Genomic DNA, 144,179 nt, shown 5'->3' with positions numbered 1-144,179 from the left:
CCTCAGAAGCTAAACAGCTGGTGGTCCTGTCCACGACCGAAGTCACAGTGAAGAGGGTGGCTATCCTAAGTGACATGCACTGGCGATGTATTCGCACGAAGCGGGTTCTCCGGTTGAAGACGGAACAAGCCGTTAGACAACTGGAGCTTATGAGAAAAGCTCACAGTCTGCGGGAAGAGGTCATCCGGGTGCCTCATGTTGTGGTGAGAAAGCTCGTTGGGAGAAATGGTCGGGCCATGCAGATGATGGTCAAGAAGTCTGGTGTGGTGAAAGTAAGCAGTCCACGTGATCTTCAGGACTGGATGCCAGATGAAGACGGCATGGTGTCATTCTCCGCTGTAGGAACGGAAGTAAGCCTGGAATATATGCGCATGCTGATGGAGTACCGAGTGACCTACCTGCGAGAGGTAGAACAGTTGAATCTTGCTAAACTGCGAGTGGATAGACAGCAACATCTGAGCAGCAGAAGATGGCAGCCGTCTAGAAATTGTGAGACCAGACAGAGAAAGGGCCCCCCTAAATAACAGAACAGCTACAGCTGAAGTTAGGGACCTTTCAAGATGTCCTGAGAGTAGTGGGCGTGGGTTTAGAGGTAGTGAGACCTCCATTAACTCAGGTTTGAGGGGCCCATACAAATGACCCAATAGAAGACGGGACAGTACGGAGTCGAACCGGACCTTAAATACCAGGGCATGTGAGTCACACTGCTGTATGACTGATCGCTGGGAGCGGGGGAGACCTGACAAGGTTACGACTGACCGCTGGGAGCGGGGGAGACCTGACAAGGTTACAACTGACCGCTGGGAGCGGGGGAGCTCTGACAAGGTTACGACGCGGAAAGGTGACCTGACGATGTCAGTGACATTGACAGATGGTAGGTCCCTAAGGAATGGGTTAATGTCGATGACTAATGTTCCAGGGGCTGGACAACGCAAATGTCAAGTACATGGTCTCGGTGTGAACTGTGGGTTATAGTGGTTTGTGTATGTTATGTGTTCAACCCCACAAGTTTGAACAGAGGGGGGGATATGTAATGCAGCGCCTTGCTTGGCATTACTCTATGGTCCAGGGTATGTTTTGGCCGACCAGGTACCTCCCCCTCAGCTGACTGGTCACATGACTGTGGCATCACACAGGTCCTTTTGCACACAGAAGGTCTGAACACATGACTGTGACATCAGCTAAGGTCCTGTCTGTGTATGTGTGTGTGTGTGCTACAGGATATATAAACCCTGGTAGTCTTGAGACAGTGTGTTAGGTGTGAGGCCTGTTCCCCGTGTGTGGGACACCCTTCGTGTGAGGCCTAGTGAGGCCGAGTGAAGCCTGGCAGACTGAAAGGTCGAGCCTGGATCCTGTGTGTGGATGCTAGTGGCCTTGCAGGGAAAGCCGGCTTGGTGAAGAGTCCTGAAAGGCGCAGGCTGGATGTCAAGTGTGAAAGACATACCAGTAGCCTTAGAGGGAGCGACGGCTAGAGACCCCCATCTGGGAAGCCGCAAAGCCACAGTGGTGGCAAACCAAATGGACTGAAGCAGCTAAAAACCCGGCAAAGGTAATACACTGCGTTATATGGACATTGATATGGACGTTGCTAGATTATTACCTTGCTTAAGGCTGTACCTGGAGCCAAGTGGGCCTGTCTGCCACTTGGGGCTCGTGGACATTATATGTGTGAACTGCGGTTTATGATAAAATAATAAACTGCTGCATTCGGAAATACTGAAAAGACATTGCTGGTGTGCACTAATTGACCCGGTGCAGCGAGTATCCCCCATTATGATGACTAGCGCTGCCTTACACTACTGACTCGTGCAGGAGGTTAGAGCAGGAGATCAGAGCCGTATCATTACATCTCACACACTAAGAAATCTGTTCTAAGATATCATGCTGCCCTTGTTCTTTCCTTTGAGTGTTGCTGCTTGCATATGATTAATCAGCATTAGAGATGAGCGAACCCAAACTTAAAAGTTCGGCATTCGTACCAGACACCTAGTGTCCAAAGCTAAACGCCGAACACTGACTTTCTCCGAAAGTCTGTTGCAATGTTCGGAGTTGCGGGAAGAGAGAGAGGGAGAGGGAGGGGAAGAGAGAAAGAGAGAGAATTTTCCCACTCAAAAGTTGGGATCGGGTTCTAGTTCAAATTTGGGTACAGTTCTGGTACCTGTACCGAACATTGGAATAAAGTTTGGTACGGGTAACAGAACCCGAAACTTCATGGGTCCACTCATCCCTAGTCAGCATCAAACACAAACAAGTAGAAGATGTACACACCCCCAGTGAAAACTGTCTGATAACACCTATTTGGACTTAATAAAGTTAACTTGTTAGGTGCCAACTACTTTGATTGCTAAATATCTCTCCACAACGGAGAGACATATTTGAAAAAAAAAATGTTTTATTCTGCTCTGCAGCCACCATTACATCGTGCGTCCAGTTCTACATGAAACATTTGGTGAAAGTCCTATTTAACCCCTTTCTGACGTGATCAGTAATAGTACGTCTTAGCTACCTGGGCCTAATGGACCAGGTACGTACTATTACGCATCACGCCATCGCGCCAGCACAGATGCTGTGTGGGGCGATCACTGCCTGGTGTCAGCTGATTCTCACAGATGACAACCGGTGCTATGTGGCTCCTGGCACATTAACCCCCGAAATGCTGCGATCGAAGTCGATCGCAGCATTCCGGGAGCAAGGGGAGGTAAGCGCAGCTTACTTACCTTGTCTCCAGCATCCCATGCTGTCTGTGCCGGGTCCTGGTAGTTGCCATGGTGACCCGATGTCATCATGACGACATCCGGGTCACCAGGCATCAGGAACTTACTTTGATCATGCACAGTGCACGATCAAAGCAACTTCTGCCTGTGCAACGCTGGCAGGCTGTATAGCATAGAGATGCTGCTTCTGCTTCTCTATGCCATACAAGCGATCAACCTGAAAAAAAGTGAAAGTCCCATAGTGGGACAAAGTGTAAAAGTAAAAGAAAGTGTCAGAAAGTGGGAAAAAAATTGTAAAAATATTTTTTTAAAAAATGAAAAAAATAATCTCCAAAAAATAAAAATATACTGTACCCATGAATAAATATTATTATGGAAAAAAAACAAAAAAAACAATAAAAGTACACATATTTGGTATTGCCGCTTCCGGAACAACCTGACCTATAAAACTGTCCCACTAGTTAACCCCTTTAGTGAACACGGTAAAAAAAAAAAACGAAGCATAAAACGATGCTTTATCATCATATCGCCAAACAAAAAATGGAATAAAACGCGATTAAAAAGACAAATGTAAAGAAAAATGGTACCGCTGAAAACGTCATCTTGTCCCGCAAAAAACAAGCTGCCATACTGCTCCATCAGCTGAAAAATAAAAAAGTTATAGCTCTCAGAATAAAGCGATACAAAAAATTATTTTTTCTATAAAAAGAGTTTTTATTGTGTAACGGCGCTAAAACATAAAAAAAACAATATAAATGTGGTACCGTTGGAAACGTACTGACCCGAAGAATAAACCTACTTATCAATTTCACCATACGCGGAACGGCATAAAAGAAAAAAAAAACAATTCCTGAATTGTTGTTTTTTGTTTATTCTGCCTCCCAAAAATCGAAATAGAAAGCGATCAAAAAAATGTCTCGTGCCCGAAAATGGTACCAATAAAAACGTCAACTTGTCCCGAAAAAAACAAGCCGTCACCTAACTGTCGGCTGAGATATGGAAAAACTATAGCTCTCAAAATATGGCGATGCAAAAACTAGTCTTTGCAAAAAAAAGGGTTTTTTAGTGTGTAACAGCTGTCAATCATAAAAACCCGATATGAATCTGGTATCGCTGTAATTGCACCGACCCGAAGAATAAAGTCATCGAAACACTTATACCGCACGAGGAAAGGCGTAAAAAATAAATTCTAGGGTTAGGGTTGTGCTAGAGTTAGGGTTAGGGTTGTGTTAGGGTTAGGGTTGTGCTAGGGTTAGGGTGTCAGAAGTGACAGACAGTCGCCCTGCAGTTGGTTGCAGGAGATTTCTACGTTTGGCATTACAGGCAACTTCTTAGAGGCTGCCTCTAGGACCCAGCGGCTACCTTCCTCTGGCTAATTAACTACCTGGTCTGGGTGTATAAATACCTGCTGTGTATCAGAGGGAGGTGCCGGTGATATTCATTACTACTTGTGAAGGCTTTAGGAAGAGCAGTACTTCGTCCACTCTGGAGCTTGAGGACGTGTGCTTGTTTGTCTGGAGTCATCTAAAGCTAAGCAATTTCCCCATTTGTGTCCCCTTGTTGTCTATAGTATTTAGTGGAGATCTGCTAGTGCTCATGTCCTCCCTTCCCTAGCCATAGCCATACACCAGGGAAAGACACGCGTGTGGCGATTGGTGAAGAGCCAATACAGGGACGTTAGGGGAAACAGGGTGACACTAGGACAGTGCTGGCGAACCTATGGCACGTGTGCCAGAGGGGGCATGCAGAGCCCTCCCGGTGGGCATGCGCGCCATCGCCGCAGCACTTGCGCTACTGGATCGGGCCCGGTGGGTGCTAACTCTGAGCCCGCCGAGTGCCGACACCAGCACCGCTACTTCAGCTAGATGTGCATTCTCGGACGCACATCTAGCTGAAGTATATTGCAGAACATGAACTTGCCAGGCCTGTGCGCCCCAATACACACTGCTGGCCAATCAGAAGCCAGCAGCTAGCAGCTGATGTCAGCGTACAAGCGACTGGGCGCATGGCAATAATGTCATGCGCCCCGTTGCTAGGACCCTGGAGTCAGCTGCCGGCTGCAGGAGAGGACGCTGCGCTGGAGAAGGAACGAAGGTGAGTAGGAGTGTTTATTATGTTGTTTTTTTTTTTTTTTTAAATATGCGACGAACAGGGGCGCTAGCAGGCTGGGGGGAGCATATATGCATGGACTGAGGGGGAGCATATATGCATGGACTGGGGGAGGGAGCATATATACATGGACTGGGGAGGGAGCATATATACATGGACTGGGGGATGGAGAGTATATACATGGACTAAGGGGGGAGCATATATACATGGACTGGGGGGGAGCATATATGCATGGACTAAGGGGGGAACATATATACATGGACTGGGGGGAGCATATATGCATGGACTAAGGGGGGGCCATATATACATGGACTGGGGGGGGGAACCTACAAAAGACAAAAAATATATCACATACCCTACCATCATTATATATAATTGTAAAGCAAAGTTGCATATGAAATATAGGGTACTTAGTGAACTATTTTTGATAAAAAAAAGTATACAAGTCGTCCCACCAGCGACAAGGTGACCCTAATTGGGATGGTCCTACACTGTCTATATTAAAAACCTTACAGTAAGGTTTTCACATTGCTTGGTTTTATGGACTGGGGGGGAGCATATATGCATGGACTGGGGGGGAGCATATATGCATGGACTGGGGGGGAGCATATATGCATGGACTAAGGGGGGAGCATATATACATGGACTGGGGGGAGCAAATATGCATGGACTAAGGGGGGAGTATATATACATGGACTGGGGGGAGCATATATACATGGACTGGGGGAGGGAGAATATATACATGGACTGGGGGAGGGAGAATATATACATGGACTGGGGGAGGGAGAATATATACATGGACTGGGGGGAGCATAAATACATGGACTGGGGGGAGAGAGCATATATACATGGACTGGGGGAGGGAGCATATATACATGGACTGTGGGAGAGAAAATATATACATGGACTGGGGGAGGGAGCATATATACATGTGTAGCGCCCCGAGGGCTCGGCCGCTACAGGGGTATTGCACCTCTGCCAGAGGTGTGATATTCCACTCCCAGGTAAGGATGGAGTATGGACCAGGGCTCAGTTAGCTGCATACAGCACACTCACCCCATTTCCGAGGGACAGCTCAACGGTACTCCCATTAGACAGAAATGCAGGTACGACAGACCATGTCCCTGGCTGGAGTGGGGAGGGGGGAGGAAAACCCAGTGATGTAGGAGCAGATAGCGGTTGGTTCCTGAGCGTAGATAGGAGCCCATTGGTTGCTGGTCACCTGGGCTCATGGCTAGAGGGAGATATAAAAGGTGGGCACCATCTTAGGACAGGGAGTTAGAGTCAGTCTGTGCAGAGAGAGGAGAAGACAGGGAGTAGAGGCTCTGTAGGAGCTCTACTCCAGAGTGGGCCTAGAGAAAGGCCGAGGAGGAGAGTGGAGAGAGAGAGGAGGTGAAGGGGAGCTGTGGTTCCTTCTCAGCCCAGCTCCACGAGAAAGGAGAAGAAGGAGGAACAGAAAAGAGGAGAAGAAGAGACAGAGGAGCAGAGGGGCTCAGGAACAAGAAGGTGGAAGGGACCCTAAGAACCCACGAGAATACCGGGTGAAGGGTCAGGCAGATTAAGGGTACCGGATCCCAAGTTGGTGGAGGAGAAACAACCCTCAGCCAAAGACCGGAGGCTGTGACCATTTATTGGTGCAGCACCTCATCAAACCTGCTAGGAAGGCACCATAAAGGACAGCGGGGAACGGGGCCCACGTTTACCCGCACAGATCAGCGGTAGCTGGACAAAAGTGGGTCACTGGTGAGGCAGGCCAGAGGAAGGATTGAAGGGGGTCCTGAGCCATACTTCTGAGCTGCCTGGGAGTTGACTGAGCCCCACACCTTGTGGACGCAGCACGGCTCGGGCGGTCACTGCTGACAGAAGTGACCTGGAACAAATGAACTGTGAGTAAAGACCCTGGACTGTAACTTGTTGTCTGTGTGCTCCTTCGCGCCTCCAGCACTACCGGTACTGGTACTCTCACCACCATCACTCCCGCCATTCACTACACTGCCCTGGGGCTGCACTCTTCCCGTGGGGAGTCATACCACCCCAGCTGCACCCACCATCAGCCCCAGCAGTCTGCCCTGCAGCGGCGGTTCCTAATGACCGCAAATCCACGGGTGGAGTAGTCGGACATCACTTAAAACATCTAAAAGACTGCCACTGGTCTGACCATCCTGAGCCACGGGACCGGGTCGCCACTACTACCCTCATCGTCTCCCTATTGCCCGGTTCCGAGTGCCCCACGGCCCAGGGGGCGAGTCAGCCTTGGCGAAGTCTGCAGGATTTCGTGCCCGCTAACAACGGGTACTGCGCGCCTGAAGAGAAAGAGACTGTTTTATTGAGATTGACTGTATTGGAAAATGGCGCCCGCCCCAGAAGAACGAGCGCCATAATGTGCGCGCCAAAAGACCACAGGAAGCCACCTCCCATCGTGGGCTAGGTCCCAGAATGGCGCCAAAGACGGAGCCCACCCCCGACAGCCATGGGTGCGGCTGTGGAAATGTCCATCAAGGTGGGGGGGCTGCCCCTGAAAGTGATTGTCACCAAGTTGCCCCGGGACCACCCCCAATGGGGGTGGGAAGAGAAGAAAACCGTGGGGCAGGGCGCGGTCTGGATCAGCCTAGACAGACCGCACCCGGGAATGGACGCGTTCAACAGCACCAACCTGTTGGCCCGGAGCCTGCTGCAAGCCGAACCACCCTGCAGCCTGGCAGAGATCCTGACGCAGCTCCCGAGAGACCAGGAGCATGCGCAAGCTGCACTGGAGGACCTGGAGCGGAGGATGGTCTGAGCGCAGCGGGGTGCACTCATCGAGTGGAGGGAGGAACTGGCCCGGCAGGCCGAAACCCACCAGCGACAGGCCTCAACCGCACCCCGGAGTCTGCCTGCCTCTGAGGACGGCGCAGGAGGAGAGAGGACCGGAGGCGACGCCGCGGAGGGAGCCGTGAGGACTGAGGCAGGTACAGGGGACGTCACCACCCCAGGCCCAGCAACCGCAAGCCTGCCCCAGCCTCCCGTCGCAGAACCCGAAGTCCCACTCACCGCGCCTGTTGCCACGCCGCCACTGCTCCCAGCTAGGCCTCAAGCAGCGAGCGCCGCGGCCGCGCCCCGCCCGACGCCACGCCCCTTGACCCCGGGCGCCGTAAAGAAGGAAGCGACATCGGCCCGGTCGCAAGGCCTGGTTAACCCGGGCGCCGCTACCCCACCGGCACCCCCTTCCCCGGCTGGGCCGCCACCAGACGTGACCAGAAGACCCCCGGCCTGGTCGCAAGGCCGAGTGCCCCCGGGCGCTGCTCCCAAACCGGGTCCCACCACTATACCACCGCTGGGCGCGGACCTGTTTGTCCAGCATACCGGTCCGGATGGACTGCAGCTGGAGTGGCCGGCTGAACTGACCAGCAGTCAGCCATGGAAAACCCAGCCCCCGCGCGAGCCTCTGATACCGGCTCCGGAGCCTGTAGAGGTCACCCTACCCCCACTAGAGGACGCCCAATTTGAGTGGGACCCCGCCGGCGAGAACTTGATGGGGTTCATTTAGGAGACCCGGGCGGCAGGGAGGAGCGGCTCCAGGCCCGAAGCGCGGAGCAAAAACGCAAAGCCCGTCAAAAACCCCGGGGCGCCCGCGGTCCCCGAATCACCGGGACCATAATTAAATTCCATATGGAGAACGGTTGGGGCTTCATCAGGGGCCCGGAAATGGCAGGCGACGTCTTTGTAACCCGCAGAGACGTTGAAAGCCACCTACCGGAGGGACACCGTGGCCGTGACCTCTACCCTGGTGATGTGGTCACCTTCACCCGACACGAGGGCGCAAAAGGACCATATGCCCTCCATGTCCATCGGCTTACAGAGGAGGAGCTGCAACACTATGGCTATGAGGAAAGCCAGGAGGACCCGGACGGGTCTGAAGAACCATATGAGGAGGAGGAAGGAGCATATGGAGGACACCGCTACTAGTAAGTAGCAAAAGCATATGTGTAAATAGTTACCCGTCGGGGTACAAAGGACTTTTGTGAAACTGTTTCCCGTGTGAACGTTACCCCCTACATCCCCTTTCTAACCGGCCGAGGACTGGAAACGGCCAATCTCCTGTAAATAGTTGCGCTTCCTAAAGCGCCCCCTACTCGTTTTATAAAAAGACTACCACGTCTACCTTGGGACAGAGAGTCCCTCATGTTTAAAAGTTTACTGAAGTTTTTGCACTTAAAAGAAGGATGAACACCTGGTCGCAAGTTGCACCGCGGCCATGATCCAAGAATACCAGAATGTGTTTTACCTAAAATTGTTTTATATGAGGAGTTTAATATGCTGCTAGAAAATGTTTTACATAATCTTGAAACCGTTTTATATGACAAGTGACAAAAGAGTTCCAGTAGTGTTGAAAATATTTTAGAATGCCTAGTGAAAGAAAAGTGTGTCCCATAAAGGGAATTCATCTGTGTTGTCCGTTTCTAAATGTAAAAGGTTATTGAAAAAGTTTTTGCATGTCCTGTACTTAACTGTTTTTGCTCTTTTCCAGCCCGAGGACGTGCTGTGGTTTACCAGGGGAGAATGTAGCGCCCCGAGGGCTCGGCCGCTACAGGGTTATTGCACCTCTGCCAGAGGTGTGATATTCCACTCCCATGTAAGGATGGAGTATGGACCAGGGCTCAGTTAGCTGCATACAGCACACTCACCCCATTTCCGAGGGACAGCTCAACGGTACTCCCATTAGACAGAAATGCAGGTACGACAGACCATGTCCCTGGCTGGAGTGGGGAGGGGGGAGGAAAACCCAGTGATGTAGGAGCAGATAGGGGTTGGTTCCTGAGCGTAGATAGGAGCCCATTGGTTGCTGGACACCTGGGCTCATGGCTAGAGGGAGGTATAAAATGTGGGCACCATCTTAGGACAGGGAGTTAGAGTCAGTCTGTGCAGAGAGAGGAGAAGACAGGGAGTAGAGGCTCTGTAGGAGCTCTACTCCAGAGTGGGCCTAGAGAAAGGCCGAGGAGGAGAGTGGAGAGAGAGAGGAGGTGAAGGAGAGCTGTGGTTCCTTCTCAGCCCAGCTCCACGAGAAAGGAGAAGAAGGAGGAACAGAAAAGAGGAGAAGAAGAGACAGAGGGGCTCAGGAAAAAGAAGGTGGAAGAGACCCTAAGAACCCACGAGAATACCGGGTGAAGGGTCAGGCAGATTAAGGGTACCGGATCCCAAGTTGGTGGAGGAGAAACAACCCTCAGCCAAAGACCGGAGGCTGTGACCATTTATTGGTGCAGCACCTCATCAAACCTGCTAGGAAGGCACCATAAAGGACAGCGGGGAACGGGGCCCACGTTTACCTGCGCAGATCCGCGGTAGCTGGACAAAAGTGGGTCACTGGTGAGGCAGACCAGAGGAAGGATTGAAGAGGGTCCTGAGCCATACTTCTGAGCTGCCTGGGAGTTGACCGAGCCCCACACCTGGTGGACGCAGCACAGCTCGGGCGGTCACTGCTGACAGAAGTGACCCGGAACAAATGAACTGTGAGTAAAGACCCTGGACTGTAACTTGTTGTCTGTGTGCTCCTTCTCGCCTCCAGCACTACCGGTACTGGGACTCTCACCACCATCACTCCCGCCATTCACTACACTGCCCTGGGGCTGCACTCTTCCCGTGGGGAGTCATACCACCCCAGCTGCACCCACCATCAGCCCCAGCGGTCTGCCCTGCAGCGGCGGTTCCTAATGACCGCAAATCCACGGGTGGCGTAGTCGGACATCACTTAAAACATCTAAAAGACTGCCACTGGTCTGACCACCCTGAGCCACGGGACCGGGTCGCCACTACTACCCCCATCGTCTCCCTATTGCCCGGTTCCGAGTGCCCCACAGCCCAGGGGGCGAGTCACATGGACTGGGGGAGGGAGAATATATACATGGACTGGGGGAGGGAGCATATATACATGGACTGGGGGAGGGAGCATATATACATGGACTGGGGGAGGGAGCATATATGCATGGACTGGGGGAGGGAACATATATACATGGACTGGGGAGGAAGCATTTATACATGGACTGGGGTAGGGAGAATATATAAATGGACTGGGGAGGGAGTATATATAAATGGACTGGGGAGGGAGTATATATAAATGGACTGAGGGAGGGAGAATATATACATGGACTGGGGGAGGGAGCATATATACATGGACTGGGGGAGGGAGCATATATACATGGACTGGGGGAGGGAGCATATATACATGGACTGGGGGAGAGAATATATACATGGACTGCGGGAGGGTGCATATATACATGGACTGGGGGAGGGAGCATATATACATGGGACTGGGTGAGGGAGCATATATATGTAGCACCCTGAGGATTCGGCTGCTACAGGGGTATTGCACCTCAAGCCAGAGGTGTGATATTCCACTCCCGGGTAAGGATGGAGTGTGGAACTGAGCTCAGTTAGGTGCATGCACTACACACATCCCATTTCCGAGGAACAGACCGATGGTACTCCCACTAGAGAAATGTGCAGGTACGACAGTGTCTGTTCCTGGCTGGAGTGGGAGGGGGGTGGAACATCCCAGTAGTGTAGGGGCAGATAGGGGGAGCAGTCTGAGTAGTGCTAGGAGCTCATTGGGTGCTGGTCACCTGAGCTCACACATAGAGGGAGTATATAAGGTGGGCACCATCTTAGATCAGGGTCAGTCAGTCAGTCTTTTGCAGAGTCAGAGGAAGAGAGCAGAGAGGAAGAGCAGCTCCAAGGCCCAGAGAGAGAGAGGAGAAAGAAAGACCCAGAGGGGGAGAAAGAAGGAACTCCAAGAGCCCAAATTAGACCAGAGGGTGAAGAGTTGGCAACAGGGTACCGGATCCCAAGCTGGCAGAGGCTACAGCACACCTTAGCCAGGAACCGGAGGTCGTGGGCAGGATCGATCTGCCACGATCACCCACTAAATCCACCCGGAAGGCAGACCAGGAATAGGGTCAGGGAACCCAGAGACAAGGGTTTACCACCAAGAGGCCCGAGGGAGCCGGACATAGGTGGATCCCTGGTGGGGAAGGCCAGAGAAGAGGACAGGACAGAAAGGGAGCTCAGGACCACGCTCCAGAATCACCTGGGGGTTGGCTGAGTCCAGGACCTGGTGGACGCAGCACGGCTCGGGTGGTCACTTAAGGCCGGAGTGACCAGAACAACTGCAGTAAGTAAACAAACCCTGAACTGCACAGCCCGACTCTGAGTCTCATTTCCATCCCCGCTGCACCACCACAACCCCCATCCTCTGCAACTGACCCCCTGAGGCTATACCCCTCCCGTTGGGGGTTATACTACCTAAGCTGCACACACATCATCAGCCTCAGTGGACCCTGCTGCAGCGGCGGCCTTTTGACCGCAAATCAACGGGTGGCGTAGTCGACACAAAAGAACATCTAGTAACATCAGTAAGGACTGCCACACACTGAGCTTGACACCCTGGGCACGGACCGGGTCACAGCCACTCGGAGACTACAACCCCCATCTGATCCGGCTCCGGGTATCCCCAACAACACTGGCCCAGGGGGCGCGTCAACTTTGGCGTAGTCGGCAGGATTACGTGCCCGCAACAACCGGGTACTGCGTGCCTGAAGAAAAGTTCACCGTTACCTCAAAAAGAAGTCTCCTGCCGGTTCCGGAGGGTCCCCGCCAACGGACCCCATCACAGGTCGTTTCCCGCCGGTTGTCCGCCATTTGCAGCTTTTTCCCGCCATCCATGGAGTTTCCCGCCACTGGGAGACGATTCCCGCCATTTCCGAAGATTTCCCGCCTTGGGGGAGCGGACGCCATTATGGGCGTGCCAGAGGGTGGCAAGAGGTCACCTCCCATCGTGGGCCAGGTCGAAGAATGGCGCCAAAAGCGGAAACCGCGCCCACCAACAGAGACTGTGATGCTGGAAGTGTCCTTCAGCGTGAGAGAACTGCCCCTGGAACTGAAGTTGCCCCGGGACCACCCTCAATGTGGGCGGAGACAGAACAAGAGAACGAAGATGGGTGCAGCCTGGAGGAGTCTGGAGAGAGCGCACCCGGAGACAAGACGTCTGGAGGAGAGTCCAGAGAGAGCGTACCCGGAGATGGAGGGAGAGACAGGCAGCACCGACCCAGTGGTCAGGAGCCTGCTGCAAGCAACGACCCCACTAGGCTTAGTGGAGGTCCTGGCACAGCTCCCCCGAGACCGGGAGTGTGCACAGACCGCGCTGGAGGGCCTCGCACGGAGGATGGCCCGGGTGCAGCGGGAGACGTTGGCGGAGTGGAGCCGAGAGATGGCCCAGCAGACCGAAACCCGTCAGCGGAGCACGCCGCCCGAGACGAGGAGACAGACCGCCTCTGAGGATGGCGCAGGAGGAATGAAGGCAGGAGACGGCGCCGAGAAGGGAGCTGAAAGGACGGAGGCAGGTAAAGGGGACGTCTCTACCCCGAGCCGGGAAACCGTGTGCCTGCCCCAGCTCCCCGTCGCATAGCCCGAAATTCCCCCTGCCGTGCCCGTCGCTGCATCGTCACCGCCGCCGACTAGGCCTCAACCGGAAACCGCGGCCGCGACCCCTGTGACGTCACACGCCTCGACCTCGAGCGTGGCAAAGCAGGAAATACCATCGGCCTGGTCGCAAGGCCTAGTACCCCCGGGCGCCGCAATACCAACAGCGCCCCCTACCTCCGCGGAGCCACCAGCCTGGTCGCAGGGCCGAATAACCCAGGGCGCCGCCGTTCTTACGGTGCCCTTTGCCTTTAAGGTGCCCCAGGCCTGGTCGCAAGGCCTGGTTAACCCGGGCGCCGCTACCATCAACGCGCCCTCAGCATCTAGAGTGCCGCACCTGGGTGAAGATCTATTCGCCCAGCATACGTGCCCGGATGGGCAGCCCTTCATATGGCCCCAGGAGTACATTCAGCTGGAACTCCAGAGAGCAAGGCCCATGTGCGAGCCCCTGATTCCGGCTCCGAAGCCCGTAAGGAGGACCTCGCCCCCGCTGGAGGAGGCACAGTTCGAGTGGGACCCCACTGGAGAAGACCTCATGGGGTTCACTCAGGAGACTCGGGCGGCCGCAGCAGAACGTGCAGAGTGCTGCCGGCAGCAGCTCGAGGTCTTCGAGAGGGAGCGGAGAGAGAGGCGGGTCCGGGAACAACAAGCGCAGATAAGGAGCGCGGAGCAGAAGAGCCGGACCAGGAGGAAACCCCGTGCAGCTCATGGTCCCCGTGCCACCGGGACTGTGATAAAATTCAATATGCAGCACGGATGGGGCTTTATCAGAGACCATCATACCCCCGGCGACGTCTTTGTGACCCGCAGAGACGTAGAAAGCCATCTGCCGGAGGGACACAGAGGTCGTGACCTGTATGTAGGGGATGAGGTCACCTTCACCCGGCACAAGTGTGCCAAAGGACCCTACGCCCTCCATGTGCATCGCCTGACGGAGGAGGAGCTGCGGTGTGAGGAGGAGCAAGAGGACCCGGACGGGTCTGAAGAATCTAAAGAAGGAGCAGGAGGACGCCGTCGTTGAAGTACGGTAGAGAGAGACTGTATAAAGTTACCCGTCAGGGTATAAGAACTGTTCTAGTTAAAATATAGTCCCCGTTGGGACCAGCCAATTGAACTGTTAACCCCGTGTGTCCCTATTCCCACTGACCGAGGACTGAGAGCGGTCAATCCTCCCTAATACCTGGCCGAGGACTGAGAGCGGTCATATCCCCTTGTATATAGTTGCGCTTCCTAAAAGCGCCCCCTACCGGTTTGATAGGAAACTGTTTTCTTCAAGAGACTGTCGCACTTTACCCGGTCACAAGTTGCACCGTGGCCGGAGGAACAAGAGTGTTATTTATGATAAGTTTTATATGAAAAGTTTATGCTGATAATATATGATGTTTTATATGTTTATGTTTATGAAAAAAAAAATGTATGTTTGTGGATGTTTATATCTTACAGCCCGAGGACGTGCTGTGGTTTACCAGGGGGGAATGTAGCACCCTGAGGATTCGGCTGCTACAGGGGTATTGCACCTCAAGCCAGAGGTGTGATATTCCACTCCCGGGTAAGGATGGAGTGTGGAACTGAGCTCAGTTAGCTGCATGCACTACACACATCCCATTTCCGAGGAACAGACCGATGGTACTCCCACTAGAGAAATGTGCAGGTACGACAGTGTCTGTTCCTGGCTGGAGTGGGAGGGGGGTGGAACATCCCAGTAGTGTAGGGGCAGATAGGGGGAGCAGTCTGGGTAGTGCTAGGAGCTCATTGGGTGCTGGTCACCTGAGCTCACACATAGAGGGAGTATATAAGGTGGGCACCATCTTAGATCAGGGTCAGTCAGTCAGTCTTTTGCAGAGTCAGAGGAAGAGAGCAGAGAAGAAGAGCAGCTCCAAGGCCCAGAGAGAGAGAGGAGAAAGAAAGACCCAGAGGGGGAGAAAGAAGGAACTCCAAGAGCCCAAATTAGACCAGAGGGTGAAGAGTTGGCAACAGGGTACCGGATCCCAAGCTGGCAGAGGCTACAGCACACCTTAGCCAGGAACCGGAGGTCGTGGGCAGGATCGATCTGCCACGATCACCCACTAAATCCACCCGGAAGGCAGACCAGGAATAGGGTCAGGGAACCCAGAGACAAGGGTTTACCACCAAGAGGCCCGAGGGAGCCGGACATAGGTGGATCCCTGGTGGGGAAGGCCAGAGAAGAGGACAGGACAGAAAGGGAGCTCAGGACCACGCTCCAGAATCACCTGGGGGTTGGCTGAGTCCAGGACCTGGTGGACGCAGCACGGCTCGGGTGGTCACTTAAGGCCGGAGTGACCAGAACAACTGCAGTAAGTAAACAAACCCTGAACTGCACAGCCCGACTCTGAGTCTCATTTCCATCCCCGCTGCACCACCACAACCCCCATCCTCTGCAACTGACCCCCTGAGGCTATACCCCTCCCGTTGGGGGTTATACTACCTAAGCTGCACACACATCATCAGCCTCAGTGGACCCTGCTGCAGCGGCGGCCTTTTGACCGCAAATCAACGGGTGGCGTAGTCGACACAAAAGAACATCTAGTAACATCAGTAAGGACTGCCACACACTGAGCTTGACACCCTGGGCACGGACCGGGTCACAGCCACTCGGAGACTACAACCCCCATCTGATCCGGCTCCGGGTATCCCCAACAACACTGGCCCAGGGGGCGCGTCATATACATGGACTGGGGGAGATAATATATACTGTACATGGACTGGGGTAGGGAGCATATATAAATGGACTGGGGAGGGAGTATATATAAATGGACTGGGGAGGGAGCATATATACATGGACCGTGGGGGGGAGCATATATGCATGGACTGGGGGAGGGAGCATATATACATGGACTGGGGGGAGCATATATGCATGGACTGGGGGAGGGAGCATATATACATGGACTGGGGGAGGGAGAATATATACATAGACTGGGGGAGGGAGCATATATACATGGACTGGGGGAGGGAGAATATTTACATGGACTGGGGGAGGGAGCATATATACATGGACTGGGGGAGGGAGCATATATACATGGACTGGGGGAGGGAGTATATATGCATGGACTGGGGAGGGAGCATATATAAATGGACTGGGGGAGGGAGCATATATAAATGGACTGGGGGAGGGAGCATATATACATGGACTGGGGGAGGGAGCATATATACATGGACTGGGGGAGGGAGTATATATGCATGGACTGGGGAGGGAGCATATATAAATGGACTGGGGAGGGAGCATATATAAATGGACTGGGGGAGGGAGCATATATACATGGACTGGGGGAAGGAGCATATATACATGGACTGGGGGAAGGAGCATATATACATGGACTGGGGGAGGGAGTATATATACATGGACTGGGGGAGGGAGTATATATACATGGCCTGGGGGGAGGGAGAATATATACATGGACTGGGGGAGGGAGCATATATACATGGACTGGGGGAGCATACATACAAGAATGAGGAGAGGGCAGCATATATACAAGGATGAGGGCAGGGTAGCATATATGCAAGGATGAGGGTAAGGCAGCATATATACAAGGATGGGGCAGGGCAGCATATATACAAGGATTGGGGCAGCAGCATACATACAAGGATGGGGGGCAGCATATATACAAGGATGGGGGGGCAGAATATATACAAGGATGGGGGGCAGCATATATACAAGGATGGGGGGGCAGAATATATACAAGGATGGGTGGCAGCATATATACAAGGATGGTGGGGCAGCATATATACAAGGATGGGGGGGCAGCATATATACAAGGATGGGGGGAGGGCAGCATATATACAAGGATGGGGGGAGGGCAGCATATATACAAGGATGGGGGGAGGGCAGCATATATACAAGGATGGGGGGAGGGCAGCATATATACAAGGATGGGGGGCGGGCAGCATATATAAAAGGATGGGGGGCGGGCAGCATATATACAACAATGGGGGAGGGCAGCATATATACAAGGATGGGGGAGGCCAGAATATATACAAGGATGGGGGCATATACCAAGATGGGGGTGAGCACATTATTTATTTCTGCAGTCTCAGACCCCTGCTCCTTCCTGTGGCTGCTCTATACTGCGCTCACCTGCTCTTTGTATCAGTTGTTTTTTCTAAAGTAAAACCTCAATATTTAGGTTAAATTGCCGTATTGGCACTTGGCGATAAATAAGTGGGTTTTGGATTGCAGTTTGGGCACTCGGTCTCTAAAAGGTTTGCCATCACTGACCTAGGAGTACTCCACTTCCCCCCTTTCCCTAGTGTCTGGGCTCCCTTTCCCTCTTCCCTTTGTGTTGCACTAAGTCCTTCCCACACCTTGCGTGACATAGGGTTGTGCTAGGTTTGGGGTTGTGCTAGGGTTGGGGTTGAGCTTGGGTTGGGGTTGTGCTTGGGTTGGAATTAGGTTTGTGTTGGGATTTTTTCAAAAGTAAAGAAGAAAAATTATGATGATATGGCGACTAGTGTTGAGCGCAAGTGCTCGCAACTTGAGTTTGCATCGGGTGCTTGGGTATGCACCGAATATCGCGGGTGCTCGAGTGACATGCTCGAGTCTCCGCCCCATATGTTTCGCAGCTGTTATACAGCCAAAAAAACCTTGCGGGGATTGTCTGCCATGCACAAACGATTCCCGCATGGTTTTTTGGGTGTCTAATAATCGTGAAACATGTGGGCCGGGGACTCGAGCATCCGCGATACATGATGCATTCCTGAGTACCTGATGCAAACTCAAGTAGTGAAAACTTGCTTGCGCTCAAGACTAATGACAACTTATTCAATATGATGGCCAAATGTTATCAAATTCTGTGTCATACCTCTGGGTTCAAAATGTTCACTATTCCCCTTGATAAAATCATTGAGGGGTCTAGTTTCCAAAATGGGGTCACCTGTGGGGAGTTTCCACTGTTTAGGTGCATCAGGGGCTCTCCAAATGCGACATGACGCCCGCTCTCGATTCCAGACAATTTTGCGTTCAAAAAGTCACACAGTGCTCCTTCCTTTCTAAGCCCTGCCAAGTGCCCAAACATAAATATATAGGAGAACAACGAGTACATTGGCATAAAAAATATATAAATCTTTATTCCATCAAATTTAAAAGCGTACATAGTAGAGAGAAAAATGACATAATACGGATAGTGTAGAAACACTCATTAGATTATCAGTGTGGCAAGATATGTTACAGAGTATACATATATAGTCACGCGTGTAGTCATAGTGGAACATGAACAACATTGATCATATAGCAAAAAGCTGACATATCAAAATAATCAAACAAGTATAATAGTATAACCAGTAATGGTCCATAGGTATTCCATATTTATCAGATTTATCCTTGCCATATATATATCGGGTCTCCACCTAAATGACGCTCCCGCCCATAAGTAACCAAATACGTGCTACATAGAAATGTAAAAGTAGTCTCTTACCACAGAGAGTGTAAATAAGGGCAAGGTAAAGTGTGTGGAGAACGCACAACACCAACTCCTAGTCTAAAAACACTACTTAAATTACCAGTGTGGCAAGATATATTGCAAAATATACATATATAAACACATACATGGTCACGAAGGGACGAGGGCAACATATACAAAATAGAGTAAAGTTAGTATGTCAAGATAGTCTGATGAGTATAATGATATGTCAGAAAACAATCCATAAATATTACCATAATCAGTAAATTTACATTTGCCACATGCATCAAGCGTCCAACTCAGTAATATTCCCGCCCGCAAATAGTCATATACATGTCACATAGAGCAATAAAAAGTAGTCTCTTACCGCAAAAATTGTCAAAGAGAAAGTAAGGTGCATAAGGGAACGCACAGTGGTAACCCCGACGCGCGTTTCGCGGTCCGCAACGACCGCTTCCTCAAGGGGAAGTGATGTGTACAGGAAGAATCAGACCGGTATATACCCCAAGATGTCGGTCACGTGTGGCCCCACGTGACCGATCATCTGATAGCAATGGGCGGGTGCCTATTGACGGCGCGCGCGCTGTCGTAATCCGCCCACAGAGGCACGACCAAGCCGTCAGGAACAGGTGCGCAAAGCGCGGGCGTGCGGCACAGAATATGTGCACGGGCGCCCGCGCGCGCACCCGCACCGCAAAGACAGCTGATCGCAAGTCCACGGGCAGAGAGGACAGCAAGCGCGCACAGCACCACTAGATAGTAGGTCCAGATGGAGAGTCAAAATACATAGATAACATAACATAAGGTAAATATCGGTAACATCAGTGTATATCTTCATATGATTCAAAATAAATGATGAATCAAAGTTATGTTGCCACGGGCCCATCCAAGATTTAAGGTGCAGATCAATCCAAATACGATGGCGTCACATAAATAGTAAAACATAGACAGTTCGATCCTTGGGTCCACCTTATATTATTTACTATCTTCTGGCCCAAGCAATATATCTCTCCTGGGTGATATCCGGATCAAAGTGAGAGAATTAGAAGAACTGAAACAAGGAAGTAAACGAATAATAAAATTAGAACAACCAGTATTAAAAGCTATACCAAGGCGTTCATATCCATGACATAGAGGGAGGACAGTAATACGATTGCAAAGAATGCCCAAACAGTGCATTTTCCCCACATATGGGGTATCGGCGTACTCAGGAGAAATTGCGCAACAGTTTTTGGGGGCCATTTTCTCCTCTTACCCTTGTGAAAATAAAAAATTTGGGGCTAAAATACATTTTTGTGGAAAAAGTTTGATTTTTTTTTTCATGGCTCTACGTTATAAACTTCTGTGAAGTACCTGGGGGGGTACTTGAGGGGTCTAGTTTCCAAAATGGGGTCAGTTGTGGGCAGTTTGCACTGTTTAAGCACATCAGGGGCTCTCCAAATGGGACATGGCGTCCGCTAATTATTCAGGAAAATTTTACATTAACAAAGTCAAATGGCGCTCCTTCCCTTCCGAACCCAGCAATGCGCCCAAACAGTGGTTTTCTCCCACATATGGGGTATCAGCTTACTCAGGAGAAATTGCACAACAAATTGCATGGCGCAATTTCTCCTGTTACCCTTATAAAAATGCAAAATTCGGGGCTGAAAAACATTTTCGTTGGAAAAATGTGAAAATTTTATTTTCATGGTCAATGTTATAAACTTTTGTGAAGCACCTGGGGGTTCAAGGTGTTCACCACACATCTAGATAAGTTCCCTAAGGGGTCTAGTTTCCAAAATGGTATCACTTATGGGGGGTTTCCACTGTTTAGGCACATCAGGCGCTCCCCAAATGCGACATGGCATCTGCTAATTAATTATTCAAGCAAATTTTACATTCAAAAAGTCAAATGGCGCTCCTTCCCTTCCGAACCCTTCCGTGCGCCCAAACAGTGGTTTTCCCCCACATATGGGGTATCGGGTTAGTCAGGAGAAATTGCACAACAAATGGTATGGTGCAATTTCTCCTGTTACCCTTATGAAAATGCAAAATTGGGAGTTGAAAAAAAATTTTGTGGGAAAAATGTGAAAATTTTATTTTTACTGCTCAATGTTATAAACTTCTGTGAAGCACCTGGGGGTTAAAGGTGCTCACCACACATCTATATAAGTTCCCTGAGGGGTCTAGTTTCCAAAATGTTGTCACTTGTGGGGGGTTTCCACTGTTTAGGCACATCAGGGGCTTCTCAAACGTGACATGGCGTCCTCTAATTATTCAAACAAATTTTACATTCAAAAAGTCAAATGGCGCTCCTTCCCTTCCGAGCCATGCCGTGTGCCCAAACAGTGTTTTTTCCCCACATATGGGGTAGCTGCATGCGCAGGAGAAATTGCACAACAAATTTTGAGGTCCATTTTTTCCTGTTACCTTTGCGAAAATAAAAAAACATTCGTTTTTTTCTTCCATATTCCAAAATTCCCGTGAAGCACCTGAAGGGCTAATAAACTTCTTGAATGTGGTTTTGAGCATCTTGAGGGGTGCAGTTTTTAGAATGGTGTCACTTTTGGGTATTTTCTGATATAAAGGCCCCTCAAAGTCACTTCAAATGTGATGTCCCTAAAAAAATGGTTTTGTAAATTTTGTTGGAAAAATGAGAAATCGCTGCTCAACTTTTAACCCTTGCAACTTCCTTACAAAAAAAATTTTGGTTACAACATTGTGCTGATGTAAAGTAGACGTGTGGGAAGTGTTATTTCTTAACTATTTTGTGTGGCATATCTCTCTGATTTAAGGACGTGAAAATTAAAATTTGAAAGATTGCAAAATTTTTGCCAAATTTTCATTTTTTTCACAAATAAATGCAAGTCATATCGAAGAAATTTTACCACTATCATGAAGTACACACCGCACCTCCGCTATCATGGACCATTATATGTTTTAATATTTTGCACAAATAAAGTGAGAATTATTTTTTATTGGAGACTTCTCCCACTTTTTCTTTATGTATCATGAAGTACAATATGTCACGAAAAAACAATCTCAGAATCGGGGATCCGTTGAAGCGTTCCAGAGTAATTACCTCATAAATTGACAGTGGTCAGAATTGTAAAAATTGGCCTGGTCATTAATGTGCAAACCACCCTCGGGGGTAAAGGGATTAAAGGAAAGAATAATAATGATTAATGCTGGGCAATTTTTGCTCCACTGCCAGTGGAGGTCCCAAGTAAAACACTGGCATCGGTATGAACAGCCTTATATGGGGTTTAGCAACTTGTTTTGAGTGGCGTGCAGATTGTAAAAAAATATCAAAGATTAAGACAGAGTTGTATAGCGTACCACAACTTGAAGTTGTGATATTGGGCCAGCTGACTACTTGTGGTTATGATATATGTAGTTGCCGTTTGTTACCTTTTATTCGGACACCTGAAATACATCATGCCCTTTAATTATATAACATAGTGTTTTAAATGGAATTTGTCACCAGGGCACAACAATATCATTAAAGAAGCAATTATGTAGCAACTTAGTAAGAAAAGTAAAGCTCAGAGCCACCTATGATGCCAGACAGTTCCTTCTTGCATGGGCTCTGCACACCTTATTTCAGCCTCAGCCACACTTGCTTAGTACTTACCTTGCTATTCTAATGTTAAGCTTATTTGAGCTTTAAGCACCTTTTTAGAATGGTATTATACCCACCTGATCATCCTATCTCGCCATTCTACTACACACTGTGTCTAAAGCCATGCCTACCCACAGTGGCACCAATGGGCACACAATTTTATGCGCATGCTACCTGGTGTGATAGACAAACATGACCCACATGCCAAAGGGTGATGTATACTGTGCCCAACAAATACACTGTACCCATTAAAAAGAATTACCATACACAGCGCCCCCTGAAATTAATTCTTATAAATTATGTTTCCCAACATAATACACCCCAACACTATGCACCCAGAAATGAATTATAATACACCCTACGCCACCTGAAATTGATTATAATATACACTGTAGACCCAAAAATAAATTATAATACACTATTTCCCTGCCTCCCCAAAATAATTTAAAGAATACTGTATCCACAGACACTAACTATAAAATATACTGTGCTGCCCGAAGTAAACTATAATATGCATTGTGGCACTGAAATGACAGAAACGAGTTATAATATACACTGAAATAAATGATAATATATACCCCCAGAAATAAATTATACTGTACAGTGTGAAAAAATATAATACACTGAGCCCCTATAATTAAAGGATCCTACACTGTGCTTCCAGTAATGAATTATAAAACATTGTTACCGCAGAATATGTTATAATACATTGTAACCTCAGAATAAATGATATTATACTGTGCCCCAGAGTAAATCATATTGTATTGTGTCCACAGAATAAATTTTATTATATTGTGTCCCCAGAATGAATTATTATACACTGTGGCCCCACAATACTCTCTTGTCCCTTCCAGGTATCTCGTCGTCATTCCCAAACGTAGTTCTGGACTTTTCTAGACAGGCCTGGACCTTGCACAAGGACGCTGGCAGAGCAATGGCATCATCACACCACACTTATGTTTGCACAAGAGCAAAGTTAGGCTGAGCTGTATTAGGGCAGGTGCAGGCAGCAGAATTTTTGGACTGAGTGTGATCCGACAAAACAATGGATCGCATTCGGACCAATGGGGCCGTGCACATGTCACATTTTTTCCTTGAACCGAGCGGGTCTGAGGAAAAAATCACTGCATGCCCGAATTTTATCCGATATTCAGATCGCACTCGGCCATGCAAGTCAATGAGTCCGTGGAAAACATAGGACTGCACTTGGATGACATCTGAGTGCAGTACGATTTCTGTGGCTTCACAGAATGGAGAAGATGGAGACATTTTTTGATGAGAGTGTCATTTGCATAATTGGTCCAATTCCCTCTGATGAGAGAAAAATATGGCCGTCTGCACCTGCCCTTACAGTGGAAGCACAGTGACGCAGGCAGCCAAGCACTTCCTTGCTCTGTGTTAGCACTTGAATATTCAGTTGTATCCACATCCCAGGTATGTTGACACAATTGAATAGAGGGAGGACCTGTTTGTGGTTTCTCTTCTCCCTAGTTCCCTAATCAACTGGAATTTTAACAACTAGTTTGGGATAATCTTAAGTCACCTGCTGGGTCCCATCCCTACTGCCAAAGACAACAGTGAGAGGGATTGTGATCATCCCTGTGTGCTGAGAAAGAGACACAGAAACTGTTGCAGATGGAAGAAGATGATGCCTTGTTCACATTGCGTCTCTGCAGTGCATTCAGGGGGTTACACCTGAATCCCCCCAGAAAATCAATTTAGACGAAAAGCTAATGGGGCCATAGACTGCAATGACACAGACAGGGTTCACTGAACTCCATTTCTGCTATTTTTTTTAAAGTGTCCATGCTTTCAGACAGGCTCATAAATGTGATCTGCTGAACTCAACTGCTAACACGGAGCAAGAAAGTACTCGGCTCCATGTGTCACGGTGCTTCCACTATCATACGGCAATAAGACCCTGTTGTCTGAATCCCTTTTGTAGTGTGATTCAGGTGGAATTCCCGAACATACTGCAAAAACACAGTGTGAACAGGCCTAAGGATATTGCCAGCAGACCAAAACAAGTGTTAGCTAATTGTCACAAGTGCAGCTTTCAGTTGTCAGTACCAACTGTCTACCTCTGTTCATGTTAAAGAAGCACTCCTCCCATCAAAATTCTTATCCTCTTAATATATTGCAATCATCATATTATATAGCACTGTGTACTTACAATTGCTCATTTTGCCTTTCTACCCAGCTAATTCTTCTCTTTTCCATTAGGTCAGTGACATCATGTGATTAAAAACTGAGTAGCTGAATCCTTCTAAGCTCTATGTAGAAACAGAAGGTCAACTTTCCCTGTATGAGTCATAAGTCACTGCAAAAGTGCCTGGCAGGGGGAGGAGGCAGCAGCTGAGTCAGTAGCTGGAGAGGGGATGATAAATGCAGGGACAAGAGACTTCCTGTTTCTACATAGAGCAGAGAAAAGAGAAGAATTAGCCGGGTAGAAGGGTAAAATGAGCAATTGTCAGTACACACTGCTATGTAATATGATGATTGCAATATATTAAGAATATAAAAACTTTTATGGGAGGAGTTTTGTGGGAGCATTTTTGAGAAATCTCTTCTTGAAGTTTTATGCTCAAGTGCAAGAGGGTGGACACTTCACTCCTCAGCTCCACTGTGCTCTGCTGCCCACGGCCTCTGGTCGTTGAATGACAGGTCACTCTTCCCTCAGTGACCTAACTCCCCTGACCTGCCATTACCCAGGATCATTTCATCAGAAGGGGGGGTGCCTGCGCAGTGAGCTCCGATTGAAATTGCAGGAGCCGGTGTAACAGGCCGTAGTATACCCCGAGTCCAGACTATACCTCGGCTTGATTATACCCCGGGTATATTATGGCCTAAAAAGCTCATATCTAGAACATTATAATGCAATTGTAACGTAATAGTCAACTAATTTGAATGTTCATAATATAAAAAGTCATAACAACCTGAAACTTCAACTTCTAAGACTAGTAAGTAGTGATGAGCGAGCATGCTCGTTACTCGAGATTTACGAGCATGCTTGGGTGTTTTCCAAGTATCTTTGGCGTGCTCGAATGTTATATTAGAGTCACTGTGTGTTGATAATTTGCGACTGTTTGACAGCTTTAATACATGTGAGGAATGCATGTTTGTTATGCACCCGAGCATGCTCTCCGAAAGGGTTAACAAAACACGATCGCTCATCACTACTAGTAAGTCCTCGCTACAATAGAAACATTCAAAGTTAAACACTGATAACAAGATCTAAATGATCCTGCTTGTTTTCAAGATAAAGTGCATGTTCCTTGTTGACTGACTGTAGATTGAAGCTTTCAGGATAGGTCAACCAATCCATGGAGTCACAACTTTTGTGTGGATAACGATGTCACAACTCAACAGATTAGCTGTAGCCATGATCTCTGCATCAGTTGCCCAGACTCCATCATTAGTGATGCCAGAGGTGTTAATATATTCACTCCCATTTTGGTTCAAATAGTTCTGCAGTTTTTGTGTCAAGTCAGTTTTCATGTGGTGGATGACTTAATCTCTGAGAAGGACGTAGTTGTCCTCTGTTCCTGTCAGGATGTAACTGATGGCCCTGAAGTAGCAGTTCCCATCACCTTTGGTTTTGTATATACGCCGTGGTTTTCCAAGGTCCCTTGTGCATCCATGGTACACAACCTTACCAAACTTAAGGCCAAGAGTCATGCTAAGATATTTCTTCCTGAATTTGGTGGTGGGTTGAAAGTCCTGCTTTGCTTGTGTTGCTGTGTGGCAGAGTCACTGGAACGATCATCAGTGGAATGGGGTGGTGGAGAAGTTTCTTCATCCTGATAAATCTTAAGGTTGCTGGTGTGTTAGATGTTGCTCAGTATCTTGCCTGTCTTATTGTTCTTAAGTTTTACTCGTCCTTGGTCAAGGATTCCACAACTAGGTAGTGTCCAACCCAGTGTGGTTCCATCTTTCAACCTATGCGATGAATACGGTGCTGATTATTAAGCTTACTAAGAGATTCTTTGAGCGTTTGATTGTCACAGTCCTACTGGCCATTTGTTTGTGGGTGGTAGGCAGATGAAATGTGGTGATGTGTTTGAAAATGCTCCAATAGGTTATCAATGATCGAGTTCACAAATTCTCGTCCCTGGTCGCTAATATCAGTGTCCATACAGCCAAGGTGGCAAATAACGGAGTACAAAAAATTTGCTACTGACTTTTCACTCTTATCTGGAACAGCTGCTGCTTCAATCCAGAAATGAACAGTGGCAGCAACTATATATTTGTTGCCGTTTGATGTTTCCCGAAGAGGACTGATCATATCAATTCCAACTAAGCTCCATACCTTTTCAGGCACTGGTATACTGTTGAGTGATGGCGCCTCCTTGCTGGTTTTAGGAAGTATGATTAAACATTTTAGACATGTTTTGACATGTTGGTAAATGTAATTCTTCATTCCCTTCCAGTAATACCGGTCAGAGATTTTGGCTAATGTTTTATCTCTGCCAAAATGGCCACCAGAAATTGGGTTGTTGTGACAGGCCTTCAGGATATTTGGCAGTCAGCTTTTAGTGAGAACCTAAACAATCCCTTTGTCTGCTCAATATGGCTTAGCTGTTTGCCTAAACTGGGACATGGCATTAATACGTTTCTCTGGAGGTACATCGGTGATCCACTGGGGGGTACTTTTGTTATGTTGCAGTGAAGAATCTCAAAAGCCGGTCACACAGTTGGTCAAAATTGCAAAACTAAAGAGTTTGGTGTTCGAGGAAGCAGCTCTGTGTCCGAGTATGATAGGAAGAGATCTGCACACTTTTCAACCAGAGACAGGGTGAGAAAACCAATGAAGTGATCAGATCAGGTTGCAATTGCATTCTAAGGGTTTAGATAAGTGCTTTTAATTTAATGTGTAAATACTATTGAGAAGTGTGCAAGACAACTTTTAACTTTGTGGAACTCTAACATCTGAGTCATTACAACAAGCATCACACATCTCAGATGTTAAGACTTCCCGGTCACATTGTATTGTAAGATCAATCGTCATCATGTGGTTAACAGCATAAATACCTTCCCACTACGTGTAAGTCAGTTTTAAGTTATTAAAAAATGGCATCTAAAATCTCATTTACAAGGGCTCATAAAATAGAGGGGTATATTCTGGAGGGGTATAGTTTGGCCTACGCTATTTTATACCCTCGGGTATAGTTTGGCCTAGGACTGTTTATCCCCCGGGGTAATATATATTGTAGCCTGGAGGGGTATAGTTTGGCCTAGGCTATTTTATTTAGTTGTGACATCGTTATCCACACAAAACTTGGTGACTCCATGGATTGGTTCAAGTTTCAGGACGTTATGAATTTTTATATTATGAACAGTCAAATTAGTTGAATATTACGTTACAATTGCATTATAATGTTCTAGATATGTGCTTTTCTTTTCATGTGAAGTATTTCTGGTTCAAGTAATAAAAGTCTATGTGTTTAGAACTTTAAGATTTACGTCAGTTATCTTCTCACATAACTTACCTGACAAACCTGTACCCCCAATAACATGTTCAAAAATTAAGTAATTCTTGTGTATATCACTCAATGCTGCTGATATCCAGGGGGGTATAATCTGGTCTGAGGGGGTATGAAATGGCCTAGGCTAATTTATACCCACGGGTATAGTTTGGACAGGGTATACTCTGGCCTGTTACACCGGGTTTCATCTGGACAGGGGTTAAGTTGGCCTGTTACACCGGTATATTGAGTCATCAGGAATTCACTGCACAGGCGCTGCCCCTTCTTACGAAATGAACCTGGGTAATGACAGTGCCTCCACAGGGGAGATAGGTCACTAAGGGAAGAGCAACCTGTCAATCAACAACCCAAGGCCGGCTTCTTGCCTTCCTATGAGTAACATTTTTGGGCCATCATCTGTAGATGCCTGCATCCTTCTGACATCGCTAAGTAGGGAACCGCTCTACCACTAGCGGCTGCTGCTTCCAGAATATATTCAAAAGGATCACACCACCATCATCCACAACCCTCAGTGGTTTTCATACCATTTTCAGTGAATTGTTATTAATTTTAGTGTAGGAACTCACAAGACAGCAAGGACCCTTGATGCAGTTTGTAAACTTTTCTCCAAAATACCAACTCATACCACTTGTTTTTAACTTGACAGGATGTAATTAGGCCTGGGTGGGGGAAAATAGGGTGTGGGGTGCATGTAACTGTGTGACCGGCACCTTATGGAAGCTTTATTTTTGTACATTTGAAATGCTAAACATCCAACCCCCTCATGGATGACAGTTGTGAGAATGGATGTTCATTAGTATTTTGCACAATTGTGTTTCTGTTCAAAACTGGATACTAAGTACCTCATGGTCTCTTACGTGTTTAGCTATAGTGCAGGGCCGGTTTTAGACAAAGTGGGGCCCGAGGCAAAAGTTTAAAATGGGGCCCCAAATGCTGACATATTGCACCATGACTCAGAAACATTTCGGTTGTATTTAGAATGCACACCCCATAATCCTCCATATTGTATGATGCACACCCCATAATCCTCCATATTGTATGATGCACACCCCATAGTCCTCCTTATTGTATGATGCACACCCCATAGTCCTCCTTATTGTATAATGCACACCCCATAGTCCTCCATATTGTATAATATTTGTTTAGTATATTGCACCCCATAGTCCTCCATATAGTATAATACTTGTTTAGTATAATCCACCCTATAGTCCTCCACATAGTATAATGCACATCCCATAGTCCTCCATATAGTATAATGCACATCCCAAAGTCCTTCATATAGTATAATGCACCTCATAGTCCTTTATAGAGTATAATTCACCTCATAGTCCTTAATAGAGTATAATGCAGCCCATTGTCAGAGTATAATGCAGCCCCTCACCAGAGTATAATGCAGCCCCCTGCCAGAGTATAATGCAGACACCCCCAGCGTATAATGCAGACACCCCCAGAGTATAATGCAGTCACCCCGTACTCACTGATTTACAAAAAAAATAAATACATACTTACCCCTCCTCCTCGTTCCCCCGGTGTCCGCAGTGCGTCTCAGCAGCTCCAATGCCGGCACAGTGTGGCTCATCATTGCGCTGGCTGCGGGCAGAGGGGGAATGATGGGAGAGGGAGCGTCACATCATAGATACCGATACAGTTGAATGCGTGATGCGGAAGGAGGGGAGGGAGGCCAGCGCTGGCGTCGGGCCCCCCTGACTCACAGGCAGTGCGCCACCAGTTCGGGGCCCCTGGGGAGTGGGGGCCCTAGGCAGATCCCTAGTCTGCCTGCCCCTAACGCCTGCTATAGTGGAGTTCATGTATTCATTAATTGCAGAGAGCTGTTACACATTAATATTAGCATACACATATATATATATATATATATATATATATATATATATATATATATATATGTATATATGTATATACACTGCTCAAAAAAATAAAGGGAACACTCAAATAACACATCCTAGATCTGAATGAATGAAATATTCTCATTGAATACTTTGTTCTGTACAAAGTTGAATGTGCTGACAACAAAATCACACAAAAATCATCAATGGAAATCAAATTTATTAACCAATGCAGGCTTGGATTTGGAGTCACCCCCAAAATTAAAGTGGAAAAACACACTACAGGCTGATCCAACTTTGATGTAATGTCCTTAAAATAAGTCAAAATGAGGCTCAGTATTGTGTGTGGCCTCCACGTGCCTGTATGACCTCCCTACAACGCCTGGGCATGCTCCTGATGAGGTTGCGGATGGTCTCCTGTGCAATCTCCTCCCAGACCTGGACTAAAGCATCCGCCAAATCCTGGACAGTCTGTGGTGCAGCCCGCTACATCGTAGGGATTCAGCTTAGTCTTACTGTAGGGAGCTTTCCCCTATCTTTCCTTAGTTTATGTTGCAGATAATAACAGCAGGCAGCAGACTGCTCTCCACGGCGTCTCCAGACTCTGTCATGTCTGTCACATGTGCTCAGTGTGAACCAGCTTTCATCTGTGAAGAGCACAGGGCGCCAGTGGCGACTTTGCCATTCCTGCTGTTCTGTGGCAAATGCCAAGCGTCCTGCACGGTGTTGGGCTGTGAGCACAACCCCCATCTGTGGACGTTGGGCCCTCATACCATCCTCATGGAGTCGGTTTCTAACCGCTTGTGCAGACACATGCACATTTGTGGCCTGCTGGAGGTCATTTTGCAGGGCTCTGGCAGTGCTCCTCCTGTTACTCCTTGCACAAAGGCGGAGGTAGCGGTCCTGCTGCTGGGTTGTTGCCCTCCTACGGCCTCCTCCACGTCTCCTGGTGTACTGGCCTATCTCCTGGTAGCGCCTCCAGCCTCTGGACACTACGCTGACAGACACAGCAAACCTTCTTGCCACAGCTCACATTGATGTGCCATCCTGGATGAGCTGCACTACCTGAGCAACTTCTGTGGGTTGTAGAGTCCGTCTCATGTTACCACAAGTGTGAAAGCACAACCAACATTCAAAAGTGACCAAAACATCAACCAGAAAGCATTGGTACTGAGATGTGGTCTGTGGTCCCCACCTGCAGAACCACTCCTTTATTGAGTGTGTCTTGATAATTGCCAATAATTTCCATCTATTGTCTATTCCATTTGCACAACAGCATGTGAAATTGATTGTCAATCAGTGTTGCTTCCTAAGTGGACAGTTTGTTTTCACAGAAGTTTGATCTACTTGGAGTTATATTCTGTTGTTTAAGTGTTCCCTTTATTTTTTTGAGCAGTGTATATACAGTGAGGAAAATAAGTATTTGATATGCTGCCGATTTTGCAAGTTTTCCCATCTTTCAATGGAGAGGTCTGTAATTTTTATCGTAGGTACACTTCACCTGTGAGAGACAGAATGTAAAAAAAACAAAACAGAAAATAACATTGTATGATTTTTACATGATTTGCATTTTATTGCACGAAATAAGTATTTGATACAATAGAAAAACAGAACTTAATTATTTCGTACAGAAATCTTTGTTTGTAATTACAGAGGTCAGACGTTTCCTGTAGTTCTTGAGGCAGTTAGCACACACTGCAGCAGGGATTTTGGCCAACTCCTCCATACAGATATTTTCCAGATCTTTCAGATTTCAGGGCTGTCACTGGCAAAATTGAGTTTCAGCTCTCTCCAAAGATACTCTATTGCAGAGGTCCCCAACCGCCGGTCCGCGGACCAGGACCGGGCCGTTGGGGTTTTTCAGCCGGTCCGCGGGGAGAGGGGGCCCCTCCAGCCTCCATCAGGGCCGCCATCAGGGCATGACTGCCCTGACTCCAGTATGGGGCCCGGCCGGTAGGAGCCCCCTCGGAGCCCCCCTCTTGTGCGTCTCTCTCCTCATGGGGCCCCCGGCCGCATGCTAAGCGTCGGGTCCGGGACATCTCAGCGCTGCGCTGCTGCGGCAGCACCTTCATGATTCCCCTGACTTCCGGTCATGTGACGGCGCCGTCACATGGCCGGAAGTCAGGAGAACCTGGTGTCAGCGATTTGGACGAGCGCCAGGATTCTGCAGGGATCGCATGGGGGTAAGTATAACAAGTTTTATTTTTTTTTAAATACAATGAACTAGGAGTGGGGGGAATGGGAGATGCACATGGGGGGAGGGGAGAGATGAGAGATGCACATGGGGGAGGGGAGAGATGAGAGATCCACATGGGGGGGAGGGGAGAGATGAGAGATGCACATGGGGGAGGGGAGAGATGAGAGATCCACATGGGGGGGAGGGGAGAGATGAGAGATGCACATGGGGGAGGGGAGAGATGAGAGATCCACATGGGGGGAGGGGAGAGATGAGAGATGCACATGGGGGGAGGGGAGAGATGAGAGATGCACATGGGGGGAGGGGAGAGATGAGAGATGCACATGGGAGGGAGGGGAGAGATGAGAGATGCACGGGGGGGTGAGAGATGCACGGGGGGGTGAGAGATGCACGGGGGGGATGAGAGATGCACGGGGGGTGGATGAGAGATGCACGGGGGGTGAGAGATGCACGGGGGGGATGAGAGATGCACGGGGGGTGGATGAGAGATGCACGGGGGGTGAGAGATGCACGGGGGGATGAGAGATGCATGGAGGGGATGAGAGATGCACGGGGGGTGGATGAGAGATGCACGGAGGGGGATGAGAGATGCACGGGGGTGAGCTGCACATGGGGGGGTGAGAGATGCACATGGGGGGGTTATGTTTACATAACTTTGTTGCCTTATGAAGGGCGGGGGGGGGCCCCCAAAAATTTCTTGCACAGGGGCCCACTACAGTCTGTGTCCGCCCCTGGGATGAAGTAAATGCAGCTGAACAGCAGCTGTCAGGACAGCTGCCCTGTCCTGCTGCAGGGCGTGATGGGGCCTCAGTGATGCGGCTCCTGGCACAGCACATTATGTGGGGCTCCTGGCATAGCTCCTGGCGGGGACCTGGTCTACACTATATGATAAGTATGCACTAAACTCCAAATCCCTCCATTACCCCGCCCCCATATGTCCAAAGCCCCGCCCACCCCACCCCCTCCTTGCTGGGCCATGGAAAAATGATCTTGCTTCAAGCCGGTCCCTGGTGCAAAAAAGGTTGGGGACCACTGCTCTATTGGGTTCAGGTTTGGAGACTGGCTAGGCCACTCCAGGACCTTGAAATGCTTCTTACGGAACCACTAACGGTAATGTTTGAGACACTGATCCCAGCTCTCTTCAGGTCATTGACCAGGTCCTCCCGTGTAGTTCTGGGCTGATTGCTGACCGTTCTCTAAATCATCCTTACCCCACTAGGTGAGATCTTGCATGGAGCCCCAGCCCGAGGAAGATTGACAGTCATCTTGTGTTTCTTCCATTTTGTAATAATTGTGCCAACAGTTGTTGCCTTCTCAACAAGCTGTTTGCCTATTGTCCTGTAGCCTATCCCAGGCTTGTGCAGGTCTACAATTTTGTCCCTGGTGTCCTTAGACAGCTTTTTGGTCTTGGCCATGGTGGAGAGATTGTTGTGTGATTGAGTGTGTGGACAGGTGTCTTTCATGCACAGGTAATGAGTGCAGAGTAGAAGGGCTTCTTAAAGAAAAACTAACAGGTCTGTGAGAGCCAGACTTTTTGCTGGTTGGTAGGTGATCAAATACTTATTTAATGCAATGAAATACAAATTAACTATTTAAAAATCATACAATGTGATTTTCTGGATTTTTTTTTAGATTCTGTCTCTCACAGTTGAAGTGTATCTACAATAAAAATTACAGACCTCTCCATTCTTTGTAGGTGGGAAAGCTTGCAAAATCAGCAGTGTATCAAATACTTATTTTTTCCACTGTATATATATATATATATATATATATATATATATATATATACATGTACATAATGTATATTTATATGTATAGTACAACTGTGAATTGAGCACACCTGGGAGCAGGCCCAGTTTACAGGTGATTCAGGCACAGGATAGGTGATAGTGTTGGACACAGACAGTCTCCTAAAAGAGGCAGCTGCATTCCCCGTGTAGGTATCGTGGTCTAACAATTACACAACAACAAATAAATATGGCAGCACTCAGCATCTCAGGGAAAAAGTTACATAAAAAACTACACCGTTTAATTTTATACATTTATAAATAATCTTTTTAACTTAAAAGTCCTAACAGTTAAAAAAAAATCTACACACTTTCCTTTAAATCCAAATACATCTACATTTATATATAATCTTCATAAAACACAAAGCTAATAATACATATGAATAATATCTTCACTGGGAAAGGATTCCTGTATAACAAGAATACAGAGGCGGAGATTGAAAGACTCTTGTCTATCAACAAAAAGCGTCTACAAGCTGTGATAAAAAAGGGGGTGTTACTAGATACTAGCCATGCAGGGTGCCCAAACTTTTGCATCTGCTCATTTTCCTTTTTGTAGTTTTTAAAATGTAAAAGATTAATCAAGATTAACCCTTTCCCTGCTACATTTAGAAACCCCGCTAATCTCGTTAATATTCCTTGCATGCCTTCTGTCTCTTTCAATTGTGCCCTTTGGAACGTGATGTCAGCATGTAATAAACTCTCCTACATCCATGACTTTTTCCTCTCAAATTCCCTCAATCTTCTGGCTCTCACTGAAACATGGATCCAGCAGTTGGACACCACTGCCACCGCTGCTCTCTCATATGGTGACCTACACTTCTCTCCTACCCCGAGACCTGACAATAGATCAGGTGGAGGTGTTGGTCTGCTCCTTTCAACAAAATGTACTGTTCAGGTTATCCCCCCAGTACCCTCTCTTATCTTCCCTTCTTTTGTGGCCCACACAGTCCGACTCTACTGGCCCTTCTCCCTGAGAGTGGCGGTTGTGTATCGCCCTCCAGGCCCCTCCCGTCAGTTCCTGGATCACTTTGCCACTTGGCTTCCAAATTTTCTATCCTGTGCTAACCCCACTCTCATCTTGGGACTTTAACATCCCAATTGGCGATCCCCTCTCCCCATGTGCCACTCTTTTATTGCTAACCTCCTCCTTCGGCCTTTGACAGCTTACTAATTCTCCACATGAAGACGAAAACACACTGGACCTGATTTTCTGCCGGCTCTGCTCAGTACATGACTTTACTAACTCTCCTCTTCCACTCTCTGACCACAACCTTCTTTCATTCTCTGTCAAGAACTGTAACCCTACTCAAGACACCCCTACTATCCACATTTATAGAAATATACACGCCATTAACACCCAGAAATTTCTGAAAATGTTGCAATCATCATTGGCCTTAATCTCCTCCTTCTCATGTCCTGACTGCGCTGAAGCATTATAATGAAACATTGCAATGACTCCTGGATAAAGCCGCACCTCCTACACATAGAACAACTCGACACAGACGGCGACAACCCCAGCACACGCCACAAACACGTTTTCTCCAGCGGTGCTCCAGGTGTGCTGAACTTCTGTGGAGAAAATCTAATCTGGCCGAAGATTTCATCCATTATAAATTATAACTCCGCCCTTCACCTCTCCAAACAAACCTACTTTAACAACCTCATCATCTCACTGTCCAATAATCCTAAACGCCTCTTCGACACTTTTCACTCTCTCCTTAATTCAAACAGCACAGGCCCCGACCACCAACCTCAACGCTGACGATCTGGCCAACTATTTCAAAGAAAAAATTGACCATATCCGACAGGAAATTTTCTCCTAATCCCCAAATGTTATGCATGCTCCTCCCTCCCACATTGTATCTTGCTAACTTTCTGACTTCGAACCAGTCACGGAAGAAGAAGTGATCAAGTTCATTGCATCTTCTCGCCCTACCACCTGCACCAGTGACCCTATTACCTCACATCTCCTTTAGTCCCTTTCTCCAACTGTCACCACTCACCTAACTAAACTATTCAACTTCTCCCTCTCATCTGGTATTTTTCCCTCTTCTTTTAAACATGTCAGTGACGCGCCCCCTGGGCCATGTTCAAGGGATTACCCGGAGCCGGATCTGGATAGGGGTAGTAGTCCTTGTGGCGGTGACCCGGTCCGTGCCCAGGGTGTCAAACTAAGCGGCAGTCTATGGCAGTAAATGTTAGAATGTGTCGACTACGCCACCCGTTGAATGCGGCTTTGAAGCCGCCGCTGCAGAACAGTCCGCTGAGGCCGGTGGTATGGGTGCAGCGATGATGTGATAACCCCCAACGGGAGGGGTATGGCCTCAGGGCAGCAGCTGAAGATGATAGGGGTTGTGACGGTGCAGTAAGAAGAGTCAGAGTCAGGAGATGCAGTTTCAGGGGTTTTACTCACAAGTGTTCTCTCAGTCACTCTGGCCTTGAGTGACCACCCGAGCCGTGCTGCGTCCACCAGGTCCTGGACTCGGCTAACCCCCAGGCAGTTCTGGAGCGTGGTCCTGAGCTCCCTTCTCCCTCTCTGTCTCTGGCCATTCCCACCAGGGATCCACCTTTGGCCGGCTCCCTCGGGTCTCTTAGTGGTCAAACCTCCTCTGGGTTCCCTGACCCTATGCTTGGTGTGCCTTTCTGGTGGATTTGGTGAGGGTCGTGGCAAATCTTGACCATGACCTCTGGTTCCTGGCTGAGGATAAGTGGCCTCCACCAGTTCGGGTTCCGGTACCCATGTCCGCCAACCCTTCACCCTTTTTGGTCTGATTCTGGGTTCTTAGGGTTCCCTCTGATCTTCCACTCTGGGCCTTTCTTTCTCCTCTCTCCTCTGCAGGCTTGGCTCTGGAGCTGGGCCCAGCCGGAGCCACAGCTCCCTGTCAGCCCTCCTGGCTGAGCTCCCCTGCTAAAAAGACCCTGTCCTAAGATGGTGCCCACCATATATACTCCCTCTATGTGTGAGCCCAGGTGACTAGCACCCAATGAGCTCCTAGCTTTACCCAGAGTACTCCCCCTATCTGCCCCTACACTACTGGGATGTTCCACCCCCCTCCCACTCCAGCCAGGGACAGACGCTGTCGTACCTGCACATATACTTGGTGGGAGTACCGTAGTTCTGTCCCCCGGAAATGGGATGTATGTAGTGCATGCAGCCTACTGAGCTCAGTCCCACACTCCATCCTTACCCGGGAGTGGAATACCACACCTCTGGAGTGAGGTGCAATACCCCTGTAGCAGCCGAGTCCTCAGGGTGCTACATCAGCATATATCCATTACTTAAAAAAACATCACTTGATCAGAACTGCACTGCTAATTATAGACCTGTTTCCAATCTTCCCTTTATCTCTAAACTCCTGGAACGCTTGGTCCACTCCCGCCTAATCCGTTATCTCTCAGTTAACTCCCCTTTTTGACATTTTACAATCTGGTTCCCGCTCTTTACACTCTACTGAAACAGCACTCACTAAAGTCTCTAATGATCTACTAACAGCTAAATCTAAGGCTATGTTCTCACGATGCATTTTAATGCGTTTCTGCAGCGTTTTTGCTGCTGCGGAAACGCATTAAAAACGCATGGTAGAAGGGCAGCAATGTTCCTCAATGATAATCCGCTGTGCACATGCTGCGGAAATTTCCGCTGCGGATTATCATTGCGGAAAAAAACGCAGCACTACCAATTATTTTGCGGAAGTGCTGCGTCTTCGCCGCCATTGACTTGCATTAGAACGCATGGATTCCGCATCACTGTATATGTAGATGCGTAATCCAAGCGTTCTAATGTGCAGATGGTACCCGGGTGTAGATGAGAGGAGAGTCTCATCCACATCCAGGTACCATTAAAAAATCTGTAAAAAAAGAATAAAATAAAAAATAAATGTATATTTACCTTCCGGCGGCCCGCACAGCGCTCCTACTTGCTGCCCGGCACTTTACAGTGGATTGAAGGACCTGCGCTGACGTCAGAGTCATGTGACGGGTCAAGCGACGCTGACGTCGGCAGGTCTTTCAATCCACTGCTGCCGGGACCGAGCGAAACAAGCCAGCGCGGGCCATCGGAGGGTAAGTATATATTTATTTTTTTATTTTTAACCACTCTCTCGGGTTACACTATATAAATCCATGTAGTTTGCATGGATTCATATAGTGTGACCTAGTTGTCACAAGCACTTTCCAAGTGATGCTAATCGTTTGGAAAGCGCTTGTCAATCCGCATGCGGAAATGTCAGTGAATAACGCTCCATTTCCGCATGTCCCTGGCAGGAAAACGCATGTACAATCCGCATGTACAATCCGCATGTACAATCCGCATGTACAATCCTCATGTACAATCCGCATGCGTTTTTTTTCTGCCAGGGAGATGCAGAAACGCTCAGGAAAAAATCCTGAGCATTTCTGCATCGTGGGCACATAGCCTAATAGTCACTACTCCCTGCTGATCCTCCTGGATCTCTCTGCAGCATTCGACACTGTGGATCACCAGCTCCTCCTCACTATGCTCCGCTCTATTGGTCTCAAGGACACTGCTCTCACCTGGTTCTCCTCCTACCTGTCTGACCACTCCGTCCCTGTGTCTTTCGCTGGCTCCTCTTCCTCTCCCCTTCCCCTTACTGTCGGGGTTCCTGAAGGATCAGTCCTAGGCCCCCTAATGGACAAACAATCAGCAGATTCGGTTTTCAGTACCATCTCTATGCTGATGACACCCAATTATACACCTCTTCTCCGGAAATCACCCCTGCATTATTACAAAATACCAGTGATTGTCTTTCCGCCGTCTCTAACATTATGTCCTCCCTCTGTCTATAACTGAATCTATCAAAAACTGAACTACTCGTATTTCCTCCCTCCACTAACCTACCTATGCCCAATATTGCCATTTCCATTTGTGGCTCAACCATTACTCCCCAGCAACAAGCCCGCTGTCTTGGGGTCATATTTGATTCAGATCTTTCCTTCACTCCTCACATCAAATCACTCGTTCGTTCATGTCATCTACACCTCAAAAACATCTTTAGAATCAGAACTTTTCTTACCTTTGACTCGGCAAACACTCTTACTGTAGCTCTTATTCATTCTCGTCTGGACTATTGCAACTCTTTACTATTCGGTCTCCCTCTTTCTAAACTGTCCCCTCTCCAATCTGTCCTGAACACAGCAGCCAGGATCATATTCCTCGCCAACCTCTACACTGATGCCTCTTCCCTGTGCCAGTCATTGCACTGGTTGTCCATCCAATACAGAGTTCAATATGAACTTATCACTCACCCACTAAGCACTACATGCTTCAGCACCCCCCTACATCTCCTCCCTCATCTTAGTCTACCACCCTACTCGTGCCCTCCGTTCTGCCAATGACTTAAAACTAAAATCCTCCATAATCCGATCCTCCCACTCCCGTCTCTAAGATTTCTCACGTGCTGCGCCAATTCTTTGGAATGCACTACCCAGGAAAATTTGATTAATTCCCAATACCCACAGTTTTAAGTGTGCCCTAAAAACCCATTTCTTTAGACTGGCCTATCACCTCAACATCCTTATCTAACGGTCCTAGTTTGGCCCATATAAAAATTTCTTCAAAATCATGTTCATACCATCCATGCACTTAATAACCTCTTTCTGGACTGTACACATACTGGCTGGCGACCAGGTCATGTAGTGTTATGTACTTACCCTTTTTAGTATATTATGGCTGTATTATACAACATATGTACAGTGCCTACAAGTAGTATTCAACCCCCTGCAGATTTAACTGGTTTGATAAGATGCAAATAAGTTAGAGCCTTCAAACTGCAAACGTGAGTAGGTTTTATGAACAGAAGCATAAATCTTACAAACCAAAAAGTTATGTTGCTCAGTTGAATTTTATTAAATTTTAAACATAAAAGTGTGGGTCAATTATTATACAACCCCTATGTTTAATATTTTGTGGAATAACCCTTGTTTGCAATTACAGCTAATAATCGTCTTTTATAAGACCTGATCAGGCCGGCACAGGTCTGTGGAGTTATCTTGGCCCACTCCTCCATGCAGATCTTCTCCAAGTTATCTAGGTTTTTTGGGTGTCTCATGTGGACTTTATTCTTGAGCTCCTTCCACAAGTTTTAAATTGGGTTAAGGTCAGGAGACTGACTAGGCCACTCCAACACCTTGACTTTTTCCCTCTTGAACCAGGCCTTGGTTTTCTTGGCTGTGTGCTTTGGGTCGTTGTCTTGTTGGAAGATGAAATTACGACCCATCTTAAGATCCTTGATGGAGGAGCGGAGGTTCTTGGCCAAAATCTCCAGGTAGGCCGTGCTATCCATCTTCCCATGGATGCGGACCAGATGGCCAGGCCCCTTGGCAGAGAAACAGCCCCACAGCATGATGCTGCCACCACCATGCTTGACTGTAGGGATGATATTCTTGGGGTCGTATGCAGTGCCATCCAGTCTCCAAACGTCACGTGTGTGGTTGGCACCAAAGATCTCGATCTTGGTCTCATCAGACCATAGAACCTGGAACCAGTCTGTCTCACAGTCCTCCAAGTGATCATGAGCAAACTGTAGACGAGCCTTGACCTGATGCTTTGAAAGTAAAGGTACCTTACGGGCTCGTCTGGAACGGAGACCATTGCGGTGGAGTACGTTACTTATGGTATTGACTGAAACCAATGTCCCCACTGCCATGAGATCTTCCCGGAGCTCCTTCCTTGTTGTCCTTGGGTTAGCCTTGACTCTTCGGACAAGCCTGGCCTCGGCACGGGAGGACACTTTCAAAGGCTGTCCTGGCCGTGGAAGGCTAACAGTAGTTCCATAAGCCTTCCACTTACGGATGATGCTCCCAACAGTGGAGACAGGTAGGCCCAACTCCTTGGAAAGGGTTTTGTACCCCTTGCCAGCCTTGTGACCCTCCACGATCTTGTCTCTGATGGCCTTGGAATGCTCCTTTGTCTTTCCCATGTTGACCATGTCTGAGTGCTGTTCACAAGTTTGGGGAGGGTCTTAAATAGTCAGAAAAGGCTGGCAAAAGAGATCTTTAATCCACACATGTGAAGCTCATTATTCTTGTGGTTTGAGGGGTTGAATAATAAATGACACTCTGAATTAACTTTTAACGTTTTAAAAAAATAAAAAATAAAAAAACAAAAACAAAATTTGCTGCAGTGCATTTCCCACTTCCAGGCTGATCTACAGTACACATGTCACAATGCCAAGTTAATTCCAGCTAAATCTGCAGGGGGTTGAATACTACTTGTAGGCACTGTACATGTTACCTTTTGTGTCCCCCCTATTTCCTCATAGACTGTAAGCTTGCGAGCAGGGCCCTCACCCTTTTGGTATCTGAGTTATGCTTATTCTGTAACATCTGTATTGTCTGTACAAGTCCCCCCTAAAATTGTAAAGTGCTGCGGAATATGTTGGCGCTATAAAAATAAAAAATATTATTATTATATACATTTTTGCCTAAAATACAAAGGAAATGTGTCATTTTTAACTTTAGGCCTTTGATAGATCATTTCATCTTCAACTAATTCTGCAGAGCCCAAACTTTTACATGCCACTGTATGTACATATTATGCTCTTAATGAGATCTGCTGTACATGTACTGTATGACGACACGGGAAGTGCGAGAATCATGCCGGCTAGCACGATCATCAGCGAGTGTCAGCGATACAACCTACAATAATGCCCATGATCGGTGCTAGCGCCAATTGCATGCGTTTAACCCCTTTGATGTCGCTGTCAATATCGGTAGCGGCATCAATCTGCTTATAGAGGAAGGGAGCTCTTTCTCTGCTCCGATTGGCACAACGTGATTGTACCGACGGTCTCCATGGTGAGCCCAGGTCGAAAGATAGCCGCGGGATCACCTAGGTACGGTGGCTGGTAAGGTCCTGCCTTGAGAAGGACCTGTCACACATCCTTCCTGTGTGTGATTGACTGATCTAATACCCTGGAATAAAAAAGCATCGCAAAGTATTAGATCAGCGATGAGTGCAGGGAATGGTGATGTCCCACCCTGGAACTACGGTAGGTAAAAAAGTAAATAATTAAAAAAAAAATTAAGAAAAAAAACATAAAATAAAGAAAAAACAAATATTATATGGATAAATACATCCGGAACGTCCAGATCTATAAAACTGTCACACTAGTTAACCCCTTCAGGGAACACTGTAAAATAAATAAATAAAAATGTGACAAAAAAAACATGCTTTTTCATCATACCGCAGAACAAAAAGTGGAATAATACGCAATTGTAGCACCCTGAGGATTCGGCTGCTACAGGGGTATTGCACCTCAACCCAGAGGTGTGATATTCCACTCCCGGGTAAGGATGGAGTGTGGACCTGAGCTCGGTAGGCTGCATGCACTACACACATCCCATTTCCGAGGAGCAGACCAACGGTACTCCCACTTAGAAATGTGCAGGTACGACCGAGTCTGTTCCTGGCTGGAGTGGGAGGGGGGTGGTACATCCCAAGTAGTGTAGGGGCAGATAGGGGGAGCAGCCTGGGTAAAGATAGGAGCTCATTGGGTGCTGGTCACCTGAGCTCACACATAGAGGGAGTATATAAGGTGGGCACCATCAAAGATCAGGGTCAGTCTGTCAGAGTCAGTAAGAAGCAGAGGTCCAGATGAGCCTGCAGAGAGAGAGTGGAGCAGAGAAGGAAAGACCCAGAGAGGGAAAAAGAAAGGACTCTGAGAACCCAAATTCAATCCCCGGGTGAAGAGTCGGCAATAGGGTACCGGATCCCAAACTGGTGGGGGCAAAAGCACACCCTAGCCAGAGACCGGAGGCCGTGGGCAGCGTCTGCCACGGCCACCCACCACATCCACCCCGAAGGCAAACCACGTGGAGGGTCAGGGAACCCAAGGCCAAGGGTCTCCCAACAGAAGGCCCGAGGGAGCTGGACCTAGGTGGATCACTAGTGGGGACGGCCAGAGGAAAGGACAGAAGGAGAGCTCAGGGTCACGCTCCGGACTTGCTTGGGGGTTGGCTGAATCCAGGACCTGGTGGACGCAGCACGGCTCGGGTGGTCACTTGAAGCTGGAGTGACCGGAACATCAGCAGTGAGTAAATACCTTAAACTGCACAACCCGACTCTGTCTTCACTTAACATCTATGCTGCACCACCACAACCCCCATCCTCTGCACCTGACCCCCTGAGGCTATACCCCACCCGTTGGGGGTTATACTACCAAAAGCTGCACCAACACCATCAGCCTCAGCGGACCCTGCTGCAGCGGCGGCCATAGTGACCGCAATACAACGGGTGGCGTAGTCGACATTAAGAACTTTATAACATCTGTAGGACTGCCACATACACTGAGCTTGACACCCTGGGCACGGACCGGGTCACAGCCACTCGGAAGACTACAACTCCCATCTGATCCGGCTCCGGATATTCCCCTAAAGAATATGGCCCAGGGGGCGCGTCAACTTTGGCGTAGTCGGCAGGATTACGTGCCCACAACAACCGGGTACTGCGTGCCAGAAGAAAAGAACGAGTTTACCTCAAAAAGAAGTCTCCTGCCGGTTCCGGAGGGTCCCCGCCATCGGACTCCATCACAGGTCGATTCCCGCCGGTTGTCCGCCATTAACAGCTTTTTCCCGCCATCTGCAGAGTTTCCCGCCACTGGGAGACGATTCCCGCCATTTCCAAAGGTTTCCCGCCTTGGAAGAGCGGACGCCATTATGGGCGTGCCAGAGGGTGGCAAGAGGCCACCTCCCATCGTGGGCCAGGACCGAAAATGGCGCCAAAAGTGGAAACCGCCCCCACCAACAGAGACTGTGATGCTAGAGGTGTCTGTCAGCGTGAAAGAACTGCCCCTGGAGCTGACAATCACCAAGTGGCCCCGGGACCGCCCTCGAAGTGGGAGGACTGAGGAGAAGAAGAGAGCAAAGATGGGTGTCGCCTGGAGCAGTCTGGAGCGAGCGCACTCGGAGGCAAGAAGCCTGGAGAAGAGTATCGGAGGAGCTTACCCGGAGATGGCGAGAAAGCAGAGCAGCACCGGCCCGTTGGCCAGGAGCCTGCTAGAAACAGAGGAGGGAGAGCAGAGCAGCACCGGCCCGCTGGCCAGGAGCCTGCTGGAGACAACAGAAGGAGAGCAGAGCAGCACCGACCCGTTGGTCAGGAGCCTGCTGGAAGCAACGACCCCACTAGGCCTAGTGGAGGTCCTAGCACAGCTCCCCCGAGACCGGGAGTGTGCGCAGACCGCTCTGGAGGGCCTCGCAAGGAGGATGGCCCGGGTGCAGCGAGAGACGTTGGCGGAGTGGAGCCGTGAGATGGCCCAGCAGACCGAGGCCCGTCAGCGGAGCACGCCACCCGAGATGAGGAGACAGACCGCCTCTGAGGATGGCGCAGGAGGACTGAAGGCCGGAGACGGCGCCGAGAAGGGAGCCGAACGAAAGGAGGCAGGTAAAGGGGACGTCTCTACCCCAAACCGGGAAACCGCGTACCTGCCCCAGCTCCCCGTCGCAGAGCCCGAAGTATCCCCTGCCGTGCCCGTCGCTGCAACGTCACCGCCACAGACTAGGCCTCAACCGGAAGCCGCAGCCGCGACCCCTGTGACGTCACACGCCTCGACCCCGAGCGTGACCAAGCAGGAAGTACCACCAGCCTGGTCGCAAGGCCTAGTACCCCCGGGCGCCGCAATACCAACAGCGCCCCCTACCTCCGCGGAGCCACCGGCCTGGTCGCAGGGCCAAGTAGCCCAGGGTGCCGCCGTCCTTACGGTGCCCTTCACCTTCCAGATACCCCAGGCCTGGCCGCAAGGCCCGGGCAACCCGGGCGCTAACACCACTGCGCCCATAAGACCAAGAGTGCCGCATCTGGGAGAGGACCTGTTTACCCAACACACGTGCCCGGATGGGCAGCCTTTCATCTGGCCCCAGGAATATCATGAACTGGAACGGCAGAGGAAGGCTGGGGCCATGTGTGCACCCCTGATCTCGGCTCCAAAGCCCGTAAAGAGGATCTCGCCCCCGCTAGAAGAGGCCCAATTTGAGTGGGACCCCGCCGGAGAAGATCTCATGGGGTTCACTCAGGAGACTCGGGCAGCTGCAGCGGAGCGTGCTGAGTGCTGCCGCCAACAACTCGAGGTCTTTGAGAGGGAGCGGAGAGAGAGGCGGGTCCGGGAACAGCAAGCTCAAATAAGGAGCGCGGAGCAGAAGAGCCGGGCCAGGAGAGACCCCCGTGCAGCGCATAGTCCCCGCACCACCGGGACTGTGATCAAGTTTAACATGCAGCATGGGTGGGGCTTCATCCGAGACCACCGCACCCCAGGCGACGTCTTCGTGACCAGGAGAGACGTTGAGTCCCACCTACCGGAGGGACACAGAGGTCGTGACCTTTACATCGGGGACGAGGTCACCTTCACCCGGCACAAGTGTGCCAAAGGACCCTACGCCCTCCATGTGCATCGCCTGACGGAGGAAGAGCTGCGGTGTGAGGAGGAAGAACAAGAGGACCCGGACGGGTCTGAAGCTAAAGGTAACCATAAAGAAAGAGCAGGAGGACGCCGTCGTTAAGTACAGCAGAGTACAAGCTGTATATAGTTGCCCGTCGGGGCACAGTGAACTGTTGCTAATATAGTCCCCGTTGGGACCAGCAAGTGTGAACTGTTTACCCGTTTATCCCTTAAATCCCACTGACCGAGGACTGAGAGCGGTCATTCCTCCCTAATACCTGGCCGAGGACTGAGAGCGGCCAAATCCCTTGTATATAGTTGCGCGTCCTAAAGTGCTCCCTACTGGTTTTACAGGAAAGCCACGAGTTTTTCAAGAAAAGACTGTCGCACTTTACCCGGTCACACGTTGCACAGTGACCGGAGGAGGAGCCAGAGGCGACGAGAATGTTTTATATGAAAAGTTTTATGATGCTGCTAATATATGTTGTTTTATATGTTTTATTATGTTGTTTATGAAAAAAAAATTGTATGTTTTGTGGTGTTTTGTTCTTACAGCCCGAGGACGTGCTGTGATTTACCAGGGGGGAATGTAGCACCCTGAGGATTCGGCTGCTACAGGGGTATTGCACCTCAACCCAGAGGTGTGATATTCCACTCCCGGGTAAGGATGGAGTGTGGACCTGAGCTCGGTAGGCTGCATGCACTACACACATCCCATTTCCGAGGAGCAGACCAACGGTACTCCCACTTAGAAATGTGCAGGTACGACCGAGTCTGTTCCTGGCTGGAGTGGGAGGGGGGTGGTACATCCCAAGTAGTGTAGGGGCAGATAGGGGGAGCAGCCTGGGTAAAGATAGGAGCTCATTGGGTGCTGGTCACCTGAGCTCACACATAGAGGGAGTATATAAGGTGGGCACCATCAAAGATCAGGGTCAGTCTGTCAGAGTCAGTAAGAAGCAGAGGTCCAGATGAGCCTGCAGAGAGAGAGTGGAGCAGAGAAGGAAAGACCCAGAGAGGGAAAAAGAAAGGACTCTGAGAACCCAAATTCAATCCCCGGGTGAAGAGTCGGCAATAGGGTACCGGATCCCAAACTGGTGGGGGCAAAAGCACACACTAGCCAGAGACCGGAGGCCGTGGGCAGCGTCTGCCACGGCCACCCACCACATCCACCCCGAAGGCAAACCACGTGGAGGGTCAGGGAACCCAAGGCCAAGGGTCTCCCAACAGAAGGCCCGAGGGAGCTGGACCTAGGTGGATCACTAGTGGGGACGGCCAGAGGAAAGGACAGAAGGAGAGCTCAGGGTCACGCTCCGGACTTGCTTGGGGGTTGGCTGAATCCAGGACCTGGTGGACGCAGCACGGCTCGGGTGGTCACTTGAAGCTGGAGTGACCGGAACATCAGCAGTGAGTAAATACCTTAAACTGCACAACCCGACTCTGTCTTCACTTAACATCTATGCTGCACCACCACAACCCCCATCCTCTGCACCTGACCCCCTGAGGCTATACCCCACCCGTTGGGGGTTATACTACCAAAAGCTGCACCAACACCATCAGCCTCAGCGGACCCTGCTGCAGCGGCGGCCATAGTGACCGCAATACAACGGGTGGCGTAGTCGACATTAAGAACTTTATAACATCTGTAGGACTGCCACATACACTGAGCTTGACACCCTGGGCACGGACCGGGTCACAGCCACTCGGAAGACTACAACTCCCATCTGATCCGGCTCCGGATATTCCCCTAAAGAATATGGCCCAGGGGGCGCGTCACAATCAAAAAGTGGAATGTAAATAAAAATGGCATAGCTGAAAATGCCATCTTGTGCCGCAAAAATCAACCTGCCATACAGCTCCATCAGCAGAGAAATAAAAAAGCTATAGCTCTCAGAATGTAGTGATCCAAAAACAATTCTTTTTTCTAAAGAATTGTTTTTATTGCGTAAAAGTGACAAAACATAAATAGTACACATATTTTGTATCGCCGCATTCTGAACTACCCGATCTATAAAACTGTAACACTAGTTAATTCCTTCAGTGAACACTGTAAAAAAAAAAGTTACAAAAAACTGTTTTTTAATCATACCGCCAAAAGAAAGGGAATAAAACGTGATCAAAAAGTCAGATGTAAATAAAAATTGTATAGCTGAAAAAGCCATTGTGTCCTGCTAAAACAAACTGCCATACAGCTCCATCAGCGGAGAAATAAAAAAGTTATAGTTCTCAGAATATAGCGATGTAAAAACAATTATTTTTTTTTATATGTATATGTGTAAAATAGTTTTTATTGTGTAAAAGCAGTAAAACATAAAAATAAGACATAAATGTGGTATCGCTGTAATCGTACTGCCTTATCAATTTTACCATATGGTGAACAACATGAAAAAAAAACAACAATTCCTGAATTGTTGGTTTTTGTTCATTCTGCCAACTAAAAATCGGAATAGAAAGCAATCAAAAAATGTCACGTGCCCGAAAATAGTACCCAAAAAAAGTCAACTTGTCCCGCAAAAAACAAGCAGTCACATGACTGTCGGTCGAAATGTGGAAAAATTACAGCTTTCAAAATATGGTGATGCAAAAACTTTATTTTTGCAAAAAAGGCGTCTTTTAGTGTGTGACAGCAGCCAAGCATAAAAATTTCATAGAAATCTGGTATCGCTGTAATTGCACCGAGTCGAAGTATGCCTGTATATGGAGTCCACAAAGTATTCTAGGAAAATCTGTGCTCAAAGAGTCAAATAGCTCTCCGTCCCCCCGAGTCTCGCTGTGTGGCTAAGCAGTACTGTACAGCCACATATGGGGTATTTCCACTTTCAGCAGAAATTGTGGGACAAATTTTGGTGCCATTTTACCCATTTTCACGTGTAAAAATGTAAAATCTGGGGCTAAAACAAAATTTTTGTGCTAAAAATGTAATTATTTTTTCTTTACTGCCAAATGTTATAAGGTTTTGTGACACACTTGTGGTGTCAGTATGATCACTACACCCCTAGATGAATTCATTGAGAGGCGTAGTTTGTAAAATGGGGTCACTTATAGGGGGTTCTGGTACCTCAGGAGCTCTTCCTTTCCCATGGCACCCTAAAACCATAACAGTAAAATCTGCACTATAATATGGCGCTCCTTCCCTTCTGAGCTTTGTACTGTGCCTCAAAAATAGTTTTTGACCACTTATGAGGTATTGGCGTACTCAGGAGAAAATAAGCAAGAAATCGTACCTCTCGTTTTCTCCTGTTACCCCAGTTAAAATTAAAAATGTATTTTTTCATTTTCACTGCTCAATGTTATAAAATTCTGTGAAGCATCTGGGGGTTCAAGCTCATAATACTATGATATATAGTTGGCATCTATCTCTGACAGATACATCTGTAGATAAGCTCTGGCCACAGCTATGAACCGTTTAAATGCTGCTGTCAATCTTTGACAGCAGAATTTAAATGGAATGTGCGCTGCTGGTCATGCTAACCGGCTGTGGTATTTCAGTATAAGTGATCGGATGTTCGCAGGTTGAAGTCCCCTAAGGGGACTAAAAATTTTTTTTAAAAGTGTATATATAAAAAAAAATAAAAGTTGAAATCACCCCCTTTTTTCCACTGTGAAAATGAATAAATAAAAAAAATAGTTACAGTAAATATATGTGGCATTGCCACGTTCTTAAAAGTCTGATTTATTAAAATATAAAATGAATTAACCTGATTGAAAAACGCCGTACCAGGAAAAAAAATAAAAACACCAGAACTGTGGGTTCTCTGGTTACTACTCTTCCCTAAAAATGCAATAAAAACAGATTAACCCCATTCACACCCCCAAACCTGTTTTCACCTTCATGACCAGGCCAAATTTTACAATTCTGATCACTGTCACTTTATGAGGTAAGAACTCTGAAACGCTTTAATAGATCCCGGTGAGTCTGAGATTGTTTATTCGTGACTTGCGTTGATTTGTGAAAAAAACTGAAAATTGTCAAACTTTGAATTCTTATGCCCTTAAATCAGAGTTATGTCACACAAAATAGTTAATAAATAACATTTCCCACATGTCTACTTTACATGTTTACTTTACACAATATTTTAAACCACATTTGTTTGGTTTGGAAATTATAAGTTGACCAGCAATTTCTCAGTTTTCCAACAAAATTTTTACAAAACCATTTTTTTAGGGACCACATCACATTTGAATTGACTTTGATGGGTCTATATGACAGAAAATACCCAAAAGTGACACCATTCTCAAGGTGCTCAAAACCACATTGAAGAGGTTTATTAACCCTTCAATATGCAAGAAAAAAATAACATTTAACTGTTTTTTCACAAAAATTGTACTTTTGACCCAATTTGTTTTATTTTCACAAGGGTAACAGAAAATAGGATCCCAAAATTCATTGTGCAATTTCTCCTAAGCATGCCGATACCCCATACATGGGGGAAAACCACTGTTTGGGTGCATGGCAGGGCTCGGAAGGGAAGGAGTGCCATTTGACTTTTTGAACGCAAAATTGGCTGGAATTGAGAGCGGATGCCATTTCGCGTTTGGAGACTCCATGATGTGCCTAAACAGTGCAAACCCCTCATATTTGACCCCATTTTAGAAACCAGACCCCTGAAGGAACTTATCCAAATGTGTGGTGAGTACTTTGAACTACCAGGTGTGTCACAGAAGTTTATAACGTAGAGCCGTAAAAATAAAAAACTATTTTTTTCCACAAAGAATATCTTTTAGCCCCAAATTTTTTATTTTTACAAGCGTAACAGGAGAAAATAGACCCCAAAAGTTGTAGTGCAATTTTTCCTGAGTATGCGGATACTCTATATGTGAGGGGAAACCACTGTTTGGGCCCATGGCAAGGCTCGGAAGGAGGGAGAACCGTTTGACTTTCTTAATTCAAAAATTGCTGGAATAATTAGCGGATGCCATGCCGCGTTTGGAGAGCCCCTGGTGTGCCTAAACTGTGGGAACCCTCCACAAGTGACCCCATTTTGGAAACTAGACCCCTCAAGGAATTTCTCTTGATGTGTGGTGAGCATCTTGAATCCCCAGGTGCTTCACAGAAAACTATAACGTTGAGTTGTGAAAATTAAGAAAAATAATTTTTCCACAAAAATAATCTTTTTTTCCCCAATTTTTTCATTTTTACAAGGGTAACAGGAGAAAATGGACCCCAAAATATGTTGCGCAATTTCACCTGAGTATGCTGATACCGCATATGTGGAGGAAAACCACTGTTTGGGCGCATGGCAGGGCTTGGAAGGGAAGGAGTCACGTTTTGGAATGCAGACTTTGATAGAATGGTCTGCGGGTGTCATGTCGCGTTTGCAGAGCCCCTTATGTGCCTAAACAGCAGAAACCCCCCACAGGTGACCTTATATTGGAATTGAACTAGTGTTTTCCTGGTATGTGAATTTTATAATGTGGTGGCATATACTTAAATTGTTTAGAGTGCATGTGGATGGCATACGTGAGTTGTGTTGTGTAAGTCAGGTTGTCATACGTGACTTGTGTAAGTCTGAAGTGAATTTAGTAGTCCATGGATGTGCGGTACAGTTTGACGCATTCTTTTATACACAGGCCAGGTTTGTCGGGGCAGGTGTCACATTGCTAAATGGTGTCCTTACGTATCCCCCTTTTGTAACAGACTCGACATCTTTTTTGCGATCTTCCTTTCTTTGTAGTTTGAGGGACCTCACTGATGAAATGTTGGCCTGGTACGATACGAGCACCTTCAGTTCCGGAAGTACTGGGGCCCGCTCCTTCCTGACTGCCAAATATTAGGGCCTTAATCACTGGAACTGAAAGTATGTATGTGGCGCCCCTGAGGGTTCTACCGCGACAGGGATGCTGCACTTCTCTAATGGAATGTAGTGTTCCTCCTCTGAGGTAAGAACAGTGTGATAGTCGTGACCCAACCTTTTGCATCCAACACCACATTTCTCCACCAGAGGGAGCTGGTATGCACTAGATGTTGCTCCCCTGGTTACAGGAGACTGGGGAACCAAGAGTGAGGGGAACCAGTTAGTGGGTGAGGGTGGAGGACTTACAAGTTAGTTACACTTTAGATTTCATATTTAATTCAAAGCCATCTTTGATCTTGGTTGTTGTTGGCGGTCGGTCTCTCTTTTAGCGGTCGTACTGTGCTGTCAGACTACTGTGTGTAATGTGACCTCCCTCCGGGAGCGCAGATCCTGTGTGGGCCTGCCCCGGCAAGGGACACAGCCCTCGTACCCTGGCCTTGGGACGAGAGGTAGGTTGCAGACAAGGAATGTCTCAACCCGGCCAATGACCAGGACCAAGAAGGCCCGGAGCTCAAGAGTGTGGCTCCACAGCAAATGGATCCCAGGCAGGATGCAGACGGAGCGGTGTACGTCACCTGTCCTCGCCAACCTGATTTATTCAGAGGGACTCCGGCTGCAAGAGGGGTACCGGCCCCCGACACCCGACCTTGCTACTTTACGTCCTGGACGGGAAAGCCCGGTTAGGCCCAGAGGATCCCACCGGGTATCGGATGGAGCGGAGCTGCCACCCGTACCCTTGTTCTGAGAGGAGCTCAGAGGGAGACCCGGCCTATTTGCACACACACGGACAGGAAAGGATTTGGTCTGTAATTCAGGAACACTCTGCTGTAGGGTCGCGACTGAATGCTGGACTTACTCGGAGGTTGTCGAACCCCCGTCCCTGGTGATCGCAGGACTCTGCGGGGAGCAGGGAGTCGCCTTCCTTTGCCATCTAAGTGAGTAAAGCCTTGGAAGTTCACCCCTATGGCCTCTGGACTGTTATTTCTGCGCCACACCGCGGGATGCGGGATCCACTTTTCCTTAGCTACTACCCCCTCTTTCCTGTCCCTCTGCCCTGAGGCCTTGCTCCGCCTGTGGGGAGTAGTAAGAACTTTGGCCGCAGTACCACCAGGCCTCAGCGGACTGCAGCGGCGCTGGTGACCCTTCACCAGGCACCACAGGTGGCGTAGTTGTTAATCAGCCACTCAACCCGGACAAGCCCATACAATCTCTTTCTAATGTGACGGCCCTGAGCACGGGTCGGGCCTGGGCCACGGCTGCATCCCACCTCTCCATCACAGGGCCCGACACCAAGTCCCCCAACACCCAGGGTAAAACACGGGCTTTACGAGTAGAGGCGTCACATGTACCAGTCTGGCCTGCACATCGTGATAGCACAAAAGCGTTGTATATTGCCATCTGTACGATGCGCATGGCCAGATTCTTGTACTACACCTTGGACTTTCTCATGGTACTGTACAGCTGGAGGACTTGATCAGAGAGATCAACTCCCCCATGTTCTTGTTGTACCCCAGTACACTGTGTGGTTTGTGGACCTGTGTAGAGGTACATAGTACAGTGCTGGGGGTGCTGCCATCACCATGTATGGTGGTCAAGGAAAGGGCATCCTTTTTGTCCTTGTTCTTGACCACCAGCATGTTGTTGCTACATTGAGCTCTGTTCTCGCCCTTTTTAAGCAGCTATCCAAGTAGTGTCTTAGGGAGGCCTTAATGATTTTTACGGACATTACTGCAGCATGCGGTACCTTGCGCAGAGAGGGACTTGAAGAGTGGGATGCTGGTATAAAAGTTATCTACGTAGAGGTGATAACCTTGATCCAGCAGTGGGAGCACCAAATCCCACACAATTTTCCCACTCACTCCCAGGACATGGTGGCATTCAGGGGGTTGAATCCAGGTGTCCTTCCCTTCATAAACTCTAAACCTGTGGGTGTACCCTGAGGTACTCTCACACAGCTGTAGAGTTTAATTCCGTACCTGGCCCTCTTACTGGGTAGGTACTGTCGGAATCTGAGCATCCCCTTGTCAGTGACCAGCGCTCGGTGGCTGTAGGACGGACGCGCGAATGTAATTTTTTTTCTCGCTGACTCTAACCTAAACTCAATTCAGTAAAAAATACTGTAGTAGACGACGATTACTACAGTATATTTTTACTCTTTACTGACACTAACGCTGACACAATTCAGTAAAAAATACTGTAGAAGACGCAGATTACTACAGTATATTTTTACTGTCAATCAGTGGTGTACATCTGATCAGCGGCTCGGCAACTGTAGGACGCACACAGCGACACACGGAGTGGTGCAAAGGGGGAAGAGAAAAAACAGAGAAAAAAAAAGTCGTGGAAAACAGCGAGCACGAGTGCGGATCAGTGATTTGCGTCACTGACCAACGCTTGGCGGCTGCAGGACGCACAAAGAAAAAAAACAGCGATCAAGTACTGATGAAGTAGTGATCAGCGCTTGGTAGCAGAAAAAGGAGTATTGAAGGGTGGAGAGGGGGGGAAAGTGGGGGGAGTTGGAGAAGAGGGGTATTGGGGTGGGTTAAGAAAGATCAGGCAAGGATCAGGGAGGGATCAGGAACTTGTTTCTTCTTCAGCAGCAGCAGGAGCACACCAGCAGTGATGCACAGGCTTGAAAAAGTCTGTGGCACCACAAGGCCCAGCACAGTGCGACAGATCAGCACAGTGACCACTTTGTAACGTCCCCAAGCTGGAATGAGGAAGTTCAGAGCGGTCACTGTGGGGTCAGATTGCACCAATCAGAGCTGGCCCTGGTGACGTCGGCTTTGCTAGGCACTAGGCTATGATCGGAGCTCTTACAGCACCGATCATAGGCTAGACATCAGTGTTTCAGGCAATCTGATTGCCTGAAACACTGAAAACGCTGTGATTGGCTGTTCAGAATTGAATAGCCAATCACAAATATCGAAGATGGCGACACACCCCGGGACACCGCCATTTGCCCTGCTTTAAGATGGCGCAGGTACATGACATGAATGCGATCACCGTGACTATGGTCGCGGTGCCGCATTTTAGCCATGACGTACCCAGTATGTCTAAGGTCAATAAGTACCTGCCGACCGAGAAGTACTGGGTATGTCTAAGTTCAGGAAGGGGTTAAAACACTTCCTACATAATCAAAAATCGCTTAATTGGTTAATAGAACAATCAGCTCGTTATGCAAAAAATAAGTCCTCACTCAGTTCAATGAATGGAAAAAAAAATGTTACATATCTTGTTACATGGCGACACAAACCAAAACATTTTTCTTTGCAGATTTCTGAACTATTTTCTCCACTTAAATAAAAAAAATAAAAAAAAGTCTACGCAAGTTTGGTATTGCCATAATCGCACTGACCTGGAGAATCACGAATCAGAGTAACTTTTACTACAGAATGTACGCCGTAAAAGCAAAACTCAAAAAACCATGGCAGAATTGAATTTTTTTTTCTCAATTTCACCACACTTGGATTTTTTTTCCTGTTTTCTAGTACATTGAATGATAAAATGAATGGTGTCATTTAAAACTACAACTTGTCCCGTAAAAAGACAAGCCATAATAAAGCTCAATAAAATAAATAGCAAAGCTGAAAAATAAAAAAAGTTATGGCTCTTAGAAGAAAGGGAGGAAAAAGAAAAGAAAAATCAAAAACTGACTGCAGAGGGAAGGGGTCAGTGAATTTGGAGAATCTTACTCCACTGCTCCCTTCATTCGGCTGGGGCATACGAAATAGCACATCTGACATCACATCCCGGACACTGAATACCTAAAAGCCAAAAAATAAAACAATTGGTGATAATTGTATAATGCTGTTACCCGAGGCTCGGAGAAGATGTGGATTTGGAGCAGACGGACTAACACCTGTATTCAGTCTTTATTTACAGCTATGACCACCAATGTTTTGGGGTCTTCAGCTTTGACGCCTTTCTGTATTGTCAATATGCAAACAGCCAGGACAGGACTGGTGTGAGCTCCTGCAGTCTGATCACCACCATACACATTACACAAATTGTGTGGCATTGTGCTTCTCAGACATCAAATGACCTGATGTAAAACCCTATCAGCTCACATCCTGCTCTGACCCCTGGCATGGCGGCCGGACGCATACATGAAGACCTCTCTTTCCCTCTAGTGGTAAAACACCCCACATGTAAAATACGAAGGTCCAAAGTAAAACAAATGGGGAATTACAAGTGGTATATTTATATAACTTTTTTTTTAATGGCAGAATGCATAAAAGCCACCCTGATAGTTTTTACAAGATTAATCTTATTCTATGGAGATACCAAATATTAAATGTATCTTACTGTTTTTTTACTTTTTATATTCATCTTAAACTTTTTTTTTAACAATCAATATTTTTTTTACAGTCCCATTATGGATGCCATGTAGGCAGCATCACTGGACAGATACCGGAGCTCCCTCAGCCTACTGTGTGTGCCATTGGCCGCACTGGCAAAATAAATTCTGGGGTTGTGATCGTTCATTCAAAATAACCCCTAACATAATTATTATTGCTGTATATTGCAAAAATGAAGGGATTAAAGGGGTTGTCCGGGTGGTCTATCTTTAGGATAGGTCATCAATGTCTGATCAGTGGGGGTGGGACACCCGGCACCCCCGACGATCAGCTGCTCCCGGTGGCGGCGGCAGCCAGAACTGGTCAGTTACGGAGCTGCACAGCACAGATCCATCAAACTTTTTTATGTATACCATGACTCAGTAACTGATGTATACCATACACACCCATCACAACTACTTTCATGCCTTTCATAGCACGTCACCTACATTATACTGTCACAGCCATTTTCTTTCATGTGAGCTCTGTCTCTGTTATTCTTTTTAAGTGTGTTTAATCATTTAATTCAATAAAGGATATATGTATATGTTTATTTTGTGTGTCTGGCATTTTCTCCTCTCTTTTTGCTATATAATGTGCATGCCTTTAGACAAAGTATTATGGCTAAGTTTTGCCCTGTTGGATTATTACTCATCTGATATCAATATAATGTAGGGAAAGAGACCCTGATTCCAGCAATGTGTCACTTAGTTTACTGGTTGCAGCAGTTGTGATACAGAGTTTTGTCTGTTGTAAATGTAGCAGAGCTCAGAAAGCTGACCCTGCCCACACCCCTGATTAGCAGCTTTCTATGTACATTGTATATTGACAGTCAGCTGGTAATCTTTGGTGGCTGTGGGGTTGGACCAGGAGGCACGAGGACAGGTAGTCCTGCAGTGATAATTTCCTGCTGATAAAACACTCATTGTATTGAAAGAACAGCACACAGCCTAATAAGTGACACATCACCGAAATCAGTGTCTCAGCCCCTACATCATGCTGCCCTCATATTATATAGAAAAAACCTGGTGAAAGATTCCCTTTAAAGGAAACAAATACTTTAGTTTATAGCAGTGCTATGAATAATTCTATTAATGAATAGGTTGGTTGTGATGACAGTCAGTTCTGTGAAATTCGGTGTTACCACACACTTGGGAAGAATCTGCAACACAAGGAAGGGTTCAAACAAGCTTCAATTCTCTTTTTCTACTAAACCCAACTCTAGTATGTAAAGAAAATACAGGTATGATACCTGTCTCCAAATTTCAAAAGAAGCGCGTCACATTTCTCATTTTATATTATAAAATAGATATTATTTTGGTTTTACAATAAAATCACATGAATCCATCTTTATAAATGCTGGTGGCTATTTTTGGCAAATAAACATTTTAATCTTAGAAATGATTGGTTGTTAATTTTGATTTATAGTATATATTGCTCAGGAAATATATTAGCCTCTTGACTTCTTTTCTTTAGAAGATTTCTTGCATCCCAGCCAGTATTCTGCAATGGATCGAGGGTATTGAGGAGAGACTCGGTCTACGCGCTTTGTCTGGAGGTTTACACGGTAATATTTATCTGTGTGAAAAATAAGAAATGACATTGGTTCAGAATATCTATAATAAATATATGAGTGGGATAAATCACTCAATATTAGCAGAGACACAACACAGCTCCAGCTCTGTCGGGTTGTGAAATGTCTATCACCTCTACCAAGATTTAGGCTAGGAACCGACAGTGACAAGAACCGGGCATCGTTGGGTGATATGGTATCACACTGCAGCGTAAATCCACAGAGTTGTGTCACATCTCTGTGAAAGCAGTTGGCTTGTTGCATGGCCACTATATGACAAGTCCAAAAAAAATAAAGCTCAGGAACACGCCAACCTTTAGTACGGAGCTCTGGAGCCTTGCTGCTTTGCCATATGGGCTTTGTCAGACTCCTTGTGTACGTAGATATTTTTAGAGGAGACTATCTCCGTACATTCGGCATCCGATGCGGTATGCCACTAATTTTTCTGTTGAATTGATAGGGAATCCGAACGTAAAATTTTTGCAAGTATCATCAGATGCACCTTATACTCTACTGATTAATCAAAGGCTACCTTACCACATTGCAGATATGCAGCAGACTTTCTAAAGTGATTTGCAAGTGGAAAGTCCAATGTTTAGCAACATGGAGAATGAGAAAATGCGCAGTGTAAGTTGTGCAGCACTCCAGATTTGCATTACAATGGGTGACATTCACTGTGGATGTTGCCACAGATGTCACCCATTATAATGCAAAACATGGCACTTGCTGCAGATCTGCACCATTGCTGAAACAAAATGTTCCCTGCACTAAGATTTTGCAAAACTTATCATGCAGTGAAATGGTTCTGCAGGAATGAACCCATAAAGAAGCACTTCCACCAAACTTTTTCACTCAGCAACATCAACTGCTGCTTGTTTCTGGAAAACACAGTCAAAATTGTCACTACAACTGTAGATAAATTCCCAAAGGGGAATCATTTTCAAAACACTTGAGGAGGGATTCTGCTCTTCTGGCACTTAAGGGCTCTGTATATGAAGTCCGCAAACTATTCTACAATAACTTGTTCTCCGAGAGTCAAACAGCGCTCCTTCCCTCACAAATCTCCCTGTGTGGCTAAGTAGTACTGTACAGCCACATATGGGGTGTTGCCACATACAGCAGAAATTGTGTGACAAATTTTGGTGCCATTTTTACCTATTGAAAATGGAAAATCTGGGGCTAAAACAATTTTTTTGGGGTAAAAATGTAATTATTTTTTCTTTACTGCCCAATGGTATAAAATTCTGTGGGACACCTGTCTTGCCAATATGATCACTGCACCCTTATATGAATTCATTAGGAGATGTAGTTTGTAAAATGGGGTTCTGCTCTTCAGCCACCTCAGTGGCTCTGCCAATGTGACATGGCAACCTAAAACCATTCCAGCAAAATCTGAACTCCAATATGGTGCTCCTTCCCTACTGGGCTTTGCATTTTGCCTCAAAAGTAGTTTTTGACCACATATGGGGCATTGGCGTACTCAGGAGAAATTGCGTAACAAATTGTATGGTCCATTTTCTCCTACTATGCCTTTTGAAAATTGAAAACTTGAGGCCACAACAACATTTTAGTTGAAAAAAATAGTAATTTTCCAATGACTCAGTCCAATGTTATACAATTTTGTGAATCACCTGAGGGTTAAAAATTCTCACTACACCCCTAAATAGATTCCTCAGGAAGTGTAGTTTCCAAAATGGGGTCATTTATGGTGGTTTCTGCTGTTTGGTATGTCAGGGGCTCTTCAAATGTGACATGGCATCCGCAATGTATTTCAGCCAAAATTGCGCTCCAGAATTCAATTGACACCCCTTCCTTTCTGTAACATACCTGGCGGCGTCCTTGCATGGTGGTCCATCTCCCACTGTGCAAGAGCGCGCACTTGATCTCCAATCCAGAATGTCTCTCTGGCTTCCCTCCATGCTGTCTGTTTGTGTCTGTTTCTGCTGCTTAAGGGTGGCGCCCGATCACTTCCTGCTTTTTGTACCTGCTGTGGGTCACACCCCTTGTGCGTCCTCAGCCTATTGCTGTCTGTCACCTGGTATATAGCTCAGCTGCTCCCATCTATCCCTGCCTGAGCATAGTGTTTCATTCAGTGTGTGCTTTCACTCTGAAGGTGCCAGGTCCCGTTCTATGTCTCCTGCCTTGCGGTATCAGTTCCCGTGTCTGAACTGAGTCCTGTCTATGTCTCCTGTCTTGCGGTATCAGTTCCCGTGTCTGAACTGAGTCCTGTCTATGTCTCCTGCCTTGCGGTATCAGTTCCCGTGTCTGAACTGAGTCCTGTCTATGTCTCCTGCCTTGCGGTATCAGTTCCCGTGTCTGAGCTGAGTCCTGTCTTTGTCTCCTGCCTTGCGGTATCAGTTCCCGTGTCTGAGCTGAGTCCTGTCTTTGTCTCCTGCCTTGCGGTATCAGTTCCCGTGTCTGAACTGAGTCCTGTCTGTGTACTCTTGCCTGCTGCCTTTCCTGGAGGCTGTATTTCCAGGCCTGTCTGAACACGCTCCTAGCCTGTTCCTCCCGCCTTCTAGGGGCCGATTACCTAGATCCGTTCCTGTATCTTGTCTGTCCTGTCTGTACACGCTCCTTGCCTGTTCGTCCCGCCTCTCTGGGGGCCGATTACCCAGACCTGCTCCTGTATCTTGTCTGTCCTGTCTGTACACGCTCCTTGCCTGTTCATCCTGCCTCTCTGGGGGCCGTATTCCCAGACCCGCTCCTGTATTCCGCTGCAGTGTCGGTCTCCTCCGTACACTCAGTTCCAGTCTGAACTCTCTCCTATCCTTTACCTGTTTTGCCTCTATGTCCGTTCCCTTCCTTTTTCTGCAGAGTCTGAACTCGTACCTAACTCCTGCTTGTTGTCTCTGTACTCCCGTTTGTGAGTTTGTGGTCCACTCGCTACTTCACTGCAAGTACCCTGTGGGTATCTGGCTCTGCCTTTCCCTTCCTGTCTGTTCCGTGTGAACAGAGCCCTGTCCCCCCTGCTCAGCCTTGCCTGCTCTGACTCCTTTGCTCACCGCTCCGGCGGTTCTAGCCTGCTCTGACTCCTTTGCTCACCGCTCCGGCGGTTCTAGCCTGCTCTGACTCCTTTGCTTACCGCTCCGGCGGTTCTAGCCTGCTCTGACTCCTTTGCTCGCTGCTCCGGCAGCCTTGCTCCGCTCTGACCCTTTTGATCACTGCTCCGGCAGTCTCGCTCCGCTCTTATCCTTTTGCTCACTGCTCCGGCAGTCTTGCTCCACTCTTGCTCACCGCTCCAGGCGGTCTCGTCCTGCTTTACTCTTGCTCACTGCTCCGGCAGTCTCGCTCAGCTCTGACCCTTTGCTCACCGCTCTTGGCGGCCTTGTCCTGCTCTACTCTTGCTCACCGCTCCAGGCGGCCTTGTCCTGCCCTGTTCTCGCTCACCTCTCTGGGCGGCCTCACTCTGCTGTGTTTGTCCGCCAAATCTGTGGTTCTGTTCCTGAGTCCCAGTGTGTACTGGGTCCTATCCCGCCAGTGTCCCTACCTGCTAGTGCCTCCCTGTCTGCACTCTAGCTGTGCTTGCCTGTCCCCCTCTGCCTGTATTGTTCCTGAGTCCCAGTGTGTACTGGGTCCTATCCCGCCTGTGTTCCTACCTGCTAGTGCCTCCCTGTCTGCACTCTAGCTGTGCTTGCCTGTACCCCCCTGCCTGCATACCCGCCTGCCTGCATACCAGTCGTGCCTGCCTATACCCACCAGTCTGTGTGCCAGCCTACCAGTCTGTTCCTGTATTCCCCTGTGTGGGTCAACAGCCGTGTCCGGGGTCTGTCCTGCAGTAGCACCTGGTCCCTCTGCTCGGTTCCTCCTTGGTGCACTGGCGTCGTATGCCGTCGTGCGACCCTGGTCGGATCGGGTGAATACCTAGTTAAGCCCCTCCAGGCATTCACTCTCCGGCACGGTCCAGTGGAATCACTACAATCACACGCACACGCCGCTCAGCCCGGGCGTGTGCATTACACTTTCCCAGCCCTGTCATGTGCCCAAACAGTAGTTTTCCACCATATATGGGGTTATTGTTGTACCCAGGAAACATCACACAACAGATTTTGGGGTCCATTTTCTCCTGTCACCCTTGTGAAAAGGAAAAATTGTGGCTAAAACAACATTTTTGTGGAAAAAATGTATCTTTTCAATTTCACGACTCAACGTTAAAATTTTTTATGAAACACCTGTTGGTTCAACGTGTTCACCACACCTCTAGATAAATTCCTTGAGGGGTCTAGTTTCCCAAATGGTGTCACTTCTGTGGTGTTTCCAAGTTTAGGCACATCAGGGGCTCCGAAAAGGCAACATGGCGTCCGCTATTTATTCCAGCCAATTTTGCGCTCCAAAAGTCAAATGGTGCTCCTTCCCTTCCGAGCCCTGCCATGCTTCCAAACAGTAGTTTTCCACCACATATGGGGTATTTGTGTACTTAGGAGAAACTGCAGAAGAAATTGTACTGTCTATTTTTTCCTGTTACCTTTATGAAAATGAAAAATATGGGGCTAAAGCAACATTTTTGTCTAAAAAATTTGATTTTTTATTTTCATGGCTCAACGTTATAAAATTTTGTGAAGCACCTGTGGGTTCAAGGTGCTCACAACACATCTAGATAATTTTCTTGAGGGGTGTAGTTTCCAAAATGGGGTTACTTGTGGGCGGTTTCCACTGTTCAGGCACATCAGGGACTCTCCAAACGAGAAATGGCGTCCGCTATCTATTCCAGCCAATTTTGCGCTCCAAAAGTTCTACACCACATATCGGGTATCAGTGTACTCGAGAGAAACTGCAGAACAAACTGTATGGTCCATTTTCTCCTACTATGTCTTTTGAAAATTGAAAACTTGAGGCCACAACAACATTTTAGTTGAAAAAATAGTAATTTTCCAATGACTCAGTCCAATGTTATACAATTTTGTGAATCGCCTGAGGGTTAAAAATTCTCACTACACCCCTAAATAGATTCCTCAGGAAGTGTAGTTTCCAAAATAGGGTCATTTATGGTGGTTTCTGCTGTTTTGGTATGTCAGAGGCTCTTCAAATGTGACATGGCATCCGCAATGTATTCCAGCCAAAATTGCGCTCCAGAATTCAATTGACGCCCCTTCCTTTCCCAGCCCTGTCATGTGCCCAAACAGTAGTTTTCCACCATATATGGGGTTATTGTTGTACCCAGGAAACATCACACAACAGATTTTGGGGTCCATTTTCTCCTGTCACCCTTGAGAAAAGGAAAAATTGTGGCTAAAACAACATTTTTTCCGAAAAAATGTATCTTTTCATTTTCACGACTCAACGTTAAAATTTTTATGAAACACCTGTTGGTTCAACGTGTTCACCACACCTCTAGATAAATTCCTTGAGCGGTCTAGTTTCCCAAATGGTGTCACTTCTGCGGTGTTTCCAAGTTTAGGCACATCAGGGGCTCCGCAAAGGCAACATGGAGTCCGCTATTTATTCCAGCCAATTTTGCGCTCCAAAAGTCAAATGGTGCTCCTTCCCTTCCGAGCTCTGCCATGCTTCCAAACAGTAGTTTTCCACCACATATGGGGTATTTGTGTACTTAGGAGAAACTGCAGAAGAAATTGTACTGTCTATTTTTTCCTGTTACCTTTATGAAAATGAAAAATATGGGGCTAAAGCAACATTTTTGTCTAAAAAATTAGATTTTTTATTTTCATGGCTCAACGTTATAAAATTTTGTGAAGCACCTGTGGGTTCAAGGTGCTCACAACACATCTAGATAATTTTCTTGAGGGGTGTAGTTTCCAAAATGGGGTTACTTGTGGGCGGTTTCCACTGTTCAGGCACATCAGGGACTCTCCAAACGAGAAATGGCGTCCGCTATCTATTCCAGCCAATTTTGCGCTCCAAAAGTTCTACACCACATATCGGGTATCAGTGTACTCGAGAGAAACTGCAGAACAAACTGTATGGTCCATTTTCTCCTACTATGTCTTTTGAAAATTGAAAACTTGAGGCCACAACAACATTTTAGTTGAAAAAATAGTAATTTTCCAATGACTCAGTCCAATGTTATACAATTTTGTGAATCGCCTGAGGGTTAAAAATTCTCACTACACCCCTAAATAGATTCCTCAGGAAGTGTAGTTTCCAAAATAGGGTCATTTATGGTGGTTTCTGCTGTTTTGGTATGTCAGAGGCTCTTCAAATGTGACATGGCATCCGCAATGTATTCCAGCCAAAATTGCGCTCCAGAATTCAATTGACGCCCCTTCCTTTCCCAGCCCTGTCATGTGCCCAAACAGTAGTTTTCCACCATATATGGGGTTATTGTTGTACCCAGGAAACATCACACAACAGATTTTGGGGTCCATTTTCTCCTGTCACCCTTGTGAAAAGGAAAAATTGTGGCTAAAACAACATTTTTTCCAAAAAAATGTATCTTTTCATTTTCACGACTCAACGTTAAAATTTTTATGAAACACCTGTTGGTTCAACGTGTTCACCACACCTCTAGATAAATTCCTTGAGCGGTCTAGTTTCCCAAATGGTGTCACTTCTGCGGTGTTTCCAAGTTTAGGCACATCAGGGGCTCCGCAAAGGCAACATGGAGTCCGCTATTTATTCCAGCCAATTTTGCGCTCCAAAAGTCAAATGGTGCTCCTTCCCTTCCGAGCTCTGCCATGCTTCCAAACAGTAGTTTTCCACCACATATGGGGTATTTGTGTACTTAGGAGAAACTGCAGAAGAAATTGTACTGTCTATTTTTTCTTGTTACCTTTATGAAAATGAAAAATATGGGGCTAAAGCAACATTTTTGTCTAAAAAATTAGATTTTTTATTTTCATGGCTCAACGTTATAAAATTTTGTGAAGCACCTGTGGGTTCAAGGTGCTCACAACACATCTAGATAATTTTCTTGAGGGGTGTAGTTTCCAAAATGGGGTTACTTGTGGGGGGTTTCCACTGTTTAGGCACATCAGGGACTCTCCAAATGAGAAATGGCGTCCGCTATCTATTCCAGCCAATTTTGCGCTCCAAAAGTTCTACACCACATATCGGGTATCAGTGTACTCGAGAGAAACTGCAGAACAAACTGTATGGTCCATTTTCTCTGGTTACCCTTTTGAAAATGCAAAATGTGTGGCTAAAACAATATTTTTGTGGGAAAAAGTAAAATTTTTTTTTTTTTTCTTCCACATTGCTTTAATTCCAGTGAAGCCCCATAAAGGGTTAATAGACTTCTTGAATGTGGTTTTGAGCACTTTAAGGGGTGTAGTTTTTAAAATGGTGTCACTTTTGGTTATTTTCTGTCATAAATACCCCAAAGTCACTTCAAATGTGGTCCCTAAAAAAATTGGTTTTGTAATTTTTGTTGGAAAAATTAGAAATTGCTGATAAACTTTTAACCCTTCTAACTTCCTAACAAACAAAAATATGCTTAAAAAAATTGCTGATGTGAAGTAGACATGTGGGAAATGTGATCTATTAACTAGTTTGTGTGATATAACTATCTGCTTTAAGGGCATAAAAATTCAAAGTGTGAAAATTGCAAAATTTTTAATTCTTTTGTTAAATTTTCAATATTTTCATAAATAAACGCAAATCATATTGACCAAAATTTACCACTAACAGGAAGTACAATGTATTATGAAAAAACATTCTCAGAATCACTGGGATCCTTTGAAGCCTTCCAGAGTTATAACCTCATAAAGTGACACTAGTCAGAATTGAAAAAATTGGCCTGGTCATGAAAGTGAAAATGGGCTGCGGGGTGAAGGGGTAAAGCTTAATTCATGTGTTCCACAAGAAAAAAAAAATCCAAGATAGAACTTGTTTGCAAGATTGGGTCATGTGAATTGGGCCTTAGTGTGCGAATTGCTAGGTAGTGGCTTATATACAGTATTTTTCACAACGGATGCTGCATGCAGATGGCTAACGCTTTTATAATTTATGAATTGAGGAAAAAACTACAACATATAGGGCATGAATGTATGCCATGTAAGGGCCACATTATAGGCTATGGTTCCATCCGGTGTATATAGAGAATTTCCCTTCATTTACAATGAATGTCCAGCAAAAACATGCTCTTAAAAGCTTTACTACCCAAGTTCTGTGTGAGGAAGTTGTTTAGATTAAATATACTGTAAAACTACAATCAGACAAAAATAAAAATGACCACTGCCCTTTACTGGGTTTATCTGGACATTAGCCCACTGTCCACATCTTGCTGGTAACTAATCTCACTATTTAAAGTCCCCACAGACTCTAGGATCATACCTACCATTTTTAAAGAAGTAAACACTTTGGACTGGTTGGCATTTTGGTTGACTTTGAGGAGAAACCCAATCAGGATCATACTGTTCATACTCATCATAATCATAGCCAAAAAGGTCATCTAGTACGACCAATGTGTCACTCCAGCTTGGCTTTCTCTTGCGGCTCTTTTTTCGGTTGGTCCTTCGACTCTTCCTACGACGTGAAACAGACTTTTTCTTCTCCGGAACATATAATCTGCTTGGCAGCACAGCGTCCACTCCATTTGGAATACCTTTCCAGTCTCTTTTTATATATCGAGGAACCTCATTATTATCTGAAATGAATATGATGGAAATATGAATCATTGTGATTAAACAAATGTATTAATAAATCATGTATAACAGATCAGCATAATAATTATAAAATTATTATTATTTTGAAGCATATAAATCATATATAAATAATAAAAGTTGCAGAATATCTTAAGCAATCAAGGTAGATAACCCCTTAAAATGTAACATTCTCAGAGCTTTCTATTTTTATATTCTGCAGCGCATTACAGACATTATCATCACTGTCCACATTGAGGCTCACAATCTACATTCCCCATCAGAATGTGTTTGGAGAGGAAACCGCAATACCAGGAGGAATCCCTTGCAAACACAGGGAGACATATATAAGGGTGGTGGACAATGACTGTAGCGTTCCTACCTCTGAAAACACCAAATCGAGTCATGTGTATTGTGCAATGTGTTCTAGTATTATGTCCTGCGTCTTTATATATATAGTGTATGTGAAGTGTAATATATACAGTGTAGGATAAGCATAGGTTAAGATATAGTTTAGGGCTTAAGACATAAGGTAGGTAATATAAGGTAATTGACTGTAGTTAGATAGTGACATTAGCGTAAGATAGAGTTAATGTTTGGGACTAGCCCATAGTGGGAGGGCCTTAGTGTTAGGGAAAGAGATCACTTCCTGCAGATAGTTAGATAGGGCCAGTTCACGTAAGAGTATAAAGTGTTCTGTGAGCAGTGCTGTCGCATTGGGTGAACTACAGGAAAAGGAGACCAAGGGACAAGGGAGTAGCGAGACATTGAAGTACCGAAGAGACAAAGTAGCCTTCCGCAGAAAAGGGTTCCTTGGATAGGACGACGTGTCACGAGAAACCCTGAGCTTGCAAAATGCCACCGGCTATGGGCGGACTGCACGGGCAAAAGGACCTCACAGCACTAACACCCAGCCAGGACTGACCCTTTCATGTAGCGCGCCAGGGCATGAGGAGAATAGACGAGTGCCCCGTCTGCAACTGCTGCCCAGCGCTACACATACAAACTCTTTGCAGATGTTGCCCTCGGTGGGATTTGAACCCAGAACTGCAGCGCTGTAAAGCAACAGTGCTGTAAAGCAACAGTGCTAACCACTGAGCCACCATGCTGCCTAGTATACTGATTTACATTGTGTTGGAATACTACAGGATTACAACAGAGGTGTCTTAGTTTCAGTCCCAGAATAGAAAACCTGTGTTTCACAAGATTGCTCTCATTGATGGCTATGGAGTGATTCATGTTCCCCATCCAATATTGAACATTAGAGCATTTGATTTAGGCCAAATTCAGACATCTGGGAAACACGGTCCATGTATGAGCTGTAATTTATGGTCTGACCTCAGGTCTCCTGACCCAAACTTAATTGCCTCATATATGCCTAAGGCTATGTGCCCACGATGCAGAAATGCTCAGGATTTTTTCCTGAGCGTTTCTGCATCTCCCTGGCAGAAAAAAACGCATGCGGATTGTACATGAGGATTGTACATGCGGATTGTACAGTACATGCGGATTGTACATGAGGATTGTACATGCGGATTGTACATGCAGATTGTATATGCGGATTGTACATGCGGATTGTACAGTACATGCGGATTGTACATGCAGATTGTATATGCGGATTGTACATGCGGATTGTACATGCGGATTGTACATGCGGATTGTCCATGCGTTTTTCCTGCCAGGGACATGCGGATGTGAAGCGTTCTTCACATGCATTTCCGCATGAGGGTTGACAAGGGCTTTCCAAGCGATTTTAGCATCACTTGGAAAGTGCTTGACAACTTGGTCACACTATATAAATCCATGCAACCGGCATAGATTTATATACTGTGACCGAAGAATGGTAAAAAATAAAAAATAAATATTATACTTTCCTTCTGATGGCCCCCGGACTCCTTGTCTCTGCTTGCCGGCAGCGCGCATTAGATTTAAGGACCTGCCGACGTCAGCGTCGTGTGACCCGTCACATGACTGTGACGTCAGCGCAGGTCCTTTAGTCTACCGCGAGTTGCCGGCAAGCAGAGACAAGGACTCCAGGGGCCATCAGACGGTAAATATAATGTATATTTTTTATTTTATTCTTTTTTTTACAGGTTCTATGGTACCCGGGTCCAGAGGAGAGTCTCCTCTTCTCCAGACCTGGGTACCATCCGCACATTGAAACGCTTGGATTCCGCATGTACAGATGCAGTGATGCGGATTCCATGTGTTCCAATGCAAGTCAATGGCGGCAAAAACGCTGCGTTTACGCAAAATTAATGGTAGTGCTGCGGATTTTTCCGCAATGATAATCCGCAGCAGAAATTTCCGCAGCATGTGCACATGCGGATTATCATTGGGGAACATGGCAGATCTTCTACCAAGCGTTTTTTAAGCGTTTCTGCAGCGAAACTGCTGCTTCGGAAATGCTTAAAAAACGCATAGTGGGCACACAGCCTAAGAGGCAGTTGAGTTCATGTCGGGAGACCCAAGGCCAGTCTGTTCATCCCACTCCACACACGCACCCGTGTTTCAAGGACACATGAATTTTGCCTTAGGGTTACAGTCATCAACAAGGACAAGAAATTAATTTGATAGGGTTATGTTCCACTCTTTTGTACTGCTTACAAGGGCCTCTGCTAGTTTCTGAGTCTTCTCCTACAGCGGAGACATCTGCACTCGTTTGTGAGGCAGCAACAAAAATGATGTGTTATTCATTGCTGAAGCCACATGATGTCAGTGTAAGAGAAGGATCTGAGACTGGCAGGAGACGGAGTCAGCGGTACTGAGGAGGGCAGGGGATGAACAGGTGACTTTTTAAAATATTTAGACGATATTGGGATGTTCAAAGAGAAAAATATCTGGACAAACCCTTTAAGTAACATATTTTCCACGGATACAACTATCCCTACCTAAAGATTTAAGATAAAACAAAATAATGGAGTTTGATTTAATCATGGTATTATGGAAAGTTATCCAACTTTCTAATATACTTTTGATTCATAACCATTTTCAAGATTTTTATTTGCAGTCAGTAAAATTAGAACAATCTTGTTTACATCCAAAGGCTGAAAACCAGATTATACAGTGGAGATAAAAAGTCTACACACCCCAGTGAAAATGGCAGGTTTTTGTCATGTAAAAAAAATCACACCAAGAAAAATAATTTTCAGAAGTTTTTCCACGTTTAATGTCACCCAGAATTTGTAAAAATTAATTGAAAAACAAACTGAAGTCTTTTTGGGTGGAAAAAGAAAAATAAAGAACTAGAAGAAGAAGCCATTCTTTTGTTTATTTGGAGGTATGCTTAGGGTCATTGTCGTGCTGAAAGATTCCTCTTCGTTTTCAGCGTTTTAGCAGAGGCTTGAAGGTTTTGATGCAAAATTGACTGATATTTGGAACTGTTCATAATTCCCTGCACCTTGACTAAAACCCCAGTTCTAGCTGCTGAAAAACAGCATAATGCTGGCTACATCATGCTACACTGTGTGCATGGTGTTCTTTTGGTGATGCACATTGTTGGCCTTACACCAAAAAATTATGGGAATTATTACCAAAAAGTTTAACCTCTGTCTCATGAGATCATAACACGTTTTCCCACATGCCTTTGGCAGACTTGATGTAGGTTTTGGTAAAACAGCCGGGCTTGGATGCTTTTTTTGTAAGAAAAGGCTTCCGTCTTGCCACCCTACCCTACAGACCAGACATATGAAAAATATGGGAAATTGTTGTCATATGCAGTACACAACCAGTACTTGTCAGAAATTCCGGCAGGTCCTTTAATGTTGCTGTAGGCCTTTTGGCAGCCTCCAGGACCAATTTTCTTCTTGTCTTTTCATAAATTTTTGAGGAGCTCCCTGAAGAAGAATATTTGAAACGTACGTCGGGGTGATGGACGGGCTTTAGCGCTAATACACTGATTCAGGTAACTTCATTTAGTATTCCCCTGTTTACGTGATCTAGTTGCTGTGTTGTTCAGCTCTTTACAATTGTTTTCTACGCTCTGACCTCTATGGGCACTTTTGCAAAGTACTTAATAATATTTTTTGTAATTTCAAAGTCTCTCCATATGGTGGCAGTATGGTGATTATCCAATACCATTCATATAAAGAGTGACAATTGCTCTACAAATATAGATATTTTTAGTGTTATTATTATATTTAATCTCACTTGTATTTTCTTTTGAAATAAGCAATATAGTCGCATTTGTGAGCAGTACATTGCAAATCAGCAACTTTATATCTTTAGTAACAGTGGTTGCATACTTATAAGCCCGTTCCTATTGGTGAAGCACTGTGATTTGTTTTATCATGTTTTTTAATATCGTCTTAATAAAATATTGATTTTTTATGGTTCAAATACTCGTTTGAAGTCTTTTCTTGAGGGACCCGTGTCCCATTTGAGAAGAGAAGATGTGTTAACAACAACATTTGTCTGATCTTTTTTATTAAATTGGAGTAACACTTATATAATATATTAGGCTTTTTTTGTGGCTCAGTGGTTAGCACTGCAGCCTTGCAGCGCTGGGGTCCTGTATTTAAATCCCAACAAGGACAACATCTACAAGGAGTTTGTATGTTCTCCCCGTGTTTGCGTGGGTTTCCTCCGGGTTCTCTGGTTTCCTCTCACACTCCAAAGACATACTGATAGGGAATGTAGATTGTGAGCCCTAATGGGGACAGCATTGATAATGTCTGCAAAGCTTTGTGGAATTAACGGCGCTATATAAATAAGTAAAATAACTAAGTATATATTAGTGTTACTTTTTGGATTACAGGCTTCTTTCATAGTTCTTGATGACTATCTTCATAGTATTCCATGGTATATGTAATACGTTGACAATTTTTTGTACTCTTTTCCTCACTGTTAACTTTCAACAATGAGATGTCTTTGCTGTATTGTAAGGTGTTTACACACCATGGCTTGTTGCAAAATCCAACTAAATAAATGTCAAGAAAATCCTACTAGAATAGCTAAACTTTATTAGGGGTTAATTAGAATCACTTCAAATGATGGCAGCTGTGTAATGACTACTATTTACATGAGTACAGTATCTGTCATTACTAACTCAATCCAAAGTCTGACTGCTCGAACTGTAAAGAACCCTTTCCTGTTTACAGTAGCTGGCAGAATCTCCTTTCCTCCATATGTAATGAATGTCTCCTGGCCCTTTGTAAGGTCTTTGGAAGGAATTAATCATGTGCCAGTTCTTTGTATTGCCCACACATGTATTTATACATATAATCCATTGTGTAGCCACAAACGACAGCACAATGTTCCAGATAAAATAGAGTATTTATTGTATCTTCAACAACATGTTTAAAGCAGGCACAATCAATATGGACTATGAGTAAGGCCCACTAGGTCAGAAACATCTCAGTGACTTCTAGATAAGAGAAAGGAGGAATTGAGGAGTGGCAGAGCTACTGGTTATAACTGAAAGGAGTTGTGCCGCTTGGGGAGTCCGGAAGGCCACTTCAGTTTGAGAAAAGTCACCCTGTTCAGTGTGGAGGGAGCAGAAAGAAGTGAAAGGCCGGGGTCACACGAGCGATGATTGTCTCATGTGAGAGAATTGGGCCGATTATGCTAATGACACTTGGCTCAAACTCTGTCAGAGTGTCATCTTACTGTGATGTGATTCTGAGAGACATGAGAGAATCACAGCACAGGTGTGGAGAAGACGGAAATCTTAATTTCTCTATCTCCTCCATTGTCTCTGTGTCCGCAGTAATTGGACTGCACTCGGATGACATCCGAGTGCAGTCGGTCGTTTCACACACACCCATAGACTTGTATGGGTGCACATGGTCCAATTATCGTTTGCACCCGCAGCATGCTGCGATTGTTTTCTCATGCTGAATCAGCGTGAGAAAATAATCGCTGATCTGCACTGCCCCATAGTATATCATTGGTCTGAGTGCTATCGGATAAAACATTGGATAGCACGTCATTGCGTGATCCCAGCCTGAGCCTGACTCTGTAAGATTAGTGAAAGAATACTAAGGCTTGTCTAGCAAGGACATTGGGAGAAGGAACAATACCTGTTGTGTCTGTGCAAAATTTGTATCAGGCGTGATCATTCATGAAAAAAAATGGAATTGTTAACCACTGTTACTCCACCTAGAACCATTAGGCCGCTACCTCTGTCTGCGACAGACGTTGTATAAGTAAAGTGCTTGCCATCAGTTGTACCTGTTAGGCTATGTTCACATGTGTTGGGTTTTCCAGTATTTTTTTGCTGCAGATTTTTATGCAAATTTTTAGCTGCGTTTTGAAGTAGCGGCAAAGTCTATTAGAAACCAGAATTCTCTGTTCACACATCTTGTTTTTTTTGTTGTTGCATATTTTGTGCCTTGGTTGGGTTTTCAGCATTTTTTCACCTATTGTAAGTAATGGGTAGTGAAAAAACGCTGAAAAAAACATGATGTGTGAGCATACAGTACAGACCAAAAATTTGGACACTTCTCCTTTAAAGATTTTTCTGTATTTTCATGACTATGAAAATTGTACATTCACACTGAAGGCATCAAAACTATGAATTAACACATGTGGAATTATATACTTAACAAAAAAGTGTGAAACAACTGAAAATATGTCTTATATTCTAGGTTCTTCAAAGTAGCCACCTTTTGCTTTGATGACTGCTTTGCACACTCTTGGCATTCTCTTGATGAGCTTCAAGAGGTAGTCACCTGAAATGGTCTTCCAACAATCTTGAAGGAGTTCCACATGTGTTAATTTATAGTTTTGATGCCTTCAGTGTGAATGTACAATTTTCAAAGTCATGAAAATACAGAAAAATCTTTAAATGAGAAGGTGTGTCCAAACTTTTGGTCTGTACTGTAGCTATCAGGTTTTGATGTATTTTTAGTGAAAATAAGTAGGTACAGCATGTTATGCTCACGCCCGGACTGACTGGCGTGAGCATGATTAGTGATCCCACTGTACCATGAACCGAGGAGTGCCTGGAGGGGTGTTACTAAGTATCAACCCGATCCGACCAAGGTCGCACGGTGGCTCAGTCGACTCCGTGAACCAAGGAGGAACCGAGCAGAGGGACCAGGTGCTACTCCAGGTCAAACCCCGGTCACAGCTGTTGACCCACACCGGGGAATGCAGGAACAGGCAGGTTAGACTGGCATACAGACAGGTAGGTATTGGCAGGCACGGCTGGTATGCAGACAGGTGGATACTGGCAAGCACGGCTGGTATGCAGACAGGTGGGTACTGGCAAGCACGGCTGGTATGCAGACAGGTGGGCACTGGCAAGCACGGCTGGTATGCAGACAGATGGGCACTGGCAAGCATGGCTGGAGTGTAGACAGGGAGATACTGGCAAGCACGGCTGGAGTGCAGACAGGACGGTACTAGCAGGTTGGAGCGCAGGCTGGATAGGGTCCAGTACAGACTGGGAGACAGGAACAGAGCCGCAGATGCGGTAGACAAGCAGAGTAAAGCGAAACCGCCGGAGCGGAGGACAAAGCAGAGCAGAGAGGAACCGCCGGTGCGGTGAGCAAGCAGAGCGGAGCGAAAACCGCAGGTGCGGTGGGCAAGGTAGAGCAGAGCGGAACTGCCGGAGCGGTGGACAAGGCAGAGCAGAGAGGAACCACCGGAGCGGTGGACAAGGCAGAGCAGAGAGGAACCACCGGAGCGGTGGTCAAGGCAGAGCAGAGAGGAACAGCCAGAGCGGTGGACAAGGCAGAGCAGAGCGAAACCGCAGGTGCGGTGGACAAGGCAGAGCAGAGCGAAACCGCAGGTGCGGTGGACAACGCAGAGCAGAGCGGAACCGCAGGTGCAGTGGACAAGGCAGAGCAGAGCGGAACCGCCGGAGCGGTGGGCAAGGCGGAGCAGAGAGAAGCCGCCGGAGCGGTGGGCAAGTCAGAGCAGAGGGAAACCGCTAGCGCGGTGAGCAAGCAGAGCTGACCGGGGCTGAAGGTGCAGGCAGAGAGGACAGGACTCTGTTCACATGGAACAGACTGGAAAATACAGGAAGATGGCTAGAACACAGGAGGTAGATACGGAGGAAGGGAAAAGGGACAAGCAGAACCAGATACACACAAGGTACTTGCTATGAAGTAGCGAGTGGACACAAAACTCACAAACAGAAGTACAGAGACAACGAGTTGGAGTCAGGTGCAGGTTCAGATACTGCAGGAAAAGGGAAGGTACGGACATAGAGACAAACAGGTAACAGGCTAGGATACAGTTCAGACAGGAACTGCTACTGCAATGAGATACAAGAACGAGCCTGGGTATACAGCCCCCAGGGTGGCGGAAACAGACTAGAAGTCACAGGTAACAGGCCTGGGTATACAGCCCCCAGAGTGGCGGAAACAGACTAGAAGTCAGAGATAACAGGTCTGGGTATGCAGCCCCCACAGTGGCGGAAACAGACTAGAAGTCAGAGATAACAGGCCTAGGTATGCAGCCCCCCGGGTGGCAGAAACAGACAAGATACAGGACAGGACCTGGCAATTCAGTTGCAAAGACAAACTGAGTGAAGGTGTTGCTCAGGCACCTCCTTCTGGGTGGAGGGGGTTTAAATATCCAGTGACTCACAGCAATAGGCTGTGGACACATTAGAAGTGCACCCACAGCAGCTATAAGAATCAGGAAGTAACTGGGCCGCCGCCGTAAGCAATCAGACAAGAGACATGCACACAGCATGAACTGGAGCAAGGTTTGCCGGCTGGACTGACAGGTAAGATTGCGGTCTTGCATAGTGGGAGGTGGTGCACTATGCAAGCACGCCACCAGGGATGTTACATAGCAGTATGTGAAACTCATTTATTTGTGATTTAACCATCTTGTCTTAGTCACTGAGATGGTTGTTTCTATTAGAAGAGTTTAATTAAATTAGTGATGTGTAAACAGTTAACATTGGCTGAGCTACATGTGAGATTGAATGATACCTGTGGCCCAGAGGAGGTGTGAACTTGAACAATACCCTGAGCAACTAAATGGCAGACCATAGTGTGAAAGTAAATAGTGTCATACAAATTCAATGCATTGCAAGTTTCTAGACTATTCCTGAACAATTCACCTCCCCCACTATGCCAAAACCAGAATGAGATTTTTTTTTCACAGAACATTATGTACATGCATAAATAAAGACAGAAGGACAGTGAAAAAAAAGCTGAAAAAGGGCATAAAAAAAACGCAGCAAAACCTGCATTTTTGACACAGCTGATTTCCTGTTGGGTTTTGCTGCAGATTTGTGACGCTGAAAAAACCCAACATGTGTGAACATAGCCTTACTGTTCAATTTTTTTAGTAAAGAAAAATATGTTTGCAACAACTATGACCTCTCCTGTTCTTGTGAGTACAACAATCATACATACACCATGCCGAGAAAACTGGTCACCGAGGGATACAATGTATTGTATGTTTATCACTGGCCTGCAAATCTGACACTCAGCCTACACACTCCTTACATACTCAACCACAAGCTAAAACGAGTGACCACTAAATTCATTACATGACGATTGGCCAGCTTGGTTTTTGCAGACTTACCTCTAAACCACCCTCCAAAGATAAAGTCAAGGTCTTGTTCCCAGCTGTCATACTGGATCATTACATATCGTGTGAATGTCTCTGATGGGGATGAGGCCATACACTCCTCTATAGTGGGCTGGTTTTTGAATTCATACGGCCAATACCGACTACCTATAGTGAAGAAACATGGATTTATAATGAAGCAAAACATCACAAGTAGAAGTATGCCATTGACGCGCCCCCTGGGCCTAGCGCACACGTGTAGTGGGTTACCCGGAACCAGGTCTCTGGGGGGTTGTAGTCTCCGTGGCGGCGACCCGGTCCCGTGGCTCAGGGTAGTCAAACCAGTGGCGGTCTTGTATAAGTTTTAAGTTAATTGTCCGACTACGCCACCCGTGGATTGCGGTCAGTGTGGACCGCCGCTGCAAAGCAGTCCGCTGAGGCCGGTGTGGTGTGTGCAGCTAAAGATGGGATAACTCCCCACGGGAAGAGTATGGCCTCAGGTCAGGGAATGTGGATGATGGGAGTTGTAGTGCACGGGCGTCCCAGCACTAGTAGTGCTGGTGCGGCGTGGAAGCACAGAGACGTGGGGTTGCAGTTCAAGTTCTTTACTCACAGTTCTTTATATTCCAAGTCACTCCGCCGACAATGACTGCCCAAGCCGTGCTGCGTCCACCAGGTGCGGGGCTCGGTCAACCCCCAGGCAATTCCAGAGTGGGGCACAGGACTCCCTTCTCTTCCTTTCTCTGGCCGTGCCCCACCAGTGACACTACATCTGTCCAGCTCCCGCGGGCCTTCTCTTGGGAGGGCTTCGTGATCACCTCCCTGACCCTATGTGGTGTGCCTTTCTAGTAGGTGTAGCGAGGGGTCGCACCAAGATATGATCACGACCTCCAGTTCTTGGTTAAGGATTAGTCGCCTCTACCAACTTGGGATCCGGTACCCTGTTCTGCCAACCCGTCACCCGCAATCTCCTGGGTCCTTAGGGTTCCTTCTGCCTTTGCGTCTCTGGGCCTCTCTTGGTGTTCTGTTCCTTCTTACTTTCCTCTCTGTTCCTTTCTGTTTCCGTTCCTTTCCTCTGGCTCTGGCCTTCACTCTAGGCCTGCCTCGTGGAGCTGGGCCCAGACTGAGCCGCAGCTCCCTGTCAGCCCTCTCTGGCTGAACTCCTTCTCTCACTTCTCCTCCTGACTGAACTGACTTTCTTCTCCCAGAACTAAGATGGTGCCCACCTTTTATACCTCCCTCTAGTGTATGAGCCCAGGTGACTTGCAACCAATGGGCTCCTACCTATGCCCAGAGACCGTCCCCTCCTGCTCCTACATCACTGGGTTTTCCTCCCCCCTCCCCACTCCAGCCAGGGACAGATTCTGTCGTGCCTGCATTACTGTCTAATGGGAGCACCGTTGAGCTGGCCCCCCGGAAATGGGGTGTGTATGATGCATGCAGCTAAACGAGCCCTGGTCCACACACCATCCTTACCCGGGAGTGGAATATCACACCTCTGGCAGAGGTGCAATACCCCTGTAGCGGCCGAACCCTCGGGGCGCTACACCATAATTTTCTGATCAGTTAAATCTGACTGCCAAGGTGCCCACCAATTATGGGAATTACAGGTGCACCAGCATTTCTTTAAACTTTTTCCTGGAAGGCAAATAGTCCATAATTGCTCAGAAAGCTGAACTGTTCGTGGAAGCCTGGAAGCTCTTAAAGGGTTTCCACAAACAGATTTTGTGCCGCCAATCCAGTTATCAGGTCCCAGAGCTACCCTGGCCTGCACCCTCTAGCCCCTGTACAGTGATCTGGACTAACAACAGGGACCACTAGGTTATGTCCACAGAGTAGCTGCTGGCCAGTGGAGCTAGCTGGCAGAGGGTAGTTGAATGCCTCGGTCAAAACTGATAGTGGCTAGACAAAGTCAGCAGGAATGAGGTCAGGAGGATAGCTGAGGTCACAACCAGGAGTATGGAGTCAGAGGCAGAATTGTCAGGCACTAAAAGGGTTAAGTCAGTCTAGGGTCAGCAGCAGGGATCAAGTAAGCTGGGTCAGGTAGAAGGGTAACACAGGGAATACAAACCAGGGTTAGTATACAGCTATAACTGGAGACTCCCACCAGGGTATTGGGAGTTCAAGTGGAGTGTGTTACTGCCCTATAGGCCATGGCAGGCAGCTGATTAGACCTGCGGAGTAGTTGGCAGCACACCCCCACATTCTGCCTGACTGGGTGGCAGCACAGGTCACAGCTAAATCAGTATCACAGCCCGGAGACTATTGGCCACAACATCGCCATCACCAGTACCACCTGCTGAATGAATACCTGCTGACATAAGAGACGTCACTGGAACAGATCTAAGTAGTGATGTGACAATGCTGAGGTGCAGAGTATTAGTGGAGGTCCTGATAATCAGACCCTCAAGATCTGAGGTCAAATTGTTATTCCTTCTTCTATTATTGGATCACGCCTGCTGATAAAGGAAGCTACTTCAATAGCACAGAAGATATATAATGGACAAGGGAACACCAGTGACAATATACAGTGTACTGTATATGATTTTCTAAAAGAGTACTTATGGGTTCTCATGTGCCATTTCTAAACCATTTTTGCACACGTGTTCTGCACATGTCACCAGAACAAAGTAGTATTTGACAAGGTAAATTGGAGTTGGTGAAAATTACCTTTAAAGAAGTATGCTTTTTCAGTGCCTTCATAATTATTTGCTGGTAGGCAAAAGGCAGCATCAATTTTGTTTGGAATGTTTGAAAAACCATCACTAATGGCGCGCGGGTATCCAGAGTCCAGGATTGTATCAGAAAACCGCCAATATTGTGTACCCTGGAAAATCAGGTGAGCAGGAGTCTATTACTTAAATTGTAACTGCACTGTAATAAGCAGTAATGTACATGACAAATAAGACTATTTCTGACCGTTATCTGACTTAAAACTGCTAAAAAATGCAGGCTATAACAATTTGTACTAGAAATCTGAGCAGTTTCTCCTTGTGCTTTTCTCTTTTTGTTTCCACCCTTTCAACCATCCCTCCTCCATTGAGATTTCTAGTGGCAAGTGTAGTTTGATCTATCACTGCAGACAGATTTGTAGACAGATTTGAGCAGCTTTTGAGTTTGCATGATCTGTGCAGGAGACAAAAAGGCATTTTTTTTTATTAGATATATTACTAAGTTTCTTATTTTCACTCGTATTGACTTCTGAAATAAAAGTAAAAAGTAATTACTTTTTTGTGCCTCAGCAGGTTAAAATAAATAGAAAATTTTCATGTTTAATTACAGATGTGCATTTTCAGGAAAAATGAAATGCCACTAAAAAAACGCTTTATGACTTTTTGTGTTTTGTACCAGTCTGCACTGGAATAAAAAGGTCAAGTTAAGCCAAAATCCTGTGTTAGAGGATGACTGCACAAAGCTACTGGCACTGTAAAAGATCATTCTCCCAGATAAAACTACCGCATTTATCGGACCATAAGATGCACTGGACCATAAAACGCACTTCAAATATTCAGGGAAATAAAAAATTGAATATGTCAAATGAGGGTCCGTCTTACAGTCCAAATTCAGATTATCGGCGGGGGGTGGGGGGGCGGCAGTGTTGAAACGGGATCACAAGAGGTGCGATGCTGCAGGGTGATGCTGCGAGTTCCATCCCAGGCTGGTAGAAGGGTAGAAGGGGTGTGCGGCGGGGGCTCCGCCAACATTTTGTGAAAGCCGGAGCCCCCGCACTTCCATGGTTTCAATGCGGTGGACTCCGGGAAAATGGATGCCATACATGACGCATGCACAGATTGGATCAGCGACTGTTTTCCCAGAGTTCGCCGCATTGAAACCATGTAAGTGCGGGGGCTCCAGGCTTTCACAAAATGTTGGCGGAGCCCCCGCACCACCGATTACACCCTTCTACCAGCCTGGGATGGGACTTGCAGCATCATTTCGCAGCGTCGAACACTGTCAAGCACCAGCCTGGGACTCGCAGCATAGCACAGCAGCGTCGCACCTCCGAACATGCCCTCCTCCCAGCCCTGGGCCCGCAGTATCGCCCGACTCCTGCCATCGACGGCCCCTGTAAGCTACATTCTGTCTAAAAGACGCACCCCTATTTCCCCCAAAAAATTTTTTGGGGAAAAGTGCGTCTTATAGTCTGAATAATACGGTATGTGTGAGTCTGGACAGACCACTTATGGACCCAATTTTAGAATGTATGAAACTCAATATGGATGAACAATCATCCATTGTTTTATCAGGATGCAAATCAAACGATTAGTCATATGCTGTCCTGAACTTAGCCATAAACTGTTTATAACCATTAGATAGCTGCCATCTGTCAAAAACCGCCAAGAACTCCCTGTAACATTTATCAGCTCTGCTGAGCTTTAGAGAATGAAATCTCAATTTGCACAAACTATATTGTGGAAAGCAATTATCACTGAAGAGGGCAATATTATATCACAGATGGAGGCTTGGGCAGAGAAAAAGCTATTCTGATATTGGCCTTTCAAACACCTTCAGCCCACATTCTATTAGAGATAAATTATTTAGTGTGGTATTGATGAATTATTACCATTCTCATCATTTCATATCTTGTTGCCAATGAAGTGTAAAGTGCCACTTCTCTGTGAATAAGTAGTGAAGGACTCTGATATTCTAATACAGTGTTTCCCAAATCCAGTACGGCCCCCAATAGATCAGGTTTTCAGGCTTTCCTTAGTATTGCACAGGCGAGAGAGCCTGCGGCCAGTTCTGATTCCAGATAATTACTCTATCACTTGTGCAAAACTAAGGAAATCCTGAAAACATGACTTGTTGGGAGCCGTGAGGACTGGATTTGGGAAACACTGGTCTAAGGGAACTTACTGTATATCATCTATATTCAATAGGACTGGAAATTACCTGACAAAGTGACTGGATGGTCTTGCATCTACTTTCGAGTAAAGAAGGAGCACAACCTGCGGTCTGCAATGGCATTTTGTATGTCCCCCCACCATCTAGTTATAGACATGCTTGTTGGTGTCTGCTTATATGTACTTTCCATGCCAACAAAGAGGAGCAGTGCGGGAGCAGGGATGGGCAACTAATTATTATCCATTTTGCGGCATAAAATGCTCAGCTGTCACAGCAACTCCTAGAAACTAAGATGAAGAGAGCAACATACACAATGTCTTTCTTTCTGGAGTGCAAACAGGGAGAAAAGGGACTCTCATTTTTCCAAGAAGTTGGCATCCCAGATGTTGACTCTGCATCTGTATTACATATATAGCATGTGCTTTCGATATGCAATTTGGGTCTCAGATAGTAATACAAGTTTGATTAGGGCACGTGGGATTCGTTCACTCTGACATTGTGGCCCTAAAGGCCCTGTCACACTAAGCGACGCTACAGCGATCCCAACAACGATACGACCTGTCACGGATCGTTGCTGCGTCGCTATGTGGTCGCTGGTGAGATGTCAAACAGTCAGATCTTCCCAACGATGCAGCAACGATGCAGCGACCCGTAACGATCTGTATAACGATGCACGCCTATGTGTTTCTGTGTCTGAGTCGCCAACGAGGTCGTTGGTAAGGTGTCAAACACACCGATGCATGCTACCCAGCGGGACCTCAACGATCAAAGAAATGTCCAGACCATTCCGACACGACCAGCGATCTCACAGCAGGGGGCTGATCGCTGCTAAGTGTCAAACGTAGCGGGATCGCTGCTGAGGTCGCTGTTGCATCACAAAACTTGTGACTCGGCAGCGATCTCGCTTAGTGTGAAGGGGCCTTAAGAACAGAAAAGATTGTGCAATCCTGCAGCCTCTTGTGCATTATGATGAGCTATTGGACTGCAAATGGCCCCTATATTGTGCTTGCACAGGGGCCCTCTTCTGTCTATGTCCACCAGTGAATCACAGCTTGCATGCCAGAGAGTAACGCCACATTTTAAAAAAGGAGACAGACCTTATGAGCTCCAAATCAGAGACAGGTTGCATGGATTCCACCAGTAACCTAAATTTGCTTTGGAATCTGCATTCTAACAATATAAAAAATAATAAATCTATGTAGCAGTTGAAGCTCCATTTTCCTAAGACAAATTTGTGCATAGAGTTGAGTTTACAGTAACTTCTAGTTGGCGTATAGTGTATATATACTGTCTATGCATTGAATTAAATAATAAAATGGTATGCAGTAAGCTCTTAGGCTCCATCTAGTAGTTGTTGCAGGTAGCCATAGAATCGTATAAGAGAATTATAGGGCACCTTCCACCAGTTTGAGAATATTAGACTGACCAATTCATAGAATAGTGGCTGCTAAATTGAATAAAACATATATGTTATTTTTTTATTTCTCCTCTCTGTTGCAGAGATATTAGCTTGTAACATTTAGGTTGTAATTTATGATAAGTCCAAGTGGGTCTTAGCAGAGATTCTTCTCTGGGGGTGTGTATTTTTCCCCTTGAATAATGTTGACCAATCAAAAGCAGGAGGTGTAATGCAGGAGAAAAAAAAAGAACACGCCTCCAGAAGGTGTGCCTCTGGACAGAAAGCAATGTTACCTTAAATATATAAGTCTTCCCCTGGCAGTTCAAGCGAGTAAATACTGCATCTATTGGACCTTCTATACCCCACACTTCCTTAATGAGTTTTGGGTATCCATCCAGCGCTTGTTTATCATCAAGTTCATAAAAGTATTTTCCTTTAAAAGATAAAAAAATATATATACAGTATGTACTGAAAATAAAATTTGGGGGCATTAGCAACCAATAAATTTGTTGCAAAAAACATCCCAAATACTTCATTAATCCCAGATTGTATTCTGATTGTGTCTCCTTACCTCGGAAAGCATAGATAGATCCATTTTTGAAGTTAGTAAAAGCATCAAAAGGTTTTCCACTACATAGATCCTCGGGGCTCTCTTCTGTTACAGATGGATTTACAGTGGTCTCTTCTCTCTGTGTCGCTTCAGTAGATTCCACAAACTGATCTGTTGGCGTGGTAGATTGAGTCAACCACGTTGGATCCGTGGGAGCAATAAAAGTGTCATAATTGTACTCATCTTCAGGATTGTCAAAAACATCTCCTCGTGTCTCTGAAAAAGAAAAATATATTGTATATCTACTTAATGTTTTACCTGTCAATGGTTGTAGGCTTATCATCTAATGCATACATGTCAAACTCTGGCTTCTAGGCCAAATCTGGCCCCCAGGGTGATTATATTTGGCCCGCAACACCAGAAGTGCCACCCCTATGTGGGGTCCATTATTCTGTATGGAGGACTATGTGGGGCCATTATTCTGTATGGACGACTATGTGGGGCCCATTATTCTGTATGGAGGACTATGTGGGGCCCATTATTCTGTATGGAAGACTATGTGGGGCCATTATTCTGTATGGAGGACTATGCGGGGCCATTATACTGTATGGAGGACTATGTGGGGCCCATTATACTGTATGGAGGACTATGTGGGGCCCATTATTCTGTATGGAGGACTATGTGGGGGCCCATTATTCTGTATGGAGGACTATGTGGGGACCCATTATTCTGTATGGAGGACTATGTGGGGCTCATTATTCTGTATGGAGGACTATGTGGAGCCCATTATTCTGTTTGGATGACTGTGTGGGGCCCATTATTCTGTATGGAGGACTATGTGAGGCCCATTATACTGTATGGAGGACTATGTGGGGGCCATTATTCTGTATGGAGGACTATGTAGGGCCATTATTCTGTATGGAGGACTATGTAGGGCTCATTATTCTGTATGAAGGACTATGTGGGGCCATTATTCTGTATGGAGAACTATGTGGGGCCCATTAGTTTGTATGAATGACTATGTGGGCCCATTATTCTGTATCGAGGACTATGTGGGGCCCATTATTCTGTATGAAGGACTATGTGGGTCCATTATTCTGTATGGAGGACTATGTGGGGCCCATTATTCAGTATGGATGACTAAGTGTGCCCATTATTCTGTATGGAGAACTATGTGGGGCCCATTATTCTGTATGAAGGACTATGTGGGCCCATTATTCTGTATGGATGACTATCTGGGGCCCATTATTCTGTATGGAGTACTATGTGGGGCCCATTATTCTGTATGAAGGACTATGTGGGGCCCGCGACTTCGTCCAAGTTTTTCATTTTGGCCTTCTGTGTGTTTTACTTTGACATCCCTGATCTAATGTATAATTATTCTACTATGGGTTTATGATCCTTTGTTGGGTGAAGAGAATGGGGCATCAAAATGCGCTGCTCGCCTGTCAGAATAATGTACCAGAGGAATCCAAGTCGATGTAATGATGAAATAGACTTTATTTCTGCACGTTTCGTGGTGATCACACCATTTCCTCAGGACAGTCTAGACAGATAGACTGGATTCCTCTGGTACATTATTCTGACAGGCAAGCAGCGCATTTTGATGCACCATTCTCTTCACCCAACAAAGGATCATTGCTTCGGGGTTTGCAGCAGCCGCCAATGCTAAGTACAGTGGTTGTGTCTTACATAACCTTAATAGGTGAGTGAATTTGAATTATCTTTCACATATATTCCTTTTATCTCGGATAAGACCCTATGTGCGCTCTATATTCCTTCTAGTTCCAATGGGTTTATGGAAACAGAGAGAGACTATACATAATGTACATCAAGTAGACTTATATTGGCAGTTACAAAGGATTTGCTATCTAGTGAACATATTATAGCTCTCTTATGAAGGATGACACAAGGTTTTCTGGAGAAAAGGTTGGAACATGAAGTCTACTCCCGATAACCACTGATTTAGTGTAAACGGTTTCCTGTTCCTTGGTTCCTGGAAACATTTACACCTCACCCCTCATCTGAATCCACATTACCCAGGGAATTTGTCAGTAAGATCAACTCCTCCAAACCACATACAGTGCCTTGAAAAAGTATTTATACCACTTGAACTGTTCCACATTTTTCACGTTAAAACTTAAATGTATTTTATTGGGATTTTATGTGATATACCAACACGAAGTAGCAAGTATTTGTGAAGTATAAAGGAAATAATACATGGTTTTCTAATTATTTTACAAATATAAATCTGAAAATTGTGACGTGCAAATGTGGCACCCCAGGGGTCTGGTTTCCACAGTAATAGCAATATTACGTCTGAGAGCAGGTGGGAGGTCTCCTGGTCAGGAATCCTATGCATGCCACACCTCCTGCCCAGTCCTGGGAGGGGAAGAACTTCCCCTATATAAAGCTGGGGCTGAGGCAGGGTTAGTGTGTAGAGAAGAAGAGGAGTCCCAGACAGAGACACAGTCTGGTCTGGAGAGGAGCAGCTATAGGAAAGAAAGATCAGGAGCTCAGTGGGAGCAGTGCTAAAAGGAGTCAGGGGCTGGAAGCTGTAGAGCTCGCCCTGATTGAAGAGTTCTCACCGGACCCGGAGTCCGAGGCTGTGGGGACTAATCCTTACCCAGCAGCAGAAACCGACCGGCAGGGGATTTCAGGTCCTCTGGCCCAGAAACCCGAAGGCACGGTCACACGCAAGGGACTAGCACCGCCGTCGTGGAGCGGAAGCTACCAGAAGGCCCCGAGTCACCGGCCATACGGGTGAGCACCACACGGTACACTCAGGGACGTGGGCTACTTTTACCCGCCTCTAGCAAGGTAGCCAGAAGAGTACAATTAGTTGGGGAGGCCTACAACTCCGCCTGGCCAGGGGAGATCCTATCTGCTCACAGACTGACCAGGCCCCGATCGCTAGCCAGTACTCCGGGAGGGTCTACCTTTGCCACCAGTAAAGACCCTGAACTACACCGCACCGTCTCTGAGTGGTTCCTGGTGCCTGCGTGCAACTCTGCTAACCCCATCATTCACGTCGGCTGCCCTGAGGCCATACCCCTCCCGTTGGGGGTTATGCCATCCACGCTGCACATCCGTACCACCGGCCTCAGCGGTCTGCCCTGCAGCGGCGGCTTCATAGCCGCATTCAACGGGTGGCGTAGTCGAACACTCTAACATCTACTGCTAAAGACTGCCATTTAGTTTGACACCCTGGGCACGGACCGGGTCACCACCACGAGGACTACTACCCCCAACAGATCCGGCTCCGGGTATTCCCCGCGTGCGCAATGCTACACAAACATGGCCCAGGGGGCGCGTCAACTTTTGGCGTAGTCGGCAGGATTTCGTGCCCGCAACCACCGGGTACTGCGTGCCTGAAAAAGAGACTTTTAAACTTACCTGTGGTGAAGATTCCCGCCATCCGACGCCATCTTCTACCTTCTTCCCGCCATCCGTGGAGTTTTCCCGCCGTTGGACGCCATCTTCTGCCTTCTTCCCGCCATCCGTGGAGTTTTCCCGCCATTGGACGCCATCTTGAAGACGCCGCGCGGGAAGAAGAGGGGCGTGGACTCCGAAAGCGCGCGAGAACTGGAGCTCCGCCTCACGTCCGGACGTTGCGTAAGGTCCTGGAAGGAGCCCAGCAGACGCCGACGTCACAGGAGCGCGACGGAAGGTCCTCGACCCTGACGATCCACTGCGGAGCCGCGGCCTACGGAAGAGGATCATCGCAAGGTAGGCCACAGTCCACTAGGGGGGAGGAGGATGTCGGATACGGAGGAGAGCTTCACTGCCACAGCCACTGCCAGCGCCACCGCTGCAGCGGTCATGCCTTTCACGATGCCCTATATCCCGGGGGCAGCCTGGCTACCCCAGTACTCAGGGGAGTCACATACCCTGAATGACTTTAGAGAAAAGCTGGATAGCCTCTTCCAGGTGTACCCCCTCACAGAAGAGCAAAAAGTGAGCATCCTGGTGGCCCAACTAACCGGGGCAGCCCAAAGGGAGGTAAAGTCCTGGCCACCTGGGAGGAGGACTGTAGCAGGGATATTAACCCGGCTGAAGGACACCTTTGATACCCGCACCTCAGCTGAGATAAAGCTTAGTTTCTACGGGTGCAAACAGCGAGCACATGAGAATATAAGGGACTATGCACTAAACCTACAAGAGGCCCTGAGGGCCATTAAGCAGGCCGACCCTGACGGCGTGGGAAACGAGGACAGGCTGTTGACCGAACAATTTATAGAGGGACTATATTGCAATGCCCACCGAACCCAGTTGCGGGCAATGGCCTTACAGGATCCTCATCTGGACTTTGCACAGTTCAAGGACAGAGCCATTCGGGTGCTCCGAGAACGGGCACCGGGTGGCGTTGTGGCCCACAGGCGCCCTACTACCGCTTACCACCAGGAGGCGTGGCCCTTGTCGGCAGGGCCTGTGGGAGCTGATGCGCAGGCTTTGAACAATGACCCGGCTCCAGACCTGCACCATCAGGTCCAAGAGCTAGCTAAAAGCGTAGCTGCGCTAACCCGAACTGTGCAGTCTTTACAGGTTTCTACTCCAGGGAAGATCCAGCTGGCATCCGGACCGGAGGACATCCCGTGGCGTTGACCAAGGAGGACCCCACCGGCCAGAGGAAGACCCAGCGACCGATACAACGAGGACGGACAACCCATCTGCCGCCGCTGCAATCAACCCGGACATATGGCAAGGTACTGTCCTTTAAACTGGCACAACCTGGGGTAGAGGGCCAACCCCCAGGAATAAGATCACCAGGCCCATCGAACTGGCGTGACAAATACGTGGGAGGACATCCAGTCTTGCCTGTAGTACTGGATGGCATTCCTATGAGTGCCCTACTTGACACCGGGTCACAGGTCACCACCATCCCGTACGTGCTCTTCAAGCAGTACTGGAATGACTCGGATATAACCCGCTACCCTGACGACGACTTGAGTATCATCGCCAGCAATGGTCAACCCGTGCCACAGATCGGATTCAAAGAGATGACCATTAAAGTCGGTAGAGTCGAACTGGCAGCACAGGGACTGATCATTGTAGACATTGACAAGCGCGAGAGTCACCCAAAGATAACTCTAGGAACTAAAGTGATTGAAAATTGTCTTGCAGAGGTGATTTTCATTTTACAGCAGGTTGCCAAGAACGCCAGCTCGGGCCAACAGCGAGTGCTCCAAAAAGAGATCCGGGCACTGATGCGGCGGCAACAGGTGGAACTCTCCGGTGGTGAGATTGGAAGCGTGAGAATGTGTGACCCTTTCCCTATTGCCATGCCCCCAAAAAGTGAAATGATGATTTGGTGCCGGGCAGCTATTGGTCTAAGAGGTAGAGACTACCAAGCAATGGTAGAACCCGTCTACTCAGACAGTAGGCCCACCATTTTGACAGCACGGGGGGTGGTTGATGTACGCCATGGGAGGGTGCCCGTTCGCATAATAAACATCGGGAAAAGGGAAGTGTACCTGCCCCGGTATGCTACGCTAGCCAAATTGTATACCATCAATCAAAATTCTGTACAGTCCGTGGAACCCTTGCCTCCATCTCATCCAGAGGAAGGTAACGGCTCTAAGAAAACAATAGAGGACTGGTGTCAGTAACTACATTTGGGTACTGACTCCACTCCCTCACACCAGAAACAGGGAGTCTATCGGATGGTTCAAGAGTACGAGAGAGTGTTTAGTAAACACCCGTTAGACTTCGGGCGAGTAAAGGGGGTAGAACATCACATCCCCACGGGAGACCATCCTCCCATAAAGGAGAGGTATCGTCCCGTACCCCCTGCACACTACCAACACGCCAAGGGGATGCTTAGAGACATGAAGGAGGCTGGAGTAATCAGGGATAGCTGTAGCCCCTGGGCAGCTCCACTAGTCTTGGTTAAAAAGAAGGACAACACCATGAGAATGTGTGTAGATTACCGGAAAATCAACCGTATCACACACAAAGATGCGTACCCCTTACCAAGGATAGAGGAGTCTTTGGCTGCTTTAAAATCTGCTAACTTCTTCTCCACTTTGGATCTCACTAGCGGGTACTGGCAGGTTCCTGTAGCAGAGGCGGACCGGGAGAAGACCGCATTCACCACCCCGATGGGACTTAGCGAGTTTACCTGCATGCCGTTCGGACTCTGCAACGCACCAGGAACCTTCCAACGATTGATGGAATGCTGTCTGGGACACCGAAACTTCGAGACGGTCCTGTTATACCTGGACGATGTCATCGTCTACTCCAAGACCTACGAGGACCACCTGAAACACCTGGCAGAAGTGTTCGAAGCCCTGGCAAACTACGGCCTAAAGGTGAAACCCTCCAAGTGTCACCTCCTGAAACCAAAGGTGCAGTACCTGGGACACGTGGTGAGTGCTGACGGAGTGGCTCCCGACCCTGATAAGATCACCGCGATTAAGGAATGGCCAAGCCCCTCCAGCGTAAAGGAAGTGCGGCAGTTCCTCGGGTTGGTAGGCTACTACCGAAGATTCATTCCCGGTTTCACCAAAAAGGCAGCTCCTATGCAGGACCTCCTGATAGGCCAGTCCAGGAAGGCCAAGAACCAGAAGCCACCCTTCAGATGGGAGAAGCTGGAAGAAGAGTCCTTCCGCCAGCTGAAGATGGCCCTCACGGGGGATGAAATCCTGGCGTACCCTGATTACAGCCAGCCCTTTATCCTCTACACCGACGCAAGTAACATCGGGCTAGGAGCCGTACTGTCCCAGATCCAGCAGGGGAAAGAACGGGTAATTGCTTACGCCAGCCGAAAACTGCGACCCACCGAAAGAAACCCTGAGAATTACAGCTCATTCAAGCTAGAGTTCCTGGCAGTGGTGTGGGCAGTCACCGAACGCTTTAGGCACTACCTCGCCTCTTCCCGGTTCACCGTGTACATGGATAACAACCCGTTGACACACCTGGATACGGCAAGACTCGGTGCCCTGGAGCAGAGATGGATGGCCCGCCTGTCCAACTATGAGTTCACGATCAAATACCGGGCAGGACGCTCCAATACCAACGCGGATGCCTTGTCCAGAATGCCAAACCTACCGGACGTAGGGGAAGATCCAGAGGAACTGGAAGAAGTTGAACTCCCCGCGTTCCACCGTCATGGGACTATCCAGTATTCCCACCGTGTAAGGGGTAAGCAATCTGCTACGTTCAACCCCTTACCTCATTACAACTGGGCGGAAACGCAAGACAGTGACCCCGCCGTCCGACTGGTGAAGGAGATGCTGACTCAGCCAGATGCCCGCCTTGACCCAGACGCTCCGGAGGAGACCAAGCAACTGTGGGCTGAGAAGAGTCGACTGTTCCTTTACAAGGGGAAGTTGTGCCGCAGAATGGTTAACTCCCGGACGCATGAACTGATCTGGCAAGTAGTGGTGCCAAGAAGAGACGCGGCTATGGTACTGGAGGCATACCACGACGGAGCTGGGCACTTCGGATGGAAGAAGCTGGAGTTCCTGCTGTGCGGGCGGTTCCACTGGGTAGGCATGAGGGGAACCATCGAGAGGTGGTGCAGAGACTGTGGACCGTGCCACCTAAGAAGGAAGGACCGTGCCAGCCAGAAGACTCCCTTGCAGCCCATCATCACCCGACAGCCACTGGAACTGGTAGCCCTGGACCATGTGAAACTGGCTCCAAGCAGATCTGGGTATGTCTACGCCCTCACAATCGTAGATCATTACTCCCGGTTCCTGGTGGTGGTCCCGGTCAAGGACTTAACGGCTCAAACAGCAGCTAGAGCCTTCCAGCAGCACTTCTGCCGTCCACACGGATACCCAGAGCAGGTGCTGACGGACCAGGGACCTGCCTTTGAAGCGGAGGTCTTCCAGGAGTTCTGCACTCTGTATGGCTGCCGGAAGATAAGAACAACACCCTATCATCCACAAACCAATGGACTCTGCGAGAAAATGAACCAGGTGGTGATAGATCTTCTGAAAACATTGCCCCTGGAAGAACGCAGTCTGTGGCCTGAGAAACTGCCTGATCTGGTGGACCTATACAACCACATCCCTGTAGGTTCTACCAACTGTACCCCGGCTTACCTAATGAGAGCAAGACCTGGTAAGCTGCCTGTTGACCTGGATATGGGAGTCCTGACACCCGAGGACACTTCACCAGAAGCAGACTGGGACACGGAGAGGCAGCAGCAGTACCGGAAAGTACAGGAGAGCGTGGAGCGAAGTCTCTGTCAAGCTAGAGAAAGACAGGAGAAGACTTACAACCAGTATGCTCCCGCTGTTCCCCTGGTACCTGGAGAGCAGGTCTTGAAGAGGAAGAGACGGCTCCACAAGTTGGACGACCAGTGGGAGAAGGACCCGTACACCGTACTGCCCTCAAGCCATGAGAACCCGAAAGTCTGCACAATCAGTAAGGATGGAGGAGAAACCACAGCCATTGTATCCCGAGATCACCTGAAGAAGTGTCCCGAACATCTTCGGAACCCTGAAGAAGAACAAGAAGACCCTCGACCCGCAGAGGAAAGGGAAGATATGGTCAGTACTGTGCTCGGAGACTTCCCTCGGTCTTGGACTCAAGTCAATGGCGCTGTTGTGGTACCCGTCCTCACCTTCCTCCAACCAGCATCTCAAGTACCTACGGAGAAACAGGTAGAGCTGGAAGAGCAGCCGGTCCAGGAGGCAGAAGACCCCACACAAGCAGACCAGGAGGATCAACCCTCTGCTTATAGTGAGCCTGCCGTGCCCCTAGTGAGCCAAAGAGCCCGTAGACAGCTGCCCAGTTTACCTTTGACAGCCCCTACACCCTGTAGCTCAGGACCAGTCAGTCAGCTCTGTAGGACTACTAGGGCCACTAGAGGCCAGTTGCCCGTACGTTGGAGGATTTAAAGTGCTCAAACTGTTTTATTTGTATTTACCTGTTTATTGTTGCTTGTGAATAATTGTGTATTTCTAGTTATTTTATAGGTGTCAGTTATGGATTATCCGGAATCCTTTGTATATATGTTTGGAGCGTAACCCAGGAAAGGACTAAGACTGTTAAAGACTCGGGGTAGGACAGACCCCTACCTGGTTACGGCTCCCTGTTCCTTGGTAAAATGGACACCCTTGTTTTCTTCAAAAACTGCACCCGGTTGCGGACACGCCGTGACCATCCTAATGTGTTTTTCTTTATTGTACGGTTTTTGTTTATAACTTGTTTTGTTTACAAAAATATGTTTAGTCCCGGAGTACTAAATTTCACTAGGGGGGAATGTGGCACCCCAGGGGTCTGGTTTCCACAGTAATAGCAATATTACGTCTGAGAGCAGGTGGGAGGTTTCCTGGTCAGGAATCCTATGCATGCCACACCTCCTGCCCAGTCCTGGGAGGGGAAGAACTTCCCCTATATAAAGCTGGGGCTGAGGCAGGGTTAGTGTGTAGAGAAGAAGAGGAGTCCCAGACAGAGACACAGTCTGGTCTGGAGAGGAGCAGCTATAGGAAAGAAAGATCAGGAGCTCAGTGGGAGCAGTGCTAAAAGGAGTCAGGGGCTGGAAGCTGTAGAGCTCGCCCTGATTGAAGAGTTCTCACCGGACCCGGAGTCCGAGGCTGTGGGGACTAATCCTTACCCAGCAGCAGAAACCGACCGGCAGGGGATTTCAGGTCCTCTGGCCCAGAAACCCGAAGGCACGGTCACACGCAAGGGACCAGCACCGCCGTCGTGGAGCGGAAGCTACCAGAAGGCCCCAAGTCACCGGCCATACGGGTGAGCACCACACGGTACACTCAGGGACGTGGGCTACTTTTACCCGCCTCTAGCAAGGTAGCCAGAAGAGTACAATTAGTTGGGGAGGCCTACAACTCCGCCTGGCCAGGGGAGATCCTATCTGCTCACAGACTGACCAGGCCCCGATCGCTAGCCAGTACTCCGGGAGGGTCTACCTTTGCCACCAGTAAAGACCCTGAACTACACCGCACCGTCTCTGAGTGGTTCCTGGTGCCTGCGTGCAACTCTGCTAACCCCATCATTCACGTCGGCTGCCCTGAGGCCATACCCCTCCCGTTGGGGGTTATGCCATCCACGCTGCATATCCGTACCACCGGCCTCAGCGGTCTGCCCTGCAGCGGCGGCTTCATAGCCGCATTCAACGGGTGGCGTAGTCGAACACTCTAACATCTACTGCTAAAGACTGCCATTTAGTTTGACACCCTGGGCACGGACCGGGTCACCGCCACGAGGACTACTACCCCCAACAGATCCGGCTCCGGGTATTCCCCGCGTGCGCAACGCTACACAAACATGGCCCAGGGGGCGCGTCACATTTGTGTTCAGCCCCCCCCCCGAGCCAATACTTTGTAGGACCACTTTTCACTGCAATTATTGCTGCAGGTCTTATGGGCTATGTCTCTACCAGCTTTGCACATCTAGAGGCCGAAATTGTTTCCCATTCTTCTTTTTAGCTAGTTCTATCTCAGTGAGATTGGATGGAGTAGTCTTTGAACAGCAATTTTCAAGTCTTGCCACAGATTCTTGATGGGATTTAGGTCTGCCCTTGGATTGGGCCATTCACACACATGAATATATTTTGATCTAAACCATTCCATTGTAGCTTTTACAGTATGTTTAGGGTCATTGTCCTGCTGGAAGGTGAATCTACGGCTCAGTCTCAAGTCTTTTGCAGCCTCAATCAGGGTTTCCCCCCCAAAAAAATTGTTATGAACGTCTTCACACTCACACCAGGGAAACGCCGCTCCTACACCCAGCTAGTCCCTGTACAGACTAGAAAGGTCCTAGCCGCACAACTAAAAAAACTCCACCTCGGACCACTGCCTTTTAGGGTGTCAAGCGATTTCTTGTACTTACTGAGGAATCAAAGGTCGCAACACACTACCAACAAAGGAAGACCAAAGTGTTAGGAGAAATACGAGAACTGAAGGTGAGAAACTAAGACACATTCAAATAAGATGGAGGGATGAAGGTTAAAGTAAAGGAACTAGGAAGACCTCCCAAGAAACCAACAGTGGTAAAAAGAAAAGGTGCTGGAAGGGAAAGCAAACCAACTTGCAGCAAGAATATAACTGGAGTTTACTGTCACGGTGGGTCGCCACGAAGATCGTCACGATTACACAGCCTGACTTCTCGCAGCTGACTTTTTGGTGCTTTGTGTTTTTCGGCAGTGAGGGAGTTAATTCTCTCTCTCTCTGTGCTAGACGAGGTCCAGCCTCGCCCAGCTGCAATCAATGCTGCTGTAGTGAGACTCCTTCAAATGCCTGCTGGTCTGTTAGGGAAGTGTCGGTGAAAGCATTTCATGCAGACTAACAGAGCGGATCGTGGTATTTGGAGTTTCAGAGATAAGTGTATTCGGAGAGTTTTTTCCCTTCCTCGCTTTATCATTTATCTCCTTTCCCGTTGGTGTTCCCTCTGTTGTAGTTGTGTAGTTTTTGTATGCAAGGTGGTTTTGGTTTTTCCCTTGTACTGTCTCGTTCGTCTAAGTACTGTGTGTGGGCATATTATTACTTGTCCCCTTTTGTTGTGATTGGGGTCCTTCTCAGGACTAGATTACTTAGGTGCAGGGATCCTCAGGAGGTAGGGGTTACGCTGGCGGCCTGGACCTCTGTACCTTTAACAGTACCTCCAGGTTGAGGGATTAGTCAGGACCCCAGCTTAGGGTCAGCTTAGGCCCCCTACCTCCAGTATACAGAGACAGCGTGACATTTTCACCAACCACTTAGTTTTTCTCCAGCTACCATGGATCCAGTAGCCGGTCTAGCTCGGCAGTTGCAGAGTTTGTCCATGGAGTTGGCGGACGTTAGGTCCAAGGTTTTGTATCCTCAGGAGCAAGCCTGACCAGAACCTAAAGTAGCTCTCCCTGACAGGTTCACTGGGGGGCGGGACAAGTTTTTTGTTTTCCGGGAGGCATGCAAGTTGTACTTTCGGCTGCGGCCTCGGTCATCGGGGAGTGAAGAACAAAGGGTGGGAATTGTCATCTCGCTCCTACAAGGGGACCCACAATCTTGGGCGTTCTCTCTTCCCCCGGGCTCCCCGGCTCTCCAGTCAGTGGATAGGTTTTTCGCTGCTCTGGGACTCGTATATGATGACCCAGATCGGATCTCCCTTGCTGAGTCTAAGTTACGTAGGATTCAGCAGGGAGATCGTCCGGCGGAGGAATTCTGTTCGGAGTTCCGTAGGTGGGCCACGGACACCCAGTGGAATGACCCGGCTCTTAGGAGCCAGTTTTGTCAAGGTTTATCCGACAAATTACAGGATGTGTTGGCACAGTATGACTCTCCCGCGTCACTGGAAGCCGCTATGGCCCTTGCTATTCGCGTTGACAGACGGCTTCGGGAGAGGTGCGGGATAACTCTACCCCCTGTGATGACTCCACCTCCTACAAGGTCCCCTCATATGGTGGTTCCCCTGGTCAGTCCAGAGGAGCCTATGCAATTAGGAGGGACATCATTTCGGGGGAGGGGACCGGTGGTGCGCCATAAGACAGGAAGGTGTTTCTTCTGCGGGAGAAAGGGACATTTTATTGGGGGGTGTCCATCCCGTCCCTTGCAGAGTGAAGAGTCGTCGGAAAATTGTTGATCCCAGGTTGTGTGGTGGACGGCAATCTGGGAGTAGGTATTTCGTCCCTAGGTTCGTCTCAGTTTCTCGTACCGGCGGAGGTGGTGGTGGGTACGAGAACTGAGAGGATATCTGTTCTTCTGGATAGTGGGACCGGGGCTAATCTGGTTGATGCTCGGTTTGCCCGGGTTCAAGGTATGCGATTGAGTGAGTTGGCTAAACCCATCCCCATATTCTCGATCGATGCCAGGCCTCTCGGTCAGGGAAGTTTTTTGCAAGCTGTGCATGACGTAAAACTTCAAGTGGGGGCGATACATAAAGAACTGTTGTCTTGCTACGTGTTGGAGGGTCTTCCCACTCCTATAGTGTTGGGCCTTCCTTGGTTAACTAAGCATAACCCGGTTATTAATTGGCAAACCAGAGAGATAAGCCAATGGAGTAAATTCTGTAATAAAAACTGCATGAACACGGTCATCGGTGCGGTTACTCCTTGGGTCTTACCTCCATTTCTGGCGGACTTTGAGGATGTATTCTCGGAGAAAGGGTGTCAGGAACTACCTCCTCATCGCGAGTATGACTGTTCTGTAAAACTGCTCCCTGAGGCCAAGTTACCTAAAGTTAGGTTGTATAACCTTTCTGGTCCTGAGAGGCAGGCCATGAAGGATTCTATTTCAGAAAGTCTGGCTAAGGGGCATATTAGACCTTCATCTTCACCGGTGGCTGCGGGGTTCTTCTTTGTTAAGAAGAAAGATGGAGGCCTACGCCCTTGCCTGGATTTCCGTGAACTTAATCGGATTACGGTCCGAGATCCGTATCCGCTCCCACTTATTCCCGATCTCTTTAATCAGATCGTGGGCGCCAAATGGTTCTCTAAGTTGGATCTCAGGGGGGTGTACAATCTGATTAGGATGAAGGAGGGGGATGAGTGGAAGACGGCGTTTAACACTCCGGAGGGGCATTATGAGAACCTTGTCATGCCATTCGGTCTGACTAATGCCCCGGCGGTGTTCCAACACTTTGTTAATGACATTTTTCGCCGCCTGGTGGGACAGTTTGTTGTCATATATCTGGATGATATCTTAATTTACTCGCCGGATCTGGTGTCTCATCAGGAGCACGTTAGGCAGGTGTTACAGATCTTGCGGGATAATAAACTGTATGCCAAATGGAAAAAGTGTGTGTTCGCCGTACAGGAACTCCAGTTTTTAGGCTTCCTGGTTTCAGCGTCCGGTTTTCGTATGGACCCTGGGAAAGTGCGGGCAGTTCTTGAGTGGGATCGGCCAGAGAATCTTAAGGCACTACAACGTTTCCTGGGGTTTGCTAATTATTACCGGAAGTTCATTCGTAATTTCTCGTCCATGGTTAAGCCTCTCACAGACATGACTAAAAAGGGGACGGATTTTTCTAGGTGGTCTGACAAGGCTTGTCAAGCATTCTCCTCCTTGAAAAAATGTTTTGCCTCGGCACCCATACTCATTCAACCTGATGCGTCACAGCCATTCATTGTAGAGGTAGACGCTTCCGAGGTAGGGGTGGGAGCAGTATTGTCACAAGGTTCGTCCCCTGGTAAGTGGCATCCGTGCGCCTTTTTCTCTAAAAAATTGTCGTCCGCTGAGAGGAATTACGATGTCGGCAATAGGGAACTCTTGGCCATTAAGTTAGCTTTTGAGGAGTGGCGCCATTTTTTGGAGGGGGCAGTCCATCCGGTCACCGTCATCACCGATCACAAGAACCTGCTATATCTGGAGTCCGCTAAACGTCTGAAATCCCAGACAAGCTAGGTGGTCATTGTTTTTTACCAGGTTTAATTTTGTCGTTACATATCGTCCTGGGTCAAAAAATGTAAAGGCAGATGCCTTATCTCGTAGTTTCCCTGGGGCCGGGAATACGGACGACCCGATTCCTATCCTTCAGGAGGGGGTGGTGGTTTCGGCAGTATGCTCTGAGCTGGAGGAGGAGGTATTGGAGGCTCAGGGGGACGCCCCTGTTGGACCTCCGGGGAGACTGTTTGTTCCAGATCAGTTGCGACAAAAGGTGATCGAGGCACACCATAACTCAGTTTTTGCAGGACACCCGGGGAGTAAAGCAACTGTGGATCTCCTCTCGCGTCGGTTTTGGTGGCCTAACTTACATAAGGAGGTGGTAACTTTTGTCGCGTCCTGTGGGGTTTGTGCGCGCTCTAAGACCTCACATACCCGTCCGTCTGGGGCCCTCTTACCTTTGAAGATCCCGGAGCGTCCTTGGACTCATCTGTCTATGGACTTTATTACGGACCTCCCTCCGTCTTCGGGTAAAACGGTCATACTCGTTGTAGTGGACAGGTTCAGCAAGATGGCACATTTTATCGCTCTTCCTGCTCTCCCTAATGCTAAAACTCTTGCGCAGGTGTTCATTGGGGAGATTGTGAGGCTTCACGGGGTACCCTCCGAGGTGGTGTCTGATCGGGGGTCTCAGTTTGTGTCCAAGTTCTGGAAGGCGTTTTGTGCACGGCGGGGGATGCATTTGTCGTTCTCATCGGCTTTTCATCCTCAGACCAATGGTCAGACGGAACGAATGAACCAGAGCTTGGAGACATATCTCCGGTGTTTTGTGTCAGAGAACCAGGAGGACTGGGCTTCTTTCTTACCTCTGGCAGAGTTTGCTCTTAATAATAGGCGGAGTGAGTCCACTGGTAAGTCCCCGTTTTTTGGGGCATATGGTTTTCACTCCCAGTTTTGTACTTTCAGTAGGGGGGGCTCTTCGGGGGTTCCTGAGGAGGAACGATTTTCCTCATCACTCGCTTCAGTATGGAGAGGGGTACTGAAGAATCTGAATACTATGGGGAACCGATACAAACGTATGGCTGATAGGAGGAGAGTGTCTGGTCCGGACCTAAGTGTGAACGATCGGGTATGGTTGTCTACCAGGCATATAAAACTTAAGGTTCCCTCCTGGAAACTGGGTCCCAGGTTCATCGGGCCATACAGAATCAGTTCTATAATTAATCCGGTGGCATTCCGTCTTGACCTCCCCCCTACGTTTAAAATTCACAACGTGTTCCACAGATCGTTGCTTAAGAGGTATGTGGCGCCGGTGGTACCGTCACCTTTACCTCCCCCTCCAGTGGTGGTCAATGGTAACTTGGAGTTCCAGGTATCGAGGGTCATCGATTCACGCTTTAATCGCCGGTCCCTTCAGTACCTGGTTCATTGGAAAGGGTATGGTCCTGAGGAGAGGATGTGGGTTCCTGCGTCGGATATTAACGCAGACCGATTAGTTCGGGCCTTCCACACGACTCACCCGGATAAACCTGGCCCTGAGGGTCCGGAGGCCCCTCGTAGAAGGGGGGGTACTGTCACGGGTGTGTCGCCACGAAAATCGTCACGATTACACAGCCTGACTTCTCGCAGCTGACTTTTTGGTGCTTTGTGTTTTTCGGCAGTGAGGGAGTTAATTCTCTCTCTCTGTGTGCTAGACGAGGTCCAGCCTCACCCAGCTGCAATCAATGCTGCTGTAGTGAGACTCCTTCAAATGCCTGCTGGTCTGTTAGGGAAGTGTCGGTGAAAGCATTTCATGCAGACTAACAGAGCGGATCGTGGTATTTGGAGTTTCAGAGATAAGTGTATTCGGAGAGTTTTTTCCCTTCCTCGCTTTATCATTTATCTCCTTTCCCGTTGGTGTTCCCTCTGTTGTAGTTGTGTAGTTTTTGTATGCAAGGTGGTTTTGGTTTTTCCCTTGTACTGTCTCGTTCGTCTAAGTACTGTGTGTGGGCATATTATTACTTGTCCCCTTTTGTTGTGATCGGGGTCCTTCTCAGGACTAGATTACTTAGGTGCAGGGATCCTCAGGAGGTAGGGGTTACGCTGGCGGCCTGGACCTCTGTACCTTTAACAATACCTCCAGGTTGAGGGATTAGTCAGGACCCCAGCTTAGGGTCAGCTTAGGCCCCCTACCTCCAGTATACAGAGACAGCGTGACATTTACCCAGCAAGGTAAACCGCTAGGATAAAGAACTGGATCTCCTAAGTGTATATCCACCAGGAAATATAGCCAGCAAGGAAGTGCAGAGAAGGGATAATGTCACGATTCCATCCCTCAGCGTATCTGAGATGCATTTACTAACAACTCAGCAATCAAATCTGGTGCAGGGGCGTGCTGAGCTGTCTGTGTTTTGATTGACAGCTCGGCCATCCAATCTGAGACTGGGAAGCACTGGGCTGTCTCCAGGTGTTCTTTGTCTCATGATTGCCTAGAAACTTAGTTGGGCTGTTAATCCCAAACCTCTGACAGACGTAGCTTCAGCTAAGTGCGGTTGGTTTTCTCTGTGCCTAGTGTTTTGCTTGATGATCTTTTGTTGCCCGACCTTGGAACTCGTTCTGACCATCTATCTGTTTAACCCCTTTGTTGTTCTGATCCGCTATCTTCCTGGTATTTTCACTTTTGACCGTTACCTGACTGCGCCTTTGTCTTTTCCCTCTGTATATGACGTACCCTCCTGGCTTTTGACCTCGGACTCCTTGACTATCCCGACTCACGGCTGTCCATGAGAAGTGACTCAGCGTCACAGATACTATATAATGCCCCACCCAGAACATGATAGGGCAAACCTAAATGGAAAACACCTGGAAAGGAGCAAACCAAGAAGGGAGAATAAGGACAGAGGAAGAATCAGCTTTAGGACAGGGAAGGAAAAGAGCCATAGCCCAACAGGCAGAAGAACTGACCACAAAGCAACAGGTCACCAGATCGAATACCCAAACCAAGCCATGACAAAAATATGTATTGTAACGGGTCTGGGAGGCGGAACCTCTGAGCTACTATACAAGGGGGCGGTCCTTGTAAGGGAGCGGGTGGCGACCAGGGAAGACGGGCAGGCAGTCACAGCAGGTGACCGGGACAGTCTCTGGGTGAACGGACAGGAGATCACGGCAAGTGACCGGGGCAGTCTCTGGATGAACGGGCAGGAGGTCACGGCAAGTGACCGGGGCAGTCTCTGGATGAACGGGCAGGAAGTCACGGCAAGTGACCGGGGCAGTCTCTGGATGAACGGGCAGGAGGTCACGGCAAGTGACCGGGGCAGTCTCTGGGTAAAGGGTTGGTACGACCTGTGACGGCTGAGCCTCCAGGTAGGCTAGCAGGCAGATGGTAGACGTGAGCTCCCAGGTGAGCAGGTGAGAGTCACTGGATAAGCGGGTGGTCACAGCATGTGACGGCGGAGCCTCCAGGTAGACCAACAGACAGGCAGCAGATGAGCGCTCCAGGTGAGCGAGCAGGAGTTTCTGGACAGGCGGGTGGTCACAGCACGTGACAGCGGAGCCTCCAGGAAGACTAGCAGACAGGCAGCAGATGAGCGCTCCCAGGTGAGCAGGCAGGAGTCTCTGGACAGGCGGATGGTCACAGCACGTGACGGCGGAGCCTCCAGGTAGGCTAGCAGGCAGGTAGCAGATGTGCGCTCCCAGGTGAGCGGGCAAGCTGGTCCATAGACAGACTGACAGGAGTTGGAGGGCAGACCGTCGGACCTCAGGCTAGCAGGCAGGTAGCAGAGGTGCGCTCCCAGGTGAGCGGGCAAGCTGGTCCTTAGACAGACTGACAGGAGTCGGTAGGCAGACCGTCGGACCTCAGGCTAGCAGGCAGGTAAGCGGAATATCTGGCAGGAATCAGACAGCAAACTGGCAGGAATCTGGCAGGTAACTGGCAACGGGACCTGAGGGCTGAAGCAGAGTAGTGAACAGTGCAACAACATTGCTCGGGCACCTCCATTTTGGAGGAGGTGCCTTACATATGGTGAAGTCCTCCGGCCATTGGTCGGGGACTCCTTAGGACGGCGCGCGCGGCCCCTTTAAGAGGGAGGGAGCGCGCGCGCCCTAAGCACAGTGGCCGGGAAGGAGCGCGCGCTGCCAGCAGAGCGGGAGGAGGACGCCGGGCTCGGAGCAGAGGGGTGAGGGGAACAGCGTCCCTGCCTAGCAGAGGGCAGGGACGCCGGTGCTACAGTACCCCCCCCTTTAGGCCCCCCCTTTTTTAGGCCAGAGAGAAATTTAGCTAGGATGAGAGGGGCATGGATGTTCTCCCGGGGCTCCCACGTTCTCTCTTCAGGACCAAACCCCTTCCAATCTACTAGAAAAAAGGTCTTCCCTCTTACCCTTTTGGTGGCCAGAATGTTCTCTACCTCAAATTCGTTTTCAGCGGAAACCGGAGCAGGAGGCGTACCTGTAGACTTGGAAAAAGAGTTAAGTACCACAGGTTTGAGGAGAGATACATGGAAGGAGTTAGGGATCCGCAAGTTGGCCGGGAGTTTCAATTTATAGGCCACCGGGTTGATCTGACTGATGACCTCCAGAGGACCGATGAACCGAGGCCCTAACTTATAGGAAGGAACCTTGAGCCGGACATACTTGGACGAGAGCCAGACCTTATCCCCTGGACGGAATTGAGGAGGATCCAGACGTTTTTTGTCAGCATGTCTTTTCATACGCTCGGATGACAGAAGGAGTGCGGACCGGGTGCTCTCCCATATGGAGGAAAATTTGTTAACAAGAGATTCCGCAGCCGGATTGTCCACCGAGGTGGAGACGGGAAATGGGATCCGAGGATGCTGACCGAAGACAACAAAAAACGGGGATTTGGAGGAAGATTCGCTCTCGTGATTGTTGTAAGAAAATTCGGCCCATGGCAGGAGATCCACCCAGTCTGAATGGTGGGCATTAACGAAGTGCCGGAGGTAACTGGTCAGGTTCTGATTGATCCGCTCCACTTGACCATTAGACTGTGGGTGGTAAGCGGAGGAGAAGTCCAGGGTGACGTCTAGCAATTTACAAGTGGCTCTCCAGAAGCGTGAGGTGAACTGTACCCCACGATCCGACACTATGTGGAGGGGCAGTCCATGAAGACGGAAGATGTGGCGGATAAAGTCTTTAGCCAGCTCGGGTGCAGACGGGAGGCCTGGCAGGGGAACGAAATGAGCCATCTTGGAAAAGCGGTCAGCGACCACCCAAATGACCGTACAACCGGCAGAGACGGGGAGATCAGTTATAAAGTCCATTGCTATATGCTGCCAGGGGGCAGCAGGTACTGGGAGCGGAAGGAGGCGACCGGCTGGCAGATGTCTCGGAACCTTGTTGCGGGCGCAGGACACACAGGCAGAAACAAAGTCTATTACGTCCTTGTGCAGGGTAGGCCACCAGTAGTGCCGGGTAATAAGCTGGAGGGTCTTTTTCTGACCGGCGTGGCCAGCTAGTTTAGACGAGTGACCCAAGTGTAGGATCTTCTCCCGATCAGGTACTGATACGAACGTCTTACCGGGAGGGAGACGATTTAGACTCACGGGAGCCACCTGCATTACTCTGGCGGGATCGATGATGTGTTTCGGTTCCTCCTCGAGATCAGACACCAGAAAGGATCGGGACAAGGCGTCCGCCTTGATGTTTTTGTCAGCCGGGCGAAAATGAAGAATAAAATCAAAGCGAGCAAAAAACAAGGACCACCGAGCTTGGCGCAGGTTAAGTCTCTGGGCATGCTGGAGGTAAGCCAAGTTCTTGTGGTCAGTGTAAATTATTACCGGGTGAAGAGCCCCTTTGAGCAGGTAACGCCACTCCTCCAATGCCAGCTTGATGGCCAATAACTCTCGATCTCCTATGGAATAGTTGCGCTCATAAGAGGAGAAGAGTTTAGAGAAGAAGCCACAAGTTAGCATTCTCCCAGAAGATGATTTTTGGGTAAGTACCGCTCCGGCTCCAGAGGAGGAGGCGTCAACCTCCAGGAAGAACTGCTTGTTGCCATCTGGGCGATGCAGCACTGGGGCGGAAGAGAAGGCCTGTTTTAAGGAAAGAAAGGCCTCCTCTGCTTCGGGCGGCCACTCTCTGGGATTAGTGCCCTTACGGGTGAGCGCGGAAATTGGGGCAGTACGGGAAGAGGCGGTAGTAGTTGGCGAAGCCCAGGAACCGCTGAATGGCCTTTAACCCCTCCGGTCGGGGCCATTTCTCGATGGCAGACAGTTTCTCTGGATCCATTCGTAGGCCGGTCTGAGAAATAATGTAGCCCAAAAACGGAAGCGAGGTCTGCTCAAAGAGGCACTTCTCATATTTAGCGAAGAGGTGATTCTGCCTGAGCCTGAGCAGGACCTGACGAACATCCCTCCGGTGAGTCTGGAGATCCGGAGAGAAGACCAAGATGTCGTCCAGGTACACCACTACGCAGGAGTAGAGAAGGTCCCGGAAGATGTCATTGACCAACTCTTGAAAGACGGCAGGAGCGTTACAGAGACCAAAGGGCATTACCAGATATTCATAGTGGCCGTCCCGGGTGTTGAATGCAGTCTTCCATTCATCCCCTTGACGGATACGGACCAGGTTGTACGCCCCACGGAGGTCCAGTTTGGTGAAGATTCTAGCCCCCCTCAGACGATCAAATAATTCTGGAATGAGCGGAAGGGGGTACTTATTCTTCACCGTGATCTGGTTAAGGCCTCTATAGTCTATACAGGGACGGAGAGAGCCGTCCTTCTTTTTTACGAAAAAGAAGCCTGCTCCCGCCGGGGAGGTAGATTTCCGGATGAATCCCCTGGCCAAATTCTCCTCAATTTATTCGGACATCGACCGGGTCTCAGCAGCGGACAATGGGTAAATACGCCCACGGGGAGGCGTAGTACCGGGTAACAGGTCGATAGGACAGTCGTATGGTCTATGAGGGGGTAATGTCTCTGCCTCCTTTTTATTAAAGACATCAGCAAATGACCAATAGGGAATCGGAAGTCCAGGTAGATTAGTTGGGGTAGGAGAAGGACGGGCGGGATGAACAGGAACCAAACAAGTCTTATGACAGTCCTGTCCCCAGCGAAGGATTTCTCCGGTCTGCCAGTCAAGCACGGGTGCATGTCTCTGGAGCCAAGGTAGACCTAGTAAAAGGGCGTGAGAGTCCAGGCAGAACATGAAAAGAGATGCTCTCAGAATGCAGCATTCCCACCTGCAGAGTTATGGATTCGGTGATGAGTTGGATGGGACGTGGTAAGAGGCCCCCATCCACAGCAGCGACAGATAATGGTATAGCCAGAGGTTTGGTGGGAATGCGGTATTTTTCTACCAGGGCCTGTGAAATAAGATTCCCGGCCGCTCCAGAGTCAAGTTGGGCTAGTTCGAAATAACGATTCTCCCCGCAGATAATTGAGACTGACAGCAGCAGAGATGGAGAGGATTTATTCTTGTCTAGGTCGACCTCTCTGAGCGAACCTAGACACAGGCGTTTCCCGACCTCTCCGGGCAGGTACGGATCCGGTGCTCCTTACTGCCACAGTAGAAGCAGCTCCCCTCGGCACGGCGTAAGTCCTGCCGGGTTTTGACCATCTTGGTCTGGTCGACCTGCATAGGCTCAGGAGAGTGTACCTGGGGAGAAACGGAGGGAGTGACGGGTTTCTGAAAAGTAGGAGCTAGACGTGGAAACCTCCTCTCACGGGTGACTTCTTTGGCACGCTCCTGGAACCGTAGGTCAATCCGGGTGGCAAGAGTTATTAGGTCATCGAGAGTGGTAGGAATGTCTCGACCGGCGAGTTCATCTTTAATACGGCCGGACAGACCCTCCCAGAAGACAGACACCAGAGCGTCGTTATCCCAGGCCAGCTCCGAGGCAAGGGTACGGAACCGTATGGCATATTGGCCCACGGTGAGACTTCCCTGACGGAGGCGTAGCAGAGATGATGCGGATGAGGTCTTCCGTCCGGGTTCGTCGAAGACTTTCCGGAAAGCCGTGAGAAAGGCAGGCAAGTCGGACACCAGGGGGTCTCCTCTCTCCCATAGAGGATTTAGCCAGGCCAGGGCCTCCCCGGTGAGATGGGAGATGATGAAGGCAATTTTGGCCCGGTCGGAGTTAAACTGGTGGGACAGGAGTTCAAAGTGCAGGGTGCACTGATTTATAAAGCCCCGAGCCTGAGCGGAGTCGCCTTCGAAGCGAGGAGGTTCAGAAAGCCGGGGTCCGGGGTAGGATACCATAGTATTGGTGGGCAGCGGAGCTGCCGGATTGCGAGTCATGGCACGGGCGGTGGTTGCTGGTGGAGCAGTCAGAGTGTCCAGGCGAGAATTGACATTCCGCAGGTGACCCAGGATGGACTCCTGTTGGGACCTCTGACGGGACAGTTCATGACACAGGTCTGAGAGTGAGGGAGCTTGGGTGCCACCGGGTTCCATGGCCCGAGCAAACTGTAACGGGTCTGGGAGGCGGAACCTCTGAGCTACTATACAAGGGGGCGGTCCTTGTAAGGGAGCGGGTGGCGACCAGGGAAGACGGGCAGGCAGTCACAGCAGGTGACCGGGACAGTCTCTGGGTGAACGGACAGGAGATCACGGCAAGTGACCGGGGCAGTCTCTGGATGAACGGGCAGGAGGTCACGGCAAGTGATCGGGGCAGTCTCTGGATGAACGGACAGGAAGTCACGGCAAGTGACCGGGGCAGTCTCTGGGTAAAGGGTTGGTACGACCTGTGACGGCTGAGCCTCCAGGTAGGCTAGCAGGCAGATGATAGACGTGAGCTCCCAGGTGAGCAGGTGAGAGTCACTGGATAAGCAGGTGGTCACAGCATGTGACGGCGGAGCCTCCAGGTAGACCAACAGACAGGCAGCAGATGAGCGCTCCAGGTGAGCGGGCAGGAGTCTCTGGACAGGCGGGTGGTCACAGCACGTGACGGCGGAGCCTCCAGGAAGACTAGCAGACAGGCAGCAGATGAGCGCTCCCAGGTGAGCGGGCAGGAGTCTCTGGACAGGCGGATGGTCACAGCACGTGACGGCGGAGCCTCCAGGTAGGCTAGCAGGCAGGTAGCAGATGTGCGCTCCCAGGTGAGCGGGCAAGCTGGTCCATAGACAGACTGACAGGAGTTGGAGGGCGGACCGTCTTACCTCAGGCTAGCAGGCAGGTAGCAGAGGTGCGCTCCCAGGTGAGCGGGCAAGCTGGTCCTTAGACAGACTGACAGGAGTCGGTAGGCAGACCGTCGGACCTCAGGCTAGCAGGCAGGTAAGCGGAATATCTGGCAGGAATCAGACAGCAAACTGGCAGGAATCTGGCAGGTAACTGGCAACGGGACCTGAGGGCTGAAGCAGAGTAGTGAACAGTGCAACAACATTGCTCGGGCACCTCCATTTTGGAGGAGGTGCCTTATATATGGTGAAGTCCTCCGGCCATTGGCCGGGGACTCCTTAGGACGGCGCGCGCGGCCCCTTTAAGAGGGAGGGAGCGCGCGCGCGCCCTAAGCACAGTGGCCGGGAAGGAGCGCGCGCTGCCAGCAGAGCGGGAGGAGGACGCCGGGCTCGGAGCAGAGGGGTGAGGGGAACAGCGTCCCTGCCTAGCAGAGGGCAGGGACGCCGGCGCTACATGTATATGTGCATGTAACTCTTTCAGAGACAAGTCCAGCAATACCTCTACATGACCAGTTCGTTACACCATTACTGAGATATCAGCATTAAATGATATGCAAATCAGTGTATAGATCTGAAGCCTCTGTCATGCCGGCACTACTCCCTGCCCAGCTCCACCGCCTGCTGTATGACTGACAGCCTATATGCTGTGTGACTTCACCCAAAGAAGCAGGAGGAGGTAGTGCTGGGCGGAGAATAGAGCTGGAGTGACAGAGGCTCCAAATCTGCAGGTTTGTTTGCATATAAATTTATACACTGATTTCTTAGTAAGAGAGGAACAGACTGGCCATGTAATGGCCACTCTTGTGTAAAGGCTGGACTTGTCTTTGAAAGAGTTATATGTGCATATGAATACTTTGGGGTATGAAATTCTGCTGACAAATTCCATTCAGGCAGAACAACAGTCTAGATTCCTACCAGCGTTGTTACCCAGTGAGTTACTAATTAGAATAACTAAAGACGCCTAAGCCTTGGAGCCAAATTAGTACCTCAATCCTAAAAATTGCAGTAGAGCGAGATGCTACAGGTGACATGTGCTGTCTTGGTTGATTCTTTCGCAGTGTATCATAGTAATCAGACTTTGGTCACATTGTGTCAAGCAAAAAGTATGTGGAGCCATTTGGTATCCAGGAATTTCCAAAGTGGAATCTAGAAGTCAGTTTCAACCATGGCGACCAGCCAACTGTGTCTCGTAGGTCATACACAAGTGGTCAAAATTGTTGGTACCCCTTGTTTAATGAAAGAAAAACCCACAATGTTTACAGAAATAACTTGAATTTGACAAAAGTAATAATAAATTAAAAATCTATGAAAATGAACAAATGAAAGTCAGACATTGCTTTTCAACCCTACTTCCACAGAATTAAAAAAAAATTAAACTCATGAAATAGGCCTGGACAGAAATGATGGTAACCTTAACTTAATATTTTGTTGAACAACCTTTTGAGGCAATCACTGCAATCAAACGATTCCTGTAACTGTCAATTAGACTTCTGCACCTCTCGACAGGTATTTTGGCCCACTCCTCATGAGCAAACTGCTCCAGTTGTCTCGTGTTTAGTGTTGAGCCACCCCCGTAGTGTTCGAGTTCGGTTCGGTTCGTCGAACACCCGTGTGTTCGCCGAACTGTTCGTCGAACTGTTCGTCGAACACCTTCGAACACCGTTAAAACCAATGGCAGGCAAACAAAAACACATAGAAACACATAGAAAACACCTTCAAAGGTGTCCAAAAGCTGACAAACTGCTCAGAAGACACAACTAACACATGGAAAAGTGACAAGTACATATAGTCATGCGAAAAGAAAAGAGGTGGAGGAGTAAAAGGAGGGGGAGACACAGATATAGGCATGTCATGCCCTTCTAAAATCCAAAAAGTGAGAAGCCTACACGTTCAGTCCGCTCCTGCCCGTGCCACCTCCGTGTCGCCGGGTTTGTGCCAGAGCCGCGGTGAACCCTGACGGCCAGCCCCCCCTCTCCCAATACTGGTGCCTGTCCGCTGGTGGGTCGAGTGAGCCCCCCTGTGGTGGAGGCAGCTCTAAGCTTTTTAATTTAAATTGTCTCTCTAATTTGAATGAATACACTTTAAATCCATTTACAAGGATCTATTGGAGGGCAAGTCTCATGCCAGCAGCCGCGTAATTCCAGCTCCAGTAGCGTCCACTAAAGCTGCTGCAGTTAAAAAGCTTTTATAAGGATCGAGCTCGGCTGTCCACCGCAAGGCATCCTACTGCCAGTCCCAGCCCCTATGCCTTGGGGTGCCTCCTGATGCTCTTCACTGAGTATCCCGTGGTCCCGAAGCATTTCCTTTGAAAAAATTAAGTGTCAAAACTACAGGTGGTGTAGCTTGCTTAACAGCTGGGATAATCCGCTGACTAGCAGACACTGCTACTAGGCACAAAGTATTTCCTGGGCTAGATGCAGTTAAAAATTTGTAATTAGATACTCTCGTTGGATGCTGAGAAAGCATTCCATAGAGTCTCCTGGCACGCCATATATGATTCTCTTAAAAATCTTGGGGTAGGGGTCTAGGGGACCCTTTTATAGCCAAAATCACGGCCCTGTATCGCAATACGTCACCTAGGCTGAAGATAAATGGAACTGTATTACCCTGAAGGCTCGGTTGCTACAGAGGTATTGCACCTCACCCAGAGGTGTGATATCTCACTCTCAGGTAAGGATGGAGTGTGGATCAGGACCCGACACCTGCATGCATTACACCACATTGCCGTGGGGCAGGGCGACCAATATGCCCCTGAGATGGGCACGACAGTCCCTGTCCCTGGCTGGAGTGGGGGGAGGGAACACTGAGAAAGGGGAACCCTGTAGTGCAGGAGCAGGGAGGAAGCAGTTCCTGGGTGCATTGAGAAGGGAGTATAAAAGGTGGGCACCATCTTAGTTCAGTGCAGAGAAGTCTGAGCAGAAGTGGCAGGGAGCAGGGGCTCTGCATGAGCTCTGCTCCGGAGGCGGGCCTAGTAACAGAGGCCCAGGCCTGGAAGAGGGAGAAGGAAGGAAGAGGAGCGGAGAAGGCTCCAGGAACGAGGAATGAAGGGATCCCAGGGGTGCGGACGGGCGAGTCGCCACCGCACGCCCGAATCCACCTGCGTGGAGGGGTCAGGCCAAAGGGGGAGACCGGTCCCCGAAACTAGTGGAGGCAGGAAACGACCCTCAGCTAGAAACCGGAGGCTGTGACATTTTATGTGGCGCAGCCCCTCGCTACACCCGCTAGGAAGGCACCACATAGGGTCAGGGAAACTGGCGCCAAGTTTACCAAGAGGAGGCACGAGGCAGCCGGACAGAAGGGTTGGTAAGAAAGGCCAGACAAAGGACACACAAAGGGGGTCCTGTGAAGCGCTCCAAAGTTATCTGGGAGTTGTCTGAGCCCCTCACCTGGTGAGCACAGTACGACGTGGGCAGCCGTTACCTGCAGACGTGGTCTGGATAATAAGAACTGTGAGTAAAGGCCCTGGACTGCATCACTGACTCCGTGTCGTTACTGCTGCTGCCCTGCACCATCACCCCCATCCTCCGCATACACTGCCCTGAGGCTATACTCCTCCCGTGGGGAGTTATGCTACGCTCTGCTGCACCCACAACACCAGCCTCAGCGGTCTGCCCTGGAGCGGCGGTTCACTCTGACCGCAATCCACGGGTGGCGTAGTCGGACATTTAAACATCAAAACCACATAAATAGTTCCGCCACTGGTTTGACCGCCCTGAGCCACGGAACCGAGACTACAACCACCAGCATCCACCAAAAAGGGTCCGGCTCCGGGTGTCCCAAGGCCCAGGGGGCGCGTCAGAACATTTTCATCACCTTTCACAATCACCAATGGGACAAGGCAGGGATGTTCTCTGTCCCCTCTCTTATACATCCTAGTGACGGAGCACCTGCTCTCACCAATTCGCCATAACCCCAATATTAGGTGGACTGAGGTGGGAGGCACCGAGTACAAGTGCTCTCTATTTGCTGATGATGTCCTAGTATATATCACTCAATCACATATATCCATCCATGCTGTTATGGCTGAAATAGATCACTTTGTTACATGGTCAAATTTTAAAATCAATGCAGCGAAGTCTGAGGCCCTCGATGTCTCCCTCCCCAAATCCATATAAGATTCCATCCAGTCCAACTTTCCCTTTGCCTGGCCCTCACAGGGTATCAAATACTTAGGAATTCCTATTCATAGAGACCTCTCCCATCTATGTTATCTTAATTTTGGGCCCTTTATTGAACAACTCCATACAGACCACGGTTGGCAAGTTAGAACTGTAAGATTCACTACGTGAACCACTGGTGTTTTGTGGAAAAGCACATGTACACTGTGTTCCAAATTATTATGCAAAAAGTGTTTAGGAGTGATAAGGGAAGAATTTGTTTGTTTGTCAGTTAAACTCATTGATGGTGATGTGTGTCAGGGCTCTTTATATCACTGTAAGCAATTGCAGACACCTGTGCTAATTAGTTTGGCAGGTGTGTCCAATGAAAGGCAAGACTACTTAAGAAGGCTGTCTCACATTATTAAGCAGCCTACATTTTCTGCCAAAATGGGAAAGAAAAAGGATGTGTCGGCTGCTGAGAAGCAACAAATTGTGGAGTGTTTAGGTTAAGGCATGACTACAATCAACATTGTGCGATGATCAGGATGAAGTGTCTTGGCAATCAAGAAGTATGTAGCTGATTCACAGTACACACGTGTGCGTGCTGATAAGGGCAAATTGAGGACTTTTTCCTACAGGCAATTACGTCAGGTTAAAAGAGCAGCGGCAAAAAAGCCTTGTCATAGCAGCAGATAAGTTTTTGAAGCTGCTGGTGCCTCCAACGTCCCCCGAACAACAAGATGCAGGGTCCTTCAGAGGTTTGCAGCTGTGCATACGCCATCCTGTCGACCTCCTCTATCCACTTCACACAAGCAGAAACGGCTCCAGTGGGCCAAACATTACATGAAGACTGATTTCAAAACTGTTTTGTTCACGGATGAGTGCCGTGCAGCGCTCGATGGTCCAGATGGATGGAGTGGAGGATGGCTGGTTGATGGACACCCCACGCAAACACGGCTACAGCGCCAACAAGGAGGAGGTGGAGTAATGTTTTGGGCTGGAATCATGGGGAGAGAGATTGTCGGCCCCTTTAGGATCCCTGAAGGCGCTAAAGATGAACTCCATAATGTATGTGGATTTTCTCAAACAGCACTTCCTGCCATGGTTCAAGAAGAAGAACCGTGTATTTCACAGCAAGATCATTTTTTTGCATGATAATGCACCATCTCATGCTGCACATAAAACATCTGCATCTCTGGCTGATATGGGCATAAAAGGGGACAAACTTATGGTGTGACCCCCATGCTCCCCTGACCTCTACCCCATTCAGAACCTCTGGAGCATCATCAAAAGGAGTGTCTATGATGGCGGGAGGCAGTTCACATCTAAGCAACAGCTCTGGGAGGGTATTCTGTCCCCATGCAAAACAATTGAAGCAGAAACCATCCAAAACCTGACAAATTCAATGGACGAGAGAGTTCAGAAGCTCCTTTCGAACAAGGGGTCCTATGTGAAAATGTAACATCACCTAGAATAAAGTTTTGAGTTGAAAACTGTTTGATTTCAGTTTCTAATAACCTGCTAATGCTTATAATTTCAAAAATGACCATTTTTTTGGTCTTTATTAAAATGAAAAGGTTGATCGAAAAGTTTGGCGGATCTAAGAGTGTGGCAACCCAGTAGTCATGATTACTTCGAATTCTGACAATATGAGGGTCATGTTGCAGGTAGTGCAGCAAGAAGGCACTTATGTGTCTTGCGCATCTCGGAGCCCCAAAATTATTTTCCGGGCTAGATGCAGCTAAAAATTATTATTAATTTTAAATCTGGTGGAGCTTATTATAGATGGCCTAATAGAATCAGTGCTGCACACCGCTACAAAGCCCAAATTATTTTCCAGCCAAGATACAGATAAACATGATTAGTAATTTGAAAGCTTAAAACGGTTGGTAGGGTGATTTTAACCAATCATCCATCTTTTACTCTCCCCAGGATGACACAGGGGTAGAAAAGTCGTTTCGGATCCATGATTTGTTCATCTTTATGAATGTGAGTCTGTCTACATTATCAGTGGAGAGCCGCGTGCGCTTATCTGTCAGCACACCACCAGCAGCGCTGAACACACGTTCAGACAGAACGCTGGCTGCGGGGCATGACAAGATCTCCAAGGCGTAAGTGGCTAGCTCCGGCCATTTATCCAGATTGGAAGGCCAAAAAGAGCAAGGGTCCAGTGACACAGTCATGGCTTCAATGTTTACTTGGAGATACTCCTGTACCATCGTCTCTAGGCGTTGACTATGTGTCAGACTTCTTGTCTCCTGTGGCCTTGCAAAGGATGGGCTAAAAAAGTGGTGAAATGATTGCGCAAAATTGATGTTACCAGCAGATACTGTGGTTCTGTTATGGTTTGAGTGCTGAACACTTGACGGTCCCACGGTTGGCAAGTTGGAACTGTGAGATTCACTACGTGCACCACTGGTGTTTTGTGGAAAAGCACATGTAAGATTCTGCAACAGTCTCTGCTGATACTCCTGCATGCGTGCATCCCTTTCTATGGCAGGAATAATTTCTGCAAATTTACTTTTGTACCGGGGATCTAACAGTGTGGCAACCCAGTAGTCAGGATTATTTCTAATTCTCCCAATTCGAGGGTCATGTTGCAGGTAGTGCAGCAAGAAGGCACTCATGTGTGTTGCGCATCCAGGAGCACCAAGTCCCTGTTGTGTTGGTGGCGAGGTAACAATCATGCTTCCTTCCTCTGTCCTCTCCCCCCAACCTCGCACAACAGAAATGTGATCAAGGTCTCCCTCATCTGATGAGTCTTCCATCAGTTCGTCCTCCACTTCTTCCTGGACTCCTGCACCTTCCTCACTAGTTTGGCTGCTACCATGCGCCCTGGTAAAACCATCTCCCCCACCCTCACATGCCTGCCGCCTTGGTGCTGCCGACCGTCTGGACCTTGCAGATGTTAGCCCTTCCGCATACAACTCCTCCTCCTCTACTTCCTCCACCTCCTCTTGTGCCACCACCTGACTCCGAATTCTGTTTAACATGTGCTCCAGCATGTAAATCACCGGAATAGTCATGCTGATAATGGCATCGTCAGCACTAAACATCTTCGTCGCCATTTCAAAACTGTGCAGAAGGGTGCATAGGTCCCTGATCTGAGACCACTCCTCCAGCGTGATTTGCCCCACGTCTGGATCTCGTTGGCCCAGGCTATACGTCAGAACGTATTGCACCAGGGCTTGTCGGTGCTGCCACATTTGCTGCAACATGTGCAGATTTGAATTCCACCGGGTAGGCACATCGCATTTTAGCCGGTGAAGTGGCAGGCCCAACGACTTCTGTAGAGATGTAAGTCGCTGAGCTGCTGGATGCGAACTGCGGAAGTGAGCACACAGCGACCGTGCCCTCTGCAGAAGGCCATCTAGTCTGGGATAGTGGGCTAAAAATTGCTGGACAACCAGGTTCAACACGTGAGCCATACAAGGCACGTGTGTGACATTGCCCCGGCGAAGGGCCGCACCCAGGTTTGCAGCATTGTCGCACACGGCCTTCCCTGGTTTCAGGTCCATTGGAGACAACCATTCATGAAATTGGTTCTCCAGAGCTGACCACAACTCCTCAGCTGTGTGACTCACATTCCCCAGACATTTCAAAGTAAAAACCGCCTGATGACGTTGAGCCCTACTGCCAGCATAGTAAGGAGGTGTGCAGGATCCCTTCTGCGCAGTTAGAAAGCTTGTGGCATGACCAGACAGGCTTTGGGTGCAGGTGGAAGACCGAGAGGAGGTTGAGGAGGCAGAAGCAGTGGAGGAACTTTGACATAAAGAGGATTGACGCACAACTCGTGGGGACGGCAAGACTTGGACAGCAGCCCCTTGTCCTGCTGTCACCATAGTTACCCAGTGCCCAATCAGCGACATGTAACGCCCCTGTCCATGCCTACTCGTCCAAGTGTCTGTGGTGAAATGCACCCTGTCACACACAGAGTTTCTCAAAGAAGCGGTGATGTTGTGTGCGACATGCTGGTGGAGCGCAGGCACACCTTTCTTTGAGAAGTAGTGCCGACTGGGCATCTGGTACTGGGGCACTGCGACGGACATAAGGTCTCGAAAATCCTCTGTGTCCACCAGGCGGAAAGGCAGCATTTCTGTAGCCAAGAGCTTGCAGATGGTGAAATTCAACCTCTTAGCTTTGTCATGGCTAGGAGGAAATGGTCTTTTACTTGTCCACATCTGAGGGACCGAGGGCTGGCTATTGTGCTTAGACGGGGTTGATAAGGGTGTCCCCGGCAAACTGCCGGTCTGTGAGGAAGATGCAGGCGGACATGTTAGGTTGCCTTGATCCAAAGGTGGTGCTATCGATGTCGGACAGCGCTCAACACCAGCTGGTGTTACCACCTCCAAAGAAAATGATGACCTGCCAATCACGCTGGCTGTTGCGGGTAAAGAGGTGGCAGGTCTGCGCCCCAAAACAGGTGTGACTGCTGTCCCCCCAGTCACAGAGGATGAAGAGGCCGCGGATGCACAAGATATTGCAGACGGTGGTTGGCCCGGCCGGCTAGGCCGCATTGTAGCACACTGAGCTTCCCACTGCAACTTATGCTTCATGTCCATGTGCCGGTTCATGCATGAAGTACTCAAACTATGTATTTTTTGGCCTCTACTTAGCTTTTGCTGACAAATGTTACAGATAACACGAGTTGGGTCATCTTTATCGATCTGAAAAAATGCCCAGGCTATGCAAGGCTTAGCACCCAGGCGACCTGAAGAGCCACCACGACTTGTGGTGAGAGGCAGAGTTGTGTTTGAGGATGCAGTTGTTGACGTGCTTCCAGTACTACGTCTCTGTCCAGGAAGGCGCAACCTGACCTCGTCGTCACTAGCATCTTCCTCCACCTCCTCTGCTGACCTCATCTCTTGGCTGACTGTGGGTTGACAGTAAGTGGGATCTCCAACCTCATCATCATCACCCTGTGCGTTATCACACCCGTCGTCCTCAGAGCCAACCTGTTCCTGCCCTGACAAAAAACTAAAGTTGTCGCTCCAATCAGGTATTTGAGTCTCATCATCGTCTTCCTCATTGTCTCCACCAACAGGAGTTACAGTTTGGGAATGAGGGTCTACATTATGGTCAGAACCTTCTGCGTCTGGTCCTGGATCCGACTCAAAGATTCTGGGCATCAGTGCAGATCATTTCCTCGTCTGGATTCACAGAAGCGCTGGAGTCGACCTCTGATTCCCAGGCTATAGTATGAGTAAACAGCTCTGCAGACTCAACCATCTGTTCTACCTCATACTCAGACGGGCAGCTGGAGATTTGGGAGCTGTGAGGAAGCAAGTGCGATTGGGGTGACACCTTTGAGGACTGGAGTATTTGTGATGTTGAAGTTGATGTGGAGGAGAGCCCACTTAAAGGAGCACTTGATATCCGTTGAAGCACCTGCTGTTTTTGTGCCTCATCTGGAATTTGTAGCGATTGGCGTGGCCGTAAGAAAGGGATCTTATCACATTGTCCGCTAAAAGAAGTAGACATTTTAGTTTGGCTGGAAGATGGTCTTTCTTCTGCAGATGTTACTGTTGCTTTAACACCTACCCCACGGGCACAACCTTTTTTCCCCTTCCCAACACGCCTATTCCCCTTTCCACCAGCAGCAGGCCTTTTTCCACTCATTTTGGTGGTTAACTAATTCACAACTCTGGAGTTGTTTGCACAAAAAAATAATGGATGGGAACCGAGCAGAGCTGAGTGGCCAAACTGTGGTATTAGGCCAAAACTATTGGCTGGGTTAGATGCAGAAAAAAATTATATTCAATTTGCAACCTGATGGAGGTCAGTATAGATGGACTAATAGAACAAGTCCCACACACAGCTAGAAGCCCAAATATTTTTTCAGAGGTAGATGCAGAAAAAAAAATATTCAGTTTGCAACCTGATGGAGGTCAGTATAGATGGACTAATAGAGAAAGTCCCACACACTGCTAGAAGGCCAAATATTTTTTCAGAGCTAGATGCAGACAAAAAATTATTTTGAATTTGCAACCTGATGGAGGTCAGTATAGGTGGACTAATAGAACAAGTCCCACACACTGCTAGAAGGCCAAATATTTTTTCAGAGGTAGATGCAGAAAAAAATTATATTCAGTTTGCAACCTGATGGAGGTCTGTATAGATGGATTAATAGAACAAGTCCCACACACAGCTAGAAGCCCAACATTTTTTCAGAGGTAGATGCATAAAAAAATATATTCAGTTTGCAACCTGATGGAGGTCAGTATAGATGGACTAATACAACAAGTCCCACACACAGCTAGAAGCCCAATATTTTTTCAGAGCTAGATGCAGAAAAAAATTATATTCAATTTGCAACCTGATGGAGGTCAGTATAGATGGAGTAATAGAACAAGTCCCACACACAGCTAGAAGCCCAAATATTTTTTCAGAGCTAGATGCAGATAAAAATTATTTTTAATTTGCAACCTGATGGAGGTCAGTATAGATGGACTAATAGAGAAAGTCCCACACACTGCTAGAAGGCCAAATATTTTTTTAGAGCTAGATGCAGAAAAAAATTATATTCAGTTTGCAACCTGATGGAGGTCAGTATAGATGGACTAATAGAGAAAGTCCCACACACTGCTAGAAGGCCAAATATTTTTTCAGAGCTAGATGCAGATAAAAATTATATTCAGTTTGCAACCTGATGGAGGTCAGTATAGATGGACTAATAGAGAAAGTCCCACACACTGCTAGAAGGCCAAATATTTTTTCAGAGCTAGATGCAGAAAAAAATTATATTCAGTTTGCAACCTGATGGAGGTCTGTATAGATGGATTAATAGAACAAGTCCCACACACAGCTAGAAGCCCAATATTTTTTCAGAGCTAGATGCAGAAAAAAATTATATTCAATTTGCAACGTGATGGAGGTCAGTATAGATGGAGTAATAAAACAAGTCCCACACACAGCTAGAAGCCCAAATATTTTTTCAGAGCTAGATGCAGATAAAAATTATTTTTAATTTGCAACCTGATGGAGGTCAGTATAGATGGACTAATAGAGAAAGTCCCACACACTGCTAGAGGGCCAAATATTTTTTCAGAGCTAGATGCAGAAAAAAATTATATTCAGTTTGCAACCTGATGGAGGTCAGTATAGATGGACTAATAGAGAAAGTCCCACACACTGCTAGAAGGCCAAATATTTTTTCAGAGCTAGATGCAGAAAAAAATTATATTCAGTTTGCAACCTGATGGAGGTCTGTATAGATGGATTAATAGAACAAGTCCCACACACAGCTAGAAGCCCAATATTTTTTCAGAGGTAGATGCAGAAAAAAATATATTCAGTTTGCAACCTGATGGAGGTCAGTATAGATGGACTAATACAACAAGTCCCACACACAGCTAGAAGCCCAATATTTTTTCAGAGGTAGATGCAGAAAAAAATTATATTCAGTTTGCAACCTGATGGAGGTCTGTATAGATGGATTAATAGAACAAGTCCCACACACAGCTACAAGCCCAATATTTTTTCAGAGGTAGATGCAGAAAAAAATATATTCAGTTTGCAACCTGATGGAGGTCAGTATAGATGGACTAATAGAGAAAGTCCCACACACTGCTAGAAGGCCAAATATTTTTTCAGAGCTAGATGCAGAAAAAAATTATATTCAATTTGCAACCTGATGGAGGTCAGTATAGATGGACTAATAGAATGATGCTATGCCCAAAAGATTTTACTTCACTAGGTGCAGTAAAAAAATTGGTATTCTATACACAGGTGGTATATCTTGCAACACAGATAGGCTACTCCACTGACTAACACACTCTGCAATAGGCCAAAAAGGATTAGCTTTGCTAGATTCAGACAAATGCTGTGAAAAAAACTTGCACAGCACTGGCACAGACCTGCCTGGCAAAAACTGATAGGAACTGATGTAACCTAGTCCTGAAAAGGACTCCAATTACAATTAGTCTTTACTCCCACAACCTATCTATTTAAGAGCACAGACCTGCCTGATACAAGTCGCAGGAAATGCTGTAACCTAGTCCTTAAAAGGACTGCAATCACAACTATTCCCTACTCCCAAGCTATCTGTAGATTTGTGCGAAAATTGGCTTGAAATTAACAAGGTATAGCGCACACAGCAACAGCGGTGCCGTCTAACACGCAGCTGCAGCAGTGAGAAAATGGTGGCGACGGGGAAAATGGCTTGGTCTTATAGGGCAAGGACATGTGACATACACTGCCAATGACACATGCCCTTGCTTGTGTGAAAAAAAGCACTTCGCTCCGTGTGTGCGCTGCTGATAGGCTGACAGATTGCACCTCCCCACTGCAAATGCGGGAAAGAGGAAAAAAAATGGAGATCTTCATTATTCCTGCAGAGATCCATCCCCTGCCCCTCCCCCCGCCCCGCTGTACACTCAAACTGCGTATTAACATTAATTTTCATCATTACTGAGAAAAAATCCAGTTATGATTTTGGTGCACGAACAGTTATCGAACATAACCTCGAACAGCCGAATTTTTCTCAAATCGTTCGTGTACGCCGAACGGCTCGAACACCGCCCAAAACAGCTCGAATTTGAGATTGGCGAACAGTTCGAGTAGAACAACGCTCATCTCTACTCGTGTTTGAAGGTTGCCTTTTCCAGACGGCATGTTTCAGCTCTTTCCAAAGATGCTCAATAGGATTTAGGTCAGGGCTCATAAAAGGTCACTTCAGAATAGTCCAATGTTTTCCTCTTTGCCATTCTCAGGTGTTTTTAGCTGTGTGTTTTAGGTCATTATCCTGTTGCAAGACCCATGACCTGCGACTGAGACCAAGCTTTCTGACACTGAGCAGCACATTTCTCTCTAGAATCCCTTGATAGTCTTGAGATTTTATTGTACCCTGCACAGATTCAAGACACCCTGTGCCAGATGCAGCAAAGCAGCCCCAGAACATAACAGAGCCTCCTTCATGTTTCACAGTAGGGACAGTGTTCTTTTCTTGATATACTTCATTTTTCTGTCTGTGAAAATAGAGCTGATGTGCCTTGCCAAAAACTTCCACTTTTGTCTCATCTGTCAATAGGACATTCTCCCAGATGCTTTGTGGCTTGTCAACATGTAGTTTGGCAAATTCCAGTGTGGCTTTTTTTATGATTTTTTTTCAACAATGGTGTTCTGCTTGGTTGTCTCCCATGAAGTCCACTTTGGATCAAACAACGACAGATGGTGCGATCTGACACTGATGTTCATTGAGCTTGAAGTTCGCCTTTAATGTCTTTAGAAGTTTTCCTGGGCTCTTTTGTTACCATTCGTATTATCCTTCTCTTTGATTTGTTATCAATTTTCCTCCTGCGGCCACGTGAAGGGAGATGGTCTACAGTCCCATGGATCATAAATTTCTGAATAATATGTGCAACTTTAGTCACAGGAACATCAAGCTGCTTGGAGATGGTCTTATAACATTTACCTTTAACATGCTTGTCTATAATTTTCTTTCTAATCTCCTGAGACAACTCTTTCCTTTGCTTCCTCTGGTCCATGTTGAGTGTGGTACACATGTGGCACCCCAGGGGTCTGGTTTTCCACAGTAATGTAATGTTATGTCTGAGAGCAGGTGGGAGGTCCTTTGGTCAGGGATCCTGTGCATGCCACACCTCCTGCCCAGTCTTGGGAGGGGAAGAACTTCCCCTGTATAAACCCGGGGCTGAGGCAGGGTGAGTCAGACAAGGAGAGTGGAGACAAGAAGCAGCATAGGAAACAGCAGAGTTACAAGGAGTCAGGGGCTGGCAGCTGTAAAGCTCGCCCTGACTAAGAAGATTCTTTACCGGACCCGGCGTCCGAGGCTGTGGGGACTAACTCCTACCCAGCAGCAGAATCCGTCAGGCAGGGGATTTCAGGTCCTCTGGCCCAGAAGCCCGAAGGCACGGTCACACGCGTGGGACCAGCACCGCCATCGTGGAGCGGAAGCCATTAGAAGGCCCCGAGTCACCGGCCATACGGGTGAGCACCACACGGTACACTCAGGGACGTGGGCTACTTACATCAGCTTCTAGCAAGGTAGCCAGAAGAGTACAGTCAGTTTGGGAGGCCTACAACTACGCCTGGCCAGGGGAGATCCCATCTGCTCAAAGACTGACCAGGCCCCGTTTGCTAGCAAGTACTCCGGGAGGGTCTGTCGTTGTTACCAGTAAAAGACCCTGAACTACACCGTACCGTCTCTGAGTGGTTCCTGCTACCCCCATCATCCACGTCGGCTGCCCTGAGGCCATACCCCTCCCGTTGGGGGTTATACTACCACCGGCCTCAGCGGTCTGCCCTGCAGCAGCAGCTTCCTGGCTGCACTCAACGGGTGGCGTAGTCATCAACTATTTACTACGAATACATCGCCGCTCAGTTTGACTCCCTGGGCACGGACCGGGTCGCCGCCACAAGACTACAACCCTCAAGAGATCCGGCTCCGGGTAAGCTCCCGCGTGCGCATCGCAGCGCGACACAGGCCCAGGGGCGCGTCAACTTTGGCGTAGTCGGCAGGATTTCGTGCCCGCAACCACCGGGTACTGCGTGCCTGAAAAGCAAAGACTGTTCAAACTTACCAGTGGTGAAGATTCCCGCCATCCGCGAAGTTTTCCCGCCATCCGGCGCCATCTTCGACCTTCTTCCCGCCATCCGTGGAGTTTTCCCGCCATTGGACGCCATCTTGAGGACGCGCGCGGGAAGAAGAGGGGCGTGGACTCCGAAAGCGCGCGAGAACTGAAGCCCCGCCTCACGTCCGGACGTTGCGTAAGGTCCTGGAAGGAGCCCAGCAGACGCCGACGTCACAGGAGCGCGACGGAAGGTCCTCAACCCTGACGATCCACTGCGGAGCCGCGGCCTACGGAAGAGGATCATCGCAAGGTAGGCCACGGTCCACTAGGGGGGAGGAAGATGTCGGATACGGAGGAGAGCTTCACTGCCTCAACCCCCGCCAGCGCTACCGCTGCTGCAGTTATGCCCTTCACCATGCCCTATATCCCGGGAGCAGCTTGGCTACCCCAGTACTCAGGGGAGTCACATACCCTGCATGACTTTAGAGAAAAGCTGGATAGCCTCTTCCAGGTGTACCCCCTCACAGAAGAGCAAAAAGTGAGCATCCTGGTGGCCCAACTAACAGGGGCAGCCAAAAGGGAAGTAAAATCCTGGCCACCTGGGAGGAAGACTGTCGCAGGGATACTAACCCGGCTGAAGGACACCTTTGATACCCGCACCTCAGCCGAGATTAAGCTTAGATTCTACGGGTGCAAGCAGCGAGCGCATGAGAGTATAAGGGACTATGCACTAAACCTACAAGAGGCCCTGAGGGCCATAAAGCAGACCGACCCTGATGGGGTGGGAAACGAGGACAGGCTGTTGACTGAACAATTTATAGAGGGTTTATATTGCAATGCCCACCGAACCCAGTTGCGGGCAATGGCCTTACAGGATCCCCATCTGGACTTTGCACAGTTCAAGGACAGAGCCATCCGGGTGCTCCGAGAACCGGCACCAGGTGGCGTTGTGACCCACAGACGCCCCACTACCACTTACTACCAGGAGGCGGCGCCCTTGTCAGCAGGGCCTGTGGGAGCTGATGCGCAGGCTTTGGACAATGACCCGGCTCCAGACCTACACCATCAGGTCCAAGAGCTAGCTAAGAGCGTTGCTGCTTTAACCCGAACTGTGCAGTCTTTACAGGTTTCCACCCCAGGGAAGATCCAGCTGGCATCCGGACCGGAGGACATCCCGTGGCGTCGACCAAGGAGGACCCCACCGGCCAGAGGAAGACCCAGTGACCGATACAGCGAGGACGGACGACCCATCTGCCGCCGCTGCAATCAACCCGGACATATGGAAAGGTACTGTTCTTTAAACGGGCACAACCTGGGGTAGAGGGCCAACCCCCAGGAAAAAGATCACCAGGCCCATCGAACTGGCGCGACAGATATGTGGGAGGACGTCCAGTCTTGCCTGTGGTACTGGATGGCATTCCCATGAGTGCCCTACTGGACACCGGGTCACAGGTCACCACCATCCCGTACGTGCTCTTCAAGCAGTACTGGAATGACTCGGATATTACCCGCTACCCCGACGACGACTTGAGTATCATCGCCAGCAATGGTCAGCCCGTGCCACAGATCGGATTTAAAGAGGTGACCATCAAAATTGGTAGAGTCGAACTGGCCGCACAGGGACTGATCATTGTAGATATTGATAAACATGAGAGTCACCCAAAAATAACTCTAGGAACTAATGTAATTGAAAATTGTCTTGCAGAGGTGATTTTCCTTTTACAGCAGGTTGCCAAGAATGCCAGCTCCGGCGAGCAGCGGGTGCTCCAGAAAGAGATCTGGGCACTGATGCAACGGCAACAAGTGGAACTCTCCGGCGGTGAGATTGGTAGCGTAAGAATGTGTGACCCTTTTTCCTATTGCCATGCCCCCAAAAAGTGAAATGATGATTTGGTGCCGGGCAGCTATTGGTCTGAGAGGTAGAGATTACCAGGCAATGGTAGAACCAGTTTACTCAGACAGTAGGCCCACCATTTTGACAGCACGGGGGGTCGTCAATGTACGCCATGGGAGGGTGCCCGTTCGCATAATAAATATCGGGGAGAGGGAAGTGTACCTGCCCCGGTATGCCACGCTAGCCAAATTATATATCACTAATCAAAATTCTATACAATCTGTGGAACCCTTGCCTCCATCTCACCCGGAGGAAGGTAACGGCTCTAAGAAAGACATGGAGGACTGGTGTCAGCAACTACATCTGGGTACTGACTCCACTCCCTCACATCAGAAACAAGGAGTCTATCGGGTGGTTCAAGAGTATGAGAGAGTGTTTAGTAAACACCCGTTAGACTTCGGGCGAGTCAAGGGGGTAGAACATCGCATCCCCACGGGAGATCATCCTCCCATAAAAGAGAGGTATCGACCCGTACCCCCTGCACATTACCAACACGCCAAGGGGATGCTTAGAGACATGAAGGAGGCTGGGGTAATCCGGGATAGTTGTAGCCCCTGGGCAGCCCCATTAGTTTTAGTCAAAAAGAAAGACAACACCATGAGGATGTGTGTAGATTACCGGAAAATCAACCGTATCACACACAAGGATGCGTACCCCTTACCAAGGATAGAGGAGTCATTGGCTGCTTTAAGATCTGCTAACTTCTTCTCTACCTTGGATCTCACTAGCGGGTACTGGCAGGTTCCTGTAGCAGAGGCGGACCGGGAGAAGACCGCATTCACCACCCCGATGGGACTTAGCGAGTTCACCTGCATGCCGTTCGGACTCTGCAACGCACCAGGAACCTTCCAACGCCTAATGGAGTGTTGTCTGGGCCACAGAAACTTCGAGACGGTCCTGTTGTACCTGGACGATGTCATCGTATATTCCAAGACGTATGAGGACCACCTGAAACACCTGGCGGAAGTGTTCGAGGCTCTGGCGAGTTACGGCCTAAAGGTGAAACCCTCCAAGTGTCACCTCCTGAAACCAAAGGTGCAGTACCTGGGACACGTAGTGAGCGCTGACGGAGTGGCTCCCGACCCTGATAAAATCACCGCAATTAAGGAATGGCCAAGCCCCTCCAGCGTAAAGGAAGTGCGGCAGTTCCTCGGGTTGGTAGGCTACTACCGAAGGTTTATTCCCGGTTTCACCAAAAAGGCAGCACCTATGCAGGACCTCCTGATAGGCCAGTCCCGGAAGGCCAAGAACCAGAAGCCGCCCTTCAAATGGGAAGAGCTGGAAGAAGAGTCCTTCCGCCAGCTGAAGATGGCCCTCACGGGGGACGAAATCCTGGCGTACCCGGATTATAGCCAGCCCTTTATCCTCTACACCGACGCCAGTAACATCGGGCTAGGAGCCGTACTGTCCCAGATCCAGCAGGGGAAGGAACGAGTAATCGCCTACGCCAGCCGAAAACTGCGACCCACCGAAAGGAACCCCGAGAATTACAGCTCATTTAAGTTAGAGTTCCTGGCCGTAGTATGGGCAATCACTGAGCGCTTTAAGCATTACCTCGCTTCTTCCCGGTTCACCGTGTACACGGATAACAACCCGCTGACACACCTGGACACGGCAAGACTCGGTGCCCTGGAGCAGAGGTGGATGGCCCGTCTGTCCAACTACGAGTTCACAATTAAATACCGGGCAGGACGCTCCAATACCAACGCGGACGCCCTGTCCAGGATGCCCAACCTGCCGGACGGAGGAGAAGATCCGGAGGGACTGGAAGAAGTTGAACTCCCTGCGTTCCACCGTCATGGGACTATTCAGTATTCCCACCGGGTAAGGAGTAAGCAGGCTGCTACGTTGAACCCCTTACCCCACTACAACTGGGCGGAAACGCAAGACAGCGACCCTGCCGTCCGACTGGTGAAGGAGATGCTGACTCGGCCGGAGGCTCGCCTTGAACTAGACGCTCCGGAGGAAGCCAAACAACTATGGGCAGAGAAGAGTCGACTGTTCCTTTACAAAGGGAAGTTGTGCCGCAGAATGGTTAACTCCCGGACGCATGAATTACTCTGGCAAGTAGTGGTGCCACGAAGAGACGCAGCCATGGTGATGGAGGCATACCACGACGGAGCTGGACACTTTGGGTGGAAAAAGCTGGAGTTCCTGCTGCGCGAGCGGTTCCACTGGGTAGGCATGAGGGGAACCATCGAGAAGTGGTGCAGAGATTGTGGCCCGTGCAACCTGAGAAGGAAGGACCGAGCCAGCCAGAAGACTCCCCTGCAGTCCATCGTCACCCGGCAACCGTTGGAACTGGTAGCCTTGGATCATGTAAAACTGACCCCAAGCAGAAGTGGCTACGTCTACGCGTTAACCATCGTGGATCATTACTCCCGGTTCTTGGTTGTCGTCCCCGTCAAGGACTTAACGGCTCAAACAGCAGCTAGAGCCTTCCAGCAGCACTTCTGCCGTCCACACGGGTACCCAGACCAAGTGCTGACGGACCAGGGACCTGCCTTTGAAGCGGAGGTCTTTCAGGAATTCTGCAATCTGTATGGCTGCCGGAAGATAAGGACGACACCCTACCATCCGCAGACTAATGGACTTTGTGAAAAAATGAACCAGGTGGTAATGGATCTTCTAAAAACGTTGCCCCTGGAAGAACGCAGTCTGTGGCCTGAAAAGTTGCCCGATCTGGTGGACCTATACAACCACATCCCGGTAGGTTCCACCAACTGTACCCCGGCTTACCTAATGAGGGCAAGACCTGGTAAGTTACCTGTTGACCTGGAAATGGGAGTCCTGACCCCCGAGGACACTTCACCAGAAACAGACTGGGACACAGAGAGGCAGCAGCAATACCGGAGAGTACAGGAGAGCGTGGAGCGAAGTCTCTGTCAGGCTAGGGAAAGACAAGAGAAAACTTACAACCAGTATGCTCCCGCTGTTCCCCTGGTACCCGGAGAGCAGGTCTTGAAGAGGAAGAGACGGCTCCACAAGTTGGACGACCAGTGGGAGAAGGACCCGTACACCGTACTGCCCTCAAGCCACGAAAACCCGAAGGTCTGTACCATCAGTAAAGACGGAGGGGAAACCACAGCCATTGTATCCCGGGACCACCTGAAGAAGTGTCCCGAACAACTGAGGAACCCTGAAGAGGAACAAGAAGACCATCGACCCGTAGAGGAAAGGGAAGATATGGTTAGTACCGTGCTCGGGGACTTCCCTCGGTCTTGGACTCAAGTCAATGGTGCAGTTGTGGTACCCGTACTCACCTTTCTCCAACCATCATCCCAAGAACCTATGGAGCAACCGGTAGAGCTGGAAGAACAGCCGGTCCAGGAGGCAGAAGACTCTACACAAGCAGACCCGGAAAATCAACCCTCTGCTTATAGTGAGCCTGCCATACCCCTAGTGAGCCAGAGGGCCCATAGACAGCTGCCCAGTTTACCCTTGACAGCTCCTACACCCTGTAGTTCAGGGCCAGACAGTCAGCTCCGTAGGTCCACTAGGGCCACTAGAGGCCAGCTACCCGCACGTTGGAGGATCTAAATGTTTAAGCTATCTTATAATGTTTACTTGGTTATAGTTGCTTGTGTATAATTTTGTGTTTCTAGTTCTTTTTAGGAGTCCTTGGTGGATTTACCGGGAATCCTTGTACATAGTTGGAGCGTAACCCAGGATGGACTAGAGACTGTTAAGGACTCGGGGTAGGACAGACCCCTACCTGGTTACGTCTCCCTGTTTTGGTGAAATGGACACCTTGCTTTTCAAAACTGCACCCGGTTGCGGACACGCCGTAACCATCTTATATGTTTTCTTATTGTATTATTAATGTTTTTGCCTTGTTATGTTTTTCTAAATGTGTTTAGTCCCGGAGTACTAAATTTCACTAGGGGGGAATGTGGCACCCCAGGGGTCTGGTTTTCCACAGTAATGTAATGTTATGTCTGAGAGCAGGTGGGAGGTCCTTTGGTCAGGGATCCTGTGCATGCCACACCTCCTGCCCAGTCTTGGGAGGGGAAGAACTTCCCCTGTATAAACCCGGGGCTGAGGCAGGGTGAGTCAGACAAGGAGAGTGGAGACAAGAAGCAGCATAGGAAACAGCAGAGTTACAAGGAGTCAGGGGCTGGCAGCTGTAAAGCTCGCCCTGACTAAGAAGATTCTTTACCGGACCCGGCGTCCGAGGCTGTGGGGACTAACTCCTACCCAGCAGCAGAATCCGTCAGGCAGGGGATTTCAGGTCCTCTGGCCCAGAAGCCCGAAGGCACGGTCACACGCGTGGGACCAGCACCGCCATCGTGGAGCGGAAGCCATTAGAAGGCCCCGAGTCACCGGCCATACGGGTGAGCACCACACGGTACACTCAGGGACGTGGGCTACTTACATCAGCTTCTAGCAAGGTAGCCAGAAGAGTACAGTCAGTTTGGGAGGCCTACAACTACGCCTGGCCAGGGGAGATCCCATCTGCTCAAAGACTGACCAGGCCCCGTTTGCTAGCAAGTACTCCGGGAGGGTCTGTCATTGTTACCAGTAAAAGACCCTGAACTACACCGTACCGTCTCTGAGTGGTTCCTGCTACCCCCATCATCCACGTCGGCTGCCCTGAGGCCATACCCCTCCCGTTGGGGGTTATACTACCACCGGCCTCAGCGGTCTGCCCTGCAGCAGCAGCTTCCTGGCTGCACTCAACGGGTGGCGTAGTCATCAACTATTTACTACGAATACATCGCCGCTCAGTTTGACTCCCTGGGCACGGACCGGGTCGCCGCCACAAGACTACAACCCTCAAGAGATCCGGCTCCGGGTAAGCTCCCGCGTGCGCATCGCAGCGCGACACAGGCCCAGGGGCGCGTCACACACCATGTCACCAAACAGCACAGTGAGTATCTGCAGCCCTATATACATGCCCGCTGACTGATTACAAGATTGTAGACACCTGTGATGCTAATTAGTGGACACAACTTGATTAAACATGTTCCTTTTGTCACATTCATTTCAGGGGTACCATCATTTCTGTCCAGGCCTATTTCATGAGTTTATTTTTTTTTTTTAAATCTGTGGCAGCAGGGCTGAGAAGCAATGTCTGACTTTCATTTGTTCATTTTCATAGATTTTTAATTTATTATTACTTTTGTCAGATTCAAGTTATTTCTGTGACCATTGTGGGTTTTTCTTTCATTAAACGAGGGGTACCAACAATTTTAACCACGTGTGTATATAGTAGTGCATTATTATAGCGTGACTTAATGGTTAGTGAGGGTCTTTTGATAGGAACTTGACATACAGTACTTATATTTTCCTTTTTATTTCTACTCCTAGTAAATGTCTTGTCTGGGTTCTTAAAAAAATACCATGATGACTAATGCTACCAAGTATAAGTAGACTGAGATCCAAAAATTCAGGGGAGTCACAAACTTTGCAAATTGTTTTACAGAAGGTTATAAATTGTACCCACCCTCACAGCTTTTAAATGCAATGAACTGAAATTTGGGTCTGCCCATTGTAAACAATTGTTCTGGTACATAGTAAGCTTGATATGATAGATATAATCACAATAAAAGATCTATCTGAAAGCCATCATCATCCACAAAATAAGGTAGAACTTCTTATCTGTTATTATTAGAGATTTGCAGCACTTGAATGGAACCTGACTGCTTCTCCATGGCCCCCAAACCACCATCATGCATTTATTGCTATCTTTATACCCTCCCTAACAAGCCCTTTTAGTGTCATATTGATTTCTTCATATGCCAACAAGTCAATTTTATAACTGCAGTGGCGATATTCTAATTACTGGGTGACTAGTTTTGAGGGCGTTGTTTTCCCCAGACTAATCATGTTATCACTCACATGTGGGTATGACTTGTATGGAGGTGTTACCGCCGGCTTTTTACAGATCCCTGCTTCCCTGACAATGGGCAGTAAGTGCGAATGCCCAGGAAGGCAGCAGTGGAGCAGGACATAGCCAGCTATTACCGCCGGCTCTGCAGATCTTCAGGCTGGCTGTGTCCTACATCCCTGCTGCTTCCCTTGGCTTGTCGGGACGTCAAGTGTGCGTCATGCAGGAAAGTAATGACCATGTGGGGTCTACTAATCAGTAGAGTCACTGAGGCTCTCACAAGACCAATGGTTTAGGGCCTGAAAATCTTTTTGCTCAACTCTAGTTAATGTCCACACCTCAAAAAATAGCATGCCTGTTAGTTAGTCTTGGAAGAATGTGGAAAACCATTAGTTTTGTCCTTGATTAGATTCAAGCTGTTAATTAGATACATGGCTCTGGATTGTATCACACTTGATTGGAGTAGATGCACAGTTCAGTGGACCGTATCACAACATATCATAATAGTATTAGATACATGGTGATTACTGTGATCTGAGGGGTCCTTCATGTCATTACGGTTGAAACTTTCAGATCATAGTAATAATTGGTGAGTAGTGAGCACAGGTCAGGGCACAAGGGCTGGAGTGGTGATTTCATCCAGTGCCATGTACTCACCTCTGGATGAAGTCACAGCTGTATCCCTGGTGCCTAGATCTGGTGAGCACTCAATGGTAACTGTGACCTAAGCGCTGCCGCCGCAAGGATATGACTGCTCCGCACAGATCACAGTAATTACCGGTCAGTACTCATCAGGTTTGGACACCAGGGCTGCGGAGGTTACTTCATCCAGCGGTTTCATCCACATATCACTAAATTAAATCACTGCCACAACACTGGTGCCCGGACTTGGTGAGCGAGCGCTTATTAATTATTACTATGATATGAGTGGCCCAAATACATTACAGCTCTGCTCAGATCACAGTAATTACAGGTGGCAGAGGAAAATTGTAGCCATTGTAGCGAATAGCACTTGGTTACAATAAAATGGTGTCTGGCGCCACCTATAGTTGTGAACTGGGGTGAGCTCAGCTCACAGCTGAGGCAGCAACAGTATAGGAGATAGGTTCAGTCACCGACCACAGTCTCCTATGGCCGGGGCTTGACACATTTCCTGTGTGCAAGGCCACGGCCCCACTATCAGTGTTTGGTCAGTATTTTTTTTTCAGGAGTGGGAGACAAAACCAGGTGAGGAACAATCAGAGAAAAGCTATAATAGAAACAAGTCACCAATTCTGCATTTATTATACCTTTTCTCTGATTGTTCCTCACCTGGTTTTGGCTCCCACTCTTGAGAAAAAATACTGACAGAATACTGACCAAATACTGATAGTGGGGCCGTGGCCTAAGTGTCATGCTCTGGCACTGAAGCTGCATTTACAGTGCAAGATAATCAGGAAGAAATGTTTTTAAAAACCTTAATTTCATGATACTCTTGCAGTGTAAACAGGCTGCTGATCACTCGATGAACAGACAAAATGCTTGTTCATCAGGTGAAATGATCTTTTGCGCAGTGCAAAAAAATCATTATTGGCAGTGTGGAGAACCATGGCAGCGCACTGAGCGATCAGTTACAGATCTCTCTGTGCGTATCGTTCACTTTGGTCTACCTGTCTAAACAGACATTTAAACAACCACTGACCAGTAAAGGTTTTACCGATCAGCGGTCGTATTGTAAGTTAAAGAGTTAAAAAAAATTTTTATGCCATTTAATTTCATATACTTATTAATAAACTTTTTAACGTAAATTCAAACCATTTTTCTTTTAAAAGAATTTGTGACACATTCGCTTTCAATAACAAAAAACTTTGGCATCACTGTATTTCTACTGACCTGGAGAATTATACTGCTGGTTCATTTTTACCACATAATGAATACCATAAAAAAAAAATCCAAACAATATAATGGCGGAATTGTTTTTTTTTTTTTTTTTTTTCAATCATTCTTATTTTTCAAAAATGTGGGGATTTTTCAGTTTATTATGTAGTAAAATGATGTTATTCAACATTCATCCAGCAGAAAACAAGCGCTCATAAGGCTATGGCAATAGGAAAATAAAAATGAGATGGAAAAAGAGGAGGAAAAACTGCCGTGCAAAAAAAAAAAAATTTGCCTGATCGTGTGGTTTTTTTTGGATTGACAGACTCCCATTAAATTCTTACCTTTTGGTTTGCAGACTGAAATGTAATCGTGGCAGCAACTCTTGTAGTATATGCATAAGTTATCACATTGACATTTCTTGCCACCATTAAATCCTTCTAAACATCGCCCTACACAGGACTCTGCAACAAGGAAAAATCTAATTCAGACACGTTACAATGTGTGAAAGTTGAAGTTATCGTAACAGTTTCCGTATGACACCAAGAACACATACTACTGATAATCAGCCAGAGATCCAGATTCTTGTAGGATAGTCACAAGTGCAGCCATGATAGGGGGTAGGACATTTCTCCATGGAATTAGACAGACCAATATTTTGTCTCTATATGTGTTTAAAAACTTCAGTAAGTGCTACAATATTGGAGGCACTCACCTCCTCCCACTACTGTCTGCATGGATAGTTCATCAGGACGCCTATTCTTTATGGCAGCTAAAATAAATGGAAGTTAATGGACAGAAAAGTGTCCATAGACTAAGGCCTCCTTCACGCGTCCGTGTTTCCAGCACATGTAGTACATGTGGTGTCTGTTTTTTTCACGGATCCCACACGTACCCATTATAGCCTATGGTGCTAATCCCATGTCTGTGCTTTTACATGGACCGCGTGTCCATACAAAAGACACGGAGACATGTCAGTTTTTTTCCGGCAGCATGGATGACAAAGGTCAGTACAAGTCTGTGGGTCTGTGAAAAATACATACAGCATCCGTGTGCCATCCATCTTTAACACTGCAAAGTATAGGAGAAGCTTTATAATTTCTTTCTTTCTTTATTCATACTGGAACACTGATGATCACACTGATGGTAAAAACGGACACACGGATGGCATACTGATGTCACACTGATGACACCAGTACTGGTTTCTCACATAGTTGTTTTATACGGACATGTGAAGGAGGCCTTATACAGTCTTTAGGAAAACATGAACTACTGCGTCTCCACCAGAAACTTGAGCGTTATCTTTAAAGGAGTTCTCCACTACTAGGACAACCCCTTTTTGATCTAAATGTTTGTCCCTGATAATATAAAAAAGGTTATACTCACCTCCCATGTCGGTGCCGTTCCCGCGGTGTCAGCACTCGTGGTCCGGGGCTCTCGTGCGGTGTTGGGACATGTGACCGCGGCGCCCAATCAGCGCTGGCGTCACTGTCTCCACCTTCGGACAACTCGAACATGAACATGAAGTCCTGGCTGTAGCTGATCTCTCACTTCCTCTTCGTGTTCAATTTGTCCGAAGGCTGGGACAGTGATGGGCAACGGCGTCACAACAACCGCACGGGAGCCCCGGGGAGAGCGAGTGCCAACACCGCGGGAACGGCGCCGGTACGGGAGGTGAGTATAAGTTTTTTTTTATTTTATGGGGGCCAAACGTGGGGTATGAGAAGGAGTTGTTCAAGTAGTGGATAACTTCTTTAATGAACATCCTGCATTCTAATAATAATGAAATTCTGCTGTTTTTCCCGATCCATGGGCAGTATGTACCAGACACGGGCAGCATGATCTCAGTCACAAATGTTGAACTTTGAAATACTGCTACGTTTCAGAAAAAAATCATGGCTTAAAACCAATCAGGGACCAAGCTGCACAGGAGACTAGTTGGACAGACGGGTCCATGGTGGCTTTTACCCGCCCGCTACCTTGGAGTAACAGGTCTCTTCATACACGCGCATGCAGGGAGAGATCTGTCAGTCGCTGGCTGCGGGAGGGAAGAAGCAACCAGGAACCCGCCTGTCCGACTAGTCTCTGACAGCTTTCAAAGAATGTTTTTCTCTGAAATGCTGCAGTGTTTCAGAATTAAACATATATGACTCAAAACATACAGCCAGGGCCTGATATATGCTGTACTGGATGGGGCAGCATGCATCAGCTGTCAGAGTCCCTTTAACTTCCTTTGCCTTGTCTTCTGCCCTAGACAGAATCATATTTTGTGGACGGTTACTTTCCTTCATCACTTGTTCCAACAAACCCATCAGTCATATTTTTGTAAAGTTGTTATGTCCATGATGACATTTTATTGTCGCAACATTTAACATTGGTATCTAATCCAAAGCCCTTTGATCGTCATGTCCTTGTCCGGTTCAGTCACATGCTTATTTGCAGTTTCTGCACATCTGTTGACTCTGAGAAGGTCAATGCCCCTTGTTATTTCTATAAAAAGGAATGGGATTTTCCATATCCTAAGTTTTAGAACTGTGAAATAATATAAATAATAATAATAATAATAATAATATAGAGAAAGGCATAAGTAAATCACATTGTTTCATGTAAGATAACAGTACTTCATTACCTAGCTTATTCTTTTACAACTAATTTTGTAATGTTCTAATGCATCCAGTATAAAAAAAAGAAGTTCCTGGCAAACAGTGTTGATAAAAAATAAAAAAATATCCCTCTTAATATCCTATTAGTTGCTCTGCAGAAAGGCTACTATGGTTTACAATGTAACATGAATCCTTGGCATTAGTGTTTGAGCTGAACAAAATCGCGTTATGCAACGGAACATAAAGGAGTTACCCCTCAAATAATATTATGTTTAGTAAAATAAAGCACATAATGATATACGTGTTGCATATTGAGAAGACGCTGACCGTGTACAATGACGTCCTTCTCCTCTGACAAGTCAAAGATGAGGAAACTGAGCAGAGAAACGCACAAGCTTGGCCGCCTCTAAACACTTAGGGCTCATTCAGACATCAGTTTTTCACATGTTTCTTCTATCAGGGTTTTTCACGGATAGAACATACACCAATGGTAGTTTATGATATCTGTATAGTTTTGCTCTCCGAGTGGTCGGCACAGAATAAAATACACTTGTCCGACTTTGAACTGCATTTTGGATCAATCCATGTGCGGTCCATTTTTCACAGACTCCAAGATATGAGAATGTTGAGAAACCTTCATCAGTTTTTTTTCCATCCAAGAAAAACTGATTAAAATCTGATAAAAAGAACTTATGAAACTCAGACCGTACAAGAAAATCACTGGAGACTGAATGAGCCCTATGGCCACGTTCACACGTTCAGTATTTGGTCAGTTTTTTACATCAGTATTTGTAAGCCAAAACTAGAAGTGGGTGATAAATACAGAAGTGGTGACGTATTTCTACTATACTTCTCTGACTGCTCCACTCCTGGTTTTGGCTTATAAATACTGATGTAAAATACTGACCAATACTGATAGTGTGAACGTGGCCTAAGTAAGAGTTTATAATAGAGGTAATCCAGGTAGAAATAATGAGTTATAACATTGTGTTTCACAGACATTGAAATTTGGCCGAAAACTCATCTTTACCAAACTGTAGCTGCTCCTGTGTTATGTGGTTTGGTAAATCTTACTCCTGGTACTTTTATGCAATGTCGGCCATTTACAAAAATGTACTTAAAACCTCTTTAAGTAGAATTTAATACACTAAAGCTACAGCCTTAGGCCTCGTTCACACGTCTGTGTTTAAACACGTTTGTGAAGAAATGGTACCGGTGTTACCTGTGTTTTGGATCAGTACATGGTCCGTGTTTAAATTTTTGCCATCAGTGTTTTTCACGGGTGGATAAATAAATAAATTACAAGGCTTCTATCAATTGCAATGTTACATACAGACCGCACACTGATGCCATTCATGTGCTGTACGTGTTTTTCACAGACCCATAGACTTGTATTGTCCCTTTCAATTCATGATGCCGGAAAAAACAGACATGTGAATAGCACCATAGACTATAATTGGTGTGTGTTTTGTCAGTGAAATAAACGGATACAACACGGATGTGTGAATGAGGCCTTAGAGATAGACAAAACCTCATTTGTTTGCCCACCTACCTTCTGCAGCCTGGGCAAAGCATGCTGCCCCCCAGAGCAGCAGAGCAGGGAGCAGCGGAGCTCTCATCACTGGACCCTCTGACACCCGTCTATGATGTGCTCTCGGACCTCTGCTTTTATCCGCCTCACTGTTTGATATTTCATCACTCTTGTTTGCGCACATCAACAAATGACAAGATTTTTCTATACTCCCCCGCACCCCCCACCTCTGTATTCCTGGTATACGGGAATCTTTTCCCAGTAAAGATATTATTCATAGGTATTATTAGCTTTTAGGCTGGGTGCCCACGTAGCGTTTTTCAAGCGTTTATGCTGCGGAATTTCCGCAGCGTAAACGCTTGTGAAACGCTAGGTAATCCGCACCCCATGGTCCCCAAGGGGATTCCGCAAGTTCTATGCACATGCTGCGGATTTTTCCTCAGCGTTTATGCTGCGCTCAAAAATCCGCAGCATGTCATTTAATTTTGCGTTTCCGCAAGCGGAATTGCCTTTTGCAATGCATTAAAACACGCAAGGCAATTCCGCATGTGGAAATCGCACGATAAACGCGCGAAAAACGCATTTTTAATTGCAGAAATGAAGCAGAAATTTTCTGCTTCATTTCTGCAACATGGGCACATAGCCTTAAAGTTTAACTTTGTGTTTTATGAAGATTATATATAAATGTAGATGTATTTTGATTTAAAGGAAAGTGTGTCAATTTTTTTTAATTGTTAGGACTTTTACTTTAAAAAGTTTATTTATAAATGTATAAAATTAAATGTTGTATTTTTTTTTTATAACTTTTTTCCTGAGACGTTGAGGGCTGCCATATTTATTTGTTGGTGTGTGTTAGAGCACGACATTTACTCAGCGAATGCAGCTGCCTCTTTTAGGAGCCTGTCTGTGCCCAACCCTATCTCCTAGCCTGTGGCTGTATCACCTGTAAACTGGGCCCGCTTCTGGGTGTGCTCAGTTCACAGTTGTAGGTGGAGCTCGGCACCATCTTCTTATAGTAGCTCAGTTGGGTTACAATTTCCCTCTTTCATCTGTAATTGCTGTCATCTGAGCAGTGCCGTCATGTCATTGCAGCGCTCAGAAGACAGTAATGAGGGGTGAGTGCTTATCAGGTCGATGTACTAGTGCTGCAACGGTGATTTCATCCAGTGACATGTACTCACCGTTTTCACGCCGGTAACTCGCACACCATCTTATCGGCATTATACTCGCTGTGTTCAACGTTCTGCTCCACCCAGTGTCAGGCCATCGCACTGAACTGCCTCTTGCAGCACTCCCGGGTCTGCTGCATTCCCCTGTTGCTGGTGAGTCTCTACCTGGCTATAAGGAGGCACAGCCAGACTCTGCAGAAATTTAACTCACTGTATCCTGCAGAGTTTTGCTTCCCTAGTCGATCCCATGAGAGCATTCAATATATTATGCAGCTCCTTCTTCCACACCTTGCCTGTAGTTAGGTTCTAGTTTCAGTCTGTCTCTAGTTTCCTGCCAAAGTGTATTATCGTTTGACTCTCCTGTTACTGACCTGGCTTGTTTACTTGTTCTGACTGATCTCTCCGCTCCTGACCTTGGCTTCATATTCTGAATCTGTGCTGCCCGCCCCTACCCTGTACTGACCACGTCTCTGTCTTTGCCCTCAATGCTTCGCCTTGTGCCTGACCCTCCGGTCAGCTGCTGCAGGTCCGAGCACTGCTCTGGACTGGCACGTGGTGACTACTGATGACTACCCTAATGGCCCAAGCCTATCCTCACTATCGGAGGCTCTAGTGAAGGCCAGGTAGTTACATAGTCAGGCCCCTCCAGAGTAAGCCCAGCCAGTGGCGCAGTGGGTCCACACCAACTGCCATCACAACTGCTGGATGGAGTCACTGACATAATCTTGGTGCCCAGACCTGGTGACAGCTCACTACTGTGATCTGAGGGAAGCTGTCATGTCCTTGCGGTGCACAGATCACAGTAATAACCAGTGAGTGCTCATCAGATCCAAGTACCAGGGCTGCAGCGGTGACATCATCCAGCGGAGAGTACACATCTCTGTATGAAATCACCGCTGCAGCCCTGGTGCCCGAACCTCGTGAGCACTTAGTGTGATCTGAGCACTGCAATGACAGGACGTTGAGATCATAGTGATTGTCCATTGAGCAATATATCTAATCCTATCATGTGTGATATAGTCCATATAGTCATGTATCTACTCCTATCATGTGTGATACAGCCCACAAATAGCCATGTATCTGCACCATGTGCACAATTACTAGGTAATTTGTAATTTTGATGATTCATTTTATGATTGAATAACTACAGAGCTGTGGGTGAATACAAAAAGTTAATGCACCTGAATATTTTTTTAAAAAGTGAGATTTTATCTTTCTTAGGAGAATATCTATACGTGCAGAATTATTGGGCAACTATTAGCGTGCAGAATGCAACTAAATGAAAAACTTAAATTTTCCCATCTCAATGTTTTTGTTTCATTTGTTAAATTGAGAATAACTGAACAACTCAAAATGTACAAAATACATTTCTTATATTTCAAAAACATATAAGTGATCAATATAGTCGCCCAGTGATAAGTCTTCCATTCATGGCGTCTGTCAGCTTCTAAATCTTTTTACAATCAACTTTTTGGGCAGCACCAACCACAGCCTCCCAGACACTGCTCAGAGAGGTGTACTGTTTTCCTTCACTGTAAATCTACCGTTTAAGAAGGGCCCAGAAGTTCTCAATAGGATTTAGGTCAGGTGAGGAAGTAGCCAAGTCATTATTCTTTCATCTTTAAGGCTAAGTGCCCACGTTGCGGAACTGAAGCATATTTTTTATGCTTCTCCCTGGCGGGAAAATCGCATGCGGATTTTACATGCGGTTTTCCCGCCAGGTAGAAGCGTTTGTGAGGCGTCTTTGCAGCGTCTTTGCATGCATTTCCGCATGCAGGTTATCAAGCACTTCTCCAAGTGATTTAAGCATCACTTGGAAAAGTGCTTGACAACTTGTTCACACTATATAAATCCATGCAACCGGCATGGATTTATATAGTGTGAACAAGTAATAGTTAAAAAAAAAGAATCAGAATGGTAAAAAATAAAAAAAATAAAGTTTATACTCACCTTCCGATGCATTCTCGGCCCCGTCCGGAGTCTTGAGCGGCTCACGCTGTTGTGTGCAGGACCTGCGGTGACGTCATTGAGTCATGTGATGGGTCACATGACTCAATGACGTGGCAAGTCCTTCACACAACAGCGCGACGGCGGGAAAACACCAGGAAAACATCAGAAGATAAGTATAATCTTTATTTTTTCTTTTTTTTACAGGTTCTTTGGTACCCTGGTCTTGATTCCGCTGCGCTTCCGCAAAATTAATGAACATGCTGCGGATTTTTGTCCGCAGCATATACGCTGCGGAAAAATCCGCAGCATGGGCATTGACATTGCGGAATGCCATTGGGGACCATGGGGTGTGGATATACATGCGTTTTACAAGCGTTTACGCTGCGGAAATTCCGCAGCATATACGCTTGTAATACGCAACGTGGGCACCCAGCCTAAGGCTATGTGCACACGAAGTGTTTTTGATGCATTTTCGCAGCATTTTTTCCACCGCGGAAACGCTGCAAAAATGCTTGTTAATAGGTCTGCCAGCTATAGCAATACTAATCCTGATGTGCTGTGCACATGATGTGGAAATTTCCGCTCAGGATTATCATTGCGGAAAAACTGCAGCATAACCATTATGCCCAACATTTCTGGAGTGTTTCCCGCCCATTGACTTTAATTGAAATGCAACAAATCCGCAGATATAATATTTATACCTGTGGATTTGCTGCGTTTCACTAAAAGCCAATGAGCGGGAAATGCTCTGGAAACACGGTGCGGGTGGTACCCGAGTCCGGAGAGGAGGACTACAACTCCTCTCATCCGACCGCTGCTCTCGCTGATAACAGCAAGAACCACCGGCCATGAAAAAAAGAAAAAAAAAAGTAAAAATAAAAAAACAATCCTTATACTCACCTGTCCTCGCTCCCAGCAGTATACTGTTTTGCCAGGACCTGCGGTCACGTGAGCGATCAGCTCACCCTGGGAACATTCTGAAGTTTCAATATATGTGGTGGATTCACATGTATCGACAACAAAAGTGCGGCATTAGAACACCGCGTTTTGGACGCAACAAAAATACGCTGTGTCCAAAGCACTGCTGAATGTTGATTGTGGGGACATAGTGGCTAACGAACCAGCTGTGAGCTGTTAATAATGGCCAGGGACCATGTTTGCAAATGGCTCCTTCCCAGACTAAAAATAGCAGCTCACAGCTGCGGCATAAATTACATGAATAGAAATGCTAATGAAGATTGGGTAAATGGGACTAGCTGACACCTTGCTCTTTTGTTTGGTGATGTCAAGGTGTCAATCAGACCTTTTCATGACCAAACCTAATTAAAGTAAATTAAAGAGCTAAATAAACACACAGACACAGAGTAAACACTTTATTTGAATTACAGCAGACACATTCTTTAATCATTTAACTTAACCTATATACTCACCCCAGTTCTGACAGTAATCCAAGGGTTTAAGCAATGTCCCACCAAATGACTTTATTTAGCTCCAAATAGCATTCATTGATGTACAAAAACGCTTCAAAAAAAGCGTAGAAAAAAATACGTCAAAAACGTGCGGAATTTCCACGTTTTTCCTGCCAAGGAGATGCAGAAACGCTCAGGAAATTTCTGCTTCAAATCCTGATCGTGCGCCCATAGCCTAAGGCTATTACTGGCAGTCGAACAGTGGAGACTTTGATTTTGCAATGGAGCATTGTCCTGCAGAAAAATCATGGTTTTATTCAAAGATGCAGACTTTTTCCTGTACTACTGTTTGAAAAAAGAGTCTTCAAAAAAATGTCAGTAGGTTTCTTGGTCAAGGCTTGATATTTCTACTTCTGTGTCTTGCTCAGTGGTGGTTGGGTTCAACCTCCCTTACCTTTGCCACGTATCTGAGCACTGAACACCTTGTACTTCTGGGCCTCCAGGGAGGTTGTAGTTCTGGAATATGACAGCACTGGAGGATAATGGCTTCCTGGTCGCTTCATCTTTGATTCTTCTGTAATCTTTGGCAGTTACTGTGTGTTTTGTTGTCTCAACATGTTTTTTTCAAACCATGTTGACTATTTTCAACAAAACTTTTGATGGTTCTGTGATCACACCCCAATTTCAAGACTGCTGCATCCCTCTGTAAGACTTTTAACAATGTATGACTTTTCAGTCAGTTAATTCTCTCTTTTGGCCCATTTTACCTGAAGGAAACAAGCCGCTTCATAATTCTGCAACCCTTGATAAACGGTCTTATATCCTTAGGGTATGTGAACAGTGTTCATTGCGGATTGGACGCAGCGCAAGTGTGCTGCGTGCAACCCACAGCGGCCAGATGTTACGGCATAGTGGATGGGATTTATACAAATCCCATGTCCACTATGCGTTTGCAGTACATCCGCAGAAATTGACATGCGGCGCGTCTTTCCAGACTGCAACATGTAAATTTCTCCGGCGGGTCCGCATGCGAGCTTTCCCCATAGGCCTAATCTCTATGGCGAAAGTCTGCAGGTGAAAAAAAAAAATAGGCCGGCGCTCATTTGCATAATAAGCGGAAGCCGGAGGTGGCTTCTCCACAACCTCAGGGCCGCAGTCGGCTCCAGATAGTCTGCACATACCCTAAGACTGCACCCTCCATTATTACACAAATACACATCAGCTGATCTGCTTCATCCAATAAGCCATCAAGGTTATACAGCTCGGAGTTGGAAAATCTGCATAAAAATAATCATATGGTCAAAATACTCACTTGTAAACAATTTTTCACCTAGTATAATACTACTGACTCGCCCCCTGGGCCGTGGGGCACCCGGAACCGGGCCTTCTGGTGTACGGTGCTGATGGGGATAGTAGTGGCAACCCGGTCCCGTGGCTCAGGGTAGTCAGACCAAATGGCGGCAGTCTATTTATCAGTATTTTGAATGTCCGACTACGCCACCCGTGGATTGCGGTCAGGGATAACCGCCGCTGCAAGGCAGACCGCTGAGGCTGGTTTTAGTGTGCAGCACAAGGATAGATAACTCCCCAAGGGAAGAGTGTAGCCTCAGGGCAGTGTAGGTGGATGCTGCGGGTGATGGTGCAGGCGCAGCAAAGATCACACTGAGTCCAATGATGCAGTCCAGGGTGTTTTACTCACAGTTGTTATCCATGTCACTTCTGTCAGCAATGACTGCCCAAGCCGTACTGCGTCCACCAGGTGAGGAGCTCGGTCAACCCCCAGGCAATTCAGGAGTATGGCACAGGACCCCCTTCTGTCCTTTCTCTGGCCTCTCATGGCCCACCAGTGACCAAACTTCTGTCCAGCTACCGCGGACCGTGTCGGGCAAGCGTTGGCCTCCGCTTCCCGCTATCCTATATGGTGCCTTCCTAGCAGGTTTGGTGGGGGGGGTCACACCAATAAATGATCACGACCTCCGGTTCTTGGCTGAGGGATGATTTACCTCCACCAACTTGGGAATCCGGTACCCTTCCGCGGCCTGACCCTTCACCCGATATAACGCGGGTTTGCAACGGTTGCTGTCCGTTCTGCTCTCTTAGGGTCCTTTCTGCCTTCTTGTTTCTGGAGCCTTTCTACTCCTCTGTCTCTTCTCCTTCCTTCCTTCTCCTTCTTCTCTTCTCCTCTCTGGCCCCGGCCTTCTCTCTAGGCCTGCCTCGTGGAGCTGAGCTCAGGCTGAGCCTCGGCTCCCTGTCAGCTCTCTACTCCTTCACTCTGCTCTGCTTCTCCCTTTCTCTCTGACTTAAGATGGCTCCCACCTTTTATCTGCTTCTCTGTGTCTGAGCTCAGGTGACCTGCACCCAATGAGCTCCTTCCTATGCTCCAGAAACCGTCCCCTCTGCTCCTACATCACTGGGTTCTCTCCCCCCTCCCCACTCCAGCCAGGGACATGGTCAGTTGTGCCTGCATAAATGGGAGCACCGTCGAGCTGTCCCCCGGAAATGGGGTGTGTGTGCTGCATGCAGCTACTGAGCCCTGGTCCACACTCCATCCTTACCTGGGAGTGGAATATCACACCTCTGGTTGAGGTGCAATACCCCTGTAGCAACCGAACCCTCGGGGCGCTACACTACCATGTGTGATACAGTCTGCTGAGCCATGTATCTAATCCTAACATGTGTGATACAGTTTGCTGAGCCATGTATCTAATCCTATCCTGTGTGATACAGTTTGCTGAGTCATGTATCTAATCCTATCCTGTGTGATACAGTCTGCTGAGCCATGTATCTAATCCTAACATGTGTGATACAGACTGCTGAGTCATGTATCTAATCCTAACATGTGTGATACAGTCTGCTGAGTCATGTATCTAATCCTAACATGTGTGATACAGTCTGCTGAGTCATGTATCTAATCCGAATGTGTTATACAGTCTGCTGAGTCATGTATCTAATCCTAACATGTGTGATACAGTTTGCTGAGCCATGTATCTAATCCTATCCTGTGTGATACAGTTTGCTGAGTCATGTATCTAATCCTATCCTGTGTGATACAGTCTGCTGAGCCATGTATCTAATCCTATCCTGTGTGATACAGTCCGCTGAGTCATGTATCTAATCCTAACATGTGTGATACAGTCTGCTGAGTCATGTATCTAATCCTAACATGTGTGATAAAGTCTGCTGAGTCTTGTATCTAATCCTAACGTGTGATACAGTCTGCTGAGTCATGTATCTAATCCTAACATGTGTGATACAGTCTGCTGAGTCTTGTATCTAATCCTAATGTGTGATACAGTCTGCTGAGTCATGTATCTAATCCTATCGTGTGATACAGTCTGCTGAGCCATGTATCTAATCCTATCCTGTGTGATACTGTCTGCTGAGCCATGTATCTAATCCTATCCTGTGTGATACTGTCTGCTGAGCCATGTATCTAATCCTATCCTGTGTGATACAGTTTGCTGAGTCATGTATCTAATCCTATCCTGTGTGATACAGTCTGCTGAGCCATGTATCTAATCCTAACATGTGTGATACAGTCTGCTGAGTCATGTATCTAATCCTAACATGTGTGATACAGTCTGCTGAGTCATGTATCTAATCCTAACATGTGTGATACAGTCTGCTGAGTCATGTATCTAATCCGAATGTGTTATACAGTCTGCTGAGTCATGTATCTAATCCTAACATGTGTGATACAGTTTGCTGAGCCATGTATCTAATCCTATCCTGTGTGATACAGTTTGCTGAGTCATGTATCTAATCCTATCCTGTGTGATACAGTCTGCTGAGCCATGTATCTAATCCTATCCTGTGTGATACAGTCCGCTGAGTCATGTATCTAATCCTAACATGTGTGATACAGTCTGCTGAGTCATGTATCTAATCCTAACATGTGTGATAAAGTCTGCTGAGTCTTGTATCTAATCCTAACGTGTGATACAGTCTGCTGAGTCATGTATCTAATCCTAACATGTGTGATACAGTCTGCTGAGTCTTGTATCTAATCCTAATGTGTGATACAGTCTGCTGAGTCATGTATCTAATCCTATCGTGTGATACAGTCTGCTGAGCCATGTATCTAATCCTATCTTGTGTGATACAGTCTGCTGAGCCATGTATCTAATCCTATCCTGTGTGATACAGTCTGCTGAGTCATGTATCTAATCCTAACATGTGTGATACAGTCTGCTGAGTCTTGTATCTAATCCTAATGTGTGATACAGTCTGCTGAGCCATGTATCTAATCCTAATGTGTGATACTGTCTGCTGAGTCATGTATCTAATCCTATCGTGTGATACAGTCTGCTGAGCCATGTATCTAATCCTATCTTGTGTGATACAGTCTGCTGAGCCATGTATCTAATCCTATCCTGTGTGATACAGTTTGCTGAGCCATATATCTAATCCTAACATGTGTGATACGGTTTTCTGAGCCATGTATCTAATCCTATCCTGTGTGATACGGTTTGCTGAGCCATGTATCTAATCCTATCCTGTGTGATACAATCTGCTGAGCTGTGTATCTAATCCTATCCTGTGTGATACAGTCTGCTGAGCCGTGTATCTAATCCTATCCTGTGTGATACAGTTTGCTGAGCCATGTATCTAATCCTATCCTGTGTGATACACTCTGCTGAGCCATATATCTAATCCTAACACGTGTGATACAGTCTGCTGAGCCATGTATCTAATCCTATCATGTGTGATACAGTTTGCTGAGCCATGTATCTAATCCTAACATGTGTGATACAGTCTGCTGAGTCATGTATCTAATACTAACATGTATGATACAGTCCGCTGAGTCATGTATCTAATCCTAACATGTGTGATACAGTTTGCTGAGCCATGTATCTAATCCTATCCTGTGTAATACAGTCTGCTGAGCCATGTATCTAATCCTATCATGTGGGATATGGTTTGCCGAGCCATGTATCTAATCCTAACATGTGTGATACAGTCTGCTGAGTCATGTATCTAATCCTAACATGTGTGATACAGTCTGCTGAGTCTTGTATCTAATCCGAATGTGTTATACAGTCTGCTGAGTCATGTATCTAATCCTATCATGTGTGATACGGTTTGCTGAGCCATGTATCTAATCCTATCCTGTGTGATACAGTCTGCTGAGCCTTGTATCTAATCCTATCCTGTGTGATACACTCTGCTGAGCCATATATCTAATCCTAACATGTGTGATACAGTCTGCTGAGCCATGTATCTAATCCTATCATGTGTGATACGGTTTGCTGAGCCATGTATCTAATCCTATCATGTGTGATACAATCTGCTGAGCTGTGTATCTAATCCTATCCTGCGTGATACAGTCTGCTGAGCCTTGTATCTAATCCTATCCTGTGTGATACAGTCTGCTGAGCTGTGTATCTAATCCTCTCCTGTGTGATACTGTCTTCTGAGCCGTGTATCTAATCCTATCCTGTGTGATACAGTCTGCTGAGCCGTGTATCTAATCCTATCCTGTGTGATACAGTCTGCTGAGCCATGTAATTTAGTTGCGCCCTAAATACTGCTGAAATGCTCATGAATAATTGACCTTACCCATTGTGTCAGGGGAATTCTGGCCCGGCCCGGAGTGTAAAGGCTAGAACAATTGCTCCCCTACGCACGTTTCGTGTGCCGACCGCACACTTTCTCAAGCTGAATCTTGGTTCAAAGATGTTCATTAGAACTTTTATAGACTGATTATTTTTCTATCTATTGACTATTTTTCCTGTAGTTCTTGCAGTCAGCATAAATAGGACCGGTATATAGTGGTGGCCAAAAGTATTGGCACCCCTGCAATTCTGTCAGATAATACTCAGTTTCTTCCTGAAAATGATTGCAATCACAAATTCTTTGGTATTATTCTCTTCATTTAATTTGTCTTCAATGAAAAAACACAAAAATAATTGTCCTAAAGCCAAATTGGATATAATTCCACACCAAACCTAAAAAAGGGGGTGGACAAAAGTATTGGCACTGTTTGAAAAATCATGTGATGCTTCTCTAATTCGTGTAATTAACAGCACCTGTAACTTACCTGTGGCACCTAACAGGTGTTGGCAATAACTAAATCACACTTGCAGCCAGCTAACATGGATTAAAGTTGACTCAACCTCTGTCCTGTGTCCTTGTGTGTACCACATTGAGCATGGAGAAAAGAAATAAGACCAAAGAACTGTCTGAGGACTTGAGAAACCAAATTGTGAGGAAGCATGAGCAATCTCAAGGCTACAAGTCCATCTCCAAAGACCTGAATGTTCCTGTGTCTTCCGTTGCTCAGTGTCATCAAGACATTTAAAGCCCATGGCACTGTGGCTAACCTCCCTAGATGTGGACGGAAAAGAAAAATTTACGAGAGATTTCAACGCAAGATTGTGCGGATAGTGGATAAAGAACCTCGACTAACATCCAA

At 47.6% G+C, this 144,179-nt stretch overlaps 1 protein-coding gene and 1 long non-coding RNA gene across 3 annotated transcripts; both read right to left on the bottom strand.

Annotated features, from left to right (window-relative positions):
• Nucleotides 1-54,986: 54,986 nt before the first annotated feature.
• VTN (vitronectin) lies at nucleotides 54,987-133,414 on the bottom strand. Of its 2 annotated transcripts, XM_073667665.1 has the most exons (8): nucleotides 133,258-133,414; nucleotides 129,447-129,566; nucleotides 81,531-81,785; nucleotides 81,253-81,392; nucleotides 77,386-77,542; nucleotides 74,731-74,883; nucleotides 64,935-65,243; nucleotides 54,987-56,706 (listed from the first exon to the last, which is right to left on the bottom strand). In XM_073667665.1, exons 1-8 carry the CDS (start codon nucleotides 133,322-133,324, stop codon nucleotides 56,579-56,581), a joined length of 1,329 nt encoding a protein of 442 aa, XP_073523766.1. In that variant the 5' UTR covers nucleotides 133,325-133,414; the 3' UTR covers nucleotides 54,987-56,578. The 2 variants fall into 2 exon arrangements, with proteins under 2 accessions (XP_073523766.1, XP_073523767.1); XM_073667666.1 differs by lacking the exon at nucleotides 129,447-129,566 and having other exon boundaries at nucleotides 133,258-133,395.
• Nucleotides 89,567-99,719, bottom strand: LOC141231052 (uncharacterized). Its single transcript, XR_012297471.1, has 3 exons — nucleotides 99,518-99,719; nucleotides 89,930-90,110; nucleotides 89,567-89,711 (listed from the first exon to the last, which is right to left on the bottom strand). It is a non-coding gene; the product is annotated as an uncharacterized lncRNA (long non-coding RNA).
• Nucleotides 133,415-144,179: the final 10,765 nt, after the last annotated feature.

This window comes from Phyllobates terribilis, unplaced genomic scaffold (genome assembly GCF_046119375.1).
Source record: "Phyllobates terribilis strain yellow unplaced genomic scaffold, ASM4611937v1 Scaffold_2__4_contigs__length_985480577, whole genome shotgun sequence".
Taxonomy (NCBI): domain Eukaryota; kingdom Metazoa; phylum Chordata; class Amphibia; order Anura; family Dendrobatidae; genus Phyllobates; species Phyllobates terribilis.
The sequence above is the reverse complement of the archived record's forward strand: the minus strand, read 5'-3'. Positions and strand labels throughout refer to the sequence as shown.

What these genes read in the sequence shown, in the direction of transcription:
- VTN (XM_073667665.1), bottom strand. Translation starts at nt 133,324, where the DNA reads ATGAGAGCTCCGCTGCTCCCTGCTCTGCTGCTCTGGGGGGCAGCATGC. An exon ending in CTTTGCCCAGGCTGCAGAAG is followed by an intron (nt 129,567 to 133,257) that starts GTAGGTGGGCAA and finishes TCCTTGTTGCAG; the next exon opens with AGTCCTGTGTAGGGCGATGT. An exon ending in CTTTGGAGGGTGGTTTAGAG is followed by an intron (nt 65,244 to 74,730) that starts GTAAGTCTGCAA and finishes TATTCATTTCAG; the next exon opens with ATAATAATGAGGTTCCTCGA.